Source organism: Parasteatoda tepidariorum, chromosome 6 (genome assembly GCF_982258835.1).
Source record: "Parasteatoda tepidariorum strain Cologne lab strain chromosome 6, Ptep-v5.0, whole genome shotgun sequence".
Taxonomy (NCBI): Eukaryota; Metazoa; Arthropoda; class Arachnida; order Araneae; family Theridiidae; genus Parasteatoda; species Parasteatoda tepidariorum.
In genome coordinates this window covers 9,498,724-9,642,902 of record NC_141760.1, presented here as the reverse complement: position 1 = coordinate 9,642,902, position 144,179 = coordinate 9,498,724, and the positions used below count along the sequence as shown (strand labels likewise).

Below are 144,179 nucleotides of genomic sequence, written 5' to 3'. Positions count from 1 at the left end.
ATGTATTCAAAATAATATGTTTAAAATGAAACACTTAAAATATAATGTGATTATAGTAAAAAATTGCAAGAATAAATAAAACTAATTACGTATTTTTGAAAATATTTAGTTTTGAGTAACTGTTTTGTATCACTATAGGTATACAAAACAAAATAATATATAATAGGACAAATATGATATAATCAAAGTAATGTTGCTTTTATGAGATATTCAAAATAATAAGACATATATAAGAAATACAAAATAATCTGGTTATTATCCAACACACAAAATAATGAGGATACACTAAGACACTTAATGTGAATAATATGAGACGCTTAAAATTATGTTTTAATATGAGATGCTCAAAATATTATGGTCATCATGAAACACTTCGAATAATGTGGATATTATAAGACACTCAAAATTAAGCTTTTTATAAGATATACTCAAAATACTGTTGCTAACATGAAACAGTCAGAATAATGTGTGTCATATAGGTTAATATGTTTTTATATGAGATGCTCAAAATATTGTGGTCAACATGAAACACTCCGAATAATATGGGTGTTATAAAAAATTGCTTTAATATGAGATTCTCAAAATATTGTGGCTAACTTGAAACACTCAGAACAATGTAAGTAACACAAGACACTAAAAACAATGTGGTTGATATGAAATTTTCAGAATAATGTGCTGATATGAAACTCTTAGACTCCATTGAGAATATATAAAATTAAAACAAATATCAGATTTTATCCTTTGATTTCAATCAAGACAAAAGAATTGATAAAATAATGAATTAGAAAAATCTCTTATTATTTCTTAAAAATTATATTTAAAAATTAATGTATCGTATTTTCTTTTATAATATTTTATCAAGTAAAACTTACTTGTATATTATTAATTTTTATTTTTATTCATATTACATCGTAATTTTAAGCAACACAGACATCATCTTCATGTTTATTTAATGTCAAACCACGCAAGGGTAAGTGCTTTATATATCCAAAAGATTATTCTATTTACTTTAAAAAAGAACAAGAAAAGGAAGGGGGGTGGGACAAACCTCGTTTAGATGGAACAAATTGATATTCGTGTGTTGCTATCATTAGAAGGGGACACCCATAGCGTTTCACAAAAATGCACGAATTGTTTTCGCTATTGGAAAAGTCAGATTCTATTTGAGACAGTGGTCATGAGAAACTCCCCCCCCCCCGTTTATTGAATCGGAACAATAAATCTTTTTTTTTTTTTCCCCATCTCGAAAAAAAGAACGAAAAATGAGAGAAGTCAAAAAGAGTGCTTTTACCATATAAATATTGACGAAGCAATCGACAATCTAGAAGTGAAATATTAATATTGAACTAATAGGGCGAAATATGATTTTGCACTTTAAATAAACTGACAGTATTTAATGATACGTAATAAATAATATGTAAGTAGAGTTAGGTTTTCGATGAGATAGCAGTAAACTGTTTATTGAAAATAAAGAAGAAAAAACAATAATTAAAGTTTATATTTTGATACAATGCAAAATATAAAAAAATTTCAAGTAATTTTCCGGCAAATAAAGCCTGATATTTCTTAAAGATAAAGGGTTGGTTAATTGGAAAATTCGTTTTCTTGCAGATATTTTCAACATTTTACAATATGCCAGACTTAATGAAAGAGTCCTCAGAATTTTTTAGTCTACCTGATATTTTTTAGAATAATTACATCCTGCTCTCGTTAGTATGAACTCCATTAAAACGATAACTTCATTATAACGAGCGACTGTTATTAAATCTCATTTGACATCCACAAACATAGTGCTATTTTAATATCCATTAGAACGTTTGAAATGAACCGTTCTTTCCATTGCAGAGACAAAATGTAGAAATTTAATTCAGAAAAAGTTTTAAAGAATTTATTTGAAATATTATTATCCTTAATGATAGCACATAATGAATGCAAAACATTTTGAATCCCCTTTGAATGAAGAAAGAGTGACATACGATCTCCTAACTTCGTATCCTGAGTCTTAGGTGGTTGTAATTTAAGGTCATTCATAATCTGTGTAACCTTCTCTTCAACTGATTAATAAATTTATCAGTCATACCTTTCTTGTTTTGGAAAATTGCATTCACTCATTTTATTTTACTTAAAAACAATTGAGCAGTCGACCCAGTTTTTAGTTCACTACTACCAACGTTTAACTTCGAAGTCTTGTAATTTATAACCCAATCCAAAAGACAAAGGAACTCCTGGATCAAGTATTGGGAGAAAATAACCTTCGTGGTGAACAACTTTTTGAGGAAACTAACCAGCATTTGCAAACTTTTTTCTCGCGTGGACAACAAAAACCTAAAACAAACTGAGCTATAAGTTAAGAAGAATGGAAAGGTTAAAAGCGCATAATCTATGTAAACAAGCAAAATTGTTCAATGTTATGTTTTAATTACTCTTATGCAGGTTCAATAATAATAAATTTATTCATTGTTATCGTTATTCGTTGCGAAAAGATCATTAATCGTGCGTTTACGTTTTTTAAGAATAATAAATAAAAAAAGTGTGCTCGAAGAGACGAATAAAGCGTTTACGACAGTTATGAGCAATTTAACATTTTATTATCGCCGTTGAACAGCCGACCCGATTTCGGGTTTACGACTACTACCTTGAAATTTTGAACCCAATCCAGAAGACGTTAATCCTGGATCAAGTATTTGGGAAAACTTGCTTTCGTGGAGGAATTTTTGATGTGAGTAATCCACATTTGCGTTATATGGAGAGGAAAATCACAAAAACCTCCCACGGTTAGCCTGATGGCAAGGGAACTCTAATCCGTCTACCACTAAGGATATTTTGCGTCAGCACTGTGGTCGGTGCTAAACGGGTGCAGAATTCCTTTCGAATAGGTATCGCTAGGATTCAAACCCGTGTCATCTTATTGAGAGGCGATAGCTCAATCCCTTATGCCTCCATGGATAATAAGGAAATGAGTGAAAAATTATTCAAATAAATTGAATTTATTTAGCGTTATTTCAATAAATGGTTATTAAAGTTTATTTACAATAAGCTTCCACAACCCTGTAACTATTGCAAATGTACTATTATTTACCCTGTAACTATTATGGGGATTCACTGGTGGGCAAAGTAGACTGTTAAGTAGTATCGTGTACATTTCAATAGAGAGTACTCATAACACGTAACACTATCGTAACAGATTTCTCTATTTAAATACAAAACTTTTTTCTTACTTCTTTCCGAACTCTCTTTATAACCCCTGAACATTTTTTTTTTTAAATTTCAACCTCTTTTGTATTTAAAATAAGTTTCTTGTGATTAACCAGTTTTTCCACAACTGATCGATTTAATTTCATCATTTATTGGATTACTCTAATTTTTATAAAATTTTCGCTTTTTTAATGCATTAAAGGCAAAAATATCGATAAAAGAAATCGCTTTAAGTTTAAAATAATTTTAGTACTATTTAATTTCAGAGATAAGTTTCAGATTTAAAATATTTTAGATAACAATATAGAGATAATTCGTAAAAAAGAGATATTAATATCAAGGAGAAACTAGGGAGACCAATTGGAGCTCAATATTTTTCATTACAAATAATAAACCTGGATTGTTAATTGATTGGATCATAGAAAGTGCTGAATATATATATATATATATATATATATATATATATATATATATATATATATATATATATATATATATATATATATATATATATATATATATATATATATATATATATATATATATATATATATATATATATATATATATATATATATATAACTTTCAAGTCTCAAATTTAATGTTTTGAAAAAAGTTTTCCTCGATGTTCACAGTATTTAACTGTGTAAAAAAAAAGTAATGAAAAAAAATCATCGAATTAATCCCACTTACGAGTAAGGAACAATCTTAAAAATAATTCAATTTTATAAACCGTTTTTATCTAAAAAGTAAAGAAAATTTGTTTGTCATTCGCTATTGGCATTTTCATCAATAAAATGTATTTTAAAGTTTGTGTAACGATCATATTGGCAATATATATATATATATATATATATATATATATATATATATATATATATATATATATATATATATATATATATATATATGCAACTTAAATTGTTCATAAAAGCTTTAAACACCTAAAAAGCAAAACGCTTACTCCAATATTACGCGTCTTCACACCATACGTAAAATATTTTCGGTTCCGAAAACATCAATGTTGGCGCGTTTATGACATTTTCTACTATTGTTTATAATCGATCGGTTTGCGGTTGTCTTTGCCGCTTTTTCCCTACATAAAGTAAAATTCGCCTCTTAAATAGATATCTATGTTTTAAGTTTCGTAATAAGGATATTTATATTTTAATTCTTAAGTCTCTGCAAACAGCATCAGATAATTTTGTAGAGCATAATTTCCATCCGCTCGATATCACTTAGGCCTAGTTCGAATTCGTCTTAATTATTCTCACTCTGGAACGCGTATATTTGATTTACAAACTAATTTTATTATATGAATTAGTGTGTGGATGCAACTTAAATTACTGATTCTTGCTTTGTATTGTCTCCTAAAAAAGCTTTACTGATTCTTATGTGTTTCATATCTTACTGAAATTATAAATTTTAGTGTTACTGAATAACAATAGTTTTCAGCTCAGTCAAAATATCCTACCATTACTGCCATTCTAAATTTTAGTGTTACTGAATAACAATAGTTTTCAGCTTAGTTAAAATATCATATCTTACTGCCGTTATAAATTTTAGTGTTACTGAATAACAATAGTTTTCAGCTCAGTTAAAATATCATATCTTACTGCAATTATAAATTTTAGTGTTATTGAATAAGAACATTTTTAGCTCAGTTTAAATAGGTCAACATTTTCAGATCAGTTTTTAGCTCAGTTACTGAATAACAATAGTTTTCAGCTCAGTTAAAATATCATATCTTACTGCCGTTATAAATTTTAGTGTTATTGAATAACAACATTTTTAGCTCAGTTAAAATATCCTATCTTACTGCCATTATAAATTTTAGTGTTACTGAATAACAATATTTTTCAACTCAGTTAAAAAATAAAAAGATATAAAATGTTCACTTTAAAGTAAATTCTCTAGCATAAATTAACTGTTTTATGAAAGAAAAATAAACTTAATTAAACTAGATATATTTAAATATCTTTTAAAAAGTCTCTTTCCTATATATACACAATATGAGTATCTATTTTTCTTTTTCATGGTAATCAATGAAATTTCAAAGGTTGCGTATCTCAGAAGAATTTATTTCAGAAGATAAGAGGAATATTATCATAAAAGTGATGCGTCATTTATCATTCAATGGTTTGATACATTTGTTTTCAGAAATCGATCATTTTCCGTTCAAGCATTTCCTTCCACCTTTTACACTATCAATGATTTACTGAAGAAGAAGAAGAAAAAAAGCGATACATTTTATGATATTTTTCAGAGTTTATGTTGAATATTTTCTGGGAAGAAGGTTTTAAAGCATAAATAATTCATTTTATGAATTTCACTGATTTTATAAACATGAATCACAGAAAAAAGAGCACTGGAAGGAAGAACCCGGAAAAAAGCACCGATAAAAACAGCACAGGAGAAAAAGCACCGCATTAACTATTATATAAATGTAACTTCCTTTTCGATTCGGGCTATATTGAATTTAAAGTAATGAAATAATTTTTTGAGCATGATAAGGTATTTTTTAAAACGAATTATTAAGTTCAAGTTGAATGTGAGAGAATGGAACTTTCTAATAATTTATATATTAATTTATACATTATAATTTATATATTTTTAGTTGTAAATATAATTATACGGTGTATAGTAATTTTGATATAAATAGTAACATAAATAGTAACTATTAACAGTAGAGTCTCAGGGGGTAGATTTTTTGATCAATTCCACCTATTAACAAAAGTAATAAATGACAAAAATAATAATAAAATTTTTTAAAAAAATAACTGGATTAAAAAGTATTATTTGAATATTATTAAATCACAATACAATTAATGTAATTAGTAATTAAAAGTAATTTTAGAACAGTCAAGCCCCAATTAATTTTATAAATAGTACAAAGTGGAAAATGCTCCTTTTCGTAATTTTTAAATTTATCCTTACATATAAACTCGTTTTTAAGAAATATTTAACTACGTTGGAATATTTGCATTAAATTCGGGTTCGTTGGTCAAAATCGAAACGATCGTTACATTTATTTATTAATATATTACTTTTTTTCGTTGATCTCCTTTCGGTTCACCATCGTTTAATATCAAAGAATACAAAGCTTTCTAAGTTAAATTGACAATCTGTATTCATATTTAAGACTCATGTATTGTAAAACTATTGTTTTTAGATTGAAGATTTTTCAATGACGATGGACAAATTTGGCATCAACTAACAATTTTCCCTCCAAAATTTTAAATTTTTACGTCTGATGAAAATCTACTTCTTATCTCGCTAAACAAACTTCATGAATTCAATGGAAATCATCTGGTACTCGCCCTATTCACCTGATCTTTCCCCATCACATTTTCATCTACTCTCTTTTATGTAAAATTATTTGAGAGTCAGTCAATTTCATTTGACGTCATAAGCTAACAATTTCTCTCGACTTTACGAAACCACACAGTTTTTTTTATTTTTTTAAGAAATTCTAAAGTAATTAAAAACATCGACTGTTATTATTTATAAAATTTTTTTGTATTTTATTTAATTTTTTATCGCAGAACAACTTTTGTAATCACTAAGTACATATTACGTATCCAACCATATAATGTCAACTTTAACCCTTTAGTGCGCTCCGTTGCAATCCGCAAAAAGTTTGAATTGCATTTTCTCTGCTGTCTTTCTGTTTCGTTTTTTAAATATATTATAGGTAGTAATGTTTATACGTTTATAGAAATTTTCGGTCGTAATATTTACATGTTTATAGAAAATTTTGATCGTAATATTTACATGTTTATAGAAAATTATGCTCGTAATATTTTAAATAAACATTAAAAATTACAGAGTTATATGTGACTAAGCTATTTTCAGTCGTTCTGTATTCATATGGAAAAAACCTAACAAATATTCGCATGTTCACACACACACAAAAAAAAATATGAAATTGAATCTCTTCAATAATTTATTTAATTAATTGTTATCCGGCAGTGTCATTTTTTATTAAATTAACATATTTTTTTATGTATGATGTTCGCTACCGTATTGATAACAATGAAATTAAAATTAATTAAATTACGCTATTAATTAATTAATCTTTAATTACAAAACAATATGAATGTTTAAGTAGCATAGATAAACTGTTACATCTCGAACGTTTAGAATTTTTCCTTTATCTGCTTCCTTATATCGTAAAGTCACACAATCAAAATAACAAATTGAGTGTGATCATGCTTTTTTAAAGTCACGGGAATTCTCTGTCGGCAAACATCAACAATAAGTCATGTTTAGAAAGATTTAAATACTTTAAACACGTGACCGTGACTCAATGCAACAGCAGAGAATGAATCACAAAAAAATTGATAGCGCTCTTAAAAACCAGGTTGTTGTTACTATGCACAATTCTCTCTCCCTTTTAAGTTTTAATTGCAAATACTGTAATAGACTGTAATGTGTACTGTTCTAATACTGACACTGTAATTTTGTGTAACTTACAGTGACATTTTTAAGGCTGATATTCACGGTTTACTTATGTACGCGAAACTTATGCAAAGAGTTTAATGATGGCTATTCCTCCAACATTGCTTTTTGCTATTTAATTATTTTTTTTAAAAGAAAAAATAAATAAACACAGAAATAAGGCATAAAATAATAATATAAAAATAATAAGTACTTAACCATTTTGCCGGAGCTATGAGTGCAATAAAGTGCCATGGAAGTCAAATAAATTGAACTGGTTTTTTCATTTTAATTTTATGTTTGTTTCTTTAGCTTAATAATGTTTTTTTTTTAAAAAATTAAAAACAAAAAATAAAATAGCTGAATTTACCAAAGAAGATAGAAAAAATACCAAATAATAGTAATTAATGATAAATTTTTTTTTTAATTCTTCAATTTAAAATTTTAAAAACACTTAATGATGCATAAAACAAAAATAAAAAATATTAGTTGCATTTAATTATATATTTTTTCAACTGCATTAAGAGTTTTATTTTTATAAGTTTTAAAAAAAAAGCTATATGAACTTCAAAAAAAAAAAAAAAAAAAAAAAAAAAAAAATTGGATTTGCATTTATCCTGTTTTTTGGCCCACATGATTAGAGGAGCAAGAGAAATTTTAGGATGAATTTTCATTTAAAATAAATAAGAATAAAAAAATCATATTGTGTAATTACGATTAACGAATATTCTTTGAAACAATAACATTGAAGATGATAATGATCACATTAATAATTAAAATAATTATAAGATAAAAAAATATAAATTTAAATTTTTTTCTATTTTGTTTTGAAGCAAAAAATTTAATTGAATAAATGAAGGTTGCACTGTGTGCCAAAAAAAAATTATAATAAATAAATAAAATTACAGCTTTAAAATTACAACTGCTTTTCTCTATTAACTCTACTATTTGTTTAAAAATATTTTAATTGCATGTCATAAATTTATATATTTTATTGAATAGTGAAATAAATATGTAATAAACAGCGAAAAATTTAAATATTTAAAATTAATTATAATTTACTTTACAAAATGTACCAATGACTTCATTAACACACGGCATTTCAAAAGAATTATCATCTAAGCATTTTATAGATCTAAACTAACTGATTACAGTTTAAATTTCTAAATTTTATTAAAAATGCTTTCTAAATTTACTAAAAAAATAATTAAAGCAATTGATGAACTCATCAATCTAACTAATAGTTAAACTTTGTACCGTAGCGTGATGCTGAAACTATGTATTTGGCAAGAGTGTTGCTATTTTACCACACTTTGAGCGGATTTCTTTGTGGTTTCCTTTTAACACTTTATTAATGTATCTGCAAATTAAACAAATATTATGATCCAATGCGCTCCCAAATTGCTAACGATTTTTGAAACATATATGTTTTGATATATTTTATTTTTGGAACAGTTCCATTATTATAATTGTTGCAATATAACGGTCATTTTAAATAACGGGTTGCATTTATAAAGTAATGAAAGTACGCATCTGTCCTCTGGTCGTTCACTCTTGCTAAAAAACTAAAAACTAAAAAAAAAAAAGTTCCTTCATTAGTATACTTGGAAGTTAAGCTGACATCTCACTAAACTAAACGCGTGACAAAAACAGTTAACCCGGTTTTTGGCGCAACTACACACAGATTCGGGCGTGTGTTAACAAAAGCGGCTACATTGTTGTTTAATTGACAGCTTCATTCTGTTCTGTTTAGATCTCTCATTGCCGGAAATAAAGAAACAACAGATAAAAGGGAAGTATTTTGAATAAATAATGCATTAAGTGCGGCATAAAATCAGTCATTTGACTTGCAGCAATTAATTTTCTTTCTTTCTTTCTATTCTTCTTTTTTTTCTGGCTTTAAACTCTGTCTGAATTCCAACATCAAATGGTTGGAATAAATAACGTTTATTTTTTAACGGCTACCGAAAATAACTGTTTCCAACAAACAATTTATAAAACCAGTATATCAAGATATTGATTAGTTTAGCATATTTAATTCTATCCGGCTGTTTACTTATTTCAATATCTTCGGAAATATTATGTATAGTATGTTTTATTAATTTTAAATTTACTAAATTTATTCCGATTGCATTTCATCCCACTTTTTAATCAATCCAATTTAATCCCACTGTATTTTATTCTATTATTTAATTTATCCCATTATATTTTATCCCATTGTTCAATTATTTTTCAATAACACTTAACTATACTTTTCAAACAATAGCTTCTATTTTCATCTTTTTTAGCAGATGTACATGTAATTTAATTACATTTTATGTCATCGTTTAGCATTTTCTAATATTATATTTTATTCCCTTATTAACTATTTTAGAGCTTTTAAAACATAACGAAACTTACGAAGAAAATCGCTAACAAATTTATATTTCATTCCAGTGTTACACTGTTTTTTAAACCAACTATGCACGTTAGCAGAAAATAGCATTCAGTTAAAGCGCGCTAAACTTTAAAGTTTACGAGTTTTCGTTGCTTGTTCACTACATACTGTTATTTTTCATTACGTTTATGAAAATAAAAAATTTTATCTAATTTTAGAAAATAAATTTAGAACTCATAAATTTATCGCATTATTTAAATATTAGGAAAATATCCATAATTTTTGAAAACTATAAATATAGCAAGACAACAAGTAAATACAAAACTGTATTTGCTAAACTGTTATGAATAGTTTTAACTGAGCAATACAAAGACTTTAAATAATTCTAATATTTAGTTCTTTTAATTTTTAAGTGGAAATTCATTATTTCGCTGAATTTTTAAGAACAATATAAACTTTGAATGTACAGCTTTTGAACTACTTTTATGAACTATCTTTGGTTTCATAAACTCAAACTAATGGTTAGATTTAATCTTTCAACTTCTCTTTGATTTTGGACTTCGAATGTTTTGTCACTTTTACCTATCTGATTTTAATTTCTTCATTTTACATCAATTGACTGGTCTGTGTATTTGAAATCTTTAATTATCTGATTTTATCTTATTTATTTGAAATTAATTAGCTGTTCAACTCGAGTATTTTAAATCTTTTAACTTTATATACTTTTAGCGAACTGTACTTTTTTAATATAAAAAATGTTGCTACACTTTTACTTTCGGTTGTTTGTATTCATTGTTTGGAACACTTTTGATTTCCATTTGATGTTGATGTAGATATAGCTGTCTGGAGTAATGCAGATATTTTACTAAAGGTCATGCAAATAAAGATTATAAATTCAAAAATTTTTAACCACAAAATTACAATTAAAAATGTCATGATAGTAAAGAAAGATAAAGATTTATCTGCCCGTCTGCCATATGTCAAATTTTTGTTTTTAATAAATGGCACGAGAGAGGGTGTTTTGTTCGGTCTTGTCCCTATACAATTCAACTGTTACATAAAAGACGATGAGTGCCTTTTCGTTAATCAAGTCAAAAGTGATCAAAAAATTTATTTCTTTTGTTTAAAGAGTAGATATCTGTGTTCCGAATATAAGTGTCAAAAGGGTTGATGAAAATATTAAACTCATTCAAGAATGAGGATGAAAGCCACATGGGAAGTGAGTTATATCCTTTCCCGTTCATAAAGCTTTTCATTGGCGACTCGGGGGCGATCAATCAAGTTTGAAACGTCATAAAAGTTTGGAAATAAAAGCTCGCATAACTTGCTATAAATCTTGGAGCCCTTGATCAATAAAAATGAGCTACAAAAGTAAAAGAGATCATAATATAGCTTTGAAAAAGTTCTAATTGATGAACATAGCTTTGTTACTGTCTCCCTGTTGAAGAAAATCCTAATATGGTAATAGATAAAGAATAATTTTAAATTGTTCATCATGTGCTTTGTCTTAATATATGTTACCGTCAACGCATCAAATGTGGTATTCTATAGAATGCCTAATCATTCTAAAGAATATATAAAAACCGATTAGAAAAGTACTAAGTGAGTTATATTTTATTCGTTGTAAGGCAAACGATAAAATGACTAATAAAAAACAGGAGAACTAGGCAATGATTCATGCCTCTCCTTAGCATTCTATTGCATGACTAATAACTAAGACTAATGACTAAGTGATGTAATATTAAACTATTTTATTTTATAATCGCCCGTGATAAGGTGACCTAATTTAAAGCTTTCGACCAACAACTCCGTAGCCTTGTAATTTTGAACCCAATCCAGTAGACAAGGGAACTCCTTTAGCAAGAGTCGGGAGGTAATTGCTTTCGTGGAGGCCTTTTTGATGGAACTATCTCGTATTTGCGTTATTTGGAGATCAAAAAACCGCAAAAACCTTCCACGGTTAGCCTGACGGCAAGAGGACTCTAAACCATGAGCCGTCTATCACTGACTATATTTTTTATACGTGATCACTGTGATCGACGCGAGTCGGGTGTGGAATTCGAATTCCAGCCATCGCTGGAATATTAAACTTTAGATATTTCATAAATTGCCCGGTCATTCTGCAGGATGACTAGTGACAAATAGATAATGTATCAAAAGAATTAATATTTCTCACAACGCCTAGGCATTCTATATAATAACAAATGAAAAACCGGATAAAATGTGGCACTATAAATATTTCACACATTGACTAGGCATTTAATAGAATGACCAATGAAAAAACGGCAATGAAACGATTATAATTTCACACTTGGCCAAATGATTCTATAGAATGGCAAATGATAAACCAGCAAAATATGAATCAATTAATATTTCTAACACTGTTTAGGTATTCTGTAGAATGAGTAATAAAAAATAGCATAGTATGATAGGATTTACGTTTCACACACTTCCGGGACATTCTATCAAATGACAATAAGCCTACAGGCAATACTTGCGTGAATTTCTCATATTTTCATAATTTGCCTGAAAAGAATTTGTTCTATTGAATTTTTTGGGAATTCTATATAATAATAAAGAAAATAATATAATAATTATCATATTTCATACTTTCACTATAAACGCCATGCATTCTATGAAATGCCAATCTATATATATATTTCTCTTACACGGCACCAAAAAAAAGCCTCAATTACAACTCCCCGAATGGCAACGTTAGAAAATCGACCAATGATTGCTACTAAAAATGTCACATGGCAAATGTCACATGAGGTGGCTCAACATATAGCGCTTTTAAAAATGGAAACAAAAACCAGAGTGAGCATTATCAGGTTGTTCAATTCAGATTCATGCCCTAAAAACATGATAATCTAATATATATAATTCTCTTACGAGGCTCCCAAATTTTGGCTGTATTTCTTTTCCGCCGGTGGGCAATAGTTTTCATTTTTAAGGAAGTACTTTGTACAACTAAATAAGATTCTTTTCACAGCACTTAAATATTTACTTTATTCTCTTCATATATGCAGAGAACAGTCGGCAAAGAATTCTGTTAGGTCAAAAAACATTTCGCTAAAAAAAATAACGAATTCTAAAAGAAATAAAAATAAACAACTTAAAAATAAAAATGCTATTGCCAGCCATAGAATTTTTTGAAAGTTAACTTAGCAACATAAATCAAAATGACATAGAAGCGCAACTAGATCAAAATTATGATACCTGAGCACTTGACGTAATAAATCCTTCAATTCTATAAGTGTTGTATCGCCAAATGCCCAGATAATATTGAAATTAACAGGTTTAGAATTTTCTACAGTGAAAAGTTTTCGGAACTTCAGTATTCAAAAAAGTATACAAAAGCTAGACGTTAAGAACGTATCCAATGAGCGAGCAAAGCAAGCATTGGATTGCGAAGCAATCCGAAATGAACTGCGAAAGCAGTTCCGGGGGTTGGTGAGCGCCAGCGAGCAGGGGGCGAAGCCTCCTAGTATTTTATAAATTGGCAGCAGTATGTATATATCTTTGGCACCAATGTTGGCAAACCTGCACATTTAGGGGTGAAGAATTATTATTAAATGGAAAGGGCAAAAAAATTAAATAATGAGACTATGACTAATCAATACAAAGGAGAATCTCAGGCAAATATTGAAATACATCAAAATTAATTTTAACTATCGATTAAAACAAGTGGGAGTTACTACAAGGGGAAAAAAATTCGGGTAACGTAATGACATTTCTGGTAATAAAAAAAAAATGGGAAAAAATCTGGTATTTAAATCGAAATATACTGTAATTCATTAGGTAATTTTTTCGTTGATGTGGTAACGGTTTACCGAAAATTCGGGTTTTTAAAAACGATAGGTCCTATTACCAAAGATTTAGAAAAAAAATACAAAAATTAAAAGTAAATTTAACCGAATAAATGATTTTTATGCTATGCTCTAAGAAATCTTAATAAAATCATCAAGTTTTGCCATGTTTATAAAATTTTATTGTATATTATAATGCTATATTTCATGGTTAATTTAGTCAAAATCATTCGCTTCGATAAAAAATACTTTCTTACGACCTTTATTGTGTTCCCATAGAGCCAGTAACATGGTAAATTTAACCATATATTTCACCAGGAACATGGTAAATGTAACCATATTTTGGTAACTTCGACCCTATTTTTTCTCACTGTAATAATCACTTTTAATTTATCATAAACTTCCAACTTTCAGTTTCATTCGCCATATATACTGGTTTAAACTTTTAATCCTACATTTTCTGTATTATGCCTCGATAATAATTCATCAGATTTTGACATTTTTTTTAAACACAAATTTTCAAATCCTGATATTCAAGTAAATTAATATATGAGTAATATTTTAAAAACAAAAATGAAGAAACGTTATCTAATAGGAAATATCTGACACACTGTTTTTAATGTAAAATAAAACTCAGATAGTTAATCAGTTCTTATTTGTGAGTGTTGTTAAAGACAGTATTCTATGTCGAATATTAGGTTATGATAAGCTGATTTTTGATATTTTAAGTATCAATATTTTAAATCATTCTATGAAGCTTATGTCAGAGTTTAATGAAGAAATGAAAAGCTTCTGTTCAAAATACAGGATGAAAATGGGTGGAATATTTTATACCAAAACCGACCTGTATTCAAATTAACACGAAATCGCTTATATATTTCTTATGTCAGAGTTTTAGACAAATTAATGAAGAAATGAAAAGCTTCTGTTCAAAATACAGGATGAAAATGGGTGGAATATTTTATACCAGAACCGACCTATATTCAAATTAATACAAAATTGCTTATATATTCCTTATGTCAGACTTTTAGACAAATTAATGAAGAAATTAAAAGCTTTTGTTCAAAATACAGGATGAAAATGGGTGGAATATTTTATAAAAAAACCGACCTGTATTCAAATTAATACAAAATTACGTACATATTTCTTATGTCTGAGTTTTAGACAAATTAATGAAGAAATGAAAAGCTTCTGTTCAAAATACAGGATGAAAATGGGTGGAATATTTTATACCAGAACCGACCTGTATTCAAATTAATACAAAATTGCTTATATATTTCTAATGTCAGAGTTTTAGACAAATTAATGAAGAAATGAAAAGCTTCTGTTCAAAATACAGGATGAAAATGGGTGGAATATTTTATAAAAAAACCGACCTGTATTCAAATTAATACAAAATTGCTTATATATTTCTTATGTCAGAGTTTTAGACAAATTAATGAAGAAATGAAAAGCTTCTGTTCAAAATACAGGATGAAAATGGGTGGAATATTTTATACCAGAACCGACCTGTATTCAAATTAATACAAAATTGCTTATATATTTCTTATGTCAGAGTTTTAGACAAATTAATGAAGAAATGAAAAGCTTCTGTTCAAAATACAGGATAAAAATGGGTGGAATATTTTATACCAAAACCGACCTGTATTCAAATTAATACAAAATTGCTTATATATTTCTTATGTCAGAGTTTTAGACAAATTAATGAAGAAATGAAAAGCTTCTGTTCAAAATACAGGATGAAAATGGGTGGAATATTTTATACCAAAACCGACCTGTATTCAAATTAATACAAAATTGCTTATATATTTCTTATGTCAGAGTTTTAGACAAATTAATGAAGAAATGAAAAGCTTCTGTTCAAAATACAGGATGAAAATGGGTGGAATATTTTATACCAGAACCGACCTGTATTCAAATTAATACAAAATTGCTTCTATATTTCTTATGTCAGAGTTTTAGACAAATTAATGAAGAAATGAAAAGCTTCTGTTCAAAATACAGGATAAAAAAGGGTGGAATATTTTATACCAAAACCGACCTGTATTCAAATTAATACAAAATTACGTACATATTTCTTATGTCTGAGTTTTAGACAAATTAATGAAGAAATGAAAAGCTTCTGTTCAAAATACAGGATGAAAATGGCCAGAATATTTTGGACCAAAACAGACTTGTATTCAAATTAACACGAAATTGCTTATATATTTTTTATAATGTCTTAAAACATAGATTGGATTGTTAAATATGTTAATTCGTTAATGCTAAATGGAAAACAAAATTTTTCTTTACTTTTTAAAGAAAAATTGTAAATGGTTGATGATTTATAAAATTTTGTGTTCCCGCAAAATTTATTTCAAGAAATTATGGGGATGCGATCGAAATTTATCTTTAAATTGTGTCAAGATATATGTACATTTTGATAGAAAATCTTAATAAAAATTATTTGTTTTCATTTACATATGTTAATACTTCACTTTTTAAGCCTCACATTCAACTCCCACCGATTATTTTGTATCAAATAAGGGATTGTGCAATTATTGTTTTTGAAATCAAAACTAAGTCAAATGGGATGTTTTGTGGTCAAACATTGACCAGAAGGGAAAAAGCAAATATATATAATATATGTTTTCCATTAATGTGATCAAAACTGCCTGAGCCAGACGGAATAAATCCCTATGAAAAACTATAAAGACTGATTTCGCAAAAATATATTGATCCATAAATTTTGGTTAGGAGAGGATAGATTACAGGTCAGTGTTTGAATTATAAAGGATTTGTTTTCATATTGTTTTATGCCCTTAGTCCAAAGGCATGAAAAACAAATTCAATAAGTATACAATTTCCTACTAGCTCAAAACTGTCATTTTTTTTTATGCTGAAGCATATACTTGCATTGTAAAAAAAATCCTCAAGCGTTTCTGAATATATGGAGCAACTGCGGTGCATGTAGTTTAAAAAAATATTTCGGTAGCCTTTTTTGGCCAGGCTACCAACAATGTCTACCGTCATCTTCCAAAAAGTATGTCAAGATATAATCGAGTTAACATGTCTTATATACTAGTGAGCTGGAATTTAACAGTTGTAGTGGTAGCTACGCTACATGACTCCCCCGCCAGAATTTTATCTGTGATAGAATTTGGTGAATGGATACCACGAGTTGATTTATCGGTGCTTTGTGAGAGGCTGGGAGAGCTGTATTAAAATCACCGGGTTTGAGTGCTGGTCGTGAGAGCAGTATTAAGATCACGGTTGTGGATGTGGTTGCTCCTGTGTTACAATTAGCATTCGAGTGACTACAAGCTCCGTTGTGTGTGATCGAGGCTGAGTAACAACAGCGTGAGGAGGACAATGTCGCAGTCTCAAATTGCAAGTTAACTGTTCATTCTGAACCATCCATCGAACTAGGTGTGTTCAAAGCTAAGAGGGCGGATTCACTCGTGGTAGGATTATTAGTCGAGGCAGGTTTGTTCAGATCACACATTCGAGTCACACATGTGTGGCTAGGCAACAGTGAATGTCAACCGTCATCTTTCTAAAGGTACCTCCTGATTGAATTGAATTAACATGTCTTATACATTACCGAATCGGAATTGAATAGTTGTAGTGGTAGCTTTGCTACACTCTGAGTTTCCAACTTTTGAAAATAAAATAAATGTTTCTCATTCGGTCGGAAACATGATATTAAATGAAGTTTTCTGAGTTTTTCGGAAACATTTTTGTCATGTCAAAATAAGTTTCTGAAATTTTGACAGTGCAGAATTTGTTTTTAAAGTCTGGCGATTTTGTTAATTTAAGAAAATTAATTTAGGAATGCATTCATAAATTGAATTATTTCATAAATTCACTCATAAATTAGCATAGTAAAGATCATGCCCTAGAACCATTAAACTCGTGCCTTAGTATGTCAACATCTGATCATTCGATCACTGGTTATTCAGTGTATTCTTTTTTCTTTCCTTTTTTTTTACTTTTGCGCACTGTCCACCCTAGTTCAATTGTGTAAAAACTTCCAATTTTTTTTTCTCCAAAAAAAAGTATTACAAAAATCACATATAAATTTCTTAAACACACTATAGGATAGAAAGCTAATGAAACGTGATTCCCAGTTTCGTGCGGCAACGCTGGCAAGGGGTGCTTAACCTTTTTAGAACAACCCTCGCCCACAAATATCATTTGCGGTGGCTGTTTTGCCCTAATATAAATCAAAGCCCCGGAACAGTCAATCTCATTTATCTCAATCAAGGCGCATCATCTGTAAGGCAAAGGGGCGTATACCCCCCTTCTGATTATTATTATATGCCCCCCTCCCATCTACGTCCATTTCTTGACTTAATTGATATAGTGGGGGTCATTAAGAATATTTGATTCCGTCCTGCCTCATTACCTGGACTCCTTGATGTTGAGATATTGGCTGCTGCCAGACATGCAGTTTGTGACATCATCGGTTCTGAGCACGCTATGACTTGATTGAGCAGATGATTGATCTTCGATTTGTGAAGCTTATTAGAATAAAAAATAAGAGATTTAAGAAAATATCCCGACTCGTTTTCCTTATAAAAGGATGAAGTAATTTTAAAAAAAAATTTTTTTTTGGGGGGGGGGGGGAGTTCTTCTATGTTTTCAAAATAAAAAAAATTTATACTTAAAAAACTTTTTTGCCTCAACTTAGGGGAAAGTTAGCATTATTTGGCAAAATACCTTCATTATTTTATTTTCATTGGCAACTGGCGCACCCTGAAAGCATTGTAATGGTTAAAGAAGAAAAAAATCGGGTTATTTTTTTAACAGTATATATATGCTAAAATAGTTTTAAAAAGAGCAAGTAAGAAAAGTATAATTTACTCTAATTAATTATAAGAAAAGAAAGTTTTATCGCAAAAGAACGATAAAATATACCATTTTTAATTTCTGAGTTACTTAGTTTAGAGCAGAAATTTTTAACAGTTTTCAGAATAGTATTTTTAACAAAGCACTGCATGACTCAAATTAGTTTGAGATCAATGTATAGAAAAAATTATATACTGCATGTTGCAGCTAAAAGAAACCAGTACCAATTAGTAAATATTCTCGCATAACGATATTTCATTAAAATGTGTAATTGAGTTCAAGGCTTCCCTAATCAATTTTTAAAGCAAGTTCCAATAATCTCGAAAAACTTGATATGTTGCTAATATTTAATCTAGATATGTTGCTTAACATATTTGTACAAAAGTAATGCAGCGAATTACTTTTGTACAAATACCTCAAATGACTGTTTAAAAATTCCATGGTGCGATAACTGTTGTTGATTAGAATCGATCATTGTGAAGCTGCAAGATTTGTTTGTGCATTTGCTGAAATTTATAAATTCATCACCCTAAAAAATGTGATAATGTTATTCAATTGAGTGTTTTTCTCGTAAAATTACTGAATTCTCAAAAAGTTTGAAACAATGATTACTTCCGGTAAAGATATATCTCATATATGATTAGTGGATGGGCCATAAGTTTAAATATTCAAGCTTTGCGATTTTTACAAGAACTATTAATTAAAATAAAAATATATTGTATCGATTGATTCTTCAAACCAATTATTTTAAAATCCTCATTTGTATTTGTAGGAATGCACTCAAAAATCAGGAATAGCAAGACAAAGGATAAAAATCAACGAATATCAGGGCAACTACGAATCCTGCCCCTTGTAACTGTTTATTATATTTCGTGAAGTTTGAAAACACACTCCTTACTGTGAGATAATTCACGATCAAACAAATTTCTAAGATGTGCGAATTACTTTTCTGCAATGCAAATAATTAATAGATAATAGTGAGACGTTAACAGTGCGTTATTTGTTGTAACTGATAGTATTTGAAAACGTGTCAAATCAGCGTTATTAAAACATATCGGTGTATGCTTTTTTACAACCAAAATCTCGGATATGCAAACTGCTAATTACTCTGCATGAGCTAGTTTTAAGAGGGTTGGTGGTTCAACCATAAAATTCTCTGTAATTTCTCTGAATAAATATACCTTTATATCAACGTATTCTGATTTCTGACAGCTAAAATATGGGGGGTAGCGGCAATCTGGGAAGTAGGGTCCATATAGTTTTGTCAGGAGAACAATCCAAAGCTTGTAAAATTATATAAAATTATATTCTTAAAAATATATTAATTGAAAACTGCATACCTTACAATTTAGAGTATGCAATGTAGTATGGAAATTATGAGTAGTGAGTAGTATAGAAATTATTAATTACTTTAATCTGTACAAAACTATAATATTACCAAATTTGACAATTTTAAATATTTTGTTAAGGAATGTTTTAGATTTGGTTTCATTTGAATACATTTGAATCATTTGCTAATGCAACTTTAAGGTGGTTTAAATTTACTATCGTCTTCGATTACAAGAGTCTTGGGTATCAGAATATTTTTTTCTCCGTTTTTCTTGCTGTCTTACAAAGAATTATATGAATATCAATTGGGTTAGGTTCACATCGCCGACAATCACTTCACTTACAGCTTCGCTGACACGATCATTTCACCGACATGATTACTTTGACTACAGTTCTTTTTGCCGACACGATCACTTTGCCGATAGCTCATTTCGATTACACGATCTTTTCGCTGAGATGATCCCTTCGTCGGCACGATCACTTAGCATACAGCTCATTTCGCCGACACGATCACTTTACCGATAGCTCATTCCGATAACATGATCTTTTCGCTGAGATGACCCCTTCGCCGGCACAGTCACTTAGCTTACAACTCATTACGCCGCATCACCAATTTGATCAAGTTAGCAAAGTGATCGGGTCAGCAAAGTGATTGTGGCGATCCTACCAATTACCTGTTTATTAAGTCACTGGTATTAGTAACAATTTAGCATATTTTTTGTTTTATTTTGTTAATTGAAATTAGATATTACAAAGCAATGCGCATGTTATTAATACTATATTGCAAAGTCCTAAGAATCAATATTGAAAGTTCCCCATAGAAGAGAGTCAATTATAATTTTTATGTAGTCATCTTTATTTATGACCAAAATAGACTATTTCTAGACATATTGTCTGCCGCTTTTCAATTTCAATATCCAGAGCGGCGCCAATAATAAAAGGACCCCAAAAAAAATGATTTCTTCAGAACTGAGATCAAAACTTAATATAAACCGCAGTAAAGACCTCAAAAGTTTTACGCGCGAGAGCAAAATGTTCGAAAGAACCAAAAAAGATGCATAAAAATACTTTCGAAGCACGAAAAATACCGATGCATACTTGACGAAAAACTGCAGAATTCCAGCCATAAAACCGCACATAACGCAAAACAGGGATAAATAAGCGAAGCAAGTCTTGAAATACTTTTCCCCAATTTCGATTTTTTTTTTCCTTCAGAGGTTTAAAAATAAATAAATAAGAACATAAAAATCCAGCATACACCCTTGAGTAATAATAAAAAAAAGTTCCTCCCCTTGGTAAAAATAAAACCACAAATGGAGTACAAAATGTAAAAGTGAAGTCGCTTGGAATGTATTTAATAAAACCCGTACTTAACTCCCGAGGTACATAAAAATGAGTTTAAAAAGTACTCCCAGGTTCACATTCGCCTTAGAATTCCCATAATGCAATAGCCAAAATGGCTGCTTCAGGTTGCTTATAACTTCGGCAGTTTTATTAATTTGTTTTAATTTTATGAAAAAAAGTGCTTTTCCCCCCATACGTATTTCTTTTGGAAGAAAATTTTATTAACAAATCCTTCCACGCCAACCATTCTTGGCGGTTTTTTGATGCGTTTTAATTTTGACGGTGGTACCTTATGGGAGTAGTTTTTCTGACTTTTCGGGGTGAAATAAATTGAGCGATTTTATGATGTCTAAACATTGAGCGACAACTTCTTCGTCATAAATCAATAACCGCTAAATTTAAGTTTTTATCCCCCTTTTTTGGCTTTTATATTATTTGATCTTTGAGTTTATTTGAAAATTTCTGGACTAGAAATGCAAATAAAGCTCAAACGTTGAAGAATGCATTATATTGGAAAATAAAGCCATAGAATGTCTTTTCGGGAAGGAATTAAAATACTTAATGTGATAGTGTGGTATGTTTAATCCATTCAGAATATTGGTAAGTTCCTCGATTTCAAGTATTATTAAAAGTAATCATAATCAATATTTAAAACTTAGCTTTTACTTAATAAAACTGATTTGTGTTCGCTCTTAGAATTATATTAGAACACGTTTATTCTGATAAACTTTTAAATACGAAATAGCAGTTTCTCAATTCACGTAAAAAACGATTTGAAACTATCCGACAGGATTTGGGAAACTTAAAAATAAAAAATAAGCTATATTTTCCGAAAAGCCAATATAAATATTTGGTTTCACGGATATCTCATATCGAATATTTGGATACACGAATTCTTCATAATGAAAATTCGGGTATGTATTTTCATATCGAATATTCGGGTACATGAATTCTTCACATTGAATATTCGGGTTTGAATTTCTCATATCGAATATTCGGGTACACGAATTCTTCATATTGAATATTCGGATTTGAATGTCTCATATCGAATATTCGGATACACGAATTCTTCATATTGAATATTCGGATTTGAATTTCTCATATCTAATATTCAGATTCGAATTTCTCATATCGAATATTCGGGTACACGAATTCTTCATATTTAATATTTGGGTTTTAATATCTCATATCGAATATTCGGTTACACGAATTCTTCATATTGAATATTCGGGTTTGAATTTCTCATATCGAATATTCGGGTATACGAATTCTTCATATTGGATATTCGGGTTTGAATTTCTCATATCGAATATTCGGGTATACGAATTCTTCATACTGAATATTCGGGTTTGAATTTCTCATATCGAATATTCGGGTTCCAATTTCTCATATCGTATATTCGGGATCAATTTTTCATATTAAATATTCAGATATACAAACAAGTCATAGCATATATTTGGATTCAAACATCTCTTATCGAATATTCAGGTACACAAATTTCCCACATTGAATATTCAAATTCGAATTTTTCATATCGAATATTCAAGTTCGAATTCGTTATATCGTATAATCGAGTTCAAATTTCTTATATCGAATATTCGGGTACACGAATTCGTTATATCGTATAATCGAGTTCAAATTTCTTATATCGAATATCCGAGTACACGAATTTCTGATATCAAACATTCAAGTTCGAATTTCTCAAATCAAAATCGGGTTCAATTTTTCTTATATCAAATATTTGGATACACGATTTTCTCATATCGAGTATTCGGGTACACAGATTCTTCATATCGAATAGTCTTGTCTAAATTTCTGACATCGAAATTCGGGTACACCAATTTTTCATATAAAAGATTCGAGTTGGATTTTCTCATATAGGGTGTTCAGGGTGAAATTAGTTAAAATTGCAATAGTTTGTTACTTTCGAATGTTTAAGCGGGATACAATGATCGGAAAAATTTCACAACATTGGAAACAATGAAAGATGAACTGTCTTTAAGAAGGGCTGTTTGTGTTTTTAGTCATCCCTTCTCTTGTTCTGGAACAACAATTAAAGAGTGGGGAGGAGGAGGGGCAGTACAGGAAACAGCCGTTTCCTTATTCTATAGCGCCGTCATCATTTTGATGGAAGGCGATAAACTCTTCACTAAAGCTATTTAGGGCCATTGTCTTTTTACAACTTTATTTATAATTATATCAATTCGTTAGATGAGAACCCGTTGGATCTTTCATTTTTTGCACCGGCCTTTTTTTTCTCTCAACCTTTGCTGCTGAATTCCGTTTTGCTATCAAAGCTGAAAAACTATCGTTTTGAGAGTTAATAAAATATTGGCTGTTAGAGAGATTGAAAAAAAAACTGAGTTCAATCAAAATCACTTGTCGAACACTTCGTGTGAGTCTTTACAAAAGTAATATTCGATTCTAATCACTAAAAATATCTTATTCTGGTCACTGAAAATCAACATTGAACTATCAGTATCAATATTGGAACATCAGCATTGAAGATTCAACGTTTAACGATAATATTGAGTTGGACACTAGTAGGTAACTAGGTTCCAGCAATCTTTTTTAAATTTTAACATTTCAGAAATTTCAACATTTTAGTCAGAAAATGATTTTTTCTTTTTCATAATGTTTTAGATAATTCGAGAAAAAGATTATATTTTTGCTGTTTGAGTTCATTGACATTAATTTTCAAATCATTAAAATGAATGTCAAATCTCAAAAAAATTTCATTTTCGATATTCCATTTGCTTTTAATCAAGATTCTGAGGCGGCAAAAGCGGATCATAACATTATTGCTGAGCATGGAGATAGTAGAAAGAACCCCTCGTGAATGGCATGAAAAGTTTAAAAAATGGAAATGTTGATCTCAAAGAATCATTTCGATCTGGCTGTTTAATTGAGTTCGAGAAGGAGCGATTAAACCAAATTTTACACGAAAATTCTCCCATACTTTGAACTTTATCAGTTTTTATTAGTTTTTTTTAAGGTGATCCAATAGCTGTATTTTTAACCAGAATATCGTAAACTAAGCAGATTTGCTTCAACCGGAACTTCGACTGGTCCGATTTTCAGTTCAAGTTGAACGTGATCGAAAGTAGCGCACTACAAGCAGTGAAACTACTGTAGTCGCTCCTCTTTTCGTAGTTTGTAGTGTAGTGTGCTACTTTTTAAAAAAGTAGTGTAGTGAGTAGCGCGCTACAAAAAAAATGTAGTTTGTATCAATTCCTGGCAACTACTTTTTATGTTTGTTTATTATATGAACGGAGTTCTAACACAACTAATTCTTCGAATTCGATGGGTACAAATCTGCGTGGGTCTGTCAAGGGACACAATTTTAAATGCCCCTTTGACTTTGAGTTTACGAGAATTGCTTATTTAGAGTTATGCATGACTAACATTTAAGCTAGCCCTTGTGAATAATCTGTAATTCATCTCCTCGGTCACACTTTCACAAGCTAATGTATAGGCTCGTAAAACATTGATGAAATTTCGAAGAAAGTAAAAATATTTTCGATGTACCTAATTCTTTGAGGAAATAAACGCGCATTCAACACTTAACGAACTTACACGTATTTGATAATTTTCCTATCATCTAAGAAAGGCATAAAAATGTGAAGAATGAATGAAAAAATTCGAAAAAAAAAATTGTTTAGAATAACAAAATGGCTCATGTAAACATGAATAAATATTTCTAAGGAACTCTTCATGCTTAATACAAGCCAATTTTTTATTCAAAACCATTTTGAACATAATGTGTAAATTAAATTCTCCAGCAGTGTTAATTATGCGGGTGTAAATTAATTTCTCCAGCAGTGTAAATTATACAAGTGCAAATTAATTTCTTCAGCAGTGTAAATTATACAGGTGAAAATTAATTTCTCCAGCAGTGTAAATTATACAGGTGAAAATTAATTTCTCCAGCAGTGTAAATTATACAGGTGAAAATTAATTTCTCCAGCAGTGTAAATTATACAGGTGTAAATTAATTTCTCCAGCAGTGTAAATTATACAGGTGTAAATTAATTTCTCCAGCAAAATTCAGTTCTTTAAAGTAGCGAAGTAAGCCATTACAATTCAAAAGTAGTTGGTAGTCCCTTCATTTAGTTGGGGTAGTAGTAAACTACAAAAATAATGTAGTTTTTCCGACCACTGAATTCAATTATAGTATCGTCGTGTGCTTCAAAAGGATAAGTTTAAAAAGAAAAGAAAAATATTAACATTGAGTTACATGTGAATCTCTAAACAACGGGGGGGGGGATAAACACAAAATAGCGAAAAACTTTCATCAGTGTTCAAACACAAAATAACATATTTTGTTCAGAGAATAACAGAAAATGCGTTTTTTTCAGATTGAATTAATTTGTTTCGTTTGTTAATATGCCTGCTTTTTTTTAAAAAGTTTGATATATTCAGTGGCGTTTTTTCCGTGTCTTTTGTGATGGACCCCCCTTAATTTCAATGTGATGTGTTAAATTGTGTTTATTTATAACATACATTTTTTTTTACGATCTAACGAATAAAAAATACATATTCTACGCATAAGTAGTTACAAAAAATTTTGCGCATTTGCGCATACGTATTTTCAGAATTCAATAATTTCATATTCTACATATTCTACTAATACACATACCTATTGTCAAAACATGTATACACATATTCATAAAATGACAAATATTGGTGCTTTTTTTCTTCAAATTGTTTAGCTTTACTTAAAGATAGATTTACTCGATAATATGCTTTATATCATTCCGGTCTACTTATTAGCCGGTCTACTTATCTACTTATTATTTTTTGCTTTCGCTTTCAATGTAGTGTGCAACATTATTATTATTTTTTCATTATAGAAGAATAAATTATGATCCAACGAATAAAAAAATATAAATGCCACAAATACGTCTACATTTTCTACTAATACGCATACCTATTGTCAAAAAATGTATACGCATATTCATAAAATGATAGAAAATGGTACTTTTAAGTTGCATAGCTTTATTCAAGGATTAATTTGCTCAAGTATATGTTTTTCTTCCGATGCTTTTTATTCAAGAGTTTAGTTTTTTTGTTTTGTTTTGTTTTGTTTCGTGTGTGTGCTGTATCTTTCTCAATTTTAATGTAACGCGTAAAATTGTGTTTTTTTCATAATAAATAAATAAAATATATGATCCTACGAATAAAAAAAGTAAATAATCTACAATTACATTTGTGTTTTTTTTTTTTCAGAAAGTACTAAAAATGGAGACAAAAAGAAGATGATAAAAATAACTTTTTTTTATCTCAAAAATGGATTTTACGAAAGCTGTAGAACGGCATTGTTGAAATAAGGCTCGCTTTTATGACAACATTTGAAAAGAGCAGCGCATCTCTGTAAGCAAATACACACAGAATGCTTATATTTAGCTTCACCGGAAATGGATGAATAAAAGAAAATTTTTCTATTTTTTTTCCCGACGTTCATACCCTTCCAAAACAATAACACGAAAACTAAGGAGCCATCTTAGATTACAGAATATCCAGGTGAACACACGGAAGACATTCGAAATTCTTTTCCCTTATCTCTTCTTTCTTTTTTTCCATTTTTAGAGATATTCTATTTTGTTAAACTCGAAGTAAAAGACGGACTTTGTTGGAAGGATTGGAGAGGATTAATTTGGACATTTTTGAAACAAAACCGTTTTGTAAATGAATGTTTTAAAGAATGTGTTTCTGTAATAACAGAGGGGTATTCTTATATCATTCTTTTTAGTCGAATCTTTTTATCATGTAAGAAGGAATCATCTACTTAGGTACTATAATGCACACTGTAGTCAATTTTTCCCCCAACCATAATCTTACTAATGTACAATTTGATAAAAAAAAAGCATGCAAATTTCAATTTTTTTTTTTTCAATTACATATTTTTCAATTATGTAAAAATTTGCAAAATTCCAAATGCGTGAGATTATTATTAAAGAGAATAACAGCAAAAAAGATATATATCTGATGAGTGGAGGGACTATTTTCTCTGAAACGCGCTTTATAAATAAGAGGATGCGACCATTCCATATTTTGAAGATTTAAAAACAGAATCCATTGGGAAAAGGTATTATTTGTTCGAGAGAAAGTGCGTTTTTAAACCTCATTTTACAACATAAAATTTCGCTCGTATTCATTCATTTACACATTTAAATTGTACTCTTGAAACTATCATGTAAAGTAAAATCACGTGAAAATCAAATCATTAAGTCAAAAGTTCTAATCCATTTTACTTTCCGGCCTTGTATTCTCTAAAATCATTTTACCTGTCTCAAAGTGAGCGGATTTCGATTTTTGTTTTTTAAAAATGCATATTTTTCAATCATGTAAAAATGTAGAAAATTTAAAATGCAGGAGATTATTATTAAAGAGAATAATAACAAAAAAGCGATAAATGCCTTAATCAGTGTTTTCATTGCAAAAAAATAAAAAAATGGGTGAGAATTTCTCACCCTTTCTCAAAAACAGGGTGAGATTTCAAAAAGTTAAGTGAGATATCTAAAAATTAAAGAAAAAAAAAACACACACAAAGAGACTTGAAAAAAGAAAAATCATTTCTTTAATTATAACACATTTTTAACATCTTCTAATTTTTAAAGCATTGAATATTTTTTTTTTGCATCATCATATGGAAAATGTTCTACATCTACTTTTTCATCAGCTATTCATTCTCATTAGGTTGCTCAAATGCGTGTTTGTTTCGTTTCAATCGTTTCTACCCACATTTGTTTCATTTTCATATGTGTTCGTTTCGGAGTAGAAGATATTGCCTTTGCAATGTATTTGTCCATTTTACATTAATGCGCAAAAAATTTGAACTTCTTACATGGAGAAACCTTACCTATGGTAAACACGTAATTGCAGAGAAATGCGTTCTGAAAGAGGTTCCGAGGGATGGTGTTCTGTTGTTCTTAAAGGTTCTGAATAATACTGGTAAATAGGGAAGCTAGATAATGGGGCAGATGTTGAAAATAATGAAAGTTCCAGGAAGAAAAGTGAAAGGGATTTCATTCTAAATAGCGCAATGAGAAATTTTTTTCAAAATGCAAGAATTTCGCGAATTTTGAAATTGGTTTATAGAATGCATGAATTTCTCGCGGTAGTCATTTTTTAACGCGAGAAAAGAAAAAAATATGCGAGATTCTCGCGTTCTCGCTCTGTAGTGAAAACACTGCCTGATTGTAACTATTTTCACTGAAACGTGCTTTACAAATGAGCGTATGCGACTATTCCATATTTTGAAAACAGAATCCATTGTTATAATCCATTCCTCCATTGTAAAGTATATTTATAATCAGAGAAAGTACGGTTTAGAGCCTGATTTTACAACCTAAAATTTCGCTCGTATTCATTAATTAACTTATTTAAATTTTATATTCCTGGAACCATTCTGTAAAGGTCAAATCAAGTCAAAATCAAATCATTAGGTTAAAAGTTTTTATCTATTTTTTTCGGCCTTGTATTCTTTAACATCTTTTTACCAGTCTCAGTACCTCCATGGGCTTGATTAGGCTTAAAATGCGGGGTTCATTTTTTTTTTCAAGAATGTAAAAGATCCAATTTATTTGACTTAAATCAGATTGTCTTCTTTTGAAATCAGAATTTTAATTAGAAAATCCATAAGTAAATGCTTTGTAAATTTTTAAACTGTTGGTTTCTTTGTCTTTAAAAAAAATCAATGATTTAAAAAAAATAATAATTGATTTAAATTATTGTTTAAATTATAATTTAAATTGCCATTTAAATCAACAAACCTTATTAAAATTTGTATTTCTTTCTTTCGATTTTTTTTAAATAATAAAAATGAAATTACCTGTTTTGATGTACTAATTTCAGTCAGTTTCAAAAACTTTTCAGAAATCATGCTGTAATCTGAAATTAAAAAGTAAAGTGTTAAAAATTGCAAAAAATCTCATTTTCCATTTTAAATGTTTTTAAAGCTAAAGAGCGTCGCCTACTGGTTTTAAGTTCTCCTTTTCATCATGAAACACTCTCAAAGAAAAATAACGTAAAAAAATGAATTTTCATATTGCATAAAAAAAATCACTCATATAGATACTAAATAAAAAAAAAGGTATTTTAGTCTAGCTGAATACCCATTTTTCGTTTGGGGGGGGGGGAGTAAGCAACCAACATATTAGTACTAAACACTACGAGAATCCTGAACAAAACTGAAAGACAATTAATAAAACTTAAATAATTCCATTTTTTAAATCTATTATTATATTATATTCTTTCCGGTGGCTTTAAATTATTCGATTAAGCAAAACACGTTTATAGTAGTTCGTTTGTATTCTGTATCATTTTGCATTGCTCGAGACCAACTCAAGATAATCAAAATTTGCAACAATCAAGCGATTTTCTTTGGTACTTATCCCTCTTTAAAGGAACCTTACAAAACCTCTCTTCACAGTATCTATATTAAAGCTTTCCAGCATTGATGCAGGTTATACTAATATAATGCATTGTACCTATATTTGCATAGTTAGTACTGCACCAATAAACAGCAAATAAATAAAATATAAAATAAACTGCTGAAACTAAACATGATATAAAACTGCACCATTTCCATAATACGAGTAGTGCCTATTACCAAAATTATTTAAGCATCATTTGCGTTAATAATAATGCGGTGTTTTTTAACATTTCTCATAAATGAATGTCATTATTCTATTAATTTTACTTTATTGTATTCAAGAGAATAAAGCATTTTTTTTTCTTTTTCAGTTAGTATTTATTCTCAAAACTAATTAAACATTATTGGCGTCAATAATAGTTTGGCAAATTTTTACGCTTCTCTTAAGCGGATTAGTGCCATTTCTCCATTAATATTGCTTTTAACGTAGCTTATTTTTAATTTTAATTAGTAATTATTACCAATATAATTAAGTATCAATGGCGTCAATAATAATCTGGCGATTTTCTACGTTTTTTCCCTAACAATTTAGTACAATTTCTCTATTAATTTTGCTTTATAGTACATGGCATATTTGTATCATTTCAATTAGTACATATTACCAAAATTAAGTAAGCATTATTAGCGTTGATAATGGCTTGATTTTTTATCTATTTTTAGAGAGTAATTAGTATCATTTATGAATAAATTCTTCGTCTTAGTACACAGGTTATTTTTATTTCAACTTTGTACATATTACCAAAATTAAATAAGCCTCTTATTAATTTTATATATTTCTTACGGCTCCCCTAAAACTATAAGTATTTTATCTCAATTAATTTTTCTTACTACAACATAGATGTTTTTTTATTAGATGATTATGTACAAAAAAATTTCATCAAACATCGTCTGCGTCAAAAGAGTATGACGAATTTTTAAGTTTCTCCTAAATGAATTAGTACTATTTCTGCAATAAATCAACATACAATTTATTACTTTTATTTCATTTAATGTTGATTTTCAATTATTTAGTTTTATAGATTCGCCCTTTAAAAGTATAACTAAAAACAAAATAAACACATGGTATCAAATAAAAATCGAAACACTCATTTAGTGAAGCAAACCGCCAATGCTATCATATTCATGCTGGTCACCGGATTAATATGACATAACGAATAAAAAAAAATTTAAACCTTAAAGAATGTGCAAAAATCTCTTTTGTCAAATAAGAACTATAAATTAGCAAATATTACTGATGATGCTACTCATTTTTAATCAAAGTGCATACTCACAAAAATGACGTGAAGAGAGATGTGTGTAAGAGGAAGAAAGTATTCGTTGGCTGCCTACAGGATTCGAACCAAGGATCTCCGGCCGCGAATCAGGATTCTTTTAATAAAGGATACGTCCTGGTATACTAATTTATAACATCAATGATACAAGGGGTTACAATTTGGGAAATATGGTCCCAATAGCTTACTCAGGAGATTAAGTAATTTTTGCTTCACTTTCGGCTTATTTTGCTACATATGAATAATTTTTAAGCGAAAGGAATGTATGTCATTTGTGTCATTGCGGCATCCACTATATGAAGCTTCCTAACTCTTCCTGGACTGTTGTGTGCAACTATAGTGGTTAGAGCATTCTGTTACGATCTCGAAGATCCTTGGTTCAAATCCCGACGGCAGTCAACGAACATCCCTCTTAGATATTTCTCCCTCATTCGCATTTCACTTAAAAATGAGTACAAGCTGTTTCAATTTTGAATAAATGGAGTTCTCAAATTTGACTATCATTTGTTTCGGAGCTATGTTGACACATTTTTGCTCAGTGTATTTACAGAAAATAAATATGAATTATTTCTTGATTAGAAATAATAGCTTCGAATTTATATGTGCAATCAGAGTCTTTTTTTTTTTTTTAGTGTGATTTAGGATTAAATTTTTAAATAATCACATATTTGGAAATAAATTTCTTTTTTTTAAAAAAAGTGAAATGACAGGTTTAATTTTAAAAAAAAAGACATTTAAAAAATGTCATTTTTGCTCGCGGCTTGGGAAAACGAGCGAAAAAAATTGAGATCTTTTTTTTTTAACAAACATAAAAACAAAACACTGTGAAGACATTCCAAGAGAATGATGCTTTCACATTTTTTTCCAGGAGTTCATCAGTACATTATCATTCCCAAATTAGAAAACTCCTAATTAACTCGCTTAAATCATTGTGGGAAATAATTAGTTCTGACTTTAATGGAGAGGGATAATAAAAGATATTAAAAGTATAATTATACTTTATTTGAAGCTAACATAAAGTTTCAAGCAAACAAAAACAAAACAAAAAATAAAGATTTTTCTTAAAAAATTGAGGAGTACAGTACACCAAAAAGGAAACGGACCACGCTGAATAACTTATGATCTAATGATCATATCTTAACGTTCTAAGACTCAATCTTAATAATTCGAGGGAGTGACTTCAAATATGCTAATTAATAGAGCCAAACGGACGATATTTTAAATAACGAAAAAAGACACAAAACGTACTTTCTTTGAATAAATATACCTTTTTTTCAACGGATTTGGATTTTTGACTCCCTAAATATAGGGGGGTACTCGCAATCTGGGAAATAGGGTCCCTGTACTTCGGTCAGGAGAGCGATCCAAAGTTTGGTCCTCTTAATATTACTTTCACTTTTTGCTTATTTCACCTAGCCCGAGAAATTTTTAAGCTCATAGAAAAAATTTGCACGCAATTATGAAATTCGTCTATCCAAAGACAATTCCATGCAAGAAAAATAAATTTCAGTTAATATTTATTATTTAATAAAACAATAGAAGGAAAAAAATTTGAACTATAAGGTATAAAATTTTTTTAAATCATTTTAAAGTATGTGTTATACATTGCAAAGTACGAAATTTGAACAAAATCGGTTGAATAGTTCCAGAGATATCAAATTTTAAATATACGATTTTTAAAAAAAATTCGATTTCAAAATTCAACTATTCAACCAATTTCACTCAAATTTTGCACTTTCCCACGCAAAATTACATACTTTAAAATTATGTAAAAAATTTTATACCTTACAATTCAAATTTTTTCGACTATTATTCTATAAAATAACAAAAAATAATAAATAATTTACTAAGAATTATTCTTTGCATGGAATTATCTTTGGATAAATGAATTTTATAATTGTGAGGAAATTTTTTTTTAATTGAAGGTAATTATGATTCTGTCAAACTAAAAATTTCATTCGGCAAAATGGTAATTTCCACCTTTCCAAAAATATGTGTTCATGGCAGCCCCGTTTAGTAGCATCAGACCTACGAGCCACTCGATAATTCCGAGCCCTGTGGTTATGGTACTTTCCATTACACAATATGCTAGCATAATTAGACTTGGCTTGTTTTTAAGGAATTTTATTGTTTTCTTTTCTTACAATTTAAACTTTTAACCAAATAAATAAATGCTTTTGTATACCCCTGATTATGATATTGAAAGATGCTCTACAAGAAAAAGAATGACCTAAACGCAGTTCTACTAAATTCATTTTTCAGGAATTTTATTACTTTTCTCCGTCTTAACCTTAAACCAAAATAATTTTTGCTATTAAAACGAGCTTATTAGGTCTCGCAGTTTTTTTTTTTTTTTTTTTTTTTTTTTTTTTTTTTTTTTGTACAACTACCATTATTCCTTTCTACTTAGCAAACTGTCAAACGCCTACGATAAGAACGTTTTTTTTTTCCATGCCCATGAGCTATAAGAGCAGCCTCTTTCGAATGTATGGTTGAAAAAAAAGGGAGGGGGGAATAAATAACTAATAAATAAACAGCTCAACCCATCTTGTACCGGAAATGAGGGAGACATCAAAAATTCCAATTCTGACAAATGCTGGAAAAGGTTCGGTTCGAAGGAAAAAAAATATTCTTTAGTAATGCATTGAGGCGTACGTTCTTCTCAATACCTGATTTCTATCCTTCCTCACCCCCACCCCCCACTACATTCTTTTTTTCAGTTCACGCAACAATACCTTAATAATATTTAGCAGTTTTTTTCTTATTTATATTTTAGACTTGAATTTTGATGCATATTATTTTCTTATTGAGAAATAATTGCACATTTAATATACACATACACATATTGAGAATAAATATACACATTGTAGAGTGATGCAAGTCTCTAATATTAGTTTTTATTTTAAACTTTAATAATAAAACAAATTAAAGCATTCCCGCAACAGCCAGTCGTAGGCCAGAAGGTCATAGAGTTTAAGGCTCTACAATTTCATGACCTACGACATGATTGTGACAATGTGGCCAGCAATGCGCACAAGCCTCCCTAGTCAAGCTGGTATCCATCGATCATAAGCTGGGTGAGCCTGAAGCCCCCAACGTGAATCGAACCCCAGTCCTTCACACTAAAAACTCAATGCTTTAACCATTAAATCATCGCATCGCGGATCATTGTGAATAAACTTTACATGAAAGATCCTGAAAGAACATAAATGAATCCTGAAAGACTGAATAAAACACTTAGTGTGAATTAATTTATTACAACGGAGATAAAAATAAAAACAGTTTCTTAAATCAGAACTGTGGTGGCGACACTATAAATGTTCGAATTTCAACCTATAAAACTAAACATGCAGCTCCAATACCAACTTATAAAACTAAACATACTGACGCGATTTTTGGTTGCGTGATCAGCCAAACGTGCAACGTTTAATTTCCAAGCATGCGTGGAACTGATTTTATTGACTGAACTGATTTTATTGATGAAAAGATGACTAAACCTTGCCTGAGTCGAGGACAGAACCTCAGACCTCTGTTATTTTTTCATTCTAATGGTTCCACATACTGTCATTTATTTATGACGAAGGTTGCCTTTTTCGAGCAATAACATATATATCTTACTGTGAATGACCGAAATTTGTGGTTGTTAACTTCCACCGGTGAATGTTGACACTCAGTCGCTTTGGTAAATGTCCGAAGTATGCACTAGGTCAGGGGTGGCGAACCTTTATACACCAACGTGCCAATGCTTCTAAAAAATTGTTTAATGAGGTCATAGACGTGCCGTCAAATAATTTTGACTTCGTAATTATTGGGAAAATAATAATACTAAATACTATCAACTCAAAACTCTTTATTTACATTGAAAAAAAATGCATTTTTCCATGTCTTAAAACAACATAAAGTAACATCAGTCTGACTTCTGTTGTTGCAGATTAGATGACAGATAACTTATATTAGGTTGTAAGGTGTTAGTTTAAGCAGGACTGTTATTTTTTTTTGCTAGTTATTTATTGTTAGCTTGTTTTTTATGGTTATTAATTGTTTATTTAGCATTAATAGTTAATTTTCTTATTAATAATTGTTTATTATTTTGCTTATTTTTTTTTAAATTTTAATTTAGCTGTTACATATGCTTCATAGTGTAATAATATTTGTGTAATAACAATTGTGATCGGCGGCGTGCCCAAAATATTGTGCCTCGTGCCATAAATGGCACGCGTGCCATTGGTTCGCCATCCCTGCACTAGGGGGTCTAGTTAAGTGCCACTGCCCGGTACACCCTATACTGATGTTTTTTGAAATTAAGCCAAGACCTACTGTGCCCATCTCAGTTTTCTTGACATTGGGCTCTGGGATACAAGAACAGATGTTCTGGTTAGGCTGTCAGTCAAACGCGGACCCCCAGTTCCCAAGCAAGCTTGATACTCATTTTATCGACCCGCTGAAGGGATGAAAGGTTGAGTCAACATTGCCCGCCTCGAGGATCGAACCAAAGACTTGTGGCACGAGAGCGCGATGCACTACCACTCAGCCACCAGGAGTCCTTTTTCTTGACTGGTAAAGTGTAATTCAGGGTTTATCTGATAGGAAACAAAACGAATTTCGACACAATCGCGGTACCCGATGTCACCACGCTACCCGACTCTACTCTACACATACGATACCATGCTTAAATAACTATTCGATTCATTACTATTCTGCTGTAGCTGTTTGTCGAAGTATATCAGTGGCAAAACTAAAAGGTCTGGCTTTACTTGTATTGATCTAAACGACATGACAAATTCTCTCTTGGTAAAGTGCGGAACATGCATCAATATTTGACAGTCATGTGACGAGGTCTTTGAACTTTCACCCTTTTTGGCGACAGAACGGATGTCAGGCGACACGCTTCAGAAATAGCCAGAAGGACTTATATATCAAATCCTCGTCTGTGTTTCATTTTTGATCACCATTGTATGGAGTCCATCGAATTTTGGAGAAGGGTGCGGCTTGCCAGACCAATAAATTTGAAAATTTTTTGAAAAAATAGTGACACTAGATGAAGATATGTGACACCAAATCCATCTCCCGTGACACCTTTTGAAAGGAGTAGTCACTTTTGGCTGTGAAGAATGGAAGTCATAAATCGCCAAGATCAGAGTTAGCGCCATGTGGCGCGTGCCTTTGATGAATTATTTGTTAAACGCTTTGTTGCTGAGTCTGGATGCGTAACCCTTTAGGAAAAGTAGCTTGAAAGTAAAATTGACATCGAAATATCACGAAAGAAAGGGTTAAAAAGCATACTTAATATTGGCCTTAATTTGAAAAAATTAAATCGAAAGGTTCGGAAAAATTCGTCATAGTAATTTTTTTCCAACTACATAACCGAATTGAAACTTAAGGAAAAGTGAGTTAACGTAATCCTAGAGTGAATCATGAAACTGCAAGTGATAAAAAATGTTTTTTAACACATCAAAACGCAAATAATTTATTGAAAGATTACTTTTCCAGAGCTTGATCCTGCATAGAGTAAAAAATGAAGTTTCAAATGATAAAAAAATGTTTTTGAAAAATATCAAAACGCTAACAATTTAATGAAAGATTACTTTCCCGAAGTTGAATCCTGCATAGACTAAACCATTTTTACATTTGTCAACCTCAAAACAATCTCAAAAACACCTTATTTTTTGTAAAGATTGGAAATACTAGAATTGCAGTAAAAAAAACTTTTAATATTTCTATTCAACATGACAATTTAAGAAAATTGTGATTGTAAATTAAATGTTATATTGTCAAAGCTGTACTCATTGGGGGAAAGGGACTGTCGCATCAGGCTGCTGAGGACACGGCAGAAATTCCTTAGTGCTTCCAAAAATACATAGTGCTCTTTATTTTCTTCAAAGTAAAATAGCACAGAATGTATTTATTTCCATATAAACACTAAAATTTTTTAAGGGATCTTTAAACATTCGACAAAATATGAAAATAAGGTTAATTTTGTGCTTTGACGAAGGGGTCCGAAATAAAATTTGTCCTGGGACCCGTAAAATCTTTGTTCAGTCTTGGATGAAGTTATCTTCTTCCTCTGCTGCACTGCAGCTTTCGTGGATCCAGCATAGACATACATCAAAGTAGAGTGGGAAAAAAACCACGTAGTACCGATTTTATCCCGAGAGCAGAAGTTTTCAAAATAAAACAGAATAGTGCTACTGTTAGACTAAATTCGCATCGTTTATTAGGAAATGAACCTTTAGTAAACACACAATAAGCTGGACTGAAAATAATTTTTATAACTGTAATGACGTGTAAATAAGAATAGTATAAAACAAGACTGCTTTTTGATGGCTTCGTCATAATATGAAATGATGCTTTTTTGTGAATAATATGCCATTTTCATAACTGCTGTGAGTTTGCAACAATTATTCATGACTGTGAGGTCAAGATTAGCCTATCTAAGGCCAACTCTGTCAACGCTTATTCTGAAAATGGCGCAAAACGTCAATATAGGAAATGGCCGTAGTTTTGTGAAAATGAAAAGCGTTTGTGGTCAAATTTTTAATATTTAAAAACTTACTCCAACTCTGCATTACTTGGGCTCATAAAAATTTGCAAAAACTGAGACTAAGGCAGCGATATTGATAATTTTCTTCTAAATGGAAAAATATCACCAAATTGGTAATTTTTAAATAAGTTTAATGACATTAAAAATATTTGTCTGTTCTAAAGCCTAGATAATTCTTCACGGCAAGATTATGTATATGGTTTAAAATCATTGCATTGCTTCAAATGCACTTAAATTATGGCTTTTTTAAAAAATTTTCCTTGGCGATAGAGCTTTGAAAAACAACGTTAATTATAAACTCGCCAACATGGTAGGTCTTCTTTTTGGATAGTGAAGTGTAATTCCGAGTTTGTCCACTAGAAAACAGAGCTAATTTCCAAACAATTGAAGTACAATTGAGGTACTCGGTCTTAACCAATTTTCCCTTATATTTATCCTGAAAAGCTGCAAAACATAATCGATTCTGAATAAAAATAAAATAATTTAGAAAATTTTAACAAACAATCAGTATGGCTCGGCACGAAAAATTAATAAATAAAAGATTGAGTGTAATTTATAAAAATCGAGGTTTTTTTTTTTTTTATATATATGAGTTTAGTCATTAACGTGAAAACGCAAGTGGATCGGTGGCCGGTGTTAAATATCTTAACTAATTTTCCAAGGCATTATTTTTATTCTACAAAAAGTTTATCTTAAAATATGTTACAAAAATTTCTTAGAAAATTTTTAACGAAAGTAAATAAAAGTCGTTGGCTTATTTGGTATTATTGTTATACGAAACCACCGACTTTTCACCTGCTTTCTTTAAAAACTTTTATAAGAAATTCTTGCGACTTATTTTAAGAGAAACTTTATATAAAATGAACATTGCACCTAGAAATTTAGCCAAGGCAATATGAACTCGAATTTTATAAATAACGCACAATATTTTATTTATGACTTTTTGTGCAGACCTACAGAATAGTTGCTGTTTTTAAACTGTTTTACCTCACTTTTTTTTTTTTTTTTTAGTCTTAAGACTTATTAAGTTTTGGAAAAAATGGCATCTATTTTTTTTTCTCCAGAAACACGTTTCAAAAACACAACTATAATAAACAAAATGAAACTTTAGAAATGCTAATTCAGGGACGTAGCCAATCACGTTGGTGACTAAAGTTGTAAAAAATAATTAAACATTATAGAACGTGCGATAAAATGTTAAACAGAATCGTCTTACAATTTTATTTATAACAATGACTAATGTTAAAATACCACAAAAAAAATCATTTTCTATCATTTCTTTTGCACGGATTTTTGAACGAGTTTTTAGAATGGGGGTAGGGGGCAAAATTGCTTGTCGATGTCCAAATTTCAGAACCCTGGTGTCAACTGTTGTGGAATTAAAAGAGACTCAAAATAGCGTTCAGCGACAAGTTCAGACCAAATACTGAGTAAATACGGAAAAAAAGACAAGCATTTATAATATTTGTATATTTTTGTTTTTAATTATTAATGAATATATAACACTATAGCAAAAATAATAAAGTTCTTATCACCTATCTGAATTCTGTTGATATTTATTTCATATATATACTAAATATTCACAATTTATTCAACATATTTTTCGATTGAAATAAAATTAACACAATCACTTTTTTTCATCGAAACTTTATATATCAAGTTTTTTCTAAACTATAAATTTATGGGAAAAACTATCAGCGTTACATACGCTGCATGATTTAGATATTTTTATGCTACACGAATGGAAAAAAAAAGGAATTTTGTTACAGATATATTTCATAAAAGCGCAAGAAAGTACTTGAAACATCATTTTAAGAATAAATAAATGAATTTATAATACTTAATTTCATAGATTTTTGGTTAATATTCTACATGGTTTCGTACTTTACTACTTTAGACGTGCATCCAATCACTAAATTGCTTCTTCGAAAATTCTTTCATAATAAGTTATCTTTTCCTGACGTTGAATATTATCTTTATGCTTTTATTTTGATTTGCAAACATATGTGACACTATTTAAAAATAAAATAAAATAAAACAACTTTTTTTTGTTGCAATAGTTCAGTTAACATCATGAATGTCTATGGCCCTTTTAAATTGGGGGGGGGGATTTATAGTGTTTATCGAAACATTTGCAAAAAATTTTGATTGGGTACTTGCACTTCAAGAAGATCCCAGATAACCCACACATGTGACTTATGACGCCAGCTCCAGTTGATCGTTAAGCAAAATGGCCTGCTAAACTTGAGCTAAGTTTCTCCGCAGAAGTCAGAATGCTAATTAAGTTGATTAAATACAGCGCTGTATAGCACATCGAATTTGTTGAAATATAATTCTTTCTCGTCTACACCTTTTATTTGACTTGGATTTTTGTTTTTGTATTTCATTTTAACTGTGATAAATTTTTGTTTTGTGTACCTGGCAACTTCGATGCATAATTAGTTTGTTTATATTCTACGTGGCTTCATGCCTGTATTTGTGTAAAGTAAGAAATATGTAATAAAAGAATTGAAATCTTCATGGAAGAATCTTTGTGTAAGAATATAGAATGTGTCACTTAAGAAAATTGATACTTGACGGGCTTGTCTTACCCGAAATAAAATGGAAAGAACAGTTGAAAACGTTAACAAATGCCACATTTCAACAACCAATCAGGATCGATATACCCACATTACGTCACTAGCATTCCTGTCTCTAAACAGAGTTAAAATTAGCTCACAAATTTCTGCGGTTGATCATATTAAATCTCAATTGTAGTTAAAGCTTAAAGTTTAAATCTGTGTTACGTACCCGCCTTTTTAGAGTTGTCTGCAGACATCAAAATTGCGATGCTTTCAATTTTAGAACTTCGGCTCTTATAGTATATCAATCAACGTTTCAGATATTTTTCTTCCTTTTTTTTTTCCTCCTCCCTTCATCGGCCGAGAGGTTCATTAAGAAAGAATCTGGCATCAGTTGTATGAAGTCTAATTGTTTTTATCCCTTTGGATGTTCCATTAAATCTTACGGGATCTACTATTGTCTGTGTCTCGTGGGCTTGGCGAACGTTCATCAATGCCAAACTCGTTAAATTTTGTTTGTTAGCATTTGATTTATGACGCCTTCCATTTGATCTGAGACCGTTTCCGTCGTTTTATTCTTCTTCCGTCACCTGGCTGTACCTTAATGGAATAAAAGAAGAAAAAAAAGAAGCAATGCTGCTTTCTAAAGAAGAAAAAAAAATTAAACTTTAGTCAGCGAAGACAACGCTTGTGCTAAATTTCTTGGTGATTTGGCGAAAAGTGCAAGACATTGAAACATAGCATTTCGCAATTGTTTCAATTAGGAGAAAAAGTTTCAACTAGAAATAGAACAAAAAACTTCTTTTTAAGGAACATGTTTTGAATGTTGAGTACAAAATAAATAATTGTTAGATTCAAGTGTTACAAATTAATGAACTTTGTCTTGTAAATTGACTACATTTTAAGCGATAATTAGATTTATTAAAAATCACTGTAGCACAGTCACACTTTTGTAAGTAAAATTGTGTAGTCCAGGAAAGATTGGTATAGAGACATGGGTGCAATACAATTAATTCCAAAGAACATACATTCTAAGAAATACTTTCCATATTAATAATAGTTACACGTACCCTGTACAGATACATGTAGTGTTATCAGGTACATGTAACAGTTACAGTAACTTGTTATGTGTCATATTATTAGGTACATGTACCCGTTACAGACATGCAACATTGTAGCACAATTACATAGTCACGGAACGTTGTATCATCATCATACTTTTGAGACTGAAATCACTTAGTCAAGGAAAGTTTGGTGTAGCAATAATGCGTCCCGTACAATTAATTTCCCAGTACATAAGATGCATTTCACATAAATAACGGTTACACGAAACTGCTTCAGTTATATGCAATGTTATGATATTCAGATACCCGTTGCTGCTACGTATTACGGTTAATATTATCAAGAATATATGTCCGTAACAGTTAAATTTAACTGATAAAACTTAAGGGTATTCGTATTTTTGACCCCCAATTTATTAGGGGTAGCCGCAATCTAAAAAATTGGGTCCTAATAGTTTGGTCAGGAGAGCGCTCCAAAGTTTGAGCCCCTTAATGATAATTTTACTTTTGCGCATTTCGCTATATCTCGAGAAATTTAAAAGAGAATTTTTTTTTTACACACAATTATAAAATTCGTTTGTCCAAAGATAATTCCATGCAAAAAATCACTTTTAATAAATATTTATTACTTTTTATTATTTTATTTAATATTAATCGAAAAAATTCACTCAAATTTTTTATTTCTTCACGTAAAATTATATTCTTTAAAACGATGTAAGAAATTATATACCTAACAATTCAAAATTGTTTTGAACCAATATTAAATAAAACAATAAAAAAATGGATATATTTACTAAAAATTATTTTTTTGCATGCAATTATCTATGGATAAATGAATTTTATAATTGTGTGCGAAAAATTTTTCAATTCGCTTATGAAGTTCTTGAGATGCAGCGAAATACGCAAAACGTAAAATTAACATTAAGGGATCCAAACTTAGGACGGCTCTTTTGATCCAACTATTAATACTCTAATTCCCATATTGCGGCTACCCCCTAAATCTCAGGGATCAGAAATCCAAATCCGTTGAAAAAAAAGGTATAATTATTCAGAGAAACTACGTTTTTATGTCTGATTTCATAAAATAGCGTCTGCGCTAATTGATTAGCATATTTGAGGTCAAACCCTAAATCCTTTAAGAATGCGTCCCAGAAAGTGAAGATCTGATAATTAGATCAAAAGTTATTCGAGTTAGCCCGTTTTTTTATTGTGCTCCCAGTACATTATTTTGCATTGCGAAAATACTAATTTTGGTATACTATTTAAATATCGCCAGAAGTTTGTTTACAAAAGTTACAAAATGTATGTTACAAAAGTTTGTCGAGTTGGCGTGAATTTGTTGTTCGCTTCCATTCTGCTGAAAGTCGACAGACGCCAAAGTTCGCCATTACAAAATGTATGTTTTCAATAGTGTAATAAAGATAATTACATTTTTATTTTAAATATCTGTCAAGTGTATTAAATAATTGTGAAGTGTTTAATTCCTATCCGCTTCTGCTCTGTTAAGCCTAATTGGAATTCGCCTTATTATTCTCTCCGTGTGTATGATTCATTAAAAAACTAATTTTATTTTAAGAATCAGTATATAGGCATCTAAATCAATGATTTTTACTTTATGTTTTATCGTAAAAATAACTTCACTGACTCTAGTTTGTATCATATCTATCAAAGAACATAAGCATAAAGTGAGGAAGATATGGTAAAAAATATGGGAAAAAACAGCTTCCGACACTCAAATCTCCCATAGAATCTGTGCCAAAACGACTTCAATATGGTTATTAATGATTAAGGTGAAAGAATTTACAACTCAGTTTTTCTGTATAATGCTGTAAAAAGATAAGACATCTTGAAATGTGTTTTAGTTTCTGATTTCTATTTTTATTTACCTGAATAAACAGTTTTTGAAAGTCTCAATTTTTTTTGCACGGAACTATTATTAGTACTACTCAGAAATTTTCTCGGAATTGCAATGTAATTAATTCGAAAAAATATAAATCAGAATCATTATATTTTTTTATAACGTTAAAAGCATATTTACTGAAAATTTAATTATTAATTCAATTATTTCAAAAAAAAATACAAAGATTAGAATAATTACATTTTATTTTGGGGAGAACGTTATTTTATTTCCTATCAGGACCTTAATTATATCACAATAAAGTTAACTTGAAAAAATATAGATCAGAATCACTGCATTTTATTTTGATACAATGTCAAAATCGCATTTTATGAGGAGTTAAATTCTATAATAAAATTAAAACGAAACATTTTTTTTTCAGATCTGAAACACTGCATTTTATTTTGTGGACAATGTTAAAGACATGTTTATTTTTATTCTATCCTATTTTAGGAGAAGAAAAAAAAAGTATTCTTGAGAATATCATTATTTCCAAACGATCTCCTTAAATTACGTGTCACTCAAATTTAACCGATGACGAAATACACTGTTTTGAATCTAGATAACATGAAAGAAAAAAAAAATGTGAGAGAGAGAGAAAAAATTACGGAAAATAAAAGGATAAAAAAGTAGCGGTTCTTGCGAAAAAAATGAAGTGAAAAAATTTTTTTCTCTCTCTCTCTCTCTCCACTCTTTAAACGATAAAGATCTCTACTTTTTAACACGAAAACAGTAAGAGGGGGGAGGGGAAAGAACACATTAAATGTAGCAAATAGAACAAATTTGAGTTGAAAAGACTGCAGGTTGATAAGTTGTCTGGTGGAAATAACGAAAAAAAAAAATAATACCCTTTTTTCTGATTTTTGCTTTTTTGTTAATAAAAGAGTTGTATCTTTATATGACAGAGCAAAAAGAACTTCTTTATATTGTATAAAAAGCAATCTACATTCTTGAAATATTCCAATTCGAATGGGGGAAAAAATATCTACTTGATGAAAACACGAATCATTTAAACGCTTTTTTATTCACTAGATAATCAAGTTCGAAGATGTTGATGTAAATTAAATAAATGAATTTAAAGACGTGGGATTCGAAAATTATAAGAGATTAATCGTAATAGGCTTATCTCAATATTTATTGAAAAATTTATTTTTTATTCTAGCTAGAGGAGGTAATAAATCAAAAGAAAATTAACGAAAGTAACTCTAATTAAATTCAGGGAACGTGGAGCGTGATATCAAAAATTAGATAATATTTTTTAAATTGATCTTAGTATTGATCAAAAAATGTCTTTTTTGATTTTAGTTGAAGAGGACTATGAATTGAATGAATGAGAATAAAGAAGAAAATAACTAATTTATGACAGAAAAATAAATCGATAATAAACCGACAATGATAATTTTTTTAAAAATATTGATAATTACTAATATCTGATTAATACTAATATCTGATTACGACGATATTTACTAATTATATCTGACGATAATTACTAAAATCTGATGATCTTTTAATATTTATTAAAATATATTTTTTTTTAATTCTAGCTAAAACTGACTATGAATTAAAAGAAAATTCATTTTTTCTTCTAATTCAAAGGCGAATTCTGGGGACAAGGAACTTAAAATTATACGTTGATAATTTATAATAGAATTAGCTTAATGTTTATCGAAAAATGTCTTTTTTATTCTAGCTAAAGAGAGCTATGCATTAGAAAAAAATTCACTTCCTCTAATTCTTAGATGAATTTCAGCGAGGAGGACATTTAGGAAACAAAAATTGAAATCGATGGTTTTTAAAAGATTTATTTTAATATTTATTTATTTATTTTAAATAAAAGAACTTTCTCATGCACGAAAGCTGTTTGATTTAACTAAAAAATGAATAAGAATGCACTTTATTATAGAATTCATGAGAGAAAAAAGTATTTTCAAAATATTTATATATATGATTTATTCCCCTACGAAAGTGACCTATTTTATTAACTTGTTCTATTCTACTTTATGAGTGAAACCTCTCGGAATGCTCGTTGATAGGGGTTACCTCCATAGGCTTCAAAATTATTATCGAAGGTACATGATTTTTCGCAAACGATTTTAACTTTAGTCTGTGTCCTTTTCTTGGTGCGGAAATACCGTTTCTGTTGGCGTCCTGAATATTAAATTTAGAGTCAATAAAAATTTTCCCAACTGATAAAATTATGTGAAAAAACGGGCAGTGATGGACTGCGCTCAGTAATCGCCTTCATTATAACCCCCACCCCTCACAGTATGCGGATTGCGCTTCTAGGTAAGTTTCTCATCTCAATGACATGTGAGAGGTGTAATCGATGATTTTTGGTTGGTTCTAATGCCACTTGCCACACTGACAGGCTTGCTTGGTGAAACCCATCAAATTTAAGGCAGGGTGTGCGTTTCTTGTTTTTCAGTGGCGCCATCTATGGTCGAGAATTCGATTTCTGCCACACCATACGTCGCACCCGTTTATAGGACAGACCCACTCATACATCCATTCATTCATCCACAGATCGTAATTTTGACCTGAATCAGAGAACGATCAATCTCCAATCCAGTACCTCCAGAGGTATTGATTTGTTATGGGAACATGGAGGATTTTTGCGACTAGACAGATTTAACGTGCATCAGTCACTTTACTTCGGCGTCTTCGGAGTCTTCGGCCGGCGGGGTTCGAACCCACGAACTCTCGGACATGGGCCCAGCGCCTTTCCGACCAGGCTATCACGGCAATAAATGAAAATCAGGTCACTATCTTGGCGATAAGATTCGATTGGGCAAAGAAATATATTGAAATATAATATGGCGGGTTAATATTAAATTGAGATATTGCAGTCACGACTAGATTTACAACTAGAAAATAATGCATTTCGATTATAATCGTGATTTAAATCATTTGATTATTTTTAAAGAAATTACGGATTACAATCAGCTGTGATTTTTCATAAAAAATATTAACTTAAACAAACATAATTTTCCTAACATTTAATACAAACGTACTTAGAAAAAAAAATATTAATTTAAGTTTAAAATACTTTCATATTGTATAATTAATAAATACATTCTTAAAGGTGTGATTTTTTCTTTAAAAGTTTGATTTCATTGATAATGAAAGTTTTTTAAGGGAGGTATTTTTTTTTTTACAACGAAATAATAAAAGGCATATGCATTAAAATTACTATATTAACCCTTTTCTTATTTTATTAAAAAATTTATTAATTTAAAAAATTTAAACTTTAACTCTAATTATTAAAAAAATTATTAATTTAAATCAATAGTGATTTTTAAAAAAAATAAATATTCATTGAAAAAAATATAATTTAAGCATAAAATATTTTTCTTTAATAAAATTTATAAATCCATTCTTTAGGTGTCGATTTTTAAATATTTGATTTCATTGATAATGAAGATTTTTACTAAGAAATTTCAAAAGGGATATGCATGTAATTTATTATGTTTCAATAGAGAGTAATCGGAGCTCCGATGGCTCAAGGGATAAAGTATTCGCCCCAATGAGGTGAACTGGGTTCAAATCCCAGCGATGGCTGATCTATACGAATTCCGGCTGGCATCTACCACAGTCCCTACGTGAAATATCCTCAGTGGTAGACGGATCATGGGTCAGAGTGCCCTTGACGTCAGGCTAACCGCGGGAGGTTCTCGTGGTCTGCCTTTCCTTGTAACGCAAATGCGACAAATGTTCCATCTAAAAGTAGTGCACGAAGGCAAATTTCTCCCAATACTTGAACGAGGAGTTCCCTTGTCTTCTGAATAGGGTTCAAAATTACAAGACTACGTAGTTGAATATTAGTAGTCGTAAATCAAAAAATTAGGTCGGCTGTTCAACGACGGTTATAAAATAAAGTATAGAGTAAATGTTAATAAGAGTGATATGATAAGTGTGAGTATGTGATAATATAATAATAATTTCCTCCATTTTAGTAAGAAATAATAACTATTTCAGTTATATTATTTTTGAACAGTATTAATTCTTATTAAAATCTTTTAGCAAATGCTCTAGATGGTAAATTTAAAAAAAAAAAAAAAAATCTGATTTAAATTTTAAAAAATCCGAGTGAAATCAAATATATACGTTTTTGTGATAAAAAGAAATTATGATACTCCTGGTCAGTGCTGTAGTTATTAATTTTTCAGTAGATAAACTGTAAAAAATCAATCATTTTCTGCGCATATTTTTTTTTAAAAATCATCTGCTGAAGTTTGGTTGATATAGATAGGTCAAAACTGGTTTAAAATTCATTAAAATGTAACCACTTTAAAGTAAGATTTTTGCGATTTAATTAAAATTTAGTATTGCACCCAGAACTTATAATTTTTAACCAACTTAAGATGATAAGAGGGTATCCAACTTTTTTTAATTGTAGTGTATAATACAAGTATTGTGCATGATTTAATGTCTAATAAAATGTCCCCAATGTTAATAAAGAAACTTATCCCAGGCCTTTGACAGTTTTTGTCAGATTTCGACAGGTTTTAGATGTGATGAATCAAAAAATCAGTTTTTCCACCCTCCCTGTAATTAGGACATGCGAACTTACATTAAAAATTTTCTTCTTGCAATTGTTGAAAGTTCTTAATAAATGCATTAACAAAATGCCAAGTAATTTCCAAAGACTTTACATGATCATGATAAAATAACTAGTTTCTGACAAAGAACTCTTTTTCTTGATTATATTAGCTACTATAAAAACAATTTATACACAATTTTAAACATATTCAATATTAAGTAGCTTATTCCATTTTCAATAATTAATTTATTTAGTTAAGTAAAAAAATTAATTCAAACTTATAATTAATTTAACTATTACTTAAAAAGGTTATCATGTATATTTTTTAGAGCTAAATAAAAGTTATTTATAAAAGTACATTCAACAAAACATTAACAAGATTAATTTTATTGATCATACCGAATTTAGAAAGATATATAAAGAATTAAGCAATATAAGAAAACACGAATAAATTCATATTACAAATGTAAATTAGTGAATGGCCCCTAAAATGCGTGTTATTATTTGTTACTTGGTTCAGTATTTCTTTAATGAAATGATTAAAAAAAATTAAATAATTTTGAAATATAAATGTAATGAGTATTGAAGCTAAACATTTTGTCAGAAGTAAATTATTAGAGGGTCCCTACATTCATAATATTTAACAAATCTGAGATAATTGAATTTTTATTTGAATTGTTTGTACATAAAATCATTAAGAGATGAATTAAACTTGTGATGGCAAATCTGAATTTTTTTTTACGTAACTGAACATAAGATTTTTTGCTGCATTTTAAATATTAAAAGCCCCTGACTTCATATTTTTTAATCTCACCTCTAATTATTATTGAATTATATCATAAAACAACTTGAGAGTAGTAAAAAATTTAAAAGTAATAATACAATACTTAATAAAAAGTAATAGGCTAAAAAAAAAATAAGTGCAATAAAAGTTTGCAAAAATTTTATGCAATTTATGGACGGTCCTTCAGGTAAAAATATTACTCTTAAAATTCTCAATTAATTCTTAAATTTAATGAATAAGAGGGAGATGGAAATTTTGAGGTGATGAAGGTTAAGGATTCTTGACTGCTCTGGGGTACCACATGACAATACGTCATTATTGAATGATCCCCAAGTCAAGTTCAAAGATTATGGCACTAATCTATAAATAGAATATCGCGAGAAGGCCATTAGCTTGCTAGTAACGAAGACGCTGGCGCGTCACCAACGGTGAAATTAACAAGAGAAATAAAATTTTCTATCGCTATTAGGGAAAAGCATTTGAAAATGTTTAGTTAGTCCCCTTATTCAGCAAAAAATTCGAGAGATTTTTCGGTTCGATTTCAGAGGGAGGAAAATGAAGCCTAAAATTGAGAATCTCTTGCAAAATGCAGCAGAGTTGTACATGAGAGGCATGCTAATTGTTGTCAGTTGTTGATTTAATTCAGAACAATGAGATTATTTAAAATATTTCAGAAATGTAATAACGGTTGACCGTTCATACACTCATTTCGAATTTTCACAGCCAACAATGGATCCATAGCCCACACAAAGAAGGTCTTTCTTTTATATGTGGGTAACTTCTGAAGGGAGAAAGAAAAAGAAAAAAAAGGAGTAATTGGCATGGCAGGAAATGATATCGCGATTAGTCCCTTTATTTTAGGTGTGGTCTCTTATAAGAACGTCTTCAGCAGATGCTGTCAGGTACTTTTTGTGGGGACATATTAAATATCTGGATCGTTATCCAGCAACAGCAGCAGCAGTCTATATAATAAGGCTGGTTCAAAGGCTGTCGACCCTTTGACAGATCGCACCTGGAGTTTGACGCAGGTGTGAAGGAAAATAATAAAGGGGCACCCTATGGAGGGGGGGGGGGGAGTTTATGGTAGGGTCGCGTGCCTTTCGCGTGGCTCTACTCTTGCGCATGCGTGAAAATAATAATTCCCTCTCTTGGCTTTCATAAAATGTCGAGGCTGATGATCATCTGAGGATGAGCAAGAACAGGGATGGGAGGATTAGAATTTAAGTATTTCAAGATTTAAGCAACAGCAATCTCTTCAAATTTTTTTAAATTTAGACAGTATTGAAATCAAACTTTTTGAAATTTAGAGATTAATCAGGTCCAGATGTACGAGTCAAGCGCTTGCAAGAACGGCACACAGAAAACGTTTATAAAACTTAAAGACTAGATTTGTTACAACATGTGTAACAATGTTTAAAAGCAATTCCTCCGAATCTTTTTCATTAGACAGTATGAAATCAAACTTTTTAAAATTTGGAGATTAAGTAGATCGAGACATATGATGCAAAATAAAAGACAAAGTTTAAAGATAGGATCGGTTTCAGTATGTGTGATAATGTACAACAATAGCCCCACCAAATTTTTTTAAATTTAGACAGCTGAAAATCAAACTTTTTAAAATTTAGAGATAAATCAGATCGGTATGTTTTCAAAATTTGAAGATTTCGTCTGTTAGAGCATTAATCCTTTTTTAAAAATAAAAAAAAATTGGAACGGAGAATTTTTAAACTATTAAGCTTAAATTATTAATTTCATTTAATTATATTAAATTACTAATTAATTAATTTTTAAAGATTAAACATTTTTTTAAAGATAAAACATTCAAAGACCAGAGCGTATTCAACAGAAACATGTGTTCACAGATACACAAAACAAACGGCTGTGTTCAACAGAAACATCTTCACATTTAGACTATATGAATCAGATATAATCAGATCCAAATAATCAGATCTGATTATATCCTCAACTGTTTAAAAATTTAAAGATTATATCAGATAGAGCATACAGTCAGCATTCAGCAGCAACTTTCCTAATCTATAAATTTAGACAGTATGAAACCAAACTTAATGAAATTTATAGTTTAATCAACTAAGGATTTACAAGTCTGTGTTCAACGGAAAATGTTTCAAAAATTTAAAATCTAGATCGGTGAGAGCATCTAAAGCTGTTGTTCAATAGCAACTTGTCCAATTTTTGTTTTAAATTTAGACAGTATAAAATTGAACTTTCAGAATTAGCTGATCTATTTAATCATAAACTTGAAAATCAGCATGCAAGATTAAAAATCATCTGAAAAACAACCATACATTAAGGTATGTGCACAATTTCAAAAACCTGGTTTAACGCTAATCTAAACCATGAATGGGTCTTACGACATTGACGGGTCTTTGGTGATGGGTCGTAAGACCATCACCAAAAATTAATGCAAACCAACCTCAATCAATTATTTAGTTAGGGCTAAATCAAAGTCAGCTATTAACAAGTCTAAAGGTCAGCCTATTTCACATCATAGTAATTTAGAGTACGCGTGTTCGCGTTGAAAATCAAATATTTCGAAAGAGTTGAACATCGATTTTTAAAATTTTTAAGTCAGTTTACAACTTAGTAAATTGATAACAAATTGATTACCCTAAAATATTCAAATTAGTTCAGCGAATAATTAGTGTATATTTAAACTATTTAACTAAATTCTTGAGGAAAATTATGGTAAAGCATGTTTCGAATGGGAAAAAAATGCTTTAGGACATTGATTAGAAATTTAAAGGCGAATATTTTGCAATTTTAAATTGCTGACAAAATGGCTGCTTGTTTATAGGATATATAAAAAAAAATTTCGTAGGATTTTTATGCAAAAACTGGTCATAACCTATTTAATAACAAGTAAAAATAAATCCTCTCTACTGATTGATTAAAAATAGTGATTGTGGTCGATTATTTCAATTTTCTTGTCGGATTAAATTGACAATCTACTCATATAAACTGTTATAAAATGCATGTATGTTGTTAGTTGTATAATAAAGATATTTATGTTCTCATTAGATCTGCATAAATTTGTCAATTTTATAAAATAATTTTAGAATATTTAACTTCTTTCACTTTGGTTTAGTTCGAATTTATAATAAAATTCTGTCTGCTCTGTGTGGATGTTTGGTTATCAATTAATTTTATTTTAAGAAATATTGTATATATTACACCCTAAACTTATAATATTTGCTTTGTATTGTATGATGAAAGTTATACTGTTATTAGAAATTTCAGTGTTACAAACAATGGTTATTTACCCCAAGTAGTGTAAAAGAACATTTTATCTGTTTTACTACACCAGGAACTATCCTTAGTATTAGTGTAGTAGAACACTTAGTAAAACACCACTTTGGTTGCCATCATTTTTGGTACTCAGTTACACAAAAATTGTTTCCAGTGAGAAATTAATTCACTGTGAGTAACATTGTTCAACAGCAACTATTTTAAATTTTTTCCAGTTTATTTCATCAGGAAACTGGCAATAGTTTAGATTATGCAAATCAGATTTCACCAATTTTAGCACGCAACACGGAGTTCAGTAGTTTAAATTTTAATATGCTTAATATATGCAAGCCAGCTTTCAAATGAGAAGTTTTAAAATTTTTTAAACATTCATGAGGTTGAACCTTTACTTATTGAAATAAATACATTTTAAATTTAAAATGTTAGGATACTAATGATAGATAGAAATAAAATTTGGAAGGTACGAAATTTAAGATTGATCCAAATCAACCATTTCAGAAGAAGTGGGGAAGGTTTTTTATCTTCCTACTATGTGCGATTTTGGATAAATAAAAACGAAGTAAATTGGAGACATCACAACATTTAATGTACACAGTTATTTACAAGTTAATATAAAATATATAAATCCATTAATACTTTTACATCCCAATGTCTGGAATGTCAAGATAGTAATTATTATTGAGTTGTCTTAGCAACGCGTTGTTTTTATTTTTTATAAAACTAAATTTAAGTGCTTGTTATGTTATTGCTCTTGCTCATCACAGATGATTTGACAAGAAAGTATTACAAATTATCTTTACGAATAATTGAGTTTAGACAGTTTCGATTAGAGAATATTATAAGATGTATAATGTATAGTGCGCAAAATATAATAAAGAAATAAATGGAGCCCCCTGAATACATTCTCAGGAAATATTCGACCGATTTTGTTCAAATTTTGTATGAAGTAGTGTTAATAAGATCAGCCACCGATTTAAATAACTTTATCATAAAATGTAACGTAAAATTACATTATTCTATTAATAATAATAAAAACTATCCTCCTAAACTCTTAATTTAGAAATCGAACAAAAGCAAAACCGTAATAATAATAGGAAAACAATAACTTTATGACCTATATCAATTTTTTGCTGATGACAACCAAACCAATATGAAAATTAATATGGGAAAACTGGATCCTACCATGGGATTTTCCAGCCAATAAAAATGTATTGACTACAATGGAAAACTACAACACCATCATTTGATTTTTATATATAGTAAGATTTTAAACTTTTGAATCTGAAAAGAAAACCAGAAACCACAAAGAGGCGTGTCTAATGAAAAAAAAATGAATTAAAATAAAATGTAGTCTCTCAATTAAGTAATGTATGGGAGGCAACGGAATTATAAATTGGAGGGTTTTTCCAGAACAGGAAGATGAAATCCATCAAGAATAACATTTCACACTTGTTAATTCCCTAACAAGAATTTCGGCCATCGATCCACAAAGAGTAACCATTGTTATTTCTGACAGATATCTGGTAAGGGCAATGATGGATTGGGTGGAAACCCTAATCAATAATACAAGAACCTTCCCTCATTATCAACGTCCCCCTTCTTACCCATAAATGATAGAGCACTCTCCATCCTTCATTTTATCAACAGGTAAACATTAATAAAAAAAATGAGCAATCAAGATTTTTTTTTATTATCTGAATCTTCAGCAGAAATAGCCACATGCAAATTACCAAAAACTTTTCGAGTATTCCTTTACGACTAGGATGGCACAGGTTAGAATAAGACTGGGAACTTCTGCTAGAAAATATGAAAATTTCATTTGCTTCATATATATATATATATATATATATATATATATATATATATATATATATATATATATATATATATATATATATATATATATATATATATATATATATATATATATATATATATATATATATATATATATATATATATATATATATATAAACAGGCTCCCATTCTCAACAGCAGCTAGACTAGAATGAGAGCGTGATATAAAACAGAAAACGTAAAGTTGCTAACGAGAAAATGAAAAATAAATACGGGTGAAAAAAATTTGAAAAACTGGGGTAGCCGGGAACGAAATACAAAATGTATAGTAACGGGGAAAAAAAATTTAAGGAAAAAAATTTGAAAAACCGTATTAGACGAGAAAGATAAATCTGGGCAGGTTGCATTTCTGCATGCCATAGAGAGATGGTAAAGAACTGATGTTGTATTCGAAATGAAACGAGATTCCAGGACATCAAGATGAACTGATGCGACAGGGATGGAAAGAATTTTAGTATTATTAAAATTAAATTTATGACCAAGATTCTAAAAATGAGCGGCAGAAAATAATATACTATTTAACGGAATATTTAATTACGTTACGTCTTCGGCCTTACTGTAATTGACCTCGATGCTGATTCGTTACATTTTTAATAACGTTTCTGTTTAATTTTTTTTAAATTATTTACTCCTAATTTTTTTAAACTCATATTCTTTAATTATTTTTGTTTCACAAAAAAAAACAATGTGTGTCATGGTAGAATAGCTATTAATACACTTTTCCGTATCCCCCCACAAATTGATGCCACAAATGATATTGATGACATTTTTAAATTGTATGGCATTTGTATTCTATTGTAAAACTTTATCATTTCCGATTAAAATTTTTAACTTAATCTAAAAATTAGTTTCCTGACAAATTACTGAAATTTAGTCTAATTAAAAATCAATGAGTTGAGACATTATTTTTTTTAATAACACTATTATAGATTATAAAATTGCATTAAAAATAAAGTAATAAAAGTTCCGTTCATATTTCTTCCAATTAAACTTAGGACATTATTCATCTTTTTAAAAATATCTAAAAGCGTTCAAACAAATAATGAGTTCAGCTGCCAGAATGGGATCGAACGTTAAATCATAGATAAAAAGGCCCTGGTAAGATAAAGCCTATATTAGTCCCTGGTTAAATTTAAATACAGTTAAAGAGGGACTTTTTCCATTCCTCGTTTTCCCGGTGCTTTTTCCCGTAGATCTTTTTGGTATGCTTCATTTACGATCAAAGTCAACAATTATTTTATGGCCAAGTAGAATATTAAGATTCAAATCTCCTAAGAATTCCTTTTGATAGCGAATTTAATTCCTTTATCACATAATTGCATCATCATCTCAAGAAAGGGGCAAGTGTTAACAAGTAGCAAGATCTTGACAAGTATTTCAAAAACCGGAGAAAAGGATTTGATGTCCTGTCGGAAATAGGGGGTGCCCGACAACCCTCATCCATCATACCCCCCATGTGTCACATTTGAAAGTGACAAGCATCCAAGAAATGGTTGTGAAATTAGAACTTTGCCTCATTTCCGCTACTGGATGTTAACAAAAATCTCCTTTAACAGAAAGCTTGAGTTTAACTACATTTACCTAAGCTTGGTATAATGCAAAAATTTTAACCTTGAAAAATAAATGAAGATTAAAAATTAAATCTTAATCAATAGCAATTAGCATAGCTTAAAGAAGCTAATTTATAGTTGTACATCAAATAGTAAAATGTATGCAAGTATATATGGACATATATATGCATGGATATATATGGACATGTACGTATATGTTAAAGGCATTGCTAGAAATTAAGTCAGTGTTCTCCTTAAAAGTTTTTAGAAGGGCTGTCTGTCCTTTCATCCCTATACTTGCGCCCTCTTTGTAAAAATTAGTCGTTCCCTTAAGAACAATGCCTCTTTACTCATATTTTTTTTTTTTAAAAATTAATAGATAACTCACTGCTTAAATAATATTTACATGCTAGTAAAATTATCTATGTTCATAGGTTTCATTCTGATTACTATTACAAATATTTTCTTTGTTAGGATTATTCACAACTGGTGCAATTTTTCTCCTTTTTTTTTTTTTTTTTTAAGGGAGGAATAGCAATGAATTTCTTAAGTGATTTTAAATTGTAAAATTATAATTTATTTCATCAAGAAATACAATTTTAAATGTCTTTTTCCTCACAATTTTCAGTTTAAATTATAGAAAAAAGCTTTTAAGTTGTTTATCAATCAATAATTTCTTTTTTCTAGCTTACTTTTGTTTTGAAAACAATTTACATTTAGATATTGTCTTTTAACATGAATTTATTTATTTTTTGTAAACTACAATAACTCATAGTGTCCTTTTCTGTATAAAAGCACCCTGTCCTTTTTTAAACCTAGGGAGAACTTCGATTAGGCTATGTATACAGGGCGTTATCATTTTTTAAAATCATTTTTATCATCTTCGTTGAACAGAAAACCCAGTTTTAAGTTTACGATTACCAATGTTCAACTCCATAGCCTTGTAATTTTGAAACCAATCCAGAAGACAAGAGAACTTCTGGATCAGTATTGGGAGAAATTTGCCTTCGTGGTGGACTTTTCGGTGAAACTAACCCATATGCGCGTAACGTGGAGAGGAAAACCACGAAAACCTCCCATGGTTAACCTGACGGCAAAGGGACTCTAGCCCATGATTCGTCTACCACTGTGGATAGTTTACGACATCACTGTGCTCGTTGCAAGTCGGGTGCGGAATTCGTATCGACCAGTTATCGCTGGGATTCGAACTCCGATATTGGAATGCGAGTGTTCTATCCCCTGAGTCACCACGACTCTATCGCATTATCATTGTATCGTTGCTGAAAAACTATAGGCAAATGATTTACATTACCTAGGCATTAGATATATATTACATTCGAGGAATGAAGCACCATAGAATGCCTATATATTGTATGCCGGGCGTTTTTAGAAAGAGTATGAAATAAGAGAATTACTAGATACTTTCCCGAAGCATTGTATATAATACCTAGGTATAATTACTATTGAGGCAAAGCATGAAAAATGGTTTTGAAAAGGCTATTATGTAAATGACGTGCATTTCACAAAAATACGTATGTTACTCTTGAAAAATAATGAGAGTGCTATTGAAAATATAATTTAGAACACGAAAAAAAAAATGGATAAATTACTGCAAATGACTTTTTTATTAAGGGTAACACAATTTTCATAAATATCCGTGCATCGTAATACATCTCCAAAATAAATCGAAGATGTACATACTTTGCTCGTTTCTCATTTGGCATATTCAGTTTATTGCTTAGGAAATGTGTTAAATTATGAATTGTCTCTTACATTGCCGGCAAGTAATATAAAATAAATTCAGTTTCAAATGATAAACAGGAAAAATATGAAATATGATTATTTGAATACTTTCAGTTGGCAAGGTTATGATTTATTAGTATTTGTTGAAAGTATTTTTCTGGTGTAACGAAAAGTTTCGTAATTTATTTTCCTTTCTTTTATATAAAAGAAAGGTGCAAATTTACAGTAATTCCATGTAGTACTTACTACACCCACAATAATCTGAATATATGTGTGAAACGTCGCTCGATATTCCTGCCTCGCTTTGCCTAGTAAACACTTACCGGTAATCCCGAAACTGATGTTTTTCCCAATCGGATTATTAATAATAACCAAATAAAAAAATAATTTTTTTTTTATTTCCAATGGTCAAGGTTACAAAAGACGACTCACCACATGAATTCGATGCGCAATACGGATTTATATTTAATTAACTTCACATTAATAAATATTTTAACTTGTGCAGAAAACCTTAACTCTACTTTAACATGTCATTTTGCTTACAAACGATCAGCTAGTGCTCATGTCATAAGTCGCATGTGTGGGTATTCGTGATCTTCTTCTTGAAGTGCAAGTACCCCAATTACCAAATTTATTAGAAGTTGAGTCTTGAGCGAAATCGAAGTCCAAATTTATAATCTTACGCGTCAGGTGATAAAGAGATTGAACGACAAATCATTGAATAAATAATCATAAACAAGGTACTTGAGTTTGTAGACGATTTCAATTGGGAAAATTGGTGTTGTTTTTTTCAAGTCAGTGGATTTTAGCATTTCTGTTGTAATTTTAGAAATTAGAATAATTCTTAATGTTAAGCGTTAAATCTCTCAATCAAAACAAAACACGTCATAAAATATATATTTTTTAAGGAAAATCGATTTTTTTTGTTTTTGAAGTAGCCCTCTAAGCCCATTTTTAAAAAAGGCGCTGTTTCATTCTCCTTGATTTACAGCGGCAAAACCCATACTAATCCTACTTTGCTAATAGAGTATTTGACATTGTACACAATGCCTTGGTTAATATATAATAGTTCTCATACTTCATACTTCACCTAAAGAGTATTCACCATAATATACAACGCCTAGATGAAGCATCTATAATTCACATATTTTATGCTTTTTCTTTAGGAGTATTTGTCATTGTATACAATGCCTAGGTAAGGTATATAATAATTCTTATATTTTGTACTCTGCTGTAAGAGTATTTGTCATTGTATAGAATGCGTAGGTAAACTATCGAATCATTCTAATATTATATACATTACCTAAGGAGCATTTTTCATTGTATACATTGCGATAGTAAAATATATGATAATGCCTACATTTTATTCTTTACCTAAAGAGCATTCATCATTGTATACGTTACCAAATAAAGTACAAAACAGTTATCATATTTTATACTTTACCTAAACAGCATTTGTCAGTGTATATAATGCCTAGGTACAGTATACAATAATTCTTAGAATTTCTATTGATATTTTATTTAAAATCGTCAAGCATTGTATAGAATGCATGCATTTCCTACATTCCCGGCTTATATGTTTATGTACCTGAGTTTTCGCCTTTAAAAATAAAATAAGGAATAGAAAATAAATAAAGTGAACCTCTAAGGGAATAAAAAAAGAAAGATAAAAATGAGGTTAAGGATGCTATGGGAGGGATGAGGAAACAAGTGAATTGAAGATGGATCCATCGGAATGAGGGGGGATCATCTCTTGAGGTAAGCGGAGGATGAAGAGCATGATGTTCATGGATGAGAGGGATCAAGCATCCAAAGCATCATCAAACGTCATTTTATGTGTTAGAATCTAATCAAACAACTCTGGAAAGATTTCTTTCAATTTTCTCGATTATTTCTTCGCTCACATCAAAACACACTCTACTCTTTTCATCTTTCATTTACTACTCAACTCTCTTTCAATTTTTAAACACGCGTTTCGAATTGTAAAAAAAAATATTCTCAATAGTTTACAGGGGTCTGTCCAGACATTTTGTGAACGGTCCGTTTTTTGTAAAATTGTGAAAAAATTACTCGTAATTTGTGAATATAAAATAAAAGTTAAGTCACATTCTTTCAACCAGGGTCCGCTTTTGTGAATGTGTGCAAATTCCGGGAATGGGTCCGTTATTGCAAAAAAAAAAAAACTTTTTCAAGGAGTTTCTAAATTGCAAAGACATACAAGATTATGCTCAATGCTGTAAAATTATAATTTAAAAAATTAAATTTTAAAAAATAAACAGCAAATGCAGCTACTAAATAAGCGATGCAACATACAAATATTTGGCATTTAGTCTATACTGCTGAACGCAGAATATTAATTTCGGACGAATAAAGGAAGAAGCGTCTGCGGAAGACAAAATTTAGTTCGTTTACGTCTGTCTTTCTTCCCCCCCCCCCTTAGTGTGAAGGGTTTATTCGATTAACAAAACAATAATGAAGATAAACAAATTTGTGAAGGGTCCGATTAAAAGATAAATTATTTTGTGAAGGGTCCGTTTCTAAGTTAAAATATTTTGTGAAAGGTCCGTTTCTAAGTTAAAATATTTTGTGAAGGGTCCGTTTTCATGAAAAGATATTTTGTGAAGGGTCCGTTAACGGACCCAAATTACTTCTAAACAGACCCCTGGTTTATGAATGTGAATTGAACTATATAAATTATGTTTTAAGTTCTGGTCATTAAGGCTGTATTCCTAAGTGAACAGGAAAGAGAGTACCGAATAAAGACAAGGATTTAACAATTATATTAATTTAACGTCTGATTTGAGATTGTTATTAAATATAATTGAACATTAGTGCAATGAAAAATTAAAGTAATTAAAATCTATTAAATTAGATATTTAAAACATTTATTAATTTATAGTTCATGGAAAGAAACTTTTTGCTCATAATAATATTTTTCAAAAGGATTAGAACAATAAGAAACTCAAAAATTTCCAGCATATTTAATATATTCTTGTATAATCATAGGCCAGTAATACTTTTTCAAATAGAGTTTTTTTTGAAAAATTATATTAAAAAGAAAACTTTCATAAATTTTGTTAATACTTTTAACCTATCTCATTAACTTTCCTTATTTATACATTGAATATACCATTAAATAATTATATTTTTACATAATTATTTGATAATATAGTAATATAATTAAATTATTACTACAAATAATTATATATTATCAGATATTATCGAATATTATCAAATTATATATTAAATATATTATCAAATTAGATTTCCTGCAATTTAAAAATGAATAAATATAATGTTAAAAGATTGTTTCCGCAAACTTCGAATTAAATTATACATAATAATTAATTTTGAAAAGAAGTAATTTACAATCGGGAAAGTATTTAATTGTATTAAATTCGTGCTCAACGGTTCAAATCAAATCGATCATTAAATTCATATTGTCGATAAAAAAGTGCTTTTTTTCAGTGCATTTTTAAGTGCTCTTTTTTCGGATGAACTTTTATAGAGCTCTTTTTCCGTGCTTTTTGCGTATTTTTCCCGTTATTAATAACGTATTTTTATAATGATTGTGAGTTCGTAACAGTTATTCATAACTGCTGCTGATAACAGTTAAGATAAACAAATTTTAACAGTTATTCGTAACTGTTGTGTTAAGTTTTCTGCATCTTCGCAAACACTTGTATGCTGATACTGATAATGGCATAATATCAATATTCTAAAAAAAAAACGTGTTTTTTTTAAGGAATTTAAGTTAGTGATAAAATTCTTAGCATTTGATTCTTTTTTATTTATTCGCTTAAATATTCTCTCGAAACATAGCAAAATACGCGAAATAGCACAAAAAAATTCTGAAAAAAAGAAAGGGTACTGAAAAAGTACTGGAGAAAAGCACCCCGTAAAAAGAGCAACAGAAAATGCATATCGTTGCTGAATTAGGTTAATTATATTAATTTTGTTTAAGTATGGAATTTCTTTGTAATCTTTTTCCATACTTTCATAAATAATTTTAATAAATGCTTGTACAATGGAAAACCTACAATTTTTTGCATATTTATTTGTTAACGCAAGCGTTGATTTGTTCTAATAATATCGATTCAAAATAACTATATATGAAAATTTATTTTACAAGTCTATTTTACTCAAAGTAGACTTGAATAGTAAACAAAAAAAAATTCTAAAAAGTTATTTAAAATACACTTGTGATTGAAACAAATATTTTTAGTTCTCTTGTTAATTGCAAATTAATACTTATTAGACCTCGACATTGAGTAAAATTAGAAAAGCTATAAAGATTATTTAATTCAGATTATATTTTTTGATTAAAATCACTTCAATTTCTTATACTTGCTCTTTTTAAAAGCAATAATTTTTTAAATGATCAATTTTATTATTTTTTCACTCTTACCTCGATCCTTACTTTAGATCAAAAATTTAAAAATTCACGCATGTCGATCGTAAGGTCCTATCATGAACATTATTCGGTTATTAAATTCATATGTCATTAAACAATCGTAATTTTTTTTAAAATTCTTCACATTAAAGCTTAATGATTCCGTTTTCTCCGTTAACTCTTTTCTAGTGCTTTTATTCCAGTATTTTTTCAATGCCTTTTTCTGGAGCTCTATTTCTGGTGCTCTTTTCCGGTGCTTTTATGAATCATGAAAAAAAATTTCGTGTTTCATAAAATTCGTTTATTCAAAGATAATTGCACACAAAAAATTTTTTATTAATTATGCATTACTGTTTATTATTTTATTTAATAAAATAATAAAAAATAAGAAAAAGAAATTTAAAAAAAAATTTAATTGAAAGGAATACAAGTTTTTACATCATTTTAAAGAATTTAATTTTATACGGCAATATATAAAATTTAAGCGAAATTTATAGAATAAATCCTGAAAAATCAAATTTTAAATATATGACCACTATAAATTTGATTTCTCAAAAACTATTCAACTAATTTCGTTCAATTTGTTTTTGTTTTGCCACTTAAAAGTAAATTTTAATTTTTTAAAATGATGCAAAAACTTGTCGACCCATACAATATGCATATATATATATATATATATATATATATATATATATATATATATATATATATATATATATATATATATATATATATATATATATATATATATATATATATATATATATATATATATATATATATATATATATATATATATATATATATATATATATATATATATATATAGGGGAGAGTCGGGTAGCCCCGCCCACAGTCAATTTCATATGTATAGAGTATTTTTGAAATCAATGGGCCATCGGACATTAATTGTTATATTAAAATACTAAAAAAATGTGAAAAATTATATGTGAAAAGTTTATATGTGAAAAATTGTTCGAGTAATTATAAATTTTCAAAAAAATTGAATTTCGGGTAGCCCCGCTCACATGAATGTCGGGTATCACCACCCAATTTTTATTTTGTCGATAAATGTACGGTTGCAACGATTATTATTTTATAGCTTCAAATTTGAATGTTATATGCATTTTTAACAACAAATATTGTTGTTAATAAATGATTGTTATTAAATGATAGAATTCACTAAAAGTATATAAATATGTAATAAATAAAATGATTTTGTGATAAAAATGATAAATGAGGTTTGTCTATTGTCAATACATTGGTCACTTTCATTTACACCTGAAGAAACAGTCAAAAAACATAATTTTTGTAACTGGGCGGGGCTACCCGACACATTTTGAAAAGAGCTGAAAAACATGTTTTTTTAAATTTCTATTGTTTTAAGTTAAACAATTCTTTTTTGGTTTATTCTTTTTGCATTATTTAATTAGATGGTAAAACAATAGAAACATACAAAATATTGATTATTACTCAATATTATACAGAAATATAAGCAATACTCCTTAAGCTGTTGGGGCCCGACTCTCCCCTATATAAATTACTAATTCAGAGAAAGTATGTTTTTGTGTTTGCATAATTTTGTGTCTGTTCTAATTAATTAGCATATTTAAGATTACCCCTTCGAACCATAAAGATTGAGTCCTAAAACTTAAATATTCAATTATTAGATCAGAAGTTATGCAGGGTGGTCCTTTTTTTTTTTCCTTCTTTTTTCTTTTTTTTTTTTTTTTTTTTTTTTTTTTGATACACGGTACATTTGTCGCATTTAAAAATATATATAAATTATAAACTGATAATAAAATTACAAGCAGAAAATTTATATTTATTAGGAGTTTTCTCAATTTTTTTAAAATTAACAAAATTTTTTAAAATTAAGAAAATTCTTAATTTTTTGTAATTGTTAGTAAAGGAAAAGGGTTTCATGTAAACGAAAACAATGAAACGTTCCAAAAAAAAGTTTTTTCTCTCTTTTTTTAATATTTACTAATAAAACAGGAAAAAAATTATAAAAAAATATCGGATTTAGGAAAGTATTTACTGTTCAAATAAATTTTTCTTTCGAGCGAAAATGGTGAAAACACTAAGAATTGAGAAATTGAAGGTGGGCACCCTCCCTTTTTCTAGGCCTCCTTCCAGCGGATAACGATGCTGCAGCTATGTCAACAATCTTGCGGCATCAGCAAAGGAGGGGCCAACAATATCGGGGGTGGGGGAGCCTTTGAAAATTCCTAGCGTTTTACGTGTCCGCAAGTCCCATCATTTAGATAAATCAGGAATCTTTTGGTCTTTCGGATAGAAATGGAATTTTTTCCCCTCCTTTTTTAGCCTCCTGAGTGTTGTTTCTATGAAAAACCGATGAGTTCAGAGAAAAGTAGCCAGCATCACATATCCCACGAATCCGAACCCACGAATTCTTGAAAAATCAGCTCTCTTCTTTTTTAATTTAAATTCCAGAAAAAATATTTTTGTCAACTCGATAGTATAGTGTAGTATATATATATATATATATATATATATATATATATATATATATATATATATATATATATTATATATATATATATATATATATATATATATATATATATATATATATATATATATATGTATATATATATATATATATATATATATATATATATATATATATATATATATATATATATATATATATATATATATATATATATATATATATATATATATATATATATATATATATATATATATATATATATATATATATATATATATATATATATATATATATATATATATATATATATATATATATATATATATAGGATGCAAAGATAAGTTTCTTCTCAAAATAAGTGAAAATAACTTTTTCCCAAAAAAATAAATAATAATAAATAAATGAATAAATATGAAAGAAGAGAAAAAAAACGAATAGTTCTTTTTTTTTTTAATTGCTGTTGCTTTGGTAATTTTTTTCTTAAATCGAGAATTATTTTAAAAACTACTTAATAGGCCAGTTTCTAAACATTCAAACCCAATTTATACTATTTAAAACAAATGAATAAGGATTCTTAAGCAATTCTAAAATAGTTCTAAATTTCAATAATTATACACTTTTGTAGTGTGCTTTAATAACAATATGCTTTCTCAACTAATTATTTTTTTAAAAATTCCATTAAATTAAATATTTTATTATTTTTACATATATTTTTAACTTATCAAAATATTAAGCCCCGAGAGTATTTTTAATTGATTTAATTTATACATTATTTATAATAACATTAAAAATTTATAATTATACGTATGACAAATATATAAAGTATTAAAAGTTTCAAGTTCAAATTAAACTTCGTATAATAATTAATTATTTAAAAAATACCTAATGACCTTCAAAAAAAATTTCAATTACATTAAAATCGGATATGAAACGGACATTGTATTTAAGTAATACTTAATGAGGTGTTTTTTTCCAGCGCTTTTCTTCCGATTCTTTCGAATTTTAAAATAAACGTGTGAATTTCAAGACAGATAATAAGTATGTAAGTAACAGCCATTTTATTATGCAGATTGTGTTAAAATTCATGAAAAATAAATATATCAGAATTATTGTTTTAATATTTAACCAAAATATAAAATCTAATGATGGTGTCGCAATTTTCTATTGTTGTACGTGCATTTTTATTGGCAGTAAAATCACGTGGTAGGATCCAGTTTTTCCTCATTCATTCCCCTTTTGGGTAAAAATATACTTGAGGGTGCCCCTTGGCGAAATTGGCGACTTATGTTTGGCGCCATTCCTGTTTGCTCGGAACACCGTGGTAACAGGAATAGCTGCCAAAATACAAAATATAATGATATTTCAATAAAACATTAGAAGGTCGGGATAGCCTGGTCGGTAGGGTGCTGGGCCCATGTCCAAGAGGTCGTGGGTTCGATCCCCGCCGGCCGAAGACTCCCCGTGTAGTAAATGGTGACTGATGCACGTTAAATCTGTCGAGTCTCAAAGTCCTCCATGTTCCCATAACAAATCGAAACCTCTGGGGGTACTGATCCAGGAGTTTCCTTGTCTTCTGGATTGACTCAAAATTACAAGGATACGGAGTTGAACATTAGTAGTCTTAAACCCATGAAATTGGGTCGGCTGTTCAACGACGGTTATAAAATAAAATAAAATAAAACATTAGAAAATTTCAACAAAACATCGGCCTAAACTTTATAAAATTGCAATGAACCCAATATAAGCAAAATTAATAAACCCAATAAAATGCATTTTGAATCGAAACAGAAATTAACGGAGTAACCACAGAAAGAAAAGGAAAAAAACAACTCACTTCTTCATTAAGCTTGAATATCCTCATACTTAGGTGCCCAGAATTCTCTAATAGTAGTTAGATACTGTCTAAATTTATCATGGATAGAATCTGCGTACCTCCATCGCCACATAAATTCGGCGAAATACGAATCGAAAATGGCGTCTGTGGTACCGGACTGGCGGTGACATTTTTTTCTAAAGTCCTTTTTTATGATTGCCCACATACCTTCGATCTTATTGACCAGAAGCAAAAGTAATTCGGAATCCAGCGTAGAACTAACGGACCTCTGAAATTACATATACCGTTGAACATTAAAAAATAACGCTAAAATCTAAACCAATCAGAATCGTTATTGGGTTTCAACATCGCTCAGCTTGGCTATCAACCGCGATCGCAACTTGGCGAGAATCAAGGGGCGCCCTCAAATATAGTCTACCCCCCTATTGTTTTGGTGGTCATCAGCATAAAATTAACAAAAATCCTAAAAAGTATTGTTTTTCTATGAATATTTTTGTATCCCTAATTTAAAATTATTTTCCTGTACTGCTATTATTACGCTTCTAATTCAAGAGCTTAAAACTAAGAGAATTGAGAATTGTTGTTGTTTTTATTATTATTATAATGAATTCTGCCCTACATTTTGAGATAAAGTTATTTTAAAAGGTGGTCTAATCTCATTAATCTCATTTTCTTTTACCAGAAATGTTTATATTACACAGTACGGTAATCTTGGCAGAATATTTTTCACCGAGCACGAAGTGGGAGTTAGAGCTATACTCTGCTGCAAGCTAAGAAAAAACTATGATTCTTATGAGGAGAACCTATTTGCATCTAAGTGCGCCAAATGGGTGCCAATCTACCAGCGCGAACAAATATCAATTTCGCCAACTCTTGAAACGATATTACAGAGCCTCTCTTTTTTGCTTTCTCTTTCTCATTAATAATAATTACATTTATTAACAACAACAATCATTTCAAGTAATATGAATTAATAAAAATGATATCTAAAAATCGTAACAAATATACGATTTTCTGTTTGCATATAAAGAAACTGATGAAAGAATAATAAATATTGCTTCTTGCAGACGATTTTCTTCTGCAGCGAAACGAAGTAAAAAATTCTTAATCTCGCTTTTGATTTGTTAAGAGCATGTCAGTATAAGATGCGCCATTTTCAGTGGTCCAATCAAATCCAATGTTCTTGCAACGTCATATAGTTGTTTCTTTTTCAAGAACGAATGTTCTTATGAATCGAAATATGTCACCAAGTCTCGGATTCCAATATGACTACGAAACTATAACCCTCTTTTAATAATTCTATGATATGTATCATAAAAGATAGCGCGAATTAAATTTTCTGAAAGACGTGTTTGACTTTTAGAAGCTTTTATATTGTTTTGAAAGCATATTTGTATACTTTGATAACGAAATAAAATTGATTTATGTCCAGTCACAGATGATTAGTTAGTTCCTATACCGTAATGGCCTTTTCTTAATTTGCAACGGAGTATAGTGTTAAGCGCCCAAGAAAGTCCGGAGATAAAGATTTCAACTTCACACCTCTGGTTTATATTGTTTTGGTGGTTATTAAAAACTAATTTGTCCGCCCGCTATTATCAATAATTTTAGTGATCCGAACCAAACCCCCTGTCTGGCAATGCAATGGTGCGAAAGAAATCAGATACCGGTTATAGTCTTTCCCCTCTATTTCTCTAAGTTTTCCGAAACGGAACAAAATTTTTTTATTTCACGTATTTTTGAGGTTGCACAATAAACCTGTCAGACTTTGCACCGCAAGTGATAAGACGTCTCCGGATGAGGAGAAATAAAAAAAAAACTTCCAGAATCCCTCTTATTAGGAGCCACCGGAAGTGCCTCCCCCTCCCTCATACGATGCCTTATCATAATGGTGTATAGACATTCTTAAGTCAAGTGGATCATTCTAACTACGTGTGTTTAGCTTAATTGATATACAATAAGGTTTCAAGTGTCACTGCGATTATCCAAGTCTTTTTTTTTTTTTTTTTTTAAGGAATATTGCTGACTAACAATTATCCTTATATAATTGAATAAGGCTATGATTTAAGGATAGTTTCGTAATCCTAGAATTCATACGCAATACTATTATAGGAAAATACCATTATAGGAGAGATATACAATCTGGAAAATTGAAATTCGGTCTCGTGAACTTTAAAATAATCCTTGTACATAATTGAAATATTTTTTCTCTAAAAATATCTTATTACATTTGAATAAATTTTGAGTTCAACAACACAAACCAAATCGATGAATAAATTAATATGATTGTTATGAGGGAGTTTTTTTTTAACCAGAGATATTTTGCTTTAGTATTTTTTTTTCTTGTAATTTTTCTTCTGCGAATTGACAAAGTTATACCGGTCACCTAACGATCAAAGGACCACAAGCATTGACTTCACACTTAGCCCCTGTTATCAGTGCTTTATCTTTCAACAGCTAATGTAGGAATGCCAAGTAATTTTAACTCCGGCCAGATAACGGGGATAGTTCCTGAGCTGGTACCCCTCACTCCAAACAATCAGATAGAGGACTTTCAATGACGACAGATTTAATGTGAACTTTTCTGCGTATGCACGCTTGTTGTTAAATCGTCTGCCCGGATCGAACTTATGATCCCCTCATCACTACCAATAGAGTGAGCGGCGCTTTTATCGTCTACGTTACCTTGATGGCTTAGTAAAGATAGAAAGTGAATGTTTATTTATAAAGCCCTGAAAAATGTTTTGCCCAAGCGACGGCTCGTTTTTTCGGATTGTACTGTCACACGATTTTCTAAGCATAATAAAATGTCATGCATTTATCTTACGCATTCATTTCAAGTATTGATTTCGTATTTCAGGTGATATTTTATGTATTTTAAGTCTGTATTTCATGTATCATTCATAAAATTTTATATATTTTCTCCCTTAATTAAAAAAATCACTCTTCTCTCTGTTCCACATTAATATAATCGGAGAAGCGCTCTAATAGCACAACCACAAGTCAAAGCATACCAATGATTGAGAGTTGAAAGTTATGAGTTTGATCATGGTAACTGATTAAATAACTGGCATGATTAAATAACCGACAAGAAGCACGTTAAATTTGCTGTGCCTGAAAATCCTCTCTAGCTGGTTGTGGCGTGGAAATTTGGAGAGAGGGGTACCAGCAGGTATGCTGTCCACATTTTCTTGTGTGGTGAGTTGTTATTGATAATGTCAACTTTCATCTATGAAAAGGTACCCCACCATAGAATGGAGTTAAAATGTCTGACATATACTAGTGAATTGGAATTTTGAAGTGGTAGATTCTAAACGCGAATGGAATTTCGTGGCATTCCTAAAATGGACAAAAGAGTGATCCCAGAAAACGGGGTTACGTGATCGGCCATCAAAACATTTATTTTATCATATAATAATTATTCCATATAGTTTCTTGAGCCAAAGGAGTAAAATGTTAATGATGACATACGGGTAAACTTCGTAAGTCCTGATATTCATTCACGCGTCTTCCTAGTTTAAACGCAGAGGGATGTCTGCTTTAGAAAATTCTACATGAAAGATGGTGCAGTAAAAGACACTGAGTCACGACAGGCAGACGACAAACGAAATGCGCTGAATCACACGTTTAAAAACTCAAACTTGTAGCGAGAATTAAAAAAGAAATAGTAAAAGAAAAAATAAACAAAAATACCTGTCGCCCCAGACTCCTTTCGATCTACACCGCCATTTTCTAAATACAGCAGTTACTTTGGAATAGGTGGAGACAGGATGTAAACGGATAGAAGAAAGGAGAGAATGAGTTAAATATAAAAAAAAACAGACCAAACACTGTTAATAAGAAAGAATAAATAAAATAAGAAAGTCAGGTAAACTAAAAATAAAAACTGGTAGGTGGCAAGACTGATGTTCCTTAAGTACTTTCACTGCGGTTTTGAAGGTAAAAAAAAAATGGTGACGTAAAATTTGGAAGTGAAAGAACTTTTGGGGATTATTCAGGATGATGGAATGTTCGACGTGTGCCACGTGGAATTTTTCCGCAATTCATTCGGCGAGACTTTTAAGTAGCTGTGTAACAAAAGTGAATCGACCGTTAAAGAGAGAAAAGAACATGACATTTTGAGAATTTGAAATAGTACAGCTTTGAAAGAATATATTTTAATTAGAAATATTAATAACAAAAATTAAAATTTTAATCACAACACAGATTTCAGTTAACAATGTGCAGGGTTTATTTAAAAAGTAATGTCATTGAGTCAATTAAAAGTATTGTTGTTGTTGTAGGCCATTAAAGCCTTGAGGTTGCGATTGCTTTTGTTTTCCAATGCCGCCATTCATAGCCAAGAATTCGTCATCTGCCGCACCCATGCGTCATACCCGTTTATAAGGTGGACCCCTTCATTCATCCGCAGATCAAAATTTTGATCTGAACCAGAGAATGATCAATCTCTAATCCAGTACCCCAGAGTTATAATTTGCTATGAGAACACGGAGGACTTTGTGATCCTAAAGATTTAACGTGCACCAGTCACCATTTACTACACGGTGAGTCTTCTGCTTGCTGGATTCAAACTCCTGTTCCCACGAACGTGAGTCCAGTGCCCTACCAACCAGACTATCCTGCCCTATTAAGAGCATTAATTGATCACATTCACCTTTTGAGGGGCAGAAAAATTTTGACCAGAATTTTGGTCAAAAAGAGGCATAAAAACTGTTGTATGCAGAACCTATGAAGGAATTCGTTTTATCTTGCAAATTTTCTAATGACCTGATTGCTTATAAAAGGAAAACTAAAAAAATTTTTTGTGTTTATATATTTGTCAAAAATAAGAGGTTTTATACCTAAGGGCAAAGAGTTAAAATGGTATTACAGTGTTACCAGCGAAATTTTCGAGAATCAAAAACCTCACAAAAGGCCTTTTCTAGAATGTGCTTTACAGCTTTAGTGCTAGATTCTTTGAGGTCAGTGCTTTGACTTTCCACTTGTCTCGAAGTGATGTCCGTCAAGAGCAGGAACAAGAAGTGAAATTAAAAAAAAATATATGTATAGTTAAAAAAGTGACGACTTTGGGTGATTTACGTAACATTTTGTTCTGCAGCGTAAAGCTATGAGACTTAGAAATATTAATTTACGAAGGTGTGTAGAAAATGTACAGGGAGTACGTTGTATTAAAAAAAATTAATATTTGGTCATTAGTTTTAGAATTATAATTTATTAAACTAGCAGTAAAAAAGTGCTATTTCTGTCTCACAACAGAGATGGAAATAATTTTAATGCCTCTGCTGCCTAATATTCTGAAATGTCCCCGAAATCATGGATGGTGTTTTCAATATAAATGTAAACAGTAACCATCTCGAGCTCTTTACCTGCTGTATTTCTGTTTAAGAGGCTTAAGGCCTGTATACACGGTTCAATTTCTTGAATCCGAGAAATTGGACGGATTTCTCTGTCCAAGAAATTGGATGATTCGTTGCAACTATCGAAGTCCTTGAATGTCACTGATTCGTTGAAAGAAAAACTTGCGCATGCGCATTGTTCATATTCAACATTATAAAATAATACTTACATAAGTTTAAAATTACTAAATAAATTCAAATAAAGTCATAATAACACAAATAAACCGCAACAGATCAATTTATTTGGACTAAAATATATGAAAACAGACAACAAAATGACATAATTTGCTGCCTGCTTGTTGACGTCACAAAACCTAAGACGCTGATTGGTTAAGGGAGAAAAAACTTGGATAGAAAGAAGAACATGCTCTACTATCGTCCAAGAAGTTGGACCAAGTTCTTGGATGATTGTTTACACGATTCAAGCTCAAAGCAAAACAAGTTTCCATCAATATCAATCAATCTCTGTCCAAGAAATTGGATCGTCTAAACAGGTCTTTACTGCAGCTAATTCTGCAAGGCGATATTTTTAAGCAGATAATTTTGTTTTTAATAAAAGAAATAAATTATATAACTTTTGAGCTCAAATTCGCTGTATTTTATAAGATATAAATGATATTAAGAAATTCTGGTGAGTTTTAAGAATAAATTTGCTTTAGTTATTTATAGATGTATTGTTAAAAAAGGTGACATGGTTGCTAAATTTGAAAAGAACTCGTTTTTTTGGCAGTTCCGATTTGGCCACTTATTACTTGTTCAGTACTGTCTGTTCATGTTGCAAGTCGTGCACCATCATACGTTAGTGTTAGCATATTGTTCGAGCAGCGAGATTAAGTTCGTTTTACAAATTATCATTCAGGTTTAAATTTCGAAATTGATATGTTGGCAATGCAAAAAGTGTCTTATAACGATTTTTTTATTTTTTTTTTTTTTCAAATGATGATTCGCACGTTTTGAAATGACAGGCTTCAAATCATGATTCTTATAAAGATTACTTTCTAAACTCAAATAATAAATCAGGTAACAAATACACGTATGCAGGAAATACAACATAAGGGAGTTCAAAACACAAGGATCACGCTGCAGGGTTGCCCCCCAAAAAATGGACGAAATAGTTGTTTTTAGTAGCCTAAAGCATAAAAATAGTTGCCGAAAACTACGAAGATAGTTGCCTAAATAAGAACAAAAATTCATCGAAAATATGACTAAAATTTTGTTAATGACTTAATTGTCATATACCATGATCCATTTAGTCAAGTTGGTGGCAAATATGATAATTTTTATATAAACGTTAATGTTCTAGCACAATTTTCCCTTTTATCAATAATTTATCTAGGAAATACATATTATATACATACACACACATATATATTGTGAAAAGTGATTACTCAGATTCGAAATTCACGCATCGTAATATTGTATTAATTTATTTTTTTTAAATCATGCGGAATTTCGAAACAATAACCATTAAAAAGGCGACCGAGAAACGAAATAGACTTACAAAGGCATCTGCAGATTGAACGAACTTAAAAGTGAAGACTCAAATTTGCAAATCAAAATTTTCAACATTTTTTATTTTTTAAGCAAAAAAAGTTCAGTGTGTCCAAAAGCTATCGTGGGTCGCAGATTTTGAACCCAATTTATGCTAAAAAAAACATCGCTAGGAGTACAGAAAAGTCTCCCAATGGTCTCCTCTTCCTGAAAATAGTTGCTTTTTTAGCCCTTTTAGGTAAAAAAAAGTTGCCATAGTCCCCTCATACCAAAAATAGTCGCAAATACTTGCATTTTAGTCACATGTGGCAACCCTGCGTGAGCCAAATGGCTTCAAAATACACCGGAAACAATAACCCGGAAGTATAGTCAGTAAAAAGCTTACAGCGCACCCTAGTGTAGAAAACACTCCATACTTACGGTGGTTCGTTTGATTTAATAGCTGCCAGACAGATTTTAAGTTATTACTAAAATTCATTACATAAAGAACTTAGGGAATATCGCGGACATTTATTGAAAATGGTTAAAATTTCAATCAAAGTACATCCCCGCGGGCAACAGCTAGACGAAGAAAAAGAATTTTAAAACCGATTTCACATTAAATTTGAACAAGGATTATTTTTAGATGCTTCATTGCTGCGTGAAATAAAGCAATTAATAAAATTATTTTCATTATAGGTTGTAAAGACATTTTCATCTCATATCATTTCGAAGGAAAAACCAGTAAGAGGATAAGAAAATTTAAAATTTAAACATTAATTCTTAACTGCAAAAATAAATTATGGCTTACCTGGTGTTGTTTGGTATGCGCTTTTACTTTGGAATCTTCAGTGGTGGTCAGTGGTTATCTGCTTAATCTAACCTGTAAAAATAAAGGAGCTTATTATCATTTGGACTGATCCATTTTTAAACACAAAAGACATTTTGCATTTTTTTAGAAAAATTTTTGATTGTTAAGTATTGTACATTTATAAGCCTATTTCTAAAATTCGGGACAGCATGCTTCAGATGAGATAATTTTAATTCTTTCTTGTAAATTTTGGTTTGAGTTTTCTATAAAATTAAAAAAGAAAAAGTTCTGGTGGTTATGTTATACAAATGAAGATAGATTATATTTTATGCTACGTACAAACAAAGCAAAATAATCTAAACAAAGCACAAATAAAGACAGAATGGTAGACATAATGTAGTTTCGGTTCTATAAACAAGAACCTTCCTCATTGTAAAAACACACACACACAAACAGCTCCTTGAAATTTTCGACTAATGAATTAATATTCCATTCCGTTTTCGCGCCCCTCTTATTTGTGCTTTATTCGCGTTGTTTTGCTTTATTAAATTTATACTCGTCTTCAATAGATTTCCCAAATCGAATTCTTCATGGCAAGATTATATAGTTTAAAATCATCACATTGCTTCATGTGTAAGAATCTTTAACAATGGTTTTTTATTTTTATTTTCCTTGGCGACATGAGCTTCGAAAAAACAGAGTTAAGTACCTTACACTTTGGTCAAAGCTATAATTTGAAACAATAAATGCCATCGTACCATGAAGATAAATCTGATGCTTAGAACTGACAAATAACTTGAATATTTAAAAGACTATTAAACTTTTTTTAAAAATCAACAATTTGGCGACATTTTTCTTCGTAGATTAAAAATATCAAAATCAATGCTTCAGTCTCAATTTTTAAAAAATTTTATGAGCCCAGATAATGTAGCATTGGAGTAAGTTTTTGAACATTAATAAATTAGACCACAAACGCTTTTCATTTCCTTAAAACTGTGGCTTTTCACCATATTGACGTTTGCGATATTATCAAAATAAGCATAGAACGTTGGCTAAAGATAGGTTACACTTGATGTATGAAAATATTTATGAAAATATTCACCCAGATCCGCCCCAATTCAGGGTATACGGGTAAATGTTTATTAAAACCAAGTAAAAACAGAAAAGAACATAAAATACATAAAATACAAGAGTCATATGGCAACAGCCGGGAGGGCCGCCTTATACACTTGATGTATGTATTTTTGTTGCAGATTCCTAATGATATATAATTAGCAAATAAGCGTCATGCATATCTTTGCATTTTTCAAGTACTCTTTTTGCGTAACAATTTAGTTTACTCAATACGAACTTTTATAAGCATCTTAAACGGGGGTTTTCCAACTGTGCTACTCATCGTACGTTTGGCGAAATTTTTACGATTCTACAATAATTTTTTTATCCAAACTTACATTTTCAATACTTTTTGTCATCCGCAACCAATGAACAAAATGGTTTAAATATATTAATTCATAAGCAAACAAAATATTAATAAAAATAATTTATAAAATAATTCGGCTTGATTTACAATTCTTTCTTAGGGTACCGTCCTTGTTAACTCTGTTTTTCGAAGCTCTATCGTCATGGAAAATTAAAAAAAGCCTAAGCCTTACACTCAAAGCAATGCGATGATCTTATCATCTTGCGGTAAAGAATTATCTGGGCTTTAGAACAGACAAATAATTTAAATGTTTTTAAGGTTATTAAATTTTCTCAAAAATCGCCAATTTGGCGACATTTTTCCACCTAGAGGAAAATTATCCAAATCACCTCAGTTTTTGTAAATTTTTATGAGTTCAGCTAATGCAGCATTGGAAGTAAGTTTTTAAGTATTAAAAATTAGACCACAAACGCTTTACAATTTTGCAAAGCTGTAACTTTTCTCCATATTGACGTTTTGTGCCATTTTCAAAATAAGCATAAACAGCGCTGGCTTTAGATAGGATAAATTTGACCTAACGGTCATGAGTAACAATTGCAAACTCACAGCAGTTTTAAAAAACAACATATTATTCGCAAAAACGCACCATTTCATATTACGACGGATCCTTCGAAAACAGCCTTAAATAATTATATTATTCAAAAAATCACAATTTTCCAATTTTATTTATTATTTAAAGTTGAAGTATGATTGTTGGATTTAAAACTATCCGATTTAAATTTTATTTAATATTTTTTTCACTGTTAACTGTGCTGCATTTCTAGCTCAGTCATTTAGTACAAAACACCATTTCAATTTTTACTTTACCAAAAGAGAATGCATTTAAAATAAGCATAAAAAGAGCAGTTCTTGAATCTATGTCGATGAAAATAATCAAGCAATTCAACACTACATTTAGCAAATTCAATTTGTCAGTTTTCATTTGTATTGGAATTGAATATAAAACACGTATCTATTTAATCGAAATGAATTATTCAATATGCTTAAACTCTCTGCGGATATACTTATCTCGGAACAAAAAGTTAATACCAAACATTCGTAATGAAATTCGATAAGGAATGCAAAATAAGTAAATAAAAAAAATATTTTAAATTAACATCTCGCATTCAAATAAAGAATTCAATATTAAATGTTATTATTATTTTTTTATTCTTTAAAAATTAATTGGATTGGCAAGATTTTCTAAATGCAAAATAAAAGAAATTGAGAATTGACTTTATTTGAAAATGCTTTAAAGGCAACTGACTTCAAACTTTGATTTAGAAGCAAACAAACAAATAAAGAAAATCGTTTGGGATATATATTATATATTCTATTGCAATTCTATTTGATGAGCGGACATTCCTTTTAATGAACGGATCTTCCGTTAATGAAATTATCATTGAGAAGAAGAACACTCTATAGAACGAGGGGGGAAGTCTTCAAGAAGAAATTGGAAGTGGCAGAAATCGAATGCGTGTCGTCTTATTTTCATTCCCTTCGTAGAAGAATGTGTACTGAGTTTGTTAATGAGTGAATTTGCATAATCGTCTTTTCTTATTGCTTGTTCTGATGGGAAACCCTTATTCTAATTGTATGCCACCAGTTTTTATTGTTCTTTTTCCTTTTAAAAAATATAAATGAAGTATATTTTAATAAATCTGATTCTTTGTGATATTTTTTGATGACCCCTGTAACAAAATTTACAGTGTCAATCAGCAGTTCTATCTTAAAAAATTAAAATTTTTCTGTGGCTTTATAAACCCAGTATTGGAAAACTCCCAGCACAGCAACGGGCGCTACAGATTAACACTGCAACTGCAGATTTTTATTTAAAAAAAAAAATAATAAATAAAAAAAAAAAAAGAAAGAAAGACAACGAATGAAGAGAAAAAAATGTCTTATTTATGAAAAATATCCGTCTTTTCTTAATGCTTGTTCTGACTGGAAACGCTTATTCTAATTGTATGCCACCAGTTTTTATTGTTCTTTTTTCTTTTAAAAAATATAAATGAAGTATATTTTAATAAATCTGATTTTTTTTTTTTTTTTTTGATGACCCCAGTACCAAAATTTACAGCGTTAATCTGCCGCTCTATCTTAAAATTTTGAAATTTGTTGCTTTATAAACCCAAAACTCACAGCACAACAGCGGGTGCTACAGATTAACACAGTAACTGCAGAAAGACAACAAATGGAGAAAAAATTGTTAGAAGAGAAAACCCTGAACAAGTAAAAATTAATAATAACATAAAAAGAACATTTTTCTATCTTCATTTATGAAAAATAAAAATGATTTCCATATTTTCTTTTAATTTGTTACTGAAAAAAAAACAAATTTTATTTTTTCAGATATTGTTTTATTTTTTTGTTAAGTACCCGTAATGGTATTCTAATGAAGTTAATTTGAAGAAGCTCTAATTAAGAACATAACAGAGCACCATAAATTACTATTCTGTTATTTCCCTTAGAATGAAAAGATTTTATTTTAATATTATCATCTGAAAATTCATTCTTTCTTTCTAATTTCTTTATTTGCCTTTGTACAAGCATCTGTTTTACTTTTAATTTTGTATTTTATTTTGGACAATTTGCTAAAAATGATTTTATTGTATAAAATTCAAATTAAATTTGAACAACATAAAGTGTTTGTGTATAACTTTATTAAATTTAATATTTGCAAATTGTGCTAAATCTATGTTAGATTAGGCTTAACAATGTAATAATAAAATTTGAAAATTTATATTCGTCAAGTTATAAAATTTGACAAAAATAGTAATCACAGGTAACAGTTCCTTTCTAACAAGTTTTGAGAGTTCTGCAAATAAGCATTTCTAAATTGCCGCTTTTGAAACATTCTTTATTTAGAATGCACTTTTTCGCCTTTTTGTTATAATAGATTGAAACTTGGTACAAAATTGATTTTAAAAAAAAACTACCCTAAACTTCAATAAATTAATGATTGAAAATGTATTTACACCTCACATTAAAAAACTTCATTTCATAAAAAATAATTCAAAAAAATATGTAAGTCTATATTCCTTTGTAATGGTGAAAAAAAAAATTTACTTTTTAAACTTGATGAGAGTATTAATCGCGGATAACATCTACAATGTTTCAAAGAAGAGACAGTTGTATAAGCAATCATTTCTAAATTGTTGCTCTTGAAACATCAGTTATTCAGAATGCTCGTTTTATATTTTAAAATACTAGTTTTTGACAGCTGGCTTAAAATTGATTAAAGCAATTAAAATTTGTATAAATTATTGTTGGAATTAATGAAAATGTATGTACAATGAATGTTGAAAGCTCTTCATTGAAAAAACTATAAAAAAAGCAATGTTTGTTACACAGTATCAATTTGCACAAAAAGGTAAAATTACCAAACTTTACGAAAACATTAACCTCGTATAACAGTAGAAGTGACAGTTATGCTAGTAAACATTTCTGAATTGTCGCTCTTGATTAGCTCTGTGACAATAGTGACATAGATAGAGAATGCACAGATTTTGTTTTTCTCTTATAATCGATGTTATATTGACAGTTAGTACAAAATTGTTTGTTTTTTTTCTTTTTTTCTTCAGGTATCTAACTAGTGCGAAAACACGATTTTGGGCAAAATTTTCGAAATTGAATTTATTATAAATTTAGAATCCCTGTACTCTTAATTTTCTAAAAAAATTTTCTTTAGTTTTTACTCTAATTGTTTAACAGTGGATAGACTAGTGATTTTAAGTCTTGAAGTGTGTTTACCTCAAAATCACAAAATCAAGTTTTTTCCCATTTTGCACCTCCTTAAACACGATATCTCATGTTGTTTTAAAAGTAATTGTCTACAATTTTTTATGAGTGTTTATGATTATAGCACACGTTTTGAACAACAGACTAAGAGAAACAAGTAGAATTCCATTTTTCATGCATGTTTTCCGCAAAGCCAAGAGTGGAAATTTTTAAAAATTTGCTTTTTTAACTACGTTGATCCCTAACTCAATAGTGTATGCACTTGCTTTTAAGATAATAGTTCAAAATAGTTAATAAATAGCCTTATAAATAAAATCCTCAAAGGTTTTTTTGTCTCTGGTGACAGAAATATTTTTACAGTGTTAAGCATATATGCCAAAAAAAATGGCTTATTACAAAAAAATAATAATAATGATAATTGATTTTGCTAGTTTTATAAGCTTTTACACATAATAAAACAAATAAACTAGCGTTTTAAAACTTTATACTAATTTTTTAAAAAAAAAGTAGTTGTCGAAACTAGTCGGATACCTTAAAAAAATAATTAATAAGAAATTTTATTACATAAAATTAGAATGAATAAAAATACATAAAATAAAAAAATTTATCGATTTGTAATGTCCTCAAAAAGGATTCAATTATCAAACTCGATGTAAATAATCAAAGACAACAGTTCCTTCCAAGCGTGCTTCAAGAACAAGACTAGTTGTAAGCAAACTATTCTAAATTACAACTCTTGATTTGTTCTCTTACAAGAACAGTTATTTAAAAATGTTTTGCATTTTTATAAAATACATAATATTGTTACTTAGTATAAAATTGATTTTAAAAAAATAACATAAATCAAAATTCAAATGTACCGATGAAATGACTGAAACTACATTTGCATCGAACATTGAAAATTCTACATGAATTAAAAATAAAATTGTGAGTAATAACCATTCGGAAATTGATAAAAAAAGATCCTATTATTATTAAAAGCTTGACGAAAATAGTAATCAAAGATAACTTTTACTTTTAAACAAGCTTCAAAGAAAAGACAGTTGTAAGTAAGCGTTCCTAAATAACCTTTATTAATGTTTAAGCTTATAACAATAATTAGAATACTAAGTTTGAATTTTTCTCAAAAAATAAGTTAACGATAAATGGTACAACATGGACTTGAAAAAATAAAAAATCAATATCTTATTAAAATAAATAAAAATTAATTCCCTGTACAGAAAAAGCGCAATAAGCATTTGAGGTAAAAACTAAATCGACAACCTACAATAATCTACAAAGTAATTAAAATTATTCTCTTATTTTATTAAAATGAAATTGAAAGTAAAAAGACACATTTTTCTAAAAATTCGACCTGTATGGCCTCTAAGCTTCAAAAAGCCTCCTTCTTAAACCAAGTGTGAGTAAATTTCCTAATAAAATTAATTTTTAAATAAACAAATAAAACAGTAACTGAGGTTGAGAGAAACACAATAGCAATGTCACATCCCCCCCCCAGCCTCCCTTTATCAAATGTCTTCCGGCTTGTTAAAAGGAATGTGAGAAGACAGCGTCAACCCTTTCTTAGCCAATCAGAAGAGTGCTGCCCGTGACCTCAAAATTCTTTCTTACAACCGTTCATCTTTGCTAAATATGAATGAACGTATTATTACTACACACTTCCTTTTTTATCAATGAAAATATATCATCTGTCTGGATATTTTTGATTCTTCTGCTCGCGGTTTTTACGAGGGTCAACCTTGCTCGTTCAGAAGAAAAACCACTTCGAGGTTGCCATGAAAATAAAAAATATTTGTTCGAACTTGGAATAAAACCGGCGGACATTCCGTGTTAAATCACGTGTACAATTATTGTTCTTTTTTTTTTCTTTAAATTTTTTTTTTCTTCTGAGTTTAAGCGAAATATGGTAAAAAACATTCCGGGATGATTTAGACCGAGATAATGCGTTTGACCTTACGAATGGAATGTGATAAAAAGAACAACTGGCTGTGAAAATTATGGTTCGCAATATAATTCTTCATCCACATTCTTAAAACAACAATTCATACACATAATGGATTTTCTTAATTAATATAAAAATATTTATGATGAGAAATTATAAAACTCATTATCCTTGGTCAACACAAAAAAAAAATAAACGAGTACATGAACCTGACTTTCATCTAACTGGAGTTAGGCAAATTATTTAGACGCAAACTTCGAATTCTGATAATTTTCTTTAACTCTAATACTACTCAAAACTTCTAAATCAGCAATTCCCGATTTTTTTCGACTCAAATGATCGACCTACATTTGGCGGAATCCGTAGACTTAAATAAATTTCACTCTCAACCGCGAGCATGTTGATCAATGAAATACTATTAATTATTTTAAAAATATTTAAATATTAAAATTTTTTTAATAATTTTAAAAATATTGAATGCTTGAAATTTTATTAATTATTTTAAAAACATTCAAGGATTGAAATCTATATAATTAATTTGAAAATATTTAATGAATGAATGAAGAATAAAATTTTTTCATTGTATCGTCTTACCAATACCAATCACTAAATTGGATTTTATGTCAAACATTAGAATTTACAGGTCTGGAACGGAATCTAGCCTAGTTCCAATTTGATTTCAATGTTTGCTTAAACTAAAATGTGGATTTCGTTGGAGAGAAAAAATTATTGAAAATGGTAATTAGAGAAACATATTTCTACGTTGTTGAATTTGGTTATTTGTATTCGTTATTATTATATCTAGTGCTAGTTCTTCATAAATGCATGTCCTTTTTATATAAGTGGTCGGAATCTATCCAGTGGTCGGAAAACTACATCATTTTTATAGTTTACTACAACTAGTTTGTTACAAATGTAGTTAACTACTATTTTTAATTGTGGTGACTACAAACTACTTTGGAATTTATTAACTACTTAAAGGAGACGAACTTTGCTGGAGAACTTAATTTGCACTTTTGTTCAAGAACATTAAATGTACGGGAATAGTTAAGAAATATTTATTTATGTTTAAATGAGCCAGTTTGTTATTTCAAAGCATTTTTTTAGAATTTGTTCATTTAAACTTATTTGACAGCTGTATATTTTAATTAAGAAATGCAAAATTATCAAATTTTTTAATTGTTTAATACTCTTTCATTTCCTCTAAACATCGAAACAGTACATCAAATATACGCTCCCATCTTTTGAAATAACATTTCACGAGTCTGCATTCGTAAGTGAAAATGGGAGATTAATTAATTATTATCTATTTTTCGTAATGCTTAGTTTATATATTAGTTATACGCAATTTCTAGCAACGCTCAGCTGCAGCGGTAGGGTCATTTTCATTGCATCCGAACCCGCGAAGATATCTGCCCATCAAAATCGAAAAATGAGTTGCATTTAACTATTCTAAGTTAACGTTAAAAGTAGTTGACAGGAATCACTACAAACTACTAGTTTTTTGTATCGCACTAATCACTACACTACTTCTTTCAAAAAAGTAGCACACTACACTACAAACTACGAAAAAAAGTAGCAGCTACAGTAGTTACACTACTTGTAGTGCATTACCTCCGACCGCTGGTCCTATCAATATAAATACAGTACAGAACCCGTAATCCGGAAATCAGAAAACCAAAAAACCGGAACGAAATTCGATAAATTTTCCCGCCATTTTTTAAAATTTTTTTTTTCCTCATAAGATTTTAGGATTTTTCTTTCTTTTTTGAAAGATGTTCACCTTACCATCATTTTGGAAATAATCATTAGTGTATTACTTCATCTTTTTTTCCTCTTTTTAAGATTATTTCCAAAAAAAAATGTTTTTTTTAGTTGGATTTAACAATAAAAAAACGGCTTTTTGTAGCAATTCAGAAAACCGGAAAAATCAGTTATCCGGAATAGCGATGGTCCCGATCGTTCCGGATAATCGGTTCCCTACTGTATATACATATTTTTTAATTTTGCTTTTGTCCCTTCACAAGCATTTAGTTAAAAAATTTCATAATTTAACGAGAATAATGGAAAAATTAGTCGGATATAAATATAACTAAAGGGTTCAAAAATCCTAAACGGTTAAAAAGAAAAAAGTTTCAACTCTCGGAACCCCTGTTGCCTTTCCACGGAACTATCGGGTTCCGCGAACACCATTTAACCACTGTTCTAGACCACTATGTGGTCTTGTTCCTGTCCTCCTAAGATTAAATAACGTCCCTTTCGCACAGACAGAGGCAGAGTCGCGAATGAAAAATAATGGTCGCTGAGGATTGAAGAATTACCTCTGTTCTGAAATAAAAGGTAGAGAGTAGTGAAAAATTACAATTATCGAATTAGTGCCAAATTAATTCTCTAAGATTTATTATGTGTATTTCCGTTTGCAGGGACGCACCTCCTGCATAACGATTCTTTTAAACAAACAGACCCCACAGGGCCTTGGATCCATATTAACGCCCTTACAGCTGCCCAAAAAGGGCAGACGGGCATGTAAATTTGACGTAAATTGACGAAAAAATGAAATCTCCCCATCACGCCCTCCTTTCGTGGGATCTGAGAATTAAATCTACACTTAAAGATGGCTGACTAAATTAATATCGTAGAATAAATAAATCTTCCTACCTAATAAGAGTCGTCTGCTTTTAGGATTAAGCAGTTGGGAAGAGGGGGGGGGGGATATTATGGCTAATTCGAATATCACGAAGTAAAAGAATCAAGAATTCCGCCTCACAAATTGCGCGTTATAGCAGGATTTGTTAGAGGAAGAATTACAAATTGGGTAAGAAGTTAAAATATAATAGGATTTGTACAACTGAATCGAGGTTTTGTCAAATGTATATTTCGCTTGAGCTGAAGTGATATCTTTCGGTTAACTTGAATTTGAAAAAAAAATGAATAAATTCACGGAAAAGTTACGACACAGAAAAAGCACTGAATTAGGTTTTTTTACAAGAAGGCTACAATTAGCATGTGTAGAGCTTAATATTTTTTTCTGCCTGTCCATTGAATAAGTCGGTTATTTATGAAAAATGTTTTCTGTTAGCAGATTTCATGGGGGTTGTTATAATTTTTAGTTTTCATGTTCTTAAATTCACAAAAATGCTGTGGAGACGAAGGGAAAGAAAAATTTGCCCGAGTTCGACTTCGGTTAGTTAAAAGTTAAATACTATTTCTCTGTAAACGAAAAAAAAAAAAAATGGTTTGATTTTTTGGAAATTCTTTAGACAAAAATGTAACATTAAGTAAACAAAAAATATTACTGGTGAATATTTAACAGCCAATCAGGATCGATACACACAATGACGTCATTTGCAGGTATCGAATTTATGAATATTTACTAAACTATTTATTGCTTACATTGTAAGAATCATAAAATTTCAGGCTAATAAAAGTAATAAAAACCAGTACAACAAGATCAATTAAAAAAAAGCAGAAACGACGGAAATATCCCGGTCATTTGATTTATATTGTTGACACTTATTTAAAAAAAAAAAAAAAAAAAAAAACTCTTTTCATAAAAACAACAGATTTGTTTTGAATATTTTTCAAATTAACGAGATTGACAGTTCACATAAAGTCTCGATAAAATTCAGATTAAGAAATTAAATTAAATCTGCTATAAGAAAACATAATACAAAGCAATGATAATTAATTCTCTAAAGCAAATTAGTTTAATTCGTTCTTTTAAAAACATATAACCTTTTAACGATTAACGAATTTAATTTACAAACTGGATCTAAGTTTTAAGAAAAATTATCAGCACTAGCGTTTTTAAGACACCAAAGTTATGATCTAGTTCAACCTTGTTCCAGAATAACAGAATCTATTAAACTGTATCATCACATTACGAACGTTTGCATCGGAGACGGGTTTAAACTATTGATATGCAGTTTTTTTTTTTTTTTTTTTTTTTTTTTTTTTTTTTTTTTTTTTTTTATAATTGTTTTACTCAATTTCGATTGATTGAGAGTGCTTTTTACTTTAATTGTACTCAAAAAACTAGAAATTTATAATTTAAACTTGATAACTACTTATATTAATATTTTCCTGAGTTTTGATGGATATTTTATTAAAAAATATATAGAGATTGTTTGCATTTTAATTTATATTATAAAATCAACTCAAATGATTATTAGTGGCTCGCTTTTAAATTATGTCATTTTTTCCTGCTAAAATGCCTCAGAAAATCGCATAAAGGATATGAAATTAACTGAGAATAATTTCTTTGTTAATTCAACACAAATTGAGAAAGAAAAAAAAATCAAATGGAATAATTCAAACTAAAATATTCAAATCACAAGTTTAAACTCAAGATATACCATTTCGCATGATTTGTTCATGAAATACCAGTTACTATAAAATTTTAAATTTAAGGATATCGGATGTTTCACGCTGTTATAAAGCACCGGAATCACCAATTAAATGCTATGGTAACGGCGTAACAGCGAATCACGATTTGGGAATAATGCGGTGTTGAACCGTTGTTTGAAAACAAAAGATCCTGTCTGTTTTCTTTCTACCATAAATCTAAAAACAGAGTATCTTTTGGAAAGATCTCCGAATTCGTTATCTAGAAGATATCGAAAGAAATAGTCAGTTCTGCGGGTGGTAGGTTAGAGGCTCAGTTACGAAAGTCACCTGCTTTTCTTTGGCAGGTGTTGGGAAAAACCTGCAAAGTCTTATCCGAATAATTGCGGATATATTAGACATTTTGGCCACAAAAAAAAAGAACTTTTTCAATCATAAATATTTTTATACACAGTTATCTAAATTCATTTATTACACTAATCGTTTTAACTTAACAGTTAAAATTACTTTATGGTGGACAACATCATTTGAATGCATCCTTAAATCTACAAAGGGGGGCAATTATCAGGTTAGAAACAACGTCCTCAATTTTCCTGATAACGAAACATTTTGTTGCTGATAAAAAAAAATTCTATTTTTATTTATTTTTTTTATCGATTTTTTTTGGGCGGCCCAAATGATGTTTAGGCACATTCTGTACAAAATCTTATGCGACTAGATTACATGAAGCAAAATTAACAGTTAACACCGGTCACAGGGAGACCAATTATAAAAAATATGTGATTTAAAAATTGTCTGCTTGTTGAAACTCGCACTGAGAAAAAGCATGGTCAAAATTACCAGAATATGGTAAAATTTACCGTGTTTCGGGTTCTATTTAAAATGTCGATGTATACTTATTATATAAATACATATAATATTTCTCAAATTGTCAAATATTTTTCTAAGAAGCATTCTTCATATACTCCTTTTTCTCTAAATATTTTAAGAAATACGAAACCTAGCGAACTTTTATTTATTTATTTAAAAAAAAAACAATTATCCTGTATTATTTGAAGTTATAAGATTTAATGTAAATATATTTCACGGAATGTTAATTGTGGGTAAAAAGTGCGACACTAAAGGTAAAACAAAACATGGCGGCCTTCTCAGAGAAATTTCAGTGAAATATCATATGAAACCTTACATATTTTGTTGGCATCCTGCAAGTAAATTACCACATCGTATCCACAAAAACTCTAAAAAGAATCTTTTTTCTTATTTTCACGGCTTTATTACTCTCTCCACTAACCAAGAATTTGAATATTTCAACATCTTGGGATTGGATGCTGTTCTGTTGCCACTCAACGCCACCAAAGTAATGGAAGTAAAAGAAGGTCATTGTTTATGGAATGTTCTCAAGGTAGGCCTAACTAGCGAAGGAGGTGGTTTTCATTATTTAATAAGGAAATGAAGAGAACCACACTTTTTGACGATGCCACTCAGAATTTCCCAACTTTCTTTTGTTTTCTTGACGCAATAATTCGCCTTTTTCGGAACGACCTCGACAATCGGAATTCGGTTTTATTTCTCGTGTTTTCGAACTGCTTCCGCATTTTTATGATTCCTTCCAGGAATTTACGAAATGAAAGTAGGAGGGGAGGGGGTGAATGAGCTGGAATTTTCAGCTCGTTTTATGCCTACCGCACAATGGCATCATTTTTCAGACAGACGACTGTTAGTTTTATTGTTCGTAATTTAATCACACCACAAATGTAAAATATTCTAATAAACATTATTCTTGCTGAAAATGTTTAGTATTTTAAATAATTATTATTACTAAAAGAATTTTCATAATGGCTTTTCAATAGATAATTTTTTTCTAATATTCTCAACTTAAAATTAAATTATTTGCGAGAGAAAACACCTCAACTAGAGTTGCGCCATTTCATAAAAATTAGATCATCTAAGTAATTAAGGAATGATAAAATAAATGCTCGAAACTAAAAGAAGAAAATAAATGTTAGTATAAGGTTGATTTTAAGAGGAATTATTTTTTCTGGAGCATAACTATTAATATGATTATTTATCGCTATTGCATCCAATGTGTAGTGAGCAAAATAAATAATAATAATAATGCGGTCAGTTGCAATATAGGAATTATGGCCCTGGTCCAAACAGTTTGGACAGGAAAGAGGTCGAAAATTTAGGCCCCTAATGTTAATTTTACTGTTTGCGTATTTCACCATATCTCAACTTTTTAAGCGAATCGAAATTTTTTGCACAAAATTTTAAATTTGTTCATCCAAAGATAAAACGAATAAAAAAAATAATTTGTTACAATCATTTATTATCATTAATAATTTTATTTAATAATAGTCGAAAATTTTTGAATTATAGACATACAAATTTTTTCATTTATCAAACAATTTTTCTACCTGGCAATATACAAAATTTCAACGAAATTGGTTGAATAGTTCTTGTGAAATAATATTTGAAATGTGCTACTTTAAATCAAAAGCTATTCTACCAATTGCGTTTAATTTTTTTAATTATTACCCCTGGATTCAGAATAAAAAATTAAATTAACATGGAAAATTTAAAAAAAAAGGAAAGCATTAACATCAAAGTATTAACTTCAAAGGAAAGCAAAAAAAAAAAAAAAAAAAAAAAAAAAAAAAAAAAAAAGCTTTTACAGAGTCTTTATTGCTCTCACAGAGGCTTTATACGTAAACGTGCAAAATCTCTCTAATATTACACATTAGGTACTTATCAACTCTGAAAAATGGTTGTTCTATATTAGCATGACTCGAAAATGTCAACATTGAGCTCTGAAATTAATTGAACTTAATCATTAAAGGAAACGCTTAACGCTTAGATTATTATAGCCATAAAAATGTCAACTCATTTGAACGGTATTTCTATGCGAATGGATTAATGTAGAAAAGCAACAAAAAGATAATTTGACTTTTTTTTCCGCCGTGTTTACTGAAAAGAAATAAAATTAATGCAGATACTGGTATTATATTTCATTAAAAAAATAAGAAAAAAATAGCACGACGATCAAATGGTGAATTTCCGTTAGAAATTCAATAAGCTGGGTGGCATTGCGGAACGAAAAGCATCTATGAAAGAACAATTTCCGCAGTAAAAAACAAACAAAATACAATAGAAATGGAAACCACAATGTAAAAAAAAAGGGTAATAAATATATTTATTTTTAACTGGATTTTTTCTCCCCTTCACCCAGCTGCTGAAAAAATATTTCAATGAAAGGTTATATATATTTTTTGTAAGCATAAAAATCTTCATTGTTTTGTAGGATTACTCGAACTCTGATTACAACTAAAATAAGAATTTTTAAAAAAATTTATGCAACCGTTTGAAGCTATAAAAAACAATTTGAAGCAAAATTTATTTGAAAGGAATGGTTACTCTAACAGGTAGATAAGACTTTCAAATACATATTTTTTTAAGTAAATAATAATAATTCATTCTAGACATTATATGAAATAACACTTATGTATTCCAGTAATATTCAGAGTATAAACAACAAAAATAAATAACTAAAATATTTAATGTATGCTCCCATGCGATGTTTGCATGGGAATGTTAAATTCAATCTATAGATTTTTAAGAAAGAGAAAATTAAAAATAATTATGGAGAATGTCTCCTGAAATAAAATTAAAAACCAACTCTATCTTGCTATGGGCTAAGGAGATTTATTAAATCTAGGTTTATAGGAAAAACAAAGTTCTTAAATTACAAAATTTTTGTCAGGATGGTTTGACATATGCTTCTGAAGCTTGGACAAAGATACGACTAGAGAAAATTGTATCGCAATATTTAAGAGAAAAATTTTGCGGAGTATATTTGGTGGTGTAAATGAAAACAATAACTGGAGAAGGAGATTTAACTTTGAATTGTTCAAGATTTATAAACAACCTGATATTATTAAAGGCATAAAGATAAATAGAATGAATTGGATGGCCAACGTGATTCGAATGAGTGATAACAATAGAATAAAAATTATATTGCTTCTTAGACCAACTGGAACAAGAAAGCAGGGAAACCCGAGGTTGAGATGGGCTGATTCAAATTAGTCTGACTTTCTTACAATTAGTGAAAAGATTTGGAGATCAAAGATAATTCAGAAGTCGTTACGGTGAAATCTTCAGAGGAAGGCATTGGCCCACATTGAGCTGTCTGGCCAACTATGATGACGAATAGTAGAGGGGTCCGATTATTTCGTCCTTTTGATACTTCTTATTCACTTATTCGCTTATTTCAATGCGTTTGAAACTATTCTTTTAAAAAAGTCGTAAAAGAAATTAAAGGTCACCATAAAATTTTTTTTTTTAATTATTCTACTATATTTCACTAATGTTACGTTATTAAAATATAAAAATTAAACAATATAAAATTTAAAGTCAAAATGTGCAGTAGTTTGCTTTCAGGAAAAAAATTCGTTAAAGAACAAAACGGAAAATCTACAGGTTCAAATTGACTTATTTTCTTAAGGGTGCTGAAGAAAAATAATATTTAAAGGATCGAGCAAAAAGTTTTGCCTCCGGCACCGCAGAACCTAGCGACAGTTCTGCCCATCCGTAATACACATAGTTTTGATAACAGATGAAAATTGAAATTATGAGTAGTTATTAGAAAAAGTTTTGTTAATATTTAGAAACATGCAAACTTAATTTTCAGTTTTTGAGATAATAACAAGTCGTATACCTCTTACGCGTTTAAGTTATAAGACTTATTCTGATTCTTACACCACATAGAGTTATGCATTTTTGTAGAAGTATTCAATACCGAATTTTATCTTCAGAATATTAACTTTCCACATAATTTCGAAAGTTTCTAGATCGCTTCCAAATAAATGGCATTCCAATAAATGCCCACCTTTACATTTTTCACTTTTGGCATTACATGATGGGATGATAGCAAACGATTCTTTGATGGCTACTGCGCCTGCGCGAGTCCTGTTCTTTTATACATTCTAGAAATCAAACTCCATCTCCATTGGAACTTTTATGGAGCAGGAGTCCTCGATTCTTATCGAAAGTTCGAATAAATATATCTGGAAAAAGGAAATAAAATTTCCTAAATGTCCTAAGCGGTCGAAGTTTTGAAAAGAACGTTGCTTTGTAGTGCGTTTTAGAATTTCCCTCCTTTTTGCTTAAAACTTGATCGATATTTTTCCTGTTTCTGGGAAAAGACTAAAATAAAATAAATAAAATTTATTTTAGTTTTTACCCCCTTTCATATTTTCGATGCTATTTTTCTTTTTTTCTCATTCGATGTGGAAATTTATGAAAAACGTATTGCAGAACGTATGCATATAGATATATATTTACACAAAATCGTTTGCATTTTTTTCCTAGAAAAGAACTTGAAAAGTCATGTATGCTTTTTTATGCTCGTACTGCTAAAAAGTTTCTTTTTTAAACACTAGATAGTATCTTTCCACGTTACTTTATTCATTTTTATTTATCTAGCTCATTTTTATTATTTTTTTAACATATATTTTAATCGCAAACTTAGTTTTGTTACTTTGCTGAAGTAAAATAAATTCAAAAAAATCTACCTCGGGCGTCTTACGACATTTCAGCGCATGCTCAGTTGGTGGACACTGATACTTTTCGATCACTTTTATTAACTTCAATATAAATCTAGTTTTTTTTATGCCAATTTATGTTTTCAAGAATACATGGCTCACTACAGTGCTATTACGTATAGTTGGATCGCTTTAAAGAATACAATCAGGATTCATTTTCCCAATAAACGAATCCTGAATTTCCAATAAAGAATTCTGAAACAATTCTTGAAATATCATAATTGAGCTTCTTAAATTTTTCAACTAGTGATCACTTTCAATTCTACAAATTTAAATTTGTGGTTTTTTTTATGCATTAATTTTAAATTCTCTTTTTATGGACTAAATTTACATTCGTGACATCCTCTCGTGCAGCAGCATTCTTTTGTGCAAAATTGGTCGAATAGTTCCTGAGAAACCGATTTTCAGAAATATGACGTTTTCAAAATTTGATTTCTCAGAAACTATTAAACCAATTTAGCTCAAATTTTTCATTTTGCCTCTTAGAATTGCGTTCTTTAAAAAGAAGTAAAAAATTTTATATAATCAGAGTCAAAAGTTTTTGGACTATTATTAATCAAAATAATAGAAAATAATAAATATTTATTAAAAGTTATAATTTGCATGGAATTATCTTTGGAAAAACAAATTTTACAGCTTTTTCAATTCGCTAAAGAAGGTCTTGAAATATGGTTAAATACGCAAAAAGTAAAATCAACATTAGTCTTAACTTTGGACCGCTCTCTGGATCAAACTATTGGGACCATATTTCCCAGATTGCGGTCAGAAATCTAAATCCCTTGAAGAAAAGGTATGTTTAAACAGAGAAAGTACGTTTTTTGTCGGATTTCGTAACTTATATTCGTATCGCTGCACTAATTTTATTAGCATATTTGAATTCACCCTTTTTTACCTTTAAGATTGAGTCCTCGAACGTCAAGACCCGATCATTAGATCAAAAGTTATTCAGGGTGGTTCGTTTTTTATTTAGCTCACTCTACATGATGTGCTGAAAATAATATAAAAATTCATTTCAAATAGAGCTAGCCCGAGAATTATCACTGTTAAACTTGTGGTAAAAAAAAGAAAAGAGAGAAAAAAAAAACTTGTGCCAATTTTTTGAGGGAAAAAAAGCACAGATGAATAAAATGCTTTTGCGAACTGGCGAGTAAGCATCCTAGTATAATACTGATAATACTTAGTATACTGATATATACTTACAATACTGATAATACTTAGTATAATACTGACCGATAATTTTAAAATAACTGTCTTGGATTTTAGTGTCTCACAAAAAGTCTATGACTCATTGCTACACTTCCCCATGAACTATATATCACGATTAGTTTTTTCTAAACTTTCTTGGGTTTTAGGGTGCAAAATTCAATTAGAATTTTAATTTTTGAATGAAGAAAAATAAAAAAATGAAGAGGTCTTTTCATGCTTTTTGCCCTACTTTTTATTCTTCGCATTATTTTTTATTTATATTTTTCAGTTATTTATTTATTTATTTTATTTTATTTATTTATTTATTATTTTTCAAAAATATTCATTTTAATCGATAGGGATTTAATTACAGATTGATCATAAAATATAAAGGTATAGTCACTACTGCTTCATTTCTAGAAATAAATTTACGAACCAACTTCTGATTCATTTCAAATAAGATTATTCGAATACGGAACTGTTTTAAATTTAATGTTTATTCAGTAAATATTGGCTGGAAAAGGTTGATGGAACTATTTTATGGCTGCTTATTTCTGCTCCACTCAGAACTCATTAAACGTACCAACGGAAAAATTGATTTGCAATTCCGGCCAGATGATACAGTTAACAACTGAGCTTCTAATCGATTTAGTAGTCGAAAGGTATATCATATAACGTACGTATGGCATTCGCTTGAAGCGGCATGAAGACAGTTCATTTCGGTTAAAATATAGACTTTTTATACATTATTGAGCAGTATATTGCTTAATTTATTAGAGCACAAATTAAATCAGAAAATACCTACTACAATCTATTGAACTCAAGAGACCAGCTGTTACTTTCCCGTTCAACAACATCAACATCGCTTTAACTGCGTTGGCGAGGTGAAAATTTTTTTTTAAAACTTCATAAAAATAAACTTCACCTCGCCAAAGAATTTCACCTCAAGAATAACACTTTATCTATAAAGCAGTAAACACTAAGTTGCAAAACGTTCAGCATAACTAGAAAAAAAAATATTTTCCCTTCCGTACAATTTGTTTACATAGAGATTTTTTCCATCGTTTATAAAACGCATTTGGTTGTCCTCGCCTATATATAGCTCAGTGCTGGCGTTGTTTCAATGTCCCCGCTGATGATAATAGGCAAAAAATAGGGTGCAAAACTAGATGGAAAAAAATGCCACTGTCTGGAAATTTCTCAAAAGACGTTAAAAAAAAAATCCGTCTGCGTTATTTTGTTTAGTCAGTCCGGGTTAAGAAGGCTTACGTCTTGGGAATTAAGGCCAATAACACCTAACACTGTTCCAATTGTGGATTTCGCAAGATCGCGACATTTTCCCTCCTTCTTGCGCGATTTATCTTTGAAACATATTTTTATTTTACAGTAAACGAAAACAAGGACATTACCCGGTCTTGGGATCTATTATTTTGGATTTTGTTTCCTTTGGACTTGTCTCCACACCAACATTACAGCAAATTACATGCAAATCAAGAGATACAGAATGCTCTACACGCGCTGTGTGTTATTTCAAATAACCATTTTTTTAAAAAATAAAACAGCTAAAGAAACAAGCAAATCAGAATCACGGGAAGTGGTCGATGCTTGCAAGTGGTGTGGGTATCTCGATCCTGATTGGCTGTTGAAAGTAGCATTTGTTTACGTCAGCAACTGTTTTTTCCATTCTATTTAGAGTTAGATACGCCCGTCAAGTATCAATTCTCTTAAGTGACAAATTATATATTGTTACACAAAGATTCTTTCTCAAAGATTTCAATTCTTTCACTATATATTTACACATAGACTTAACACAAAGACAAGCATGAAGTCACGTGGAACATAAACAAACTAATTATACATCGAAGTTGCCCGCTACACAAAATAAAAATATATCACGGTTGCAATAAAATACATAAACAAATTATAAATCTAAGTGAAGTAAAATAAGTAGACGAGAAAGAATTATATTTCAACTCATTGGATGTGAGATATGGTTCTTTGTTTAATTAACTTATAGTTAATTAACATTCTAACTTATGTAGAGAAACTTAGCTCAACTTTAATACGCCATTTTGCTGATAAAGATTAACTAGCGCTGACGTCATAGGTCACATGTGTGGGTAGGGGAAGTCTTCTTCTTGAAGTGCAAGTACACAATTGTCCCACTGTTTTTTTTTCTTTTTCAAATGCTCTATCTCTTTAATTATTAGTCAACTTGTGTGTTTCATACTAAAATCAATTCAATAAAAGAACTTCGGAAAGCAGATTTAAACCATAGATACAATTAAAAGAGGACAAAGCAAAAACAAAATTAATTGCCATTACCCGATACTGTGGAATGGGATGATGTCCTTGTTTTAGTTTGCCATATATATTTGGAAAATAAAAATTATGATTCAATGATAAATATCGCGATCTTGCGATATATACAAACAGAACTGTGTTTGGCGTTACATTTGGGAAATAAAAAACTATGTTTTAAAGATAATTTTCACAAGAAGGGGCAAAATGTTGCTATCTTGCAAAATATGCTATTAGAACTGTGTTGGGTGTTACATTTGGGAAATAAAAAATTATGTTTCAACGATAATTTTCGCAAGAAGGAACAAAATGTTGATATCTTGCAAAATATGCTATTAGAACTGTGTTTGGTGTTACATTTGGGAAATAAAAAATTATGTTTTAACGATAATTTTCGCAAGAAGGAACAAAATGCCGCGATCTTGCAAAATATGCAATTGTGCTTGGTGTTATTGACCTTCACTCCCATTTTGTTTTTGTCTGTTATGCTTCCATAGTCCAATAAAACAAAACGCTGGTCTAACTAAATTGGTCGTCTTTTAACTAAACTGATCTCATTAAACCGAATCAATGTATTGAATCAGTTAAATGAATCAATCAATTTGTATTGAAGCAATGAATCTGTATTGAAGCGATCTTCATTGGCTTAATTTTAACTCTTGGTGAGAAAAGGTAAAAAAATACTGACTGACATATAAATGGAGCATTTGTGGCAACAGTTTGAGAAATACAGTGGAAGCCTTATCACGTGATTTGGTTAGCCAAAAATTGGTTATTGGAAATAACGAACAGCCAGTCATTCTATATCTGGTGAATTACATGAAATTTGCTTTAATGTTGGTGGTGTGGTGACAGAATAACGAAAAACAAAATTCAAAACAATAGTTGCTGCTATTGGACAGAAAATAACGACGAAAATTGCTGTTATTGATCGAAAAATATCAAATAATAGTTGCTGTTAGACTAAAAGATTGGAAACGGTTTTGGCTTATGTTCAAGATACAAAAATAAATCAGACTTGGAAAAATTTTACTGCCATTGATCAGAACGCAGTGGTAAAACCAGCGTGGAACAGTTACTGCTACTGATCAAAAAGTAATAAGAAATAGTTGTTATTGATCAGGAAATGAGAATGAAATTAGCTTGGCTGTTACTGATTAGAAAATATCGAGGAATTCACTCAGTTTCTGTGATCGATCCTGAAATAAAAATGAAACGTAATTGAAACTAAAACTAGCCGTTATTCTTCAAAAAAAATGTGAAAAAATAGTTGCTGTTATTCATCAGGAAATAAAACGAAAGAAACTGCTGCTGTTGATCAGCATAGTAGATGTTATGACTTAAACAATGAGGAAAACAAGTGCTGTTAGTGATCAAAGTAAAATGATGTAACATAACCGAAACAAAAATTACTGTTATCAATCAGAACAGAGGTTAATGCAACTAGTCAGGAAAGTATGAAGAAATAGTTGTTGTTATTAATATGAAAATAGCAATGAAACTAACTTGGAATAGTTGCTGTTACTCGTCAGGAACAGTTCATATTATTATTAATTTAAAACTTAGGAAGAACAGTTTTTTGAAAATGATCACTGTTCACTGAATAATAAAAACCATTGCTATTATTGTTCAGAAAATAACGAGGAACTGATGCTGTTATAGTAATAACTAGCAGACTTTTTGTTTTATTCTTTTCCATATGTTTTTGTTAATTTCTTAAATGAAAAAAAAAATATGTGTTTCAACGTCAAATCACGAGAGTAATTCTTTATGATTATTAAATTTGATTAAAAGCAACGTTTAAAAATCTCAAATGGCAAAATTTTTGCTAAAATTTATTTGCGTTTCAGTGTCTTCAATTGGTGCGCCGTCATCCGTAGGATAAATGGAAGGAGTTTTGAAACAGCATTTTTATTTTATAATAGGCAGGGATGGTAAACTGTTTTACCTAACCTACCATTTATCCTACAGATGAAGGTGTAGGGATGTAGTAACACCGAAACGCGCATATGCTTTAATAAAAATTTTACCATTTGTGAATTTTAAACGTTGTTTTCAATGAAAATTAACTTTATATGTTTCGTTATTTACAACACATTTTTCCTTTTAAGGAAAATTGAGACATTAGACAGTTATTCGAAGGCTCCGCCGTAACATGAAATTATGATTTTTTGTGAATAATAGGTTATTTTTATAACTATGAGTTTATAACTGTTACTCATGACTGTTAGAGCCTACTCATGTCAAGTTTAGCCTATCTAAGGCCAGCGCTTATTGTCAACGCTTATTTTGAAAATGGCGCAAAACGTGAAAATGAAAAGTGTTTGTGGGCTATTTTTTTAATACAGTCGACTCGTGCTATAACGACCCTGTGATAGAACGACCAACATGATATAACGACCCTGTGAAGGAGTCCCAATTCACATCCATAAAAGATAACGTTATTTTACTCTTGCTATAACGACCGTAAAAAAGGTCAACTCCTAATATAACGACCCTCTCTGAATTTGAACATCGCTCTTTTCTAACTTCCTATTGGAAAGTGGGGTTGAATGGTTGACCTTGAACAAGCACACTTATGTTAAGTCCTCTTAACATGTAACTTCAACAAATTAATGCACATCAAAAAATTAATGTCTTCGTCTAATGAAGCCTCGTTTAACTCTTCTTTATAATACTGTAAATTATGCACATAAAAAAAAATTCGTTATATATACCGCAAATTATGTACATCAAAAAATTAATTCATTAGAAACTAGATTTTTTTTTGTCATACTATGTTTTTTAATCTGTACTTTAAAATAAAATTCTTAATTGTTAACAGTTGTAATTCAATTGTTAAAATGTCATTATGTTTTATTAATGTATGCATCCTATCCTTTTTTGGTTTATAACATGTATACCACAAATAGTATATGCATGCATTATGACGTTTAAAGCCATTATGTGACCGAATTTCAAAGGAAATTTGCTCATTTTGATATAGCGACCATTTGATATAACGACCAGATTGGGGCAGTCCCGATGGGGTCGTTATAACGCGAGTCAACTGTATTTAAAATCTTACTCCAATGCTGCATAACTTAGGCTCATAAAATTTTGCAAAAATCGAGAATGAGGTAGTGATTTCAATTATTTTCATCTAGGTAAAAAAATTTCTCCAAATTGGAAAAAGTTTAATAACTTTTAAAATATTTAAGTTATTTGTCTCTTCTAAAGCCCAGATAATTTTTCACGGGGAATTATATAAATACTAGAATTATTGTAATCTTGTAAAGTATGGAAATTAAATAGAGTCAGATAATAAATAAGCTGAGTACGACTGAATGAAGCAATATTCAGGGGGCTACCGACAATGTCCGTGCAAAGACGCCAAAAGCATCCGTACGATTACCCAATTCAAAATAGTTTTTGGTGGATTTATAGTTCGGTCAATCGCTGTCTCGTTCGTGAAATATACGCTCTGACCGTTTTTAAGATGGACGGCTAAACGAATAACGGTTGGATCCCGTTCATTAATTGGGAAACCAAAGATACGCCAAACAGCTTCATTGGAGCTGATGTACCAGCCTATTTGGTACAGCGTTTTTTCGTCGTTGTTATTCACTGGAAGAGCAGTCACATTGGTATTTTCAACTCGAAATACTGCTATATCATTGCCTTTATTCACATACTTGCAAATATATTTGATACTCTTCTTTAAAGGGCATGCATAAGTATTAGAGTTTAATGTGACTTGTTGCAACGTGCGTGAATATTATTTTTGATTTATTATGTTTCTATGTCTAGTTTGGATCCGAATACGATTAAATAAAGATATATTTAAAATATACGTTAAAACTGTCCAAAAAATGAAAAAAAAAATTAGATACAAATCATTCTCGAATCCTTCTGAAGGTACACAGAAAATTTCATTTAAATCGGTCCATCCGTTTAGGAGGAGTTCAGTGACAAACACACGAACAGACGAAATATATATATAAAGATATAGTTTAAAATCATCGCATTGCTGCAAATGTAAAGAACTTAAACTATGGCTTTTTAATTTTCCTTGGAGACAAAACTTTGAAAAACAGCGGTGTTAAAATTAAGTGTAAAATTAAGGTGTAAAAATTAAGTGCTTCCTCTAAATAATGACAGTCTGTTTAATTGCATAGATTATTTTTCAATAGCATTTGTTGATGCTGCTAAAATATGTAACATAAAAAATATTCTTGAAAATAATGTTAACATCGATGTTATTGTGTATTGGCGATAAATCTCTTGCAACGACGAACATTGCAAAATAATTAAGTTTCGAACTAACATTTGTTATCATTTTATAAATAATTAAATTTCAAAATCTGCAACAAGATAATTACGCAAACTACACTGATGAGAAAAAAAAGATTATTAAGAAAAACGCGAATAATGAATGAATATGATCCTAAACTATGGCTTAATGCATAAAATCCGGAGCATTAAGTAAAAGGTTGAGCAACTAATCAAATTTTTATGGTAGTTAAGGGGGTGAAGATGAATATACGCAGATTCGAACCCACGCACACTCTGACTAATTATTACTCTTCCAAAAGCGCGGAATTAAATAAACACTTCCTCTTGCCCAGGAAATTTTAAAAGCTATAAACGCGTCTATCGAGAAATTTTTGATCAAAAAGTAATTTCCCTTTTCCTGCGTTTCCCGTTTAGGAGCAGCCGGAAACTTAATCCAGGGATTATGGCAAAAACAAGGGGAGAAAGGCCATTAAAGCGACACCCCTGTCCCCCTTTCATAAACATTAAGAGGTATAAATACCTATACACAGAAATAACTATGTATATAAAAGTCGTTTGAATCTAATTAGGAGTAGCTTGTAAAACTGAGATTTAATTACTTTTTTGGGATTTGGGAAATGGGACGTAGTTTTCTGGAATCTGAGATCGTAAAGGCTATTTAAGAGTTCGTTGGAACACCCCCCTGTCTCACTTTGTTCGGGAAGTGTCGATTTTAGGAATCGAGGGATTTGGTAGAAAGCAGGCATATTTTTCTTTTAAAATTTTTGATGTTATATTTTATTAATTTATAAACTTTAGTTTTGCCCTTTCACAAAATTTATAAAGTAATTATTGCAAAAACCATATTTAAAGAGGGGGAGAGGGGCAATTGTCCAGTGGCCAGGTTGAAATTTCTTACAAGAAGGGAAATGATTTTCAATATATTTTTCTCTTGCTGAGAGAGGATTTTTTTTTATATGATACATATTTAAATATGTTTGCATCGCTGTATAATATTAGTGTCGAAGGAATTTAAAATATTTAGTTAATATTGAGGAAAATAAAAACAAGCAAACATTTATTTCTTAGTTGAAATAAGCTCTACAAATTGGAATTAATATTTTAGTACACTTACGAAAATTGATATTTCTAGAACCAAAGGTAAACCAATGTTTTAAAAAATGTTTCAAAAAAAGCATTCAACATAATAGAATTAAATTTAATGTGCTTTGAGCAAGGAATTTTGGTCTGGGGCCCGTAAATAATATGTCTTGCCTTGATTACTGCAAGGAAGAAAATTTTAAAGAAATTTGTCTTGATCGTAAGAGTAGACAAGCGGACAGTACGTATAATGTAAATGCAAATGCATCTCATAAATATGTTGTTGCTTTTTTTTAAAAAGAAAATTTTTTAAGAGGTATTTTTTGGTGCCTTAAAGCACCGAAGCCTTTAAAAATCGAAAAGTTGAGGTACAAGCTCTCAGCTAATAGAACCTTTAAAAGCAACAAGCTTCCAAAACACAAAAACCCGAGCAATTCATACTGCAAAAAGCAAATGGGTTGAAAAAGTTGAGAATGTTTTCTTTAAAACACATTTAAAAATTACTCGTTGTAAAATAAATAAAAATTAAAAAATACATGAGTATGTCTGAAAGATAAAGTAAAAGCACTGCTCTTCGCACTATAAAACCCCCATTTAAGTTAAATACCAAAACCTGTTTTATCTTATTCCTTTGTTGCTAAGGCAACGAAGTCATTTAATATGTTATCCAGCGTAATTGATTATTAGTTAGTCTTTCGGTGGGTAAATTAGAGAGATTAATTTATTCCGTCACAGTAAGTTTAGGTAAGGAGCAAACCTGTGTATAGTTTGTCTAAAGTAAGAACTCCCCTAGCCATTCTATGTTAACGAGGTAAAACTATTTTAAGTAGGGGTGTAGGGTCACAGTTTAGGACAGTTTTTGGCTCGGATCGGTGAGAAGAAGGTAATATTTTTCTCTGGTGTATTGTGTTAGCCCTAGAGTGAAGAGAAGCTACCCTCCCTGAAATGCGCCATTCTTGTTTGAATTACAGCAGACCGCCTCAGACTTTGTGGCGGGGGAAGTTCTTACCTTAGACAAACTATACAAACGGTTACAATCAAATTGAGCCTTGGCTCAGAGCGTAACAGAGAAGCAAAACCGTTCACCACATGCACTAACCCATTTTTCTTCAACATAACTGTTTCATAGTTTTATTCATATATCATATTTTAATCATCAACCTACATATACAGTGAAACCTCGATTTTACGTCCCCCGAATTTACGTTTTTCCCGCATTTTACGTTTTTTTCATCAGGACCCAGTTTTTCCGTATACCTCCAATGTTAATTTTACCCGGATTGTAAGTTTTTAATTTACGGAATTTCCCGCATTTTACGTTTTTTGTAGAAATAAAAAAATAAAAAAAATGTTTTAATAAGCAATATTTTTTCTATGTTTGCTTTTTTAAAGCTCATCCACGTTGTTGAAAGTAAATCTATGAAAGCAGAAACGCATTCCACAGACTACTGTTTTCTAGAACTTTAGTCCTCTCACCCCCATCCTTTGTTGAACACCTGCTGCCTGTCTCGGACAAGGCAGCGGGCGAAGAAACAAAGTACAGAAACAACACATTTCATTGGTGCAGGAATGAGACAGATAGGAGAAGAGACACTCTAGTTACCAATCAGATGTAGTGACTTATTTTCTTCCTTGGAAAGCAAAGGGGATCTTTACGTTTCTACAGCTTTTCAGACTCTGTTGTTGTTTAGCACAAAGTGGTCGCATTTCAAACCCTTTCGTACGAAAATGGTGAGCAAAAAACGCAAAAACTTTTCTGTTGCTGAGAAAGCCGAAATTGTTAAGCAGTTTAATGAATTTCATGGAACAAAAGTAGCATTCGCTCAATTGCAAGGAATTCCCGTAACAACCCTGCAATCCATACTACAGAAAAAAGAATGCATTGATAAAAACTTTGAAAAAGTCGGTGAAAAAAATGCCAAGAAACGGAGAACAATGAAAAATCCCCGTACGACGAGATGGAAGGGAATTTAGTAAAATGGTTTAAAGAGGCTCGTGACGCTAATGTACCTGTAAATGGCACCATATTAAGAGAAAAAGCTCTAGAAATCGCCGATAGACTTGGTTTAAAAGACTTTACAGCTTCCAATGGCTGGATTGACCGGATGAAAAAAAGACATAATCTTGTGTATAGATCGCTCTCCGGAGAATCATCAAGCGTGGATGAAGCTACAATAGAAGAATGGAAGAAAAATTTACCAAATTTGACCAAAGGATACAAGCCAAAGGACGTATTCAATGCGGACGAGACCGGACTTTTCTTTAACCTTCTGCCGGATAAAAGTTACGTTTCTAAGGGAGATTCCTGCCACGGAGGGAAGATGTCAAAATTGCGTCTTACTGTTTTACTATGCTGTAATTCTGATGGAAGTGAGAAGGTGACTCCACTCGTTGTTGGAAAATCACGCAAACCACGATGCTTTAAAAACGTGAGAAGTTTCCCAACAAATTATGAAGCAAACAAAAAAGCGTGGATAACAAAAGCCCTTTTCGAAGACTTTTTGCAGAAACTGAATAAAAAGATGAAATTTCAGAACCGCAAAATAATTTTGTTCATCGATCAATGCAGTGCACATCCGGATTTGCAGCTATCTAATGTGCGTGTTGAGTTTTTTCCTGCAAACTGTACAAGCAAATTACAGCCTTGTGATCTCGGCATTATTCGATCATTTAAGGTTTTTTACAGAAAGCAACTTGTCCGGAAAGCTGTAGCTGAACTAGAGAACGGAAACCTAAATGACGCCTGCAAACTAAAGTTAAGTGTTCTGGAGGCTATGCATTTTATTTCTGCTGCTTGGAGAAGCGTTACACAAAAGTGCATTTCCCACTGTTTTGAAGAAAGCGGAATCGTAGCTTCTAATGAACCGTTAACAGATGCAGGATTAGATAATCTAGACTCGGATAATGACAATGAAACAGTTAGCTATGACTTCGACGAGTACATCCGAGAAAACTTAGCAACATGCGAAGCTGAGAGAACTACTGCTCCATCCGTGGACGATGTTATGGACTTTTCATCCGCCGATGAAGATGAACATGAAGAAACAGAAGCACAGCCCGTTCCTTCTTTCAACACAGCATTGAGAAGTTTGCTAATAGTGAAAGACTATTTTCTATCATACAAAGACCAGGAAAAAAATTTGCAAAAGATTTCAATCCTGGAAGATGAGGCATTTACTTTGAACTCAATGTCTAAAAAACAATCTACTATTACGCACGCACTATTTTGCACCTAAATTACATGATTCTTAACAAAAATTGTAAAAGTGATTTTGAACTGGTATGTTTTTTTCTTTAGATACTAATATTCTTTTCGTAAAATATAAATTTTAATAGTACCTTTTGAAAGAGTCATCTTTACTACCTTAGTTTGTTTTATTTTCCCATTATTATTATATGATTTTTTGCTATCTAAGTATTTCCCGTATTTTACGTTTTCCCGGATTTTACGTTTTTTTTACCCAGTCCCCTGAGAAACGTAAAATCGGGGTTTCACTGTATATTTAAAATTTTTAAGAACCAAAAAAAAATAATAGCAACATTTGGAATAAAAATATTTCGTACGTCGCTTAACTAACAAATAGATATGTTCAACAAATGAATAAATTAAAATATCACTTTTAAGTAAATAATATGTTCTTTGTTAAAATTTATTTCTGTTTTTAACAGTTATCCATAGCAAGTTAAGTTAAATTTTGCCTATTTTTAGCCATTATTCCCGATGTAAATATGAAAATGACGATGTGAATTTAGAGATGAGTTCGTGCTCGCTTTTGAAAGTTATTTATTAAAAAGCCGAGCAAACTCAGGCTGCCTCGCATTTTATACAGGGATTTTGAGAGAGAATTGGTTGCATGATTTTTCTCTAAACGTCATCGAAAAGGGAAAATTTAACCATCTCAATTCCTTTTAACAATCTTTTATAGACTCCAGGGAATTTTTAGGTTTTTCTTAATGAGTATATTTAATGAGTTAAAACCATTAACTTCAGAAAAATTTTTTTTTATTAGAATACTAACTTTTTATAGGTCTTTGTGAAAGAGCACTTTCTATGTCTTCAAATTCATATGCGAAATATATTTTTAGCTATTAATTAAAATAAAAAGACTCGCACGCGACATTCTACTATATTACTTCGATATATTTGGAAAGTTACTCAAACGTTTCATTACATGGGCTCATAAAAATTTGCACATTTATTGATTTTGTGTTGAGAATTAATTATTTATTTTGATAATTTCCATCGGAGTGGTAGTGGTAAATGTTCCGTTCGTGTAATGTTCGATTCGAATAAAAATTCCGAGTTGAAAACAAAAAGAGAAATTTATTGGATATTTAACTTAATTGAAGGTGAGAGATGTTTCGCTATTGAAGAATGATTGAATCATTTCGCAGCGCATGCGTTGCAATAGCAGGACAAGTGGCGCCGCTCCAGGTAAAATCTTACAAAATTGGCAATTTTTTAAGTTTAATTTTTTTGAAAAATATAAGTCTATTCTAAAGTTTTTCAAAGTTATTATTTAAGTTTATTCTGAAACCCAGATAATTTTTTAAGGTAATGTGGTTTACATAGTTTAAAATTATAACTTAGTCGCAAGGCACTTTAACTATGACTTTTTTAGTTTCCTTGGCGAAAGGTCTTCGAAAACGCTGTTGCCAAATTTCTTAAAAAAAACTTTACTAATTTTTTCAAATATTAAAATTGTTCTTCCGTTCTAAAACTGAGATATTTTTTTTATTACAAGATAGAACTTAGTTTAAAATTATTAATTTGCTTCAAGTTTAAGGCACTTAACTAGTGCATTCTTTATTTTTCCAGGCAAACAATTTTCGACAAATGTTTTAAAAATAATAAATGCATAATAAATATTCTCAAATAATTATAAATTTAAAAAAAAAAACAGTTACCTGATATCAATGTTTTACTTCGATTTCAGTCACCTGTAATAGATAGGAAAAGTCATTTTAGCGTTTTAATATGAGTGGTATAAGGAAAAAATTTTTTATTGCATTCACAAGAAGAAAAAAAAAATTAGGTAAATTCGAAAAAGGAAAATGTGAGTAAACTTTGAATTTTTAATACATTACAGTCTATTGGCAGCAAGAACATAAATAGAACTAAACAGTAAATAGTTTTGTGGTTCATTTACGTACAATTGTAAAAATACAATACAGCCCCTAACAGTTAAAAACTTCTATCCTAAACATAAAAAAGAAGAAAAATATAGCTCTTCAAAGTTAAGTGATCGTTATAAATTTTACTTTCGATTTAAAAAAAATATCAGTATCATAATTTTAGAATTCGAAATATTTTTGCTTCTAAAAAGAAATGTTTATCCTATTTCAAAGTTGTTTCGTGTTACCAAAGCCAAAAGGAAATGATTGTGGGATGGAAGGGGAAGTACTTAAAAAAAAAAAAAAGAGAAAAGGAATTTTATTTCCCTTTGTCGCGGGGGAATACAAGATCCCATTTACGATGCCAAAAGATGTTATCTTTAGCGAGAATCTGTCATTCAGATATTTAGCGACTTTTTCCCTCAAAATAAAGAGAAGAAAAAAAAATTCTAACGATACTGATGAAAGGAATTCGTTATTCCCTTTTGTCTAAAAATTCTTTTGAAACTACCATTTTTTTTAAATAAAAGAAATCCCAGTTTGAATATCACCTCTTGATATGAAAAGAAATTTAAGAAATTCTTAAAATAAAATAAAAACTAACAATGTTTTAAAAATTAAATGAAAATTTTGTAATTTTTTGTTTGTTTCATTTTTACGTTGAGTTTTAAATCAGACTAGCTAGTAAAACTAATTGGTAGTTAATTGTGATTTATTTAAGTCATGACTTATTTTGGTAGTAACACACGATGAAGACCAAGGTGACTAAAAATCTTGATCAACTTAAGATTCTTACACTATGAGATCTATTGTACAAATATATATATATATATATATATATATATATATATATATATATATATATATATATATATATATACATTATAATGTGTCGACACATTACAAAGAGTAATATTTTTTTCTTAGGATAATTATTTTTTATTCAGAAATATAGCATTTATCGTAAAGTATGTGCCCTAATGAAGACCTTTACGTTTTCCCATTAAAAGTTTTTCTATTTTATTTCATTTTACTCCTTCGTCTTTGTTTATATATATATATATATATATATATCCAAATACCAAATATCCCTTGCTCCAAAATCTAATACTATAATACTAAAAGAACTTTTTTTTAAAAAAAAATTAATAAATAGCATTGCTGTTAGTATTTTAAAACGACTTTGCACTAGTATTGACTGTTTTGTGTACTTAAAAAATTTAATTGAATATCAAAATGTCATTTTCCTAGCATGTCCCAAGCAATATTTCCAATAATAACTAGCTTCAAAACTTCGCATACATTTTTCAAAATTTTTTTTTTTTTTTTTAAATCTTATCCTATGTAAGCATTTCTGGAATATACGCAGAGGGTATTGTTTACTAAAACTTCGTTTAAAAATAATTTTTTCTGTGAATAATTTGTTTGTCCCATGAAAATCTGTCATTTTCCTGGCTACTTTTATTTAGTGATTTATAACCAAAATAGATAGCGCCAGGAAACACTATCTTATGTTAATAGATTGATTAGATACCCTCCTATCTGAACATGTCTAGTTGCATGAATAAAGAACCAATTTTCTGGCTCAAAATCTATTTCAAAATACTTTTCAAGGAGAGTAGGTTTTTATGGTGTCATATTCCTGGCTTCTTGAAATCATTAATAACAAAAACTACATAGCTTTATCTGAGTTATTTTAAGAAATACTGTTGTTTTCTGCAGAATATAAACGTCTTCGGCCAAAATATTAAAGTAAAGTTATGTGCTATAAAATAACGAATTTGTCATTATCCTGGCTGTCATTTTCCTGGCTTATGAATGCCAGGACATTGAAGTGTTACCAGAAATTCTTTTCAACTGCTAATACTGTAAAGAGGGAAAGCAAATATTAACCTAATACCAAGTTTATGTATGATTGTAATATGCTTGGATGTAATCAAAGTTATTTATTTATTTAATGATTGATTATTAAACACAATTTTATTCTGTACATATCAGCAACAAAAAATTTTTTGCTTCTTTCTACAGCTTCTTTTCATTTTTTGCTTCTTCTTTATTTATTTTAGGTAATTAAGATATACCAATATGTCATTCCCTCACTTGTCCCCACTGCTGATTTAAAAAAAGAAAAAAATTGTTACTGAAATAAAAATTTTTTTTTTACGAATTCGTGTTTTTTATTTCAGAATACTAAAATATAGAATTCAGAAAATCAATTTTAAATTTAATTTCTAATAAAAATATTAACACAGCACTATTTTAAACTTTGTCCCCAGTGTTTCGCGTCATTCTCTCACAACAATGTTCTTATCACCTGCAATCTTCTTAGAATAAAAATATTTTAATAAAAACTTCAGAAGTTAACAACTGGCAACAAAATTGCAGTATGTTTCCATCTTCAATTTAAAGAAGCTTTGCTGTGGAATAAATTTGAATGAATCAAACCAGGTAAAATTTTTTACATTTGTCATTCCCTCATGTCATTTTTTAGAGTAAAATAAAATACGACTTCATCGAGAAAGTGGATAATTATATGTTGCTTTCTTGTATGAATATAATTGTATGTGATTGACTTCAGAAATTAATTAGGCCTAACTGTTATTTTTAAATTTTGTTGAATTCGTCATTCCCTCACTAGTGCATAAAGTGAGGGAATTACTCTGAAGTGAGGGAATGATTCAAGATGAGTATATTATTAAATTTTTTTTTGTTCAATCATGCCAGCCAATTTTATTTCCCAAACCTGTAAAAACTATTAAATATATAAGACTAAATTATAATAAATATTAGATATACTTAGTATGTTATCATTTTCAAACTTTAGGTAGATGTAACTTAGATAAAAACATGTATTAAAATAAAATATCATTCCCTCACTATTAGTGTCATTCCCTCACTTTTTAAATAGTGAAAATAATTAATTTACTTATTAATTAATTTGAAAAATAAATTAATAAATTAATTTATTAAATTAATTAATTTATTTATTAAATTAATTAATTTATTTATTAAATTAATTAATTAATTATTATAAATTAATTATTTCAGAAATTAATTAACTTAAATATTAAGTATATTTTATAAGATATATACTTTCTTTATAATGCCATTACATATTTCTATTAATATAAAAAGTTTCAGAGCTTTTTATTCACTTTACTTTTTTGGGATTTTATGAACTGAAAAATGACAGTTTTCGTGAGAATGACCCATATATAAATGTTTAATGAAACCTCGATAGTCTCATTAACATCTCGGTTGTTTTCATATAAGATTAAGAAAAGCAGATTAACTTATCGGAGAAAGATTAACTAGACTCAGTAACATAATAATATGCAAGATTTACCATTGCATATTTCCTATGTAATGGTAATGTAATGGTAATCTATGTATGTAATGGTAATCTATGTCCATATTTATAATGCCATTACATATTTCTATTAATATAAAAAGTTTCAGAGCTTTTTATTCACTTTACTTTTTTGGGATTTTATGAACTGAAAAATGACAGTTTTCGTGAGAATGACCCATATATAAATGTTTAATGAAACTGTTTTCATATAAGATTAAGAAAAGCAGATTAACTTATCGGAGAAAGATTAACTAGACTCAGTAACATAATAATATGCAAGATTTACCTAAGTCCAGTAATTTTACTGGTGACTTTAGAATGAAACTTATTAATTAGTTTAATTCTTGTTACTATTTACTTGACGTTATTTACATTATAGATGAGCAACTACGAGCAAAATAAACATGTGAATTCAGATAATTTCTTAACTACTAATTCTTTGAAGTCAACCCATGTTGATTTTCGTATATGCTTACCGTGCTTAAGGATAAAATAGAAAAAACTATTAAAGAATGTACTAAAAAAGTCTCAATAATAAATTTTGGTTAAACAGAGCTGAAGGCTAGAAGGCATCACTGATGTAATCTTTTCAATAGTTGAAAAACATAATTGGATACCTGCAATAGACGTCATCGTGAGTGTTGATCCTAATTGGCTATTAAAACGTAGCATTTATTTATGTTACCAATTGTTCTTTCCACTCTTTCGAGTAAGTTTGTCAAACATGAAGTCGATACGTGATCCCTTGATAGATATAAAATCATGCGAAAATCTCGCAAGCAATGGATTCTTATAAATTAATGAAATATGTAACTAATACTTAGCAAAACAAAGGGCAAAAGCTATTAATTTACCTTCATTAACGAAAAGCCGACGATAAACGAAAACCTAACAGCTGTAACGTTAAGTACTAGCTGGTGCTGTGGTCATAGATTAGGTGGTAGTGCATCAGCGGTCTTCCTCTTCTCCAGTTGAGAGAGCTAAAAACTAAAACTTCCCCTTACATCCACTTTCAAAATTTCAAAATTACCGCAAACGGTACAGGAGTTATTAAGTAAGAAAACAGACACAGTCACTCAATTTTTTCCTTTTATTGTAATAGATTTTATTATTATAGATTTATAGTGCATAATTTAAAATTAAAACAATAACTCATTGTGTTTGTATAATTTCAGAAAAGCAACAAAAAGCGGTTATGTTTTTCTTCATTTCAAAGCATCCTGATTCCTACAAATATTGTTTGTTCATTAGTGCGTGATTGGGAATAGCTTTAAGATTACGGTTACACCATATCTTGGTGCTCAAAAATCCAAATTTGTCTAAAATTAGATAAATTTAATCGAACAGAGAGAGATACTCCGTTGTATTTTGATTTAATTTACCCTTTTTGCACTAATTAATTAGCGTATCTAAAGAAAGCACTTCGCAACCATGAAGAAAGTACCTAAGTTTACGCAGACACATTTTTTAGTTAACGCCATTTTTTGAAGCTCTGTCGCCAAGGAAAATAAAAAAAAAAGTCATAGTTTAAGTGCCTTACACTTGTGGCGTAACTACCACTACGAATTGTCAAACATTCATTCCATCTTGCTGACTGATGAACTTACACCATTTTTGAAATGCTGCTGTCGCTAATCCTGTCCGTCTTTCTACTTGTAACTTAATATAATTTCTTTTATGTTTTATTATTATTAAACTGTGTTGATAGTTAATTTTTATTGAATTAATTTATTTAATATATTTAACCTAATCACCACAGATTGGTGACCCGGACGTGATTAGCTCACGCAAGTAATCCCACTTCTGACACCAGAGGTACCTTTTGACAGATGAAGGTTGGCATGGTCGATAACTCCTCCCCAACACACTTAAAACAATGTGATGATTTTAAGCTAAACATATAATCTTGCCGTGAAGAATTATCTGGACTTTAGAACAGACAAGTAACTCTAATATCTAATATGCAATATTTTAAAAGTTATTAAACTTTTTTAAAAATTGCCAATTTAGCGACATTTTTCCCACTTGATGAAAATAATCAAAATCACTGCCGTATTCTCTGTTTTTGCAAATTTAATGCAACATTGGAATAAGCTTTTAAATATTAAAAAATTGGACCACAAATGCTTTTCGTTTTCACGCAACTGTGGCTTTTCTCCACATTGACGTTTTGCGCCATTCTCAAAATAAGCGTAGACAGCGCTATCTTTAGATAGGCTAAACTTGACCTAACAGTCATGAGTAACAGTTGTAAACTCACAGCAGTTATAAAAATAGCATATTATTCGAGCATCATTTCATAGGACGACGAAGCCTTCGAAAAAGAGCCTTGACATGTTTCGCTCACATTTCTGCAACTCATTGCGTGAATGAAACATCTTTGCGTACAGTTGTAATACTTGCTCTCCTACAAGCAGAAAATAAAAATAGTTTAGCTTAAAACTCCTTTTCAATCAATATTTCTTCCCTCATATCTTTCTAAGAACCACCGGACGAATTTCGTATAAAATAAACATTCATATTTCTCTTTTTTTCTGTTTTGGAGGAGTTTTCATTAAGTGCTTTCAAGTTTTATTGCCCTAAAAAAAATCAAGATATTGCAGCGTTTAAAGAGTTAACAAAAGAAAAAAAAATTCCCACACTATCAATTGTGGGTTCTCATCTCATCACAAAATTACACGCATTTGGCTCCTTTTCTTTGAAAATAAGATGATGGCAGCTATTTGGCATTCGGGGCACGTATTTCGGAAATCGCCAAAATTATCATGGGTTCCAACTTATGATAAAAAATAAAAATGTTACTTTCAAAACGGTTATACATGGATCCAACTCACAATTCTGGCTTTGTGCCTTTTCCTATTATTTCCTACATAATGTTCTCTGATTCCTTTTTATTAAAAATTTGATAAATTCTTATTTAAAAAAAATGCATGCTTTAGCGTAAATTATATTTGAAAATATCTATATAATTAACTAATTCTCGAATTAATTATGGAATGCTAAACTTTTTTATTTCATCGGATTCCCTGTACATTTTTTACACACCAAGCATCGGTACTTATTTTGAAGGCCGTAAAAACTATTTTTGACGCAATGGATGCTTAATTTGTTGTGATATTAAATATTAATGATGGTGCTATTCTAAATACCGCGAAAATGAGAAGTTATTATACCAATATAGAGGCCACACTCCGGATATACCTTAGTATAAAGTGACCACGCGTCCCGATTTTGGCGGGACAGTCCCGCTTTTTGGTGGACTGTCCCGCGTCCCGCCGATTTTTAAAAATGTCCCGCTTTTTGGAAAATATCTGCATTTCTTATTTTAAATGTACTTTAGAAATATATTACCTATTATTTATTAAGTATTATAGTGAATATAAATAAATAAAAAAACATAAATGCATGCAGAGTAAACTAAATTAGGCAATGTACCGAGTTAGATTTACTCGGTGGTGTTCGATCATTGTCGTTACGTCTCGGCTTAATTCAGATAAGTGCAGACAGTGCGATTTGTTGTTTTCAATTTGACGTTCGGTTTGACTCATTATTTGATTGACGAAGATAGTGGTAGAGCAATAGTTGCCACAACGTAACGGTCAATAAGGTAAAATTCAATACTCTTTTTTAGCCTTTGTAGTAAATTTTTTATTTATTTCTGGTATTTACCCACAGAATAAAAGGTGAGTAAAAAAAGAGAATGGAAATTTAATGAAGAGCTAAGCAGAGAATTTCCATTTATTAAAAAAAACAAAATAGACTATATGGTACGGTGTGATAAATACAATGCTGAAATTTTGGTCTTACATGGTGGAAAAAACGATATTACTAAACATCTAGCGACAAAGAGGCACAAAAGATTTTTGAATAATGCCGCTTACTCATCTAAAATGGAACAGTTTTTTCGCACTGCTAGCTTTGGCAACACAGAAAAACAGCTAGCATTAGCGGAAGGGCTATTTGCTTTCCACACCATAAACCTTCATCTGAAAATCAAAGTTTCAGATCAATGGATTCTACGTCGCAAATGATCAAAACATTATACGACAAAAAATATGCATGTGCAAGGACAAAAACCGAAGCAATTATTTGTAATATTTTTTCACCGTATTCGTTTTCACAGTTGCAGAAAGAATTAGAAAAATGCACATCCAACCACAAAGATTTAAAATTATTTTCCACAATTGTTAGATTTTTTGATCCAGAAACAGGAATTAAATATAGAATATTAGATTTTGTTTCATTGCCGAGTGAAACTTCACAAATAATTTTTGATTCAGTAAGTACTATTTTAAAAAAGAATAATTTGAACACATGAAATGTTACAGATGAAAAAATTAAATGTTGGTTATCAGCAAATGTGGAAACAGACAAAAAAAAAATGGACGGAGTTATTCCTTCATTTTAAACAGAATAATATTCCTTATCAAAATATTTTGAAAATTGTAGAATTCGCGCTCTCCCTTCCAAGAACAAATGTAGCAACAGAATGTGTTTTTTCTAGTATCAATAAAATATGGACAACTGAAAAAACGCAGTTGAACATTAAAACTTTAAAAGTCTAATTTAAGTGTAAAATATAATTTGACCAATTCATGTGAAATATTTCACGACATTTTAATGAATGATCCGAATCTATTGCTAAGTATTCACTCAGATCAAAAATATGACCGTGAAAAAAAATCATATTTTTTTTAAATAAAAAATTTAATTTGATTAAAAATCATGATGTTCAAATTATTATTTTTCACAAATATTTTTTTATAGTTACCAATAATTAATAATAAATACATTTTTGTACAAGTATATGAATGTATACAATAAAATATACATAACTAAATTGTAATTCTCATTTCATCCCATATGTCCCGCTTTGTCTCAATGAAAATGTGGTCACTTTACCTTAGTATCACCATACTACACATTCATAGCTCTTAATACACAACCTTTGTTTTTTTTTATTATTTGCATTACATTGGGGTGCGGCTTCGTACTATAAAATTTACCATAATATTATTCAGAAGTTCAACTCACCCCCCCCCCCAAAAAAAAAAAATAAAGATTAACTATACATGTAGTATTATTTAAAATGCGATATTCAGAATTTACTATATTTTCCCTTTTTGTTTAATAGATAACTTCCAATAAATTTTATTATTTTTTGTTGAGTTTCTATGATTTAGAGATGTTACTATATTATACTATATATATATTACTATATTTCAGAGATATTACTATATGAATAACCGAAATTGGTGGTTGTTGACTTCTGCCGGTGAATGTTGTCAACCACATAGTCGCTTTGGTAAAGGTCCGAAATATATACCACTGCCCGAAATGCCCTACATAATTGTTTTTTTTTAAGATTCAGTGCCACTGCCCGGTATGCCTGAAACTGGTGTTTTTTTAAGGTACGTGCCACTACCGCAAGAACAGGTGGTCGGTTAGAGTTTTCTTTCGTGTCTTCTAACGAAATTGCACCAAATTTGATCCGGATCGGTTCAAAATTGTGGATTTGAAAACATGCATACAAAACATCCTGTTTTATTTATTTGGATAATAATGGTTGACATACGGACGGGTGCTTATTATAGTAAACGCTGTAAACAATCTTTTATATAGTAAACGTGAAAATCGAGTGATTATCATAGCAAAAGTTGTAAACAAATATTTACTAACACAAAAGAAAATTAATTAATCACGTATATTTTTAGAACAAACGTAATAAACAACTTATAAGAGTAAAATACTATTACTAATTTAACCCTTCCAGAGGTGGTGGGCACTTATTTTTTACCATCCCCCACTCATTTTTGACAATACCACTTTTTATTTTGAAAAATGCAAACATAAAGCGAATCGTTTCATAGTAGATAATGACTATAGTTCCCTTGTCGCTTCGTGATTAAATTTCTTGATTAAAATTTTCTGCCCCGCAATGGGTTAAGTTCTAAATATAGTTTTTTTTTCCTTCAAAAATAATGAACTGCAAATTTTGCAGTGTTGTCCAATGAAACAGAATAAGTTTCATCGACCCCCGTCTTTTTTCAAAAATTTATCATTTTAATAGATTTCCTGGAATGAACCTTTATTCAATTGTCTGCAATTATCGACGTCGCCAAGCTAAATTCGTCTCGGCGTCTATTTGGTGATAGTTTTTCACATCATTAGATTATTTTCGAGTAAACGGCCGCTGATAAAAGATAAGGAGAGGATATACCATCAATGAATGAACTCCGAATTAAATGAGTGACACAAAACGGAAGAGTTCATTTTTCCGAACTTTTTTTTTTCTTCTTCTGGACACAGGATGTTGTCTGCCTTATCGTCTCTATGCGGAAACGTCTTGAAGTTTGTTTACGTTCATAGAGCTTGTTTACAATTTTTCACTCCCTAAATAAATATGAATGACGAAGAATTTCACAGAACAATCAATTAAGATATAACTGGTTCATTCATATCCTGAACAGTGTAAAAGTGAAATACGAGTTGGAATTCTAGAACACAAAATGCCAATTTCTGAAACGATGCCAGGATTTCTAAAATATTTCTAACGCATTATTCTAAAAATGCCAAATTTTTACTACAGGTTGATCCTTAAAGTAAGGTTACCTGTCTTAGAGGAATAAGAAAATTCACGTGTTTCCTATAATATTTACATCATTTTAAAGTTTGATTATATGGAAACTGCTCTAATCAATCGCTACTGCAGACCATGCATTTTTATAAACATCATGAAAGATTTTATATGACCATGTCACAACAGCTCCTGGAAATGTCCTTGAGAAAGTAAAGAACATCATTGCTTTATTTTTCCCTAATCGCTATTTGGCTAAATAGTTTTTCAATATAAGGAAAAGGTTAGAGCTCTAAACTGCTTGAGTGTGACGGTTCATATGTTGGTGAACTTTATGCCTGTATGAAATGCAAAAAAAATATAAATAAATAAATGAATAAAACGCTCGGGTCCTGCGCAACTTGGATCTGGAGAAAAAGCATCAAGACCAAATAAAGTATACTCCACAACCACGCTCACCCACACGTCGCCGTGAACCCTTGCTTTCAATAGAACACCGTCACATCCAACCTACAGTCCGGACTTTGCATCAGTGACTACTACGTGTTCCAAAATATGAAAGAGCATCACTACGAGCATTCATCACCGCTAAATACGAAAGAGCATTTGGACAGAATGAGATATAGTTCCGAAGACGAGGTGAAAAATGAGGTCCATCCTTTTTTAAGAAACAGGGTGGAGAGCTGATATGACATGTGTACACAAAATGTATCATCGCTTCAACAAAACTTCGTCTACCAAATAGGCGATTATAAGGGGAAAAAAAGGATAAATTTCCATCTTCCAAAATTCCGTAAATAATTTAGATAACTAGCAAGTTTTTGCATTTTCAACAAAACAAGAGGCTTTTTTTTTAAAATTAACTTTTTTAAATTAATTTTACATTTGATTTTTAAAACAAAAATAACAATAATAACGAGAAAAATAAAATTAAATAAAAAAGCTTACTATCAAAATAAACGAAAAATAAATATAAACAAAATTGTACAAAAATTTTTTATTTACTCTATACAAGGCCTCTAAATTCAAGACAGTAATTTCACGCAACTAATATTATTGAGATATCAGATAATTATCTACGCTTCATGACCCTGATTATTGCGATTTTCTCTTCATAGTTATTCAAAACAAAATTAAGGGACCCCAACAGTTGCGACTCAAATTTAAAACGCAGTGCCCGTGGAAGCGAACCTTGTAAGTTTCTCAGAAAATAACTGTACAACATATTTAGATAATATTTCTCGGTGATTTTACTAATTAACTGTCACTTATCCGTTATAGTTAGGGGCCATTCCAATAGTACTTACGTAAGCACCAAACGTGGAAAACAATTTTGGAGAGTCGATAATGCTTACAGAGATAAAAATCACACTATTAATCAAAAAACGAAAAAAAAATCGTAACAAAAAAGTTTGAAAAAAAAATACTATTGGAATAACTTTTAACTTGATATTAATACCATCTATAAATAACTTTGGTCCAATATCATAACAATTACAAGATTGTATTAGAGCTTAAGTATTCAACGTGTCTTGGTACGTTACCATAATAGGACAACTTTTTAGCTTTTAAGATATGTTGACGTCTTTATTTTCGGAATAACGTTGCGGAGCTTTTGAATTAGGCTGATTCTTAATGGTCCGTAAATATTTAAATTCAAATGCTTTGTTCTTCCTAATCCTGTCTGCTGAAACTGCGTAAAAAATAACATCGACGTATTATTGCGCACTTATTGTAAATGAAATCATATCTAAAAAATACCCGAAGGCAACTGTGATATTTTAATGTAATGGTGAGATGAGGAAAATGAATCTAAGATATCTGTTAGAAAATAATATTGACCGCCTCGTTCTAATCAAGAGCCATTTCAAAATGAAAACAATATTCGTTTAGCTGTAAATATTCAAGAAACTACTTTAGATAAGATAATAGCAATTGACGAAATGAAAGATTTCTTGTAAACACTCAGTTGATGGAATTTTTAGTGAGTCATTCTAGGGCTAAAAATTTCCCACGCCCACTACAAGTATTCTGTGCTGTTTTGAGACTGATTTACATCTTTACATAAACAATAAATAAAAGTTATTTTTTAAGGAGCAGATCTAAAGTAACAGGACTCCGCACTTTATGTAACAGAATTCTTTCATTATTTTTTTAAGAATTTATAGTTAGTTAGAAAACAGCGTTGATGCTGTTTTGGAATAGCCTCTTTTCACAAACAATAAATAAAAGTTGTATTTTAAGGAACAGGCCTTAAGTAACAGGACTCCGCACTTTATGTAACAAAGCTCTTTCATTTTTTTTTTTTTTTTTTAAGAATTTCGCTGTTTAGAATAGTTTCTTTTCGGTAATAACAGTAAGTAAGAAATAAACGTCGAGAAAGTTTTTTTTTCATTGATTGGTGAGGGTTAGAAAGTTATGATGTAACAGTTGCAAATTTGATGTTATTTAACTGAGCAGTTTCCGAACAATATCTTTTTTTACAGTAGCTGTAGGTAAAAAAAGGAACCGTGGAAAAATAGTTTTTTAATGGTTTTGGGTCAGAGAGTATTAATGAAATTGCTTCAAATTTGCTGTAATTTAATTGAGGGGTTTCAGAACAGTTTCTTTTTGACAGTAACTACAGATAAAATAAGAACAAATGAACAGTCCTTTTTTAACGATTGCTGCTGGTCGGAAAGTAATGATGGAGCAGGTTCAAATTAGCTGTTATTCATTTAAGTAATTTCAGGATAGTCTCTTTTCGACAGCAACAGGAGGTCGTAGATGAAAAACAGAATAGTAGTCTTTTAACGATTGCTGGGGGTCAGAAAGTAACGATGAAACAGTTTCAATTTAACTGTTATTCAAATAAGCAGGTTAAGATAGTTTCTTTTTAGCATTGGTAAAAAAGATCGAAAGGAACAGTTGTTTTTAACGATTGTTGCGTGTCAGAAAGTATAGATGGAAGAGTTTCAAATTAGCAATTACTTAATTAAAAAGTTTTGAAATATTTTTTCAAATTAATTGTAGGTAAAAGAGGAACAACGAAATAATTGCTTTTCACTGTTTTTAATGGGTTAGAATGTTATACTTGGAATTTCAGTTGTTGCTCCGCAATGATTTCAACTGGTCACAAACTTAACATTGAAATATTGTTGTCTTCTAAAGACTACAAAGTGTTTAAATGTTGTTAGTGAAAGTTAAGCGGATTAAAAAGTTGTAGCAAAAATATAGCTATTTTCTTCCTACGGGTCCAAAAGGTATAATTGGAGGATTTTTTTCAGCGGCTTAAACTATTATAATATGAGTATAGTTGCCATCCAACGATTAAAACTGTTTAAAAGTTAAAATGGAAATATAATTGCTTTTGGAATGTTGAACACTAAAGGTAAAACAATTTTAGTAAAGCTGCCATTCAGTACAGTAAAATATTATTAAATTGGCAGCTAAATTCCAATTAACAATTAGCATTCTGCTTATCATTAATTGTTTTCATCAAAATTATTTAGAACATTCGAAGGGGAATGTTTTGTTCCACCGGACCTTTTTTTTTCTTTTGTTCTATTGAATTTATGTTAATTTTTAGATCATTAATAGGGAATGTCAAACTTAGAAAAACGTTCCTTTTCGAAACGTCCTACTTCTGGCCTTATATAAAGATTTTAAGGCTGAAAAAGTGGATCATGACATTTGTGCTGTGTACGGAGATGGTGCCATGGTTGAAATCTGAAGAGAAAAATTTGAAATCTGAAGGGGGGGAAAATCACTCGTGCATGATATGTAAGTTCAAAAATGAAAATGTTGACCTCAGAGATGACCCTCGATCTGGTTGCTCAGTTGAATTTGATGAAAAGCGGTAAAATCAATTCAAGCAAGAAAATTCATGTCAAACCACATGGTAACTGAGAGCGAAACGACAATAGAATGCTCCCACTCTTAAACAAACGATCGCTATCAAATTCTTAATTCTAACTTATTAAACCTGTGACATTAAATATATAAAAGTTAAATAAAACAATGCGTAGATATATCAATTAAAAATTGTTACAATAGTTCGTGTCAGCTAAATGCATTTGAAAATTTTCGAACTTTTTTTTTATTCACAACTTTACCCAAAGATCGGTTATAATTTTTGCATAAAAACGAAAGTCGATTTTCCGGTCTTTTTATAAACCTGCGTGATTGAGTTGCTCCGAAGCATCGACACGAAATCTAAATAGTTTCATTCCGTGTGATTAACTTGTTAAAAGAAAGTGAACTCTTTAGGACCAAATCATCTGAGGACCAAAATAAAAAAAATAAAAAAAATGACTGAAAGCAATTATGCAGGCATAAATCACGCAACGCTTTCTTAACAATGAGAGGATTTTCATTATGTGTTTAAAGAAAGCATAGAAAACGGTCATTAGGCCGTTTTAAAATATATAATTTCAAAACTCAAACGTTTACTGCATTGTTGTTTGCGACATCATAGAACTTGTTTCAACTGTGGTAGCTAATATGCATCGTTATGGAGTTGTTCGAGCTTTTTTTTTTTTTTCGTTGGGGAAAAAAATCCTGAAAGCATTTATACCGGTAGGTTTAATGGATTGGAAATAATTCTGAGCGAAAGTACGATGAAATAAAATTTTAAATGAGGTAGAATTTGATTAACATAATGGACACCGTTCCTTGATCCGATTGTGATTGTATTTTTGCTACTTAGTAACTAATTGAGACAACTTTATGTTTCGATTCAAAAATACTCCAATACAAGTTTAGAAATGTACCAAGAGCAAGTAAAATAATAGTAGAAAATAATAATACAATTGAATAAATAATCAAAAGCATTTAAAATTAAGTATGAGTTTTGGATATTTTTTGAGAGAATTAATATCCATGATTGTTGCAGTTTACATCGTTAAAAACTTCCAAATTTTTGTGTTAATTGAGATTCCCGAAAACTGGTCACCCTCATGGTTAAGTCCGCAAGAGAAAAAACCTGTTTTCAAACTCATCGATGTAGTAAAAAAAAGAAAAAAACATATTAAACACAAATTTTTAAACCGATGATTTTTTTTTTTTTTGTAAAATAAGTAAAGAAAAATTAAGAGTTAAGAGTATTTCAGTTTTTAGTTTCCCGAAAGCAGGTCACCCTCATGGTTAAGTCCGCGAGAGAAAAAACCTGTTTTCAAACTCATACATGTAGTAAAAAAAAAGAAAAAACATATTAAACACAAATTTTTAAACCGATTTTTTTTTTTTTTTTTTAGTAAAATAAGTAAATAAAAATTAAGAGTTAAGAGTATTTCAGTTTTTAGTCAAGATAAGTTAAATTGGAAAAGCAAAATTTTTTAAAACTGAACTTATTTGATAAAAGTAGTTATTGTTTAAAGAAAATAAACCGAGCAATAACGTCTTTTTTTAAAAAAATATATAAAAAATGCATAAAAATTCAATTTTGAGAAATGATATTTTTTAAATGATAAAGGCCTGTTTTCAGATATCGGAATTGCTTAAGAAAATATCAGACATCAGAAGTATCAGACATGAGAAGAAAAAAAAATCAAAAAATATAATTTTGTAAAAAAAGTAACTTAAACTGATTTTGAAATTTATTGTGATCATTATCAGAGACTAAAAACAAATTCAATAAAAATTTCGTGGACTCCAACATCCATTCTTGTATATTTATAGCATTTATGTTAAGCTCGTGATAAATATGTTACCATTGATACAAATATTTTCTTCGCCCAGATAAATACTAATTTTTAAAAAAAAAATTATCTACAATATTTATCTTTTTCACTAAATTACTATGCCGTGAGCAAAGAACTAGCTATCAAAGAACTAGCACCGATAATAATAGTAGTTACAATAACAGTAAGTTACGATAACAAAATCACAAACCTCTCTCTCCTTAAGTGTTTTAGTTACATTTGAACTGAAACAAATTGAACATTTAGTTAGCTTTTGTAAGGCAATACAAGAGTTTTGTTTTCGTAAAGATTTCGTAACTGTAAGAAATTGTGCTACGAATTCTCGCTACATCGAAATGTGTATGCAACGAATAGCGTCCACTACGAATGGTCAAATGAAGAATTGTCTGCACGAAGAATTAATCAATTATACCATTGACAAATTGTGTCCTCGACAAATTGTTGCTACTAGTTTTGTTCATGATGAATTGTTGAAATGTGTGCGACATATTGACGCGACACCACTATGTTATGTTTTGTCTAATACAGTGTTATGTTTCATCTAATCAAAAGCCGGCATCGGAAAGCAACAAAATGACGCGTTTTTTTCTAATTACCAACAAACATTAAAAGAATTCTGCTGCCCAGTATATTACGGAGTATTCTTTTGGAACAGATATTTGAAACCGTTAATCTTACGGAGAGTAACAGTAAACCATAACCCGTTCTTTAAAAAGTAACTGCGACTTTCCCTTTTCACTCATTATTGACATTTCTCTACATCTTGATAAATATCTTTCATTACACGAAATCTAATTGGTCCACTTAAAACTAATCATACAATCGATATCAATTTAGAAAATCGTAACCGCATATCGCATTCAAAACGATTTTAACTTCAATGCCTTAACTAACATAACCTGATGTTTTGAGAGGGAAGAAAAATTAATTTTTGATTGAGTTGAAAAAAAAATAATAATAAATCCGGCGGCCAGTGACACGGGTCATCTCACTCTCGAAATTCTCCAAAAGACTACATTATTTAAATGAGACGTCACAATCGATTGCTGCCAATCGATTAAAAGTCACGCACATGCAAATGAATCGCTTTAATCGATTCTAAACATTTTGCTCTCACTTTATCACAGAACACACGCCAGTCTTATGTTCGACGAATTTGTAATCAGTTGTTGTGGACGATGGCGCATCAAACGTGGGAAGAAAATAAAATAATATCCGTTTAAGTTTTACATAATCGGAAACGTTCTCTGAATAGAAATACACATGAATGGTAAAAAGGAATATTATAAAGTCTCCTAAATTGAACAAATATGACATTTTTTAACACTTTAAGACAATTTATTGCATTATTATTTTTGAATATGAAGGGAAATGGACTTTAAATATGGTTTTATACAAATGGCCGAGTGAACCTGGATTACTGATTTTGATGTTTGATACATTAAAAATGATGTTTAATACAATAAAAAAAAATTTTCTATAGAATTGTCATTACAATTAATCATTATGCTTTGGGAAAATGCAGATTGTTTATATATTGGGTTAACAAATCAATTTAAACCAATTTTTTAAAAAATTTTAATGCGTGAGTTTAAGTGCTAAAATTTTGTCAAGTTCCTTAATCGCTTTTATGCTAAAGTTCGTTTTTATGCTAAACGATCAGCATGCTAAAGCTGATCGCTTTTATGCTAAACTTAGCTCTTCATCGAACTCAATCAGACAAACAGAACAAAGTGCATCCTTGAGGTCAAAATTTCCCCTTTTTTCGCCAAGGACACATTAAAAAAAAAACACATTTAAAGTGCCTTGTACTCGAAGCAAACCGAGGATTTTAAACTACAGATATGTTATCTTGCCCTGAAGAATTATCTGGGCTTTAGAACGAACAAATAATTTAAATATTTTAAAAGTTATTAAATGTTTTTAAAATTCGAAAATTTGACTACATTTTTCCACCTAGATGAAAACTATAAAAATCACTGCCTTATTCTCAGCTTTTACAAATTTTTATTACCCCAGATAATGCAACATTGGAGTAAGTTTTTAAATATTAAGGAATTAAACCACAAACGCTTTTCATTTTCTCAAAACTGAGACTTTTCTCCATATTGTCGTTTTGCGCCATTTTCAGAAAAAGCGTAGACATCGCTGGCTTTAGATAGGCTAAACTTGACAGTCATGAGTACTGAGTACTTAAACAGTCATGAGTAACTGTTATAAACTCAGAGCAATTATTAAAATAGCATATTATTCACGAAACAAAATAATTTCCTATGACGACGGAACAACAGCCTGCAACCTGACATGCTAATCACAAGCGTTCCGTTCATCTATGGCATGTTCTCGACACACAGCACAAAAGTCACGAGTAGCTTTTACGACTTTCCTTTGGTTGAAAGCAAGAAGAGGGAAATGTCGAAAATGCTCATTTTTTAAAACTTGATTTTTCATTTTAATGATCTGAAAATTAACTTAAACTTATTCGAAAAAAAGTCTTTTTTTTTTTTTTTAGAACAAAAGATCCTCTTTCGCAAGATCTGATGCATTATGCCAAAAACAATAAATGATACGTGGAACGCTAAAAACAGCAGGAACTTGGAACAGTGGGGGTTGCCAACCCAACAGCTTAATGTGGATATCATAAATAGAATTAGAGATATAATATCTTTAATATCTTTAGTTTGCCATACTATCTTTATGGTAAACTAAACTCTTTAAATTTCTTATATTGAATTATCTTTATAACTCTATAATTATTATTTTAGAGAAATACAGAGTTTTGGTATAGTTCAATAAGAATGAAGAATTTTGAATTGCTTATATCGACATCAACGCTTGTTTTCATTGGACTTAAATATGTTAAATTTCTTCAACGAGACAGTCGTTATGGTTAATAGTTATTACTTTAGGAAAAGGCATACTTTGTCTGGTTTAACATGGAAGTGGTTTTAAAAATATTAATATCGATATCAACCTTTGTTTGCTACGGGCTTTAGTTCAAGTAGATGAACTGTCTTTATAATCTTTTGTTATTACCTTAGGAAAGGGTAAACTCTTCATATGGTTCTATATGGATGAAGAATTGAAATAATTAATATTGAAAATTATCTTTATAATCTAATCAATTAATTTTTAATCCGAATTCTTATTAGAAAATTCATATTTATGTCTGAAAAAAATATTGAAAATAGATTTTAAACACTGATTGATTGTGTCGTTATAGTTAAAAAGGAAAAATATATTTTGTTAAAGTGTTAAGAGTAACACGTCGTCTTATCGAAACCGACAATTTCAAAACAAAGAAGAGTTAGCCGAATTGGGTACTTGCATTTCAAGAAAAAGAAGATCATGTATACCTATGACGTCAGCAGCGGCTGATCGTTTATAAGCAAAATGGCCTGTTAAAGCCGAGCTAAGTTTCTCCACTTAAGTTAGAATGTTAATCAACGTGAAGTCAATTAAACTAAATACAGTGACGTATCACACACCTAATTTATTGAAATATAATTCTTTCCCTTTTACATCTTTTACTTATTATTTATTTTTGTATTTTATTGCAACCGTGATATATTTTTGTTTTGTGTACCTGGCAACTTCGATGCATAATTAGTTTCTTTATGTTCTATATGGCTTCGTGCCCTTCTTTGAGTTAAGTAAGAAATATATAGTAAAAGAACTGAAATCTTTGTGAGAGAATATAGAATGTGTGACTAAAGAATTTATACTTTTCTGTTTTGGCTCAGTCGAAATAGAATGGAAAGAACAGTTGGTAAAATAAATATGTGCCACGTTTCAACAACCAATCAGGATCGAGATACAAACACTACGTCACTTTCAATTATCCCATTAATACTCAAAACAAGTATTTTAACAAGAAATAAAAAATACCGAGAAAACTGAAACGGAAAATATGTATGAACATTTTAAATAAAGCTGCTTTTTAACTTAGAAGCTACAGAAGCTTTTATTTTTCATTTTAAAATTTTTTTTTTAATTATGTAAGATAGAATATTTTTTTTAATGCGCTAACTTTTTATTCAAATTTATTTACAACTCAGCTATATACACAAATAAAAAACGTTCGCAAAGCAAAAATAAAGGCGAAGAAAAAGGTGTTGGATGTACTACACGCGTGTTTATTTCAATTTTCAATTCTTACATTTGTTGAGCTATTTTAAGATTGCATTCATAAAAAATTTATCAAAGTAAATAAACAATAAAAAAAAAGTCTCGTAATTAGTATTTACTCATGCTTATTTACATACAAGCTCAAAAGAAAATGTGACGAGCTGTCAAGAAAGTTGTTAGAATTTCTGAAATTTCTATTTATAAAATAATTCTGAGAGAAAAAGTCGAAATTAATGAGGCAGCTTTAACGTTCTCATTATGTAGCTGGGGAAAATTGAAATAAGGAATAATAATTAATATTTTATGTTGAGGGTTAAGGAGAGAATAGTTGACATAAGTAATTACCTCGTAAAAAAATACTGCATGAAAAATATCTCTTTTTAAAAAAAAAATGTTTTTGAGAGGGTTTATTTATTTAAAAAATTGAATACGCTCACTTGAATGATGGTTTTAATAAATACTGGTAGCAAGTTGTTACATCTAATTCAATTAAGTGAAAGATATTTTAAAATGCATAAATAATTTATTAAACAGTGAAGATGGAGGATTAATTTAAAACTCTTGCGCAAAATTTAGTGAATATTAAAATAATCATTTTGAAAAGTAGAAATTTTTTCAGGTGAAAAATGTCACTATCACGTATGCATATTTTATACAAATATTAATCAATTAATTAAATAGTTTTTTTCTTTTATTAACAGTTCATTTTTTGAAGCATCAGTTCATGTCGTTTAATTGAATTCTAATAAATTTTAAAAAAAAATGCTTATTTTGCTTTTATGCGATTCGAGCTTAAAAAATGATGGCAGAAACTGCAATTTTTACTTAAAACTATGTTTCTTAAAGAATTATAACTAAAACATATTTTTTTAAAAATTAAATGAATTAAATTTAATTAACCTTTTTTTTATATATTTACAAAAAAATTATACACTTTAACTATTAGAAATCTTTGCATATTGTTGGATGTTTTTATAGTGTATTTCTTAACTTCTTTGTCGGGAAATAAGCTCTCCCACTTGACAAATAATATATATATGTTCAATATATATATTATGGAGTTCAAAATTAAGATAAAACAAAGTAAAATTACAGATTAATGAAAAAGGGGGAAAGAAGAAAATTAATAATAAAAATAACAAAAACTGGGGGGGGGGAGAAAAAAAATCCGAAAAAAAGGATCGAATTCTTTTAAAAATCTGGAAAATAAAAGATATAATCTTTTCATCAGCCCACACGATTATATCCGCAAAAAAGAGTGCTTTCTAATATTGTATCAATACAGCCAAAGCAAAATTATATCAATACAATAGTGTGAGGAGCACTCAAAAAATTTTTTACAAAAATTATAACAAATAAAATAGGACACAATAAGTAAAAATAACACGTAAAAACAGAAAATAAAACATAAAGAAAAAAAACAGAATAAAACATAAAACATAATCTATCAAGCGAGTTTTTCTTATTTTTCTTAATTTTTCCGGTGTTTTTTTTTTTTTTTTTATTTATTATGTTTTTTTGTATTTATATATATATATATATATATATATATATATATATATATATATATATATATATATATATATATATATATATATATATATATATATATATATATATATATATATATATATATATATATATATATATATATATATATATATATATATATATATATATATATATATATATATATATATATATATATATATATATATATATATATATATATATATATATATATATATATATATATATATATATATATATATATATATATATATATATATATATATATATATATATATTATTATTATTATTATTATTAAGAAAATCAATTAATTTCATTAACTGTGCATAAGCTGCAAATATATAAAGCTCATAAAATAAGTTCAAAATGAAAAGAAAACATGAAGCTTACTCCAATGCTACACTATCTGGGCTCATGAAAATTGCCTAAAATGAAAATAGGGTATTGATCTTGATAATTTTCTTCATCTAAGAGGAAAAATGTCACAAAATTGGCGATTTTTAATTTTTTTTTTAATGATTTTCAAAATATTTTAGTTATTTTTCAGTTCTAAAACCCAGATAATTCTTTACAATAAGATGGTATGTACAGTTTAAAATTATAGCTTTGCTTCAAATGTAGCATGAAATCCTTATATTAATCCAATTTTTAAATGTTTTAAGACTATTTAAAGGAGCTGTTTTATCAGGTTTGTTAAGAAAATATAATTCTATGAAGAGGAATTAAAGAAGAAAACAAAGTTTTTATTATTGATTTATATTTTACAATAGATAAAAGTAAAACAGGACATTAGTGAACGATTTTATCTTCTTTACAGTGAGTTGTTTACGTTGCTCCAGTGAGGGAAAGTCAGGCATTCGGATCATTTTAACTTCAAGGGAAAAATGGTTACTAAAATTGTTGCTTTTGTTTGTTTTTGTTGCTAATTACTAACTGTTATCTAATAACTATTTAATTACATTTCACTTGGGTTCAACTGCCCGAACAGAATCGGTTGTTACATTCATGTCAAGTTAATCCGGTACTCTTTTTTCCGGTGCTTTTTTTCCCGCCCATCTTCTTTATTTTCTCTGGTGAAAGAGCTACCTCAAATTTTAAAAACAATAAATTGATATACTTTAGGTGGACGAGTGGAAGGGCGAATCTCGCAGTCAAGGAAAACCAAACCGCAAGGAGATTGATGAAATATGGGGGGGGGGGGCAGCATAGCTTATAAACGCTCGAAGATAAAACTTCTAATCCCCGCTGAATCCGTTGTCTATTGTTGGAAGACAGCCCTTTCCATAAATAATAGAAAATCGATCGCTCAAATATTGGATAAAAAGTGACCTCTGGTCAAATCTCATAACTTGGTCACGTTCGGAAGGGAGATGAGCGGAAGAGGAGGGGGATCATCGGCAGAAGTATGATCCGTAAAATTTGAAAGGGGGAGTCATGTTTAGAAATTCCGGATTCGAAGAGGGAGTGGAGGAGAAAATGAGGATATTTCCCTTATATTTCAGGTTGCCGTTATCCTTATAAATACTATTTGCCCGTTGGTTAAGTTTTACCTAGTTGGTTATTATTTTTAATAATAAAATGTGCTATTTTGGAGTTATAATTGTGGCTTCATTTTTATTCTTCGAATAAATGCAGTTTACGTAAGATTCTTTCCTTTCTTCGAAGTAAAAATTAAATAATATTAAGATCTTATTACCCATACCTAGAAATTTAAATAAAGAAAAAAAAATTGAATTCTTTAACTAGTGAGGTTTTTTGGTTCGTTGGTATTGAAGTATTAACCAAACTTTCGACCGATCTCCTGACTAAATTATCAGGACTATATTTTCCAGGGGCGGGATAGCCTGGTTGGTAGAACGTTGAGCTCGTGTTTATGAAAACGGGAGTTTGAATTCCGTCGGCAGAAGAAACCCTGTGTTTTAAATGGTGACTGGTGCACGTTAAATCTGTCTGGGTCACAAAGTCCTCTAAGTTCCCGTAACAAATGAAAACCTCTGGGGGTACTGATGAGGAGTTCCCTTGTCTTCAAAATTTGGATTTGGTTCAAAATTACAAAGATACGAAGTTGAACATTTGTAGTCAAAAACTGAAATTTGGGTATGCTGTCATAAAATAAAAATTACTAAAGATACTGAATAGAAGATTGATCGTTCTCTGGTTCAGGTCACGATTACTTTGTGGATGAATGATTGGATCCGCCCTGTAAAATGGGATTGAAATACGGGATGTTGTTGTGTGGCTGAAATCATATTCTTGGCTATAGATGGCGCAACTGAAAAACAAGAAACGCACCCTCTGCTTTAAATTCGCTTGGTTTCCCAAGCAGTCTTGCTGTTATTGGCAAGTGGCAATAGAAACAACAATAACATATTTTCCAGATTGTGACTACTTCCCCCCTCCTTTTTTTGAGGTTCACAAATCCAGGCCCATGGGGAAAAATGCATGCTTATTCAGAGAAAGTACTTTTTAATGCTTGGTTTTGTAACTTAAAATAAGGCCTGCACTAAATTAACATATAATAATTAACATATGGTTCAATTAATTGTTCGGTGGTCTTAATCTTGAGTCTTAGAACATGAAAATCCAATCAAAAGTTATTCTGGGTATTCCATTTTTTGTCACAGTTCAGTTTTTTTTTATCCCTTTAAAAACAAGATTATGTATTTTTTTAAATAATTTTTTAATAATTTTCTACAAAATAAAGTACTAATTAAAAATAATTTCTCAAGGACAGTTTTATTGTCACAAAAAATGCTAGTTTTATGATAGGTATTCTTTTTAGAGTCTCGGGTCATGTTCATAATTTTACGTATTTTATATTGCCCACGACTGAGCTTACTATGCTTTAATTTAACATTTCTAATAAAATTAAGGAATCCTAGAAAATGGAATTGTTTTTAAGCTTGTGAATTCTGATATCTGATTTTTTAATTGAAATTAAAATTATAAAATGAAACAATCGCTGATTTAATAATTTTAAGAGGCTTGTTAAATTAGTACTTATAAAGAATAACTTTATAAATCAAAAATAGATTAATTAAGGAAACATTAAGGGAAGATTTTTCTCCATTTCCTATTATAATAATTTTTTAGAGAATGGAAGAAGCTGTATTCTCCTTAACATGGTTTTTCGAACCTCTGTCGCCAAGGAAAATAAAAAAAGTCATAGTTTAAGTGCCTGACACTTGAATCGAAGCTATAATTTTAAACTATCTATGCCATCTTGCCGAGAAGAATTATTTGGACGTTAGAACGGACAAATGACTTATTTGACAATACTATTAATTTAAAAAAAAAAAAAATCACCAATTTGGCGATATTTTTTCCACCCAGATGAAAATAATCAAAATCACTAATATTATTCTCAGTTTTTTGCAAATTTTTATGAGATCAAATAATACAGCATTGGAGAAAGCTTTTAAAACGCTATTCGTTTGCGTCATTTTCAGATTAAGCATAGACAGCACCTTCTTTAGATAGGCTAAACGTGTCTATTCTGTTTTGAACTCACAGCAGTCATGAAAATAGCTTAGTATTCATAAAAGCATCATCTGACGACGAAGACTTAACTACTCTCATTAGTGACACTCACTCATTTTTATGTATAATATGGAAATTCAATATTTAAAATCGCGAAAAATGCTTCATATGTCGATTCCAGGATACCTTATCTGTTTGCTCTATCCGTTTGGTTCACATTCATCACCCGTTATATTGCTGTTGCTTCAAGATTCGATTCAAAAAACGGCTTATATGATTTTCAAATTTATTCAGATATTTTCATTATGTTTGATGATGACAAAATTTCAAAATAAATAAAAAAAATTTATTTTTTTAAAAAAAATTTTAAAGGGCAAAAAGAAGAATGACTAACAGATACTTTTTTCTATAACTAAAATGTGTATCTCGCTTATATGAACAAATTGTTTACATTTTGAAAACGAAATTTTAAAATTAAATAAAGTTATTTGTGAGGGGAGTGAAAAAGATTGGAGGGTATAAATCTTAGGCATAAACTTGGTTTCAGGTGGTTAATTTCTCTCACGAACAATTCTTTTTTCAGAGAGAAAATTCATTATCTAATAGAGGAACACTGCTCAACTTCTGTACAGGTTTGCCGGAAGAAAAACTTAGTTTCAGTTGCAAACTGCAAACTCGTAGAATGATGCTCGAATCACCAAAGTCGCCACAAACCTTATCCCACCTCCAGATGCTTACGTAATATTTGAACGGTCCCTTTTATGCTACTTACGATGATTGACGTCACTCAGATATTGAAATTTTAATCATTCAAATTAAAATGCTCGTTAAAAATTTTTTTAAAAATTTTATAACTTTTTTCTTAGTTTTTTGAAAATTTTATACGAGAAATGAGGTATCATTCTGTTCCGGATTGCTTAATACCAAAGTATTACTGACGCCAGTGTTGCTTAAACAATTGTTGTAATTGGTACTGTTGGCATTGTGGTGGAAGGTAATAGGTGCCTAATGTAGACATTCTCTTAATAGGTTTTTAAGGCCTCTCAAAACGAAGCAGTAAAGAAATTTCACGAACAAATCAAAGATTTTACAAGAATAAGCGGCTTTTTAGAACTTAAATTTAAAAAGAGTACTACCATTCATCAAAGCTAATCTAAAATACATCAGTATAAAAGGAGAAAAGTAAAACGAACTCAGATTGCGATGTTGTTGTAGTTCATTTACGTCACACTAGAGCTGCACAATGGGCTATTGGCGACGGTCTGGAAAACATCCCTGAGGATGATCCGAAGACATGCCATCACAATTTTGATCCTCTGCAGAGGGGATGTCACCCCTACTCGGGTAGCCCGACGACTTGCACGAGAAGTGGAGCACTTAACGGTAAAACAGTTTAACGAGGACCCATACTGCACACTTTCGGTCCCTACGCAAACTAATTCAAGTGGTCACCCACCCGCACCGCAGCCACTGATGCTTGACTTCGGTGGAACTGCGAGAACGGTTCCAGAGATTGGGGAGGAGGGAGTGGTGCTCCCCCCCAATTTCCTTATTTACAATAGTTATTGACACACATGTATCAAAATGCATAAACAAATATTGTGTGTGTGAAATTTCATTAGTGGAAAATGAAATGAATTGATGTTCATTTTTGTGAAGAGAGTTATGACTTATTTTGGTTTTCAATATTCATCAGAAAAATCCACACACACACAAAAAAAGTTAGAGTTGCTTATGTTCTGTTTAAAAAATTCTTGCTCAGCCCCTCATTTTTATTGCTAAATAAGAGTTTAAAATCTAAGATAAGATTTATGTCAAAAATTCGGGATTTATTGAATCATTGGCGAAAATAATATACAAGTTATAATTTTTATGGTTTCGTTGAACTTTTATATTGATTCCTCTGGGTACTCTTTGGGTTCATCTTTTTGAATGTGCTCTTGAGTTGGAGTTACATAAATCAAACTAATTAATTAAATTTTGCAAAATTCTCCGAAAATAAAACTCTATATTATATGACATATATTTCTATACACCCCATACATTAACATCTTCAAAACTATCGAACTTAAAAAGAGCATCACTTTAAGAATTATTGTAAGTTAAGGTTCGATTCAGTACGGGCAATGGATATAAGAAACTTAAATATCTATTCTAATCGAAATAGATAGTTTTTAAAACATTAATTAATGAGTGCGAATTAATTAAAAAAATTTGAGAGGAATGTTTTGCTCTTCATAATATTCAACAAAGTAATTCGTAATTTTAAGCAGATCTGAATTTTTTCCAACTCTAATAAATTACTCTTATTGTATGATGTATAGAGAAATAATACTTTTCCAATTCGTAAATTTTAAAAAAAAATTATTATAAAGAAATACTTCATTTTTTTAATTAGTATTTAAATACAAGATTGCAACCTGATGGAATTTGATTAATTGATATATTTTTTACAATATTACTATTAAATGCATTCTAATTTTCTAATATTCAGTTAAAAAAATTATAAGTTTCCTTCCACAAAATTCAAGTAAGATTGCATAAATAAATTAGTTTATAAAAAAATATCTAATTGCATTCGAATAAAATTTTAATTACATTAAATTCGTGCTCAATGGCCTGAGTAAAATCGATCAATAAAATCATATAATTGCTGAAATATTTCATTTTGTTGGTGTTTTTTGCCCATGGTTTTTTTTTTTTCTTCTCAATACTCTTTTCAGTCCTTTTTTTTTAAAGGATTTTTTCTTTTCTTTTTGTGATTATTCGAGATTTGTTAGTTTTGTTTAATATACAAGTTAATGTTTTTTATTTATTTTATTTCTTTTATTTATTTATATACAGTTTATTAAAAAATGGAATGGATTGTTTATTAACATCTGTTGGCAGTACGAAAAATAATTTAATTTGTTGCCTCCTTTTCTATTCAAACAAGCTTTAAAATATATTAATGTATTTATTTTTATGTACAGTGTGCAAAGAAATAAATAAATAAAAAGATCGACCCATCTGAATAACTTTTGATCTAATAATCGGATCTTCATATTCTAGGACTCAATCTTAATAGCTCGAGGGGTCGACTTCAGATATGCTATTTAATAAGTGCAGACGATATTTTCAGTTATGTAATCAGACCCAAAAATGTACATTCTCTGAAAAAGTTTTTCTCCCCGACTTAATTGGATTCCTGACCCTCAAAATATAGAGGGTGCCCGCAATTTAGACCCCTAAATATTAATTTTATTTTTTATTTATTTCGCTATATCTCGAAAACTTTTTAAGCGCAATTATAAAATTCGTTCATCCAAAGATAATTCTATGCAAAAAATAACTTTTAGTAAATATTTTCATTATTGTATTTCAGAATGCTCGTAGAATTTTTGTATTCTAAGGGATACAATTTTTTGCCTCATTTTAAAGAATACAATTTTATATAACAAAATACAAAATTTGATCAAAATGGGTCGAATAGTTCTTGAGAAATTGAAATTTAGATATCTGACTTTTTGAAATTCAATTTCACAGGAACGGTACGACCTATTTTGCTCAAATTTCGTACATTATTATGGAAAATTACGTTCTTTAAAATAATGAAAAAAAATTGTAAGCCTTACATTTCAAAAGTTTTTCGATCATTCTTAAATAAAATAGTAAAAAATAATAAATATGTATTGAAAGTTATCTATAGCATGGAATTGTTTTAATTTCAGAATTCCGAATATGTCGAAAAAAAGAAATGTTTATTCACAAAAAATACGATTTTGTGTCTGATTTCGTAACTTAAAATATTGTCTGCACTTATTAACTGGCATATATGAGATCACCCCTTCGAGCTATTAAGATTGTATCTTATCTTATATATCTTATATAAGACTGTATCTTATGCTTGGTGCTATTTATTCATTTTAAGTATTATGTTATTTACTAACCTTATGTATTATATTATAATGCGCATACTTTCATTTATATGTTATTGCAGACTGAAATATATTAAACTCTTAGTTTGGAAAATAATTAGGAAGCATTTTTATTTAAATTCCTGCATACGCTAAATTTATTTATGTATTTGCTTAATTAGCTTATTTAATATTCTCAAAGCACGTGCTTGGAATCACAGACTCGAGTGTTGTCAGAAATAATAAAAGATTATGTTGTAAAGATTAACATATATTTGGGAGATGTGTTATCTTTTTTTATAGAGCCTATTCATTTAAATTACGAGCTTCTTTTATACCAGGAATGGGAAAAATAATTTAAATATCAAGTGATGATGAAATAAATGAATCTCATATTTTTAAAAGCAGTTGTAAATAAACATCCGTGATGGAAATTAAGTGATGCACGTTCATTTCAAACTATCGCTCACTTGAAAAATCAAAAACCTGCTACACAAGAGAACATCCCAGTTTCGAATTCTACTATTCCACAACGAAGTGGATGAGTGGGTGTGAGGGGAGTGGGGGGAGTTATGACATTCCTTCCAACTGGAAAGGGGGATTCCATTTCAACGAATTCCAGGTGCAAAAGGCTGTTATCCTGCACCCCTTCCCCTCCTGTTCCGACCCCTTATCGTTTCTCGGAAAAAGTCCCACCCAAATACCCCCTTCTTCGAATGGAATCAGCCGTCACTCTCGGCTATTGACCCGTGACTCTCTCTCTCTCTCTCTTCACTCTCTGTTCCTTCCGAATGTCTTTTAGCAACTCTGCTCTCTCTCTTTTAGGCAACAAAACCATCTTCAAAATTCTATAGTTTTGTCTCGAGCGAAAATAGATTTTCAATTTCTGCATCATTTTGATGTTCATTTTGCTAAATAAGTAATCAATTTGCTGTTGAAAATTGCCTACAGAAATTTTCTCAGAGGGAGGCGAGGCAATCAGAAAAAATATTCATCATGTCATTTCAAAAATCATGCTTGACAAATATTTTTTCTTTTATTAATTTTCTTCGTTTTTCTCTTTTTATCCTTTTTGTATTTATTTATTGTGCTAGATATTAAATCAAGAAAAAAATTTTTTTTTCAAATTTATATCAAAATATTTTTAGAAGTTACATTAAACGATCAAATTTAAACTACTAATGTTTACTTTATTGGCAACCATTAAATTTTAATACATAAAAATAATAAATTTGATATTTATATAGTTCCTTAATTACATGATGTATTATTGCAAAAAAATATACTTTAACACCTACTTTTCTGTTATTTATTATTTATTTATTTTTGCTGTATTTTCACATTTGTAAAAGAATATTAGTTAACTATATCATCAGATCAAATGTAACTTATAAGATCTGTGTATGAACCACTGTGAATTTAATATGACACTTAATTCTTGTTGAAATAAAATAAATTAATAACATTTAAAAGCAAAATGTGATTTTTAGTTCTTTTTCTCTCTAGTGGGTGTCACTCAAATGTTGTAAAGTATGCAAGCAATGTGATAACATATTTGTTAATTCTTGCTTATACATACTTAATAACACTCCGCTTTCTTAATCGTGACCCATTTTTCAATTTTTATCTGTCCTCTTCTCTCCCCCCCCCCCAAAAAAAAAATCTCTATTACAGTGCAACAAGGGAAAAAAAACATTACAAATAACTTATTATTAATTGTAACTAGAATACCATGTAAAAATTTGCTTGAAAACTTTTTCAAATTTTTTCTACCATTTTCAGTAACCGTTTTGTTTTTCTTTTATGTGTTTAATGACAAATTCTGTTTAGGCAAATTATGATAAACACATTACATTCATTCTTCAAAGCAATAATTAGATTAAGAACTCGTATGGGCTGACGATGTTTTTGGTGTTGATCTTAATATTACATCGTTATTGTTAACGTTACATCGTTATAAGGCATAGAAACTTGATATTAGTAAAGAGTGTAGGAAAGTAGAGAGGAATTACGATAGAATAAAAATAAATAAATAAACATTCGGAAATTAGTTCGTAGAGTTACCAACTGTTAAGCTCCTACGAAATAACTTGCGCTCCTCTACAGGCCGCAATATGCATGAGTTTAAATTTAAAGAGTTAAAAGGGTTATATCCGTTTATAAACTAACTTAACACAAGCATTTTTTTTAAAATTCCAATTTATTCAAGAGTTTATTCTAAGTGATCTTTTGCGAATTTTTGCTCACTTTGTTCTTCTTTATGTTATATTCTGCTTAGCGATGCAATATCTGTAAGAATTGTAATTTTGTAAACATACGAACGTGAGTAGAAAAATATTCTAAAAGTTAGATGGACTAAAAAAATTTAACATTCGATTATTTGTTCGAGAATTATCAACTTTTAAAGTCGTAGTAAAAAAAAAGGAGGGAAAATATGTAGGTCGTTTTAAAGTCGTCGGAGATACTACAATTGAAATCCAACTTGCTGATAGGACCCTTTTTGAATTATAAATTGAACTAGAGTTTTTTCCAAATTTCAATTTGTTCGAAATTTATAGCAATTTTATTTGTTTTTAGGAAATTTTGTTTTTGTGAAATAGTAGTTATTTATCTTCTCTCGTGATTTTCTAGCATTCTTTCTAACCCTTAACTATGGTTAAAAAAATAGCAATAAATAATTAAATAAATAAATCGAAAGAGAACTAAATAAAAGACGAACAAATTTCGATGAGTTCAGAAATCTTTCTATATTAAAAAATTTAAACATATGGTGCCGTTGCTCCTTTATTAGGGGTTCAATTTAAAGTTATTATTTGTTTTATTGCGCAAAAATTGTAATACTTAGAGAATTATTAATTACAAATATGCACAAGAAGTAAAATTTAACACTTAATATATTGTTAGAGAGCCAACAATTAAGCTTGTATTAGTAAACAAAAACACGAGGGCCATTCCGCAGACTACAGAAATGCAACTTCAGAGTTGAAACTTGATTCCTCTGAAAGGGCAAATCTTATTCAAAAACATGACGCAAGTTTTTTTTTTTTTTTTTTTTTTTTCGAAATCCAAATTATTCGAAAGTTATTGTAATTTTAAATGTTTTTATCACACATTTTTTTTTAATAATGACTATTTATCTATCACTGTAGAAAAATGAATTCATTTCACCCGAAATCTTACATTATTTATTTTATTGCATTATAAAAGAGTCCTTGAGTTGATATCAAAAGCAACAAAAAAATATAACATATGAAATAAAAATAAAAAGATGGAGACAGAGTAGGTGTTACTATATATAACATTCATATTCATCTTAGAATTTATACTGAAATTTATAAAAATATAAACTTAATTTAAATGCTCGAAAGAAATAAAAACCGTTGTCTATTTGAAATGAAATAGTATCACACAATCTGTTTTCTTTAAATATTTGTTTTTCAGGTACAGATGATTATTTTTCAAATCCAGGTAATCATTCACGTCGTTGCGTTTGAATAAAATTATAACAATTATATATTTTATAGATAAAATTATCTTTGTTTTATCTTACAGAAAAATATTGAATTAAAAAGCACTGAAAAATGAAAAGCAATCAAGGAGGAAGAGAAAATGAGTGATAAGTGAGCAGAGGCTTCTTATTAAAAAAAATAATTATAATACTAACTAAAAATGTGTCAGCCCCGGTGACTCAGGGGATAGAGGGTTCACCTTCTAATGAGGTGAACCCTGGGCTGGTCGTTTGGAATTCCGTAGGTTTTCGTGATTTTCCTCTCCATGCAAAGCAAATGTAGCTTAGTTCCATCAAAAAGTCCTCCACAAAGGCAAATTTCTCCCAATACTTGGTCCAGGAGTTCCCTTGTCTTCTGGTTGGGGTTCGAAATTACAAGGTTACCCAAAATTGGGTTGGCTGATCAAGGATGATTTTAAAATAAAATTAAAATAAAATTAAAAGTATGTAATAATCATATATCATACTTAGATGATTCATTAATTGGACAATGTGTGAATTTTTTTAACTTCCCTGCCGTTCTTCAACATTTAATGAAATACTTAGTCATTCAATTGAATTAAAAACATTTTGTATGCAGAATTTGTTTCTAATCAATATTATATTTAGGTGTAATAGTTTTTTTTTTTTAAATAACAAAAAAAAAAGCAAGATGGCTAAGTAGTGTTGAATAGTTGATTATACATTGATTATTTAATTAGAATAATTTTGTATTTTTATAGAAATGAAAACTCAGTTACGAAATAATTATTTAGATTTATTTTTAATCCTTTTTTAAATGGTCGTTGAAATTTTGAACATAAGCAGCGTTATGGTGCCGTAACGTAAAAGGAAAATTAAAAGTTTTATTTAGATTCAGAAATACTCTTCAACTAAAATAAGCCAGCTAATTACATAGAGGTTTTCAAATCAATTATTAAATAAATTATCTTAACACGAAAACATATTTTGCGATCTAGTTATGAAGTTTATCTGCTGAGAAATTCTACTTAAAAGTACTATTATCAAATCCTATCTCATTATCAACATTTAATCATTCAACAACATTATTGGAATATTTATTACAGTGAATTGATTATCAATTTTTTCTAATTTTCCATAAATATAGGACAAAATCTAACTAATTATAAAAAACATCAACTTAATTATTGAAATGATTTTAATTATTATGTGCAGAAAAGTGATGTGATCATCAAGTTTTAATGAAACATAAACTTAGATATCCAATCTATCTAAGAGTATTATCAAAACCTACATAGTTGCCATAAATATTATACAACCATCGAATTCCGAAAAAAAATTATACAACGAATCAATTACTAAATTATTTTTAATTATTAAAATTATTACACAGATCTAATGATCAAGTTCATCTAATTATCAAAAAGCATACTACCTATCTAATTATCAAAAACAATGCCCAACGATCTAATTATTAAAATAATTCCTATTATACTTAGTAAAGTCATGTAATTAACTCATTTATCTAACCTGTCAAACATAAACTACAAAACCAATCTAAAAATATCATCAAAACCTATTTAATTATCAAAAAAATCATTCAATAGTCTAATTATTAAAATTCTTTTCACTGTTTTAAATGATATTTGAAACATAAATATCATTTAATTTTTTTTAAAAAAGAAGGCGTTTATTAGTGTATACCAATACGAACAAGTTTGATAATCAAAGATTGGCTGGCAACTGAGAGAAGGTACTTCAATGAAAATTTCCTTAAAAAAAAGTGTTTTATTAGTATATACCAATCCGTCCCAATTTGATAACTAAACGTTGCAGGCAACGAGAAAAAGAACTCAATGAATATTTAATTTTTAAAAAAAGTGTTTTATTTGTATATACCAATACGACCTTGCTTGATAGCCAAACTTTGCACTGAGAGAAAGTACTTCAATAAAATTTCATTACTAAGGAATTTTCGTAAAAGAATATCCAAATAAAACTAATTAATAATCCCTGCAACAGCAACAGCAAAAATATCATAATTCTAAACGAAGTTTTCTTAATTCAAAATTCCTAACACCTGCTTGACGTCATTTTGTGATCTCAGCATTATAAAAAATTTAAATAACAATTTCCGGCAAAGTCCGTTATTATATTTTTACTCACAATAGCTAAGACCCACCCTTTTTTTTTGCGGTTTAAAGGGGTAAAAAAGAATTGGTAGAATGAAGGGCACGTTTTCGTGACAGGCACAATTCGGGAAAACCATAATAGTGAAAAACCGCAAATGACTGGACCGTCTAGACTGGCGATCAGGTACCATGACTATAGCCACTTATAATTATTATATTGCGTTTAGATGACCAGCAACGCTAACATATATGCTTCCCTGTCAAACGCAGACTGGGCTCCCTGTAAATGCTACTTCTTTACAAATGTATGCTTGTGGCGGAAAAAGTAAGACGTCAGCTGGATTTGGGTTTTCTTCATTGGCAATTCTCATCACAAACCGTGTTATATATCGAATCAAATCTATCTAATAATCAAAAATATTATGCAACCATACAAAGAGGATAAAAAGATAAAAATGAAGAAAGTTAATAAGTTTTATTAATTATCTGTTAATTACTACTTTCTGTTAATTACTTCTTTACTATTTTGTAATCTGGCAATCTTTTTACGAAAATATTTTAAATCTTTCTTGAAAGATTCCGGTAGATGCAACTTCATTTGAATTCGCTGCTCGCTTTGTAGATTTCGTTTTGTGTTTTGTTCTGTCCTTTCTCTACATTTAATTTTCGATTTTTTGCGTGATATATTTTTTACTTACTTTACTAATTTTTACTCTATTTTGTTTAAAAATTTTTGAGTTCTAATCCCACTATTGAATTGATATATTTTGCTTTGACTAAAAAAATATAAAATATGTAGAGCAAATTACAGAAATGTTGCCAAAATGTGTAATTAGTAAAGTTTGCGATTCAGATATTTATAAATAAATAAATAAATAAATTAAAAAATGTTTCCCGTTAGAGTTTCAATTAGTTCAGCTTTTATATTCTTCTGATTTTAGTAATTACTTTTTTAAATTCAGCGATTAAATTGAAAATAATAAATTTTCCTATTAAAGAGAAAAAGTTAAATTACAGTAACCTTTTATGGACAGCATTTGTATAGTGTCTCAATAAATTAAACTTGTCAATTAAGGAAAAGATTGTAGTCTTTCACAATTTATGATTTAATAATTACTTTGATACAGACAAAATAAGTTAAATGTATGATTTTAAAACCTAAAAAACAATTTCTAAAAAAATGAAATTACATGCGAATTTTGGTTTATTTCGCATGTAATAATCTTCAAAATGAAACAGATAGCTATCCAATCATCATTTTTGTGAAAAATTGACATAAACCTTTCTAATTTTAAAATTGACATAAACCCCCTTGATCTATTTTTATTGTAACAGTCGTTGAACGGTCGACCCAATTTAGTCTTTACGACTACTACTGTTGAACTCCGTAGTCTTGTGATTTTGAACCCAAACCAGAAGACAAGGAAACTCTTGGATCAAGTGTTGGGAGAAATTGTGCCTTCGGAGAGAAGGTTTGAAGGAAATAACCCGCATTTGCATTACATGGAGAGAAAAACTGCGAAACCCTCTCATGGTTAGCCCGACTGCAAAGGAATTCTAACCCATGATCACTGAGAATATTTTTCATCAGCATTGTGGCCGGTGCGAGCCGGGTGCGAAATTCGTAGCGACCAGCACCCGGTTCACCTCATTGGAAGGCGAAAGCTCTATCACCTGAGCCACCACGGTTCCCTTGATCTTCATAGTCATTTGCTAATTACGTAAATTATGGAAAATTCCTTGCTTAATTGTTTTGAATGCAATTTTAAAAACGAGTGTCTTTTTTTCCTTCATATGAGCGTAAATATATGAACTTTTAAAACTAGCTTAACCTGAGACTAAGCACCCAATATGTTATACAATATTTGGAGCCATTTTATCACTTAGGGAATAATATTTCAAGAATATCTATTCTCTTGTATGCTTTTATAAAGTCTTTACATTGTCTATGCCTAATTGTAATTAGACATAATCTCGTTCGTGTAATTTTTAAATTGGATATATGAAAGTGACGTCACGTGTGTGTCAGCCAATCGGGTTCGATACTCACGCATGACGTTGCTCGCAGGTATTCGATTAAATCTGATCCAAAAATTCAGCTTGATAAAAATACCCTTAACATTTATATGCCATGCACAACCACATGATTCTAGACAACCATTTGATTCGTTGCAAGCTCCTAATGAGAATGAAAAATGAAAAGAAAGGTAAAAATTTGAAACAAATAGTCCATTAGAAAATTGTATTGCATATCTTATTATTTGAATCAAGTGCTATTTGTTTCCTGACCAAAATATGAATAATTACACGCTAAATGTAAAGTTATTCCAAAATATGCAAAAAGTATTCGATTATAATTTATCATTTTTCAAGTGATAATTAGAAATGAAGTTAATTAAGTTTAATTCTTTGGAAGAATTAACGAAGTTACTTAACATACTAATTACACTGTATTTAGATCCAAAAAATTCGTTTCAAATCTTATTTAATAAACTATGCACACTTCTACTGTAAAAATTAGCCTCACAACAAATATTACATTATTGCATCTCTTTCAAGTAAATATGCAACACAAATAATGATTTATTAGCGCATTTAGCAATTAATAATATTCAATTTTTATTTTAAATCAAAGCTCTCAAAATTAATCTTCAAAAAAGAATTATGTAGTTACTTTTTTTATAATTTATATTTTAAGTAACTTGAGCTACAAACATTTTAATCTGTATATCTGTATTGTTTAAGAAGTTAAGAGTATTGTTAGTTATTGGAATGATACGATCTAGAAGAGATTCTCCACTTTCTATAAATTTATTTTAAAATTAAGAGGTTCCTCCTCTCCTTTGCCCGTTGCATTCAACAATTCCCACGATTACTTATCCTTCACTAATGTTAAGTTAATATTTTTCAATTAAAAAGGAGAATCACTTTGTTAATTTAATTTATGAGTATAAAAATTTTAAATCTTAGTTTATTTATTAATCGTAACGATATGAATAATTACGAGTTTCTAAAAATAGTCAACTTTCCTTGAGAAAAAAAACGTAAACTTAGTAAAACAAAATGTGTGACACAGTGCAAAGAAATAAAAAAAAACTAATTTAACTCGTTTAAGATATATAACGATAATCTTTGTCATAACATCAATTCAAGGAAGAGACGGTTTTTATTTCTCTTGAACTGATGAATTAAGTTTTTTTTTCTTTTAATAATTTCAGCATTAATGTTAAGATATTATTTCTGGCAACATCTAACCTCTCTCTCTCTCTCTCCCGCTCTCTCTCTTTTTCTTTCTCTCTTTTTGTTAACAATAAATATAAGCTCGTGAGAGAAAAAAAATATTCAACATCGATAAATAAATAGTCATAATTCTAAGAAAAGAAGAAAAAAAACGTGAAGAGTCACTTAAAATTGTAATGGATTTTTCATAAAATTGGAATTTCGACAAAAAAAATATCGGTTTAACGCTTTAAATTAAAATGGTCTTCCCAATACAACAAACTTCAACCCTCAAGTTGCATTTTTACGGGCTGTAGGGCCACCCACTGGGTATTTTCCACTACATATTTAGCCTTTACAAATTCTTGAACTAATAATCAAGTGTTAATTTTTTTTTTGATTAATCGTTCTCTGTGTACGATTTTTGTCCATTCTTTGTGATTTCAAGTTTCTAAGTTTGATAGTTTTCTCACAGCAAAAATTAATAAAGAAATAAATAAAAAATAAAACAAAATAAAATGTAAAGTTCATCACAGAGAAAAGTGGTGGTGCTGTCGCCTACGGTTATATAATCTAAAAGAAATTTTAATTTCAAGGCTCATGATTATTCTTATTACTGTATTCAAAACAAATTTCTGAAATAATAAGCATGAACATGACTAAATTAAAAATTCTTTCAGTCACATAAATTATTTACTTCCTAAGCATTTATTTGCTTGTTTATTCGCTATATTACTTACATTTATTATTGATATTTGCTTTATGGAAATTAATTGATTTCGCAAGAAAGGCATATTCTAACGGTTACTCCTAATAATTATAATTTCTTAAAAGTTTTGAGCAATAACCGAAAATCTAATGGATTCGTAACTAAGCTCCCGCCCTTTTTTCAATTTTTTTTTTATATTTTAAAATGCGAGAAATTGCATTTTCTCTGCAAATAATCTCGCAGTTTGACGCGTATTTCTAAGTAAAAGTTAATTCAATAATCAAACAAAATTTTATTACATCGTACTCATCTGGTCAGCGATAAGGAGGTTGAAATTTCTATTTTTAATCTTGACGCATACCAAACATGAGTTCTTATTCCATAAGAACTCCTACACAACAGAAATGTCACGAGCAGCTTTTATGACCTTAGAGCACTTTAATTTAAAAAAAGATGTAGAAAATGCTTTTTTTTCTTAACTTAAAGTTTTCATTTAAAGATCTTGAAATTATATATTAACTTTATTTAATTTTAACAAAGAGAAGAAAAAAAAAGAAGGAAAAAGAATAAAACATAGATTTTGGTAGAACAAAGCACCATTTTTTTCTAATATTATAAGGGAGGGTGAATTATAAATATTGATATGAATTTTTATTGGCCATAAATTTCTAAATATAAATTTCATTAATGATCTGAAATTAGCATAATTAATCCGAAAAAAAATAATAATGAATAATGAGTTTAGTAGAAACATCATTTCTTGAGTACTCTAAAGCATTTAACCAAAAGCTGTTATTGAATGACATGCGGAATGTTAAAAAAAAAAAAAAGGATTTCGGAAATTTAAATTTTTTCTGATCATCTGAAAATTAACATAATTAATCCGAACAAAAAAAAATAATGATGAAACCCTGGATTAGTAGAACTAAACAACATCTGTTGAATGATCTAAAACATATAACCAAAAGCTTTTATCGAAATGCCGAATTTTAAAATTAGAAGAAAAAAAAGAGAGTAGGAACTTAGTTACCTACCCAATATTTGTTATTTATAAAATGAATAAGTTGATTATCGAATATATGTTTGCACTCACCAGAGTTACGATGATCAGCACCCCAAGTGCATCGACGTTCTCTTACATCCTCATCGTTATCTTTCACTTAAGAAATGAGAAGTCCCATCTAATAAACCATTAAATAACCCAAAAATCCGGAGCGTGATTGGCTGATGCCTTTATACCTCTTAACACTTTTTACTGCCGCTATTTTTATCCGCTTTTTCCAAGCTTCACATTTTTTTTTTATCACTTTTATAAATACTTTTATAACTTTATGGTTTTAATCCCACCGACATGTGGCATCCATAGAGCTTCTGAAAGTCTTCGGGTACGAAACCCTACAAGTATTTTGGCATTAATATCATTACTGAAGAAGGAAAAGGCATATTTGCTAAAAATAAAAAGGAAATAAATGAGACGAATAATAATCGATAGAGACATCCCTATCAGCAACTAATAATATTCCGTTGTTTGTTCATATTTTTATTATTTTAGTGAAGAGTATTACTTCAATGACATAATCTTTCCTCTATAAGACATAGAAGTTTAGGGATTGTCTTTTTATTATTACTTTTTTTTATGCGTGTGCTTACTCATAATTAACTCTTTGGTGACGGCAAAGAAACCTTGTGCTGTCCAAATCTGCTTTAATACAGACAGCTGGAGTATTCAGTTTCCCGGATCTAAAAA

The 144,179-nt window shown here is 29.7% G+C and overlaps 1 long non-coding RNA gene across 1 annotated transcript; it reads right to left on the bottom strand.

The window, feature by feature from the left end:
• Positions 1–29,091: 29,091 nt before the first annotated feature.
• LOC122271986 (uncharacterized) lies at positions 29,092–143,674 on the bottom strand. Its single transcript, XR_006226714.3, has 4 exons — positions 143,526–143,674; positions 104,052–104,084; positions 73,217–73,288; positions 29,092–29,217 (listed from the first exon to the last, which is right to left on the bottom strand). It is a non-coding gene; the product is annotated as an uncharacterized LOC122271986 (long non-coding RNA).
• Between the last annotated feature and the right edge of the window lie 505 nt (positions 143,675–144,179).